The sequence below is a fragment of the Diuraphis noxia genome, unplaced genomic scaffold (assembly GCF_037042655.1).
Source record: "Diuraphis noxia isolate RWA-SAM2 unplaced genomic scaffold, SU_Dnox_SAM2 contig0001, whole genome shotgun sequence".
In the NCBI taxonomy this organism is placed as follows: domain Eukaryota; kingdom Metazoa; phylum Arthropoda; class Insecta; order Hemiptera; family Aphididae; genus Diuraphis; species Diuraphis noxia.
The window spans coordinates 18,568,907-18,713,085 of NW_028301711.1; the positions used below are offsets into that span (position 1 = coordinate 18,568,907).

Here is a 144,179-nt window from a genome sequence, read left to right on the forward strand (position 1 = left end):
TTTCTTAAAAATTTGTTGAGAATGTATGTTTTGTTGATGTCTGAAGGTGTATGAGTTGTTTTTTTCCACAGTGTTGTTGGTAACTGAAACAGAAGACAAAAAACAATTATATAAATTATTTGAATTTGTGAACTATAAAAAGTTTTTCTTACATTATGCTGCATGGCAGTTGTTAAATACTCGTCCTTGGTAATGTTAATAATTCTATGGATGGTGGGGTCATAATGTTTCGAAAATAGTGATTTAATGTTGGGAAGATTTTCAAAATGGTATGTGGTTGTGTTATGGATTTGATGGCTGATGATATATTTCTTATTTATTAAACTATTGAGGGTGAATTTTAAATTTTTCTTAGTGGTGAAGGGATGATTGCAGACGGTCATGACAATTTTTAAATGGTTGAAAAGTGTATTAAGCTGAAAAAAATAGTTAGATATGTGAATAATGTAATTAAATGTGTAAATTAAAAAAAAAAAATGTTTCAATAGGAATATAAATACTTACAGTGTGATCGGAAGGGCTTTTAGAATGTGAGAAGTATAAGTAGGTGCACGCTAATGTCAATGTTTCATTATAATTATCGACAGGAGGTAGGCGAAACATAGCCATAGACTCCTTGTCGATAATTATAATGTGTGCAGAATGATTTTCGACTGGACATCTATAATGTTAAAAGTATACGAGGTGTAACCACTAAATGATGATGATGACAATGAAACAACTCATAAAGGTATAACATTTATAATATAATTTAATATAATGAGTAAATTTCTAAATGCCATGTTTTTTATTATAAAATGTCTTATATTTCATCAGAATATTGTTCTCAACACTTACCCCATATGCAATTTCAGATCATCCAAAGTATGGTAACATTTCCACCAGTTATCAAGCCCAGAAATAAAACATTGAAAATCGAAGTCCAACATGCTCAACATATGGTGGTGAATGGTCTCCATCGCATTCACCACCATACGTGACCCTTTTACAATACCATCAATTGAGGACTGAAATCCGGCGACGTACCTCGCCACCAGTTCAGTCTTCACTAGCCAGATCTTCTGTTCAAGAAGCGAACAAATTACATCACTGAAAAATAAAAAAATAAATGAATAAAAATTTTGTAAATTACCTATGAACCATTACACTCACTTTTTCGGATTTACATTCAAATTGTACATTAAATGTTCGTTTAGGGTGTGGTTTAATGCGACAACCGTACTCATATCTAACTTCGATGAGTGATTACATAGGGGAGGAGGAAGAGGTTGAAAAAAGTTTTTAAAAAATGGGTCTAAATATGAGGTTTCCGGATTAATTGTTAACGATTTTTGTAAGTAAATAAATTTTGAGTGACATTGTACCGAACCATTTTGGAATAATTTAATTGTAGATTTAATTTGATTTGAAATAAATTTTTTCCCCAATTTTTTGCTGAAAGTTTTATTGACGAATTTTGAAGCTAAAGATTTTAATTTTATAAATTCCCCCCCTAAAATTGTTTCTTCCTCATTCTCCTCTACTATGTAATCAATAGCCTTTCTTATATGTGTATACCTTGATGGCGCCTGTAAAAAATGTATTATTAATTAATGTATTATTAAAATTATGTATTAATGTAAAATTATATATACAATATAATTTTTTTTTTTAACCATTACATTTTTGTTATATTTTTTAGAGTTGATACCTACTTCAGTGTTAGCGTATACATAGAATTGAATTTCGGCAATGTTGTCCACGATGAATGAATTTAACTTGTAAACACTATCAACCCTACAATCGAAACTTTTCACGAACCACAATAGTGATTCGCTACTCAGTGTTTCTCCGCATTTCGGGATTGCCGCCGCGATCAGCTTAATCATGTTCTATAAGATTTATTTACTGTTAAGATTTACGTCAAAAAAATAACAAAACACCAATGCTGTTAAAAAAATAAAACATTTATACCTCATTTGACAAATGTTTTCTTTTATGTAATAATTTTGTTTGGAAGTGTGTGATGTTCATATGAAATAGTAGTGATGATTCATAAATAAACGCATTTTCACAAAATGGGCAATTTATCTAAATAAATTTGAATTGTTTTTCCGTAGAGGAATAATTCCTTTCTATCGGAGTGTTTTCAAAAACTATAAAAAAAAAATTTAAAAAAATAGTTATTCTTGGTTTAAATATGTAATTTTGTCCAATAAGTATCATATATACATATCTGATAAGTATCATTGTATACGAAAAACGATTCTGAACGGAGATGATTTATCAGTCTAGGATATATACTTATTAATATATATTATATACTTATTATTTTTTTTTATAATTATTCTAAGCTCAACTTATGGACAACATAGTATTAAATTTTAAATTCTTAACTTTTAATAAAAAATTGTTTATACATTTTTAACTACAGAATAATTAGCAAATATTCATGATTTTGACGATTTTTGTCAATATTAGCACTTATAAACGCTTATAAAATAAAAATTGTGGCTATGTATTTTTATAATTTTTGAATGGGAGTTAGAACAACTTATGTAGATCCTTCTATTAAATTTTCAAGTATTTTGTCCCAGCTAAATTTTTTTTATCAACATTTCAAACACTCCTAAAATTTTTTTGTCTTAGTCCGGTAGAGTTTTTTTTTATAGATATCTAAAGAAAAACTTATGGAGAACCTTGTACCAAATTTTGAAAATTTAATTATAAAAAAAAAAATTTTACGATTTTTCAACCACTAAATTACTTGCAAATAAAAAAAAAAACATACACCATTGTAAAACCAATATACTAATAAAATAATAAACTAATTCAATACTTACAGTTATTGAATTGCATGTCGTCCTGACGGTAAGGTCTTGAGAAGCGAAGAAATGAGATGATCGTTGGCTATCGACTGGCTATAACCTAGTATAATAAAAATCTGAAGAACATGTAGTTCTATGGTATGCAGTCTTCCTCAGGAATCGGGGACACTGTTATTACGAGTTTAGAGTTTTCCACGGAAAACTATGATGATTTTTCAAAACCGACATAGCAATATCATAAACATATATGAATAATATATTATATATAAATTATTTATATTATATATAATACATAAATACAACTGTATTCAGGTCTATTTTCATCGTGTATCAACATATGACGATCCAATGTGTCTTCTCTGTTGAATTTCAATTTGCATATATTGCATTGCCATAGAGAACGTGTTTGGCCACATGTCTAATCCTATGTGACCTGTACTTAAATAACATAGGGCACAACTTGCATTTCAACATTTTTTTGATGTGTTTCTTTTTCACTAAAGGCATAAAAAAATAAAAAATAATTTTTCAGGTCCTTACATTTACACACCCACAGAGTATTACTACATTTTAATAAATAGTATATTAAGTAAATCACATAAATAGTGAATGTGTCTTTCTAGTTTCTAATTTCTAAATTATAAATCAATTTGATTTAACTTTTATCGTAATGTACACTGTATACTTTTTTATTATTTTAACTTATTAACTTATTAATTTTTTAAATCAACTGAGAAAAGCTAAGTTATTTCAACTGTAAATTAAACTAGTTAAGTTCATAAGTTAATTAGAAAACAAACTAACTAAAGTTAATGCTTAATGTTAAAACTAATGGTGAATTAATGCCCATAACTTTAATTAAGAAACAAAATGGTGTTAATTATTTAATTATTACGATTTGCACGCATATTACCTTGTAATTTGTTGATGTTTTCTTCAGCCTGGTCCCTTTTTTGTATAGTTACTGGTGGATGCTTAATACCGGACTGCGGATTACTTTGACTTTTAAGAAGCATGTTTTTTTTATCTAAAATGTATTACCACATATTAATTTGGATGTTGTTAAACTTAAAAAAAAAGAAATAAATAAACTCTTGTTTAAAAATTAAAACTTACATTTATTATGTGCAGCAACAATAGGATTATAATCGTCATCAGAAGAATCAACACTGCTGCTCGATGATGAATGGACGCCCAGATCTTAAATTAATAATTTTAATTCAATTTTTATATAGTCTATTTAATATACTATATTAAATAGACTTTTAAGAAGCATCTTTTTTTTTATCTAAAATGTATTACACGTTATCGAGGCACAAGATGTATGATCATGGACCATTTATATATACCATAAATATCATTAATCCCCTGGTTAAGTCGATGATATTCAATTATGAATTAAGGAAAGGTGATTATATAATCAACCAATTGTATACATTAACCAGGGAACAAATTGAAGAATATGCGCATATATATAAAACAAGAAGAATTGCATGACATATAAATTTATTGAACCTACATATTTTATTAACCTATATATTTATACCTTATATTATTTTTTTAATTAATTTTTTTTTAGTTGCTTCAACGTCTAAAGAATCAGCTTTCTATGTATTGATTTTTAATAATTTAACTTTTATATTATTTATATTTAATTTTTATAACATGCTCATTTTAATCTACTTACACTGTATACACTGTATACTTTTTTATTATTTATTAAATTAAACTATTTTTAATTATTTTAACTTATTAACTTATTTATTTTTTAAATCAACTGAGAAAAGCTAAGTTATTTCAACTGTAAATTAAACTAGTTAAGCTCATAAGTTAATTAGAAAACAAACTAACTAAAGTTAATGCCCACCTTTGTTAATTATACTACCAAACTTAGTACTTACGATCTACGACAACTGGTTCAGCTGGGACAACCACCCTACTAGGTCCTGCCACATAAAAATCTTTTTCATCACTATCATCATCATCATCAGCAGCAGCACTCGATGCTAAAGGTAGAGCTTTACGTCTGACCAAAGGTATCAAATCATCTTCATCACTAGATGAACTAATACTCAGCTCTAAAATATAGTAACAAAATAGTATTTATTATTTAGTTATAAAGACTAACACGGATATAGTATATTACCATTTAATTTTTTTGCGTTTTCTTCATCATGATCAGCTGGGAACACCACCCTACTAGTTCCTGCCACATCTTTTTCATCATGACTACTACTATCATCATCATCATCATCCCTATGATGAGCACTATGATCATAAACTAGAAATTTAAAATAAATTAATATCAATTCAAAAGAATTTTTTAGGTGTTAATATTTTCACACTTACAGTGTATTACCACAATTCAATTATTTAGTTAGTAAGATTATTTGAATACAAACCTTTTCCTGGCAATGCGCTTAGGGCATCATCTGCGGCCTGTGTAAGTTCTTCAGTGTCACATGAAACATCATACACTAGAAATAAATAACACTTAATTTGCTTACAAAGACAATTTATGACTATTATAATAAAATTATGAAAATAATTCTCACCAGCACTTTCTATATCATCAAAACAATCAGTTACCACTTTATTGCATACTAAGGATAAACAAACTAAGTAAATAAATCATAATAATATCTATATTAATTACTACTGAACTTACGGTATTCGACCACACTGAAGGCCACAGAGCACAGGTCACACAAGCATTGGTGATTCTCATCACCGAAATACTCTGTGCTATATGACACCGTTATCTCATCTCCTGGAATTATTTTTTTTAATGTAACCAAACATATTCTGCCGCCATCGTTTGGTATAAATTTGCAATTGGGTAGACAACTGTGATTTACAAATGATATTGGTCCTAATAGCTGCATGTCTTTTTTACTCCTCCCTCTATATATGAGAGAGAAGTCGTTTACACCTATAATGAAAAGCAAAAATAGATTTAAATAATTAATTACCGACACTATTAAAAGTTAAGTTACAACAATAAAAATGTTAACTGAATAAGTTAATAAGTTAAAAACAAAAATAATTAACTAGTTAAGGTAAAAAGTTAAAAAAAAATTAACTTTTTAATAGGAACTGTGAATAGGACAATGTAACGTACCTGGTACTATTAGGTCTTGGTCCAATTGAAAATGATGACCACTGACTTCATGAAGCACTGTGTTCTTGTCTATGAAACTTCTGATCATCACCATGACTGAGTCATATTTGTCGTGGTCAGGTAGGTAGTCACAAAGTTTATACTCTATTCTGGACTCTGCAGAAACTGACGTTTTATAAAATTTGCGATGGGTTGCCTCAATAGTCTTGAACACCGGTCTGGTCAGGGGGAACACGTCATCGTCACCGTGAAGACCCATTTTGTGAGTGGTGACACCTAATCGGGGGTCGATGATCTCCGCCGTACATGCATCATCGATGTACGACAAAACTTCGCCTTTACTCAATCTGTTCCTGTAATTTCAATTAATACAAAATTATTACTTTAACCATATAAAATATTAAATAAAATGTAACCGTTATCCGGAGGAAAAAAAAAGAATTATCATTATGTAAATTTTTATAAATGCAAATAATTAAGTGGTGTGTGCGCGCATACAATTTAATAATGTATATTACCTCCGTGATGTGTTCGCCAGTTTCATGTGTAACGTACCTATAAACAAATTGAAAATAGACGTAAATTCTGCATTAAATATGGTTTCGGTAATATAAATAAAAACTAAAACAATATCAAGGGCCTTTACGGTATAAAAAAAATTAAACCCAAAAAATGTGGTTGGTCTAAGCGCTGCGACACACTAGAGCGGTTTTGTCGCGGCCCTTTGGTAAAAAAAACAATTATTTAAATCGCTCTTTTTTAAACGGGAAAAACTTACAGATTTACCACGATATATGCATATTAAGCCGCGGCGCCGTACCCGCGAATAGCGAACGCGGTGTCCGCGTCCGCGAAGGGCTCCGGAAAGGGCAATCCGACCGCGTCGGCGAGCGTACAACCGGCTCCGCCGCCTTCGAAAGATCAAAACGCGAAAAACGCGAAAAAAATCGAACGTCGAAACGCATGTATTTATGCCTGTATATATGCGGTACCTACTCCATACCCACTCGGTACCTACTCGGCTTTAAGCGACGCCGGTCCCCCCCGGGACTCGTTTACGAAAAAGTAGGACTAAAGTAGGACTACAAATTTAGCGGGGAACGCGAATACGTCGTCGACGGGGAGGTCGGACGTCTCCGAAAGTTTTAAAACGTTTCGAAAGACGAAAAAGTCGGAATAACTGTCGAAATCGCGACTACGCCACGCTCTCTCGCATCGACTCGTCTGCCGGGGGACTCGATAACGAAAAAGTAGGGCCACGCGCCGACTGTAAATCTATCGGGGAACGCGAATAAAACGCCAACGGGCCCGCCCGAGGCCCGCGAGGGGGGGTAAAACTCGATTTTTCGAAAAAGACGGCGAAAAACGCGCGCGACGGCGGCGCTCGGTCGGCACGCGAAATCGGATTTTTATAAATGCAAAAGAATTATTAATTAAGTGGTGTGTGCACGCTTTTGGATAAAACCACGAGGTTCAGACTTGAGAGTATGAAATATAGAAAATAGTTGTGAAGTTGCGGTAAAGTTGAGATGTGTACTTGGACGTATGAATAATTTGAAAATATACTTTAAGTTATTATGCTTTTAATATCGTTATATGAATTTAAATTAACACTAAAATATTATAACGGCCCTAAATTATAATAAAATAAAATCCGAAAAACGTGGTCGGTCTCCGGTAGACAAATCAATCATGGAAATTGCGTATTTTTGATCGGGAAAAAAAATTAGAATTTACCATGATATTGCATTACAACCCAGCGGTAAAACGTGTGTGCCAAAGCCGTGTACGATCTTTGTAAATCTTTTATCAAGGTGGTATCGCCTAGAGCCCTAATCCACAGTTCATTGCATTTTATGCTGTAAAATAAAAAATAGAAATTATAATATTTATAAGAGTTCAAATTATCTATGATTTAATGCGATCACTTAAAAAAATAATTGTTCAGCCGAGACAACCACTCTACTAGGTCCTGGCGCATATATTTTCCAAATTGGCAGTGTACAATGATTTTGTTGGTGTTTGATGTTTTAGCTGCTCCCCAGAGTTGGAGTCCATAAGTCCAAATAGGTTTTAAAAGAGATTTATTTTATTTACTATAAAATAAAACCAATGATTTAAATACCTAATTTAATATCCTTACTATAGTTACTCTGCCCATTGACATCCCCCCTACCAGGGGTACTGATGATGATCGGTTGTTGCAGTGGCTGGTCTTGTAAGTCTTTTCAGCACTCTAGTCCGACATACTAATAGGTGTTGCTATAAAATAAAATACAATGATTTAAATAATTTAATTATTACATGTATAAAACATTCATAACTTATTCTGCCCATTAAATTTGTTTTTTTTTTCAATATATAACTATCAAGTAAGGATCAAAAATTTAATTTAATTAAGAAAACAATGTTATATGAAAAACGCTGGCAAAAAATACTTTTATCACAAACATTTATACAATATACATTAACAACCATACTTCTTATCAATATTGTTAACCTGGTATCGATTATTTTCCTTACCGCATTCATATAATATGGTTTACCGTGTTTATCTTATTTTTCATAAGGTGATTTGTGAGTCGCTTCAATATTCTGATAACTAACGGTCGTCATTATTTTATATATCCGTTACTATATCCGTTTTTTTAAGAATTTCCGGCCCTTTTGGGCCACCTTTCCAGTTTTAAATCGTCTTTCGGGTGTTTACAAAGGTTCCTCTCGAACGCACGTGAAATAATATATATCGCGTCGCCGTTAGAAATTCGAATGCCCGTCTTAGTGGTCCTAAGTTTTTTTTTCGAGATTTCCTCAATTTTTTTTTCCTGGTTTTATTCGCATTTTGACCTCCCCTAACAACCGAAAATACTCAGAGTGCAACTCGCTATTTGATTTGTAAATAAAATCAATTGGTTATATTTGGTTAAATGCGCAATGTTTGAGATTACGTAACATTTCCGCCCCCCGCACCGCAGATCACTTCCCCGCCCAAAACCACCTTAAATAATGGTTTGCAATGAGCAGAAAAAATTTCAAAATTATCACAGCATCGAACTCTATACGATGATAAGTTTTAAATGTATGAAATCTTTGGAGAAATTAGGTGCCAAAATAATTGTTTGGCCACCGGTGCCAGAGTAACTCACAGGGAACTATCTCGACAAATACATATTACAGGATACAAATTCATATTCAATATGGTCTACCGATGAAAATGTGAAATATATTTTAAAAGACGTTGTTGACGAAACAATACAATTTTGTATAAATAAAATTAAAGAAGATTTGCCTAGAGATGACTAAAAAGAATTTCTTGAATTAATAATAATATTTTTAGGAGGTATGCCACCACGGCGAATACGTTTTAAAGCTCCAGGTGCTTACCATCTTGCACGATGGATGGCAAAAGCGTTGTATTGTTTAAAAATTTTTTTATTTCGAAAAAAATTCAAAATTATGCAACATATGAAGAAAAGGCACTAAAAAAATTAGAACTGTATAAAATAAATGATAAAGAAGTTGCAGAAAAATCAATAATGAAATTCATAAATCATTTATGGTATTTGAGTGAAGAGTGTTCTGATTTTTCAATATTTGATGAAAGATTAAGTATTGACACACGATTAAAAATGGCTGAAAAAATTTTGCTAGAACAACCTGAAAGATAACCAAAAAAAAAGTACATTGTTAAGTTTGAAGATGAACAACACTTTCTCAATAAAGATTTACCATTGGATTTGTTAGGTCCCAATTCCAAAAATGTATTCAGAAGATTCAATATTCTTGCAGATTTTTTAAAAGTTCAACCAGAAAAGTGGCATGATTTAGAAGAGTACCAGAAAGGAAAAAGCATATTAAATTCAATAAAGACGGACAATGATACGACAGAACGAGGAGTCAAACTTATGCAGGAATATAACGACAAGTGTACCACAAATGAAGATCAAAAACAATTTGTTTTACAGGTACCTAAAAATAAATCGAATATTTCAATATTAATAAAAAAAAATAATATTACGTTGATATTTTTAAGTGGTTCAAGATTACAGAAAACAATATCCTGGATTTACCTCGAGATACTCTTAAGAAACCAAATACTTAACTAGTAATTATAATTATTATTTATTTGAATTAAATAAATTAATAAAATATGTTTGTTACATTTATAATTCATAATATAGCATTTGTATTGAAAGTTAAATTTTAGATTAGTTCAATAAAATACTATTATTCGTATTAATCATTGATCTATAAATATCATAGATACTGGAAATGGTGCACATTATATTTATTATTGATAATATTGTAAATCAATAGATTTAAGCTTATTTTTTATTATAACATTTTTTAAAGGAAATTAGAATATACATAATGAACGTTCTATACATTTTTATTGTAAGTAGAATAGTTTATGAGATGATACGGAAAAACTGAAAAACTACCCTAAGTTGAAATAATCAACCCTCCTGGGGCACGTCTTAGAGTTAACTAATCTTGACCAAATTTTTCACACATTATTTGTACATGCATAAGATCAGATTTTGGTCTCTACTTCAAATTTTGAAACTTAAAAAATAAGGACCACCCTAAATTGGTGTATGCAATATTTTTAATAATACATTTATAAAAAAAATAAACCTAATACAATCATTACCTATATGAAAACAAAAGTATATTTTTTATTTTGAATGATTATAATTGATAACTTAAAACGATAATCACCGATGTTAATGTGTGTTCTATATATTATTATTATAGGTAAAAAAATGAGTTCCTGGTCAGCAGATGTAAATAAAGAAATTTTTCAATGGCACCTACCGCCCAAGAATAACGCTGGTGCCAATCGAACTCTTAACAGGAGGGTCCCCTCTAGCCATGGACCCAGGAGGTCCATAATCATTATTATAGGGATCACACTGCCCCCATAATTAATGATGAAAATAAAAACAAGTAAACATGCAAAAGTAAATTATTTAACTTCAAACTGATTAATTTTTATTTTTATTTTTTAGATGAAAATCAGAGAAAAAAAAATAAAAAACCTAGGTAGTATGTATATTGTATACCTATTGAATATGCTATGTGATTAATTTCACATACCTAATTTATTTATTTATTTTTTAAGAATGTAAAACTTGTAACAAACATCATTATGGCCACTGCCGTTTGCAGACACGTATAACACCCGTGATACAAAAAAATAAAAGTTGGTATATATTGGATATTAAATTTTAATTAATTAACCAAAAATTAACATGTATTTTGTTGTTTAAATCAGAATGTGGTATATGCAACATCGGCCACAGAGGCAGATGCTGGTGGCGAGATGAAAAGCCGGTAATTATTGAATTCAATAAAACAGTTTCCTTACTAGGTGCAATTTGAATATGATTATTTTAATAATTAAATTTTTTAAATTTTAGAAAACTACAACAAAGGACCCGAGGGAGGTCCTCAAAAACAAAAGGAGCAAATTGGTAAGTTTTTTTTTAATACTTAAATATCACTATGCACATATCGAATATTTAAATATAATAACATTTATACTAAGTTCCTGTTAATTATAATCAAACCATGGCTTAACCCTAAACTTAGCAAGAATAAAAAAAACATATGAAAATTCTGTAATATTATCATTTTCACTAATTAAGACCCGTAGATTTCATTTTTGACGTTTTTTTTTTTTCAGTTAACAGTTTTTGAAATATTGTTTGTATCTTTAAGGATACATTACTCCATCAATGCTAATTTGATAATTGTATCTCCAAGGATACAGTACCTAAGTCACCCTAATTTGATATTTGTTTCTTTAAAGATACAGTGCCTCGTTTAACCTAATTTATTATTTGTATCTTTAAAGATACATTATCTCATCGATGCTAATTTGACACTAAATAATTATTGTCAAATCCGTTTTACAAAATCAATATTATTTAAAATGTTATAATTAAAATAATTAAATACAATTAAGTTTACTTTAATATAACATTTATTTATTTTTCAATATTATATTTAATATTATACATAATAATAATACAATAGTCTTTTATTATCTAAACCACTTTAAGTTGAAGTAATAAACTAATACAATTAATAATAAATATAAAATAAAGTTTTTGCTTGTCTTGCACATTTTTAAAAATAAAATACTAATAGCTTATTTAATATAAGAAAAAAACAATATTAACATATATAAATGTTTAGATATAACTTGTAGTACAAAAAAAAGTATATATGTTACCGGCAGTATGGATAATCCGGTGTTTTGTGAAATGCCTAGGCATTATATAAAATCCCACACAGCATAGATATATTTATTCAATGTTAAATAAATATTTAAGAATAAATGTCAATCATTATTAAATATCGAAATTTTATTGACAATAGATTTTTAAATATTTAATTTTGATTAAATAACCATTGGGTGAACCCTTTTGCATTTTCAATTAAATATTGAAAACCAATGTTAAATAAATTTTTTTTATAAATAATTATTTAATAGTATACATCCAAAGTTAAATCAACATTTATAAAAGACATGCAATAAATGTTGGCCTAATTTTTGTATAAAATATTGTAAATCCAATATTTAATTTGTATTGCAAGACACCTAGCTAGTTAATGAATATTTATAAAAAATAAATAAATTACCAACGCATTATGATTATTATATTAATTATATTTATTTATTAATACAAAAAATATTGATGCATTATAAAAATCATTATAATATGTATTTCAAATTATAATCTTTAGTATCCTTTTACATTTTGAAAAATTAATAAAAATTAATAATAAGTATATAGAAAATTATAAAATTTAATAATTAAAAGAATATAGAATCATTTTTTTTTTTCAAGTCTTTTAATATTGAAAGGAGCTTGTGCCAATACATATTTTATAACTTCCTCCATGTCATTTTGAGTAACGTTTTTGAATTTATGATTTTGTTTAACTGCATCTGCAAGTATAAAATGTATTGGAAATCATTATTAATATAATAATAATTAATAGGTATACATCAGTTGGGTCAGTAATTAATCATTACATACTAATTATTTAAATATTAGAATTAAGATAATATTAAGTTATTTAATTCAAAATACTAAAGAAGTTGATTAGATGTAAAAATATTTATTGATTATAAGAGCAATAATAAAAATCTGCATGCATTATTTATATTTTTTTAATGAAATCTAGAATTATTTGGAAAAATTGATTAGGTAGTCACAGTTGTTAGCGATTATGTATTGAAAACAAATTTAAAACTTTAAAAACGGAAAAATTTCTCTGCTGTATAGTAGTTTTCGAGTGCACCTCGCCATTAGGTAGGCCACTCGTAGATGTTTTAAATTTGAATTCAATGATAAATTATTGTATATAATAAAAAGTGATTCTGAAGAGAAATTATGATCTCTATCAGATTAAGAATTAAGATATCAATATTTTAGGATATTAATATTTATTCATCGCTCTATTCAGAATCTAAAATAAATTAATAAAACCAATGTAATTGTGAACTTACCAAATATGACTGAACAAACAGCCAATTGTGAAAACTTAATTTTTCCTTTTTTCCCGCTAAATGAATACAATTTCAACAACTCATCTGTAAACAGCTTACTCATAATCCTTTTAATCATTGACTTACAATGTTTTCCACCGATGTAAGATAATTGATTGGTCTTAAAAAAAACAGAAAATAATTTGACTATAGGTATGGGTTATAAATAATAATGTTAAAATAATTAGGGCTGTGAATCTGATTATTATAATCTGATACATTCAATATTCTTAAAACACCGTACAATTCATTAAAAAATCAAAATTCTAATATAAGAGTCAATAGTCATATAGAAAATAAAAAACCATTTTATGAATAAAAAATTTTAACATTTAAACTATTTCAATAGTTCCTCAATTAAAATAAAAATATTCATCAATGGAAAATTATATTTTGCAATAAGCTTAATAAAAACGCTTATCCAAAAAATTCTCAGCTCTATTCAAAAGTAATTAATGTTTAAAATATGTTGGTTAGTATACCAAATTAATTCTGAATTTGCTATCGCCAGATATTTTATCGTTAAACGTCTCAAGGTCAATTGTATTATCCATAGGTAAAGGACAGTCGATTATATTGTTCAATAATGACTGGTTATCTGGATGACTAGCATGTGAAATGTCTTCAAATTTGGACTCAAATGTTTCAAATCTCTGGCTCAAATCCAATTGATTGTTTACAACTCTTCTTAACTCATACTTTATAAAAGCCAATCTATGCAGGACATCTTTTTGAAAACCATTATCTATATTGCAGGAAATTTTAAAACCATATTTGTATAATTGTTTTTTTTTATTAATGAATATCACACAATGTAACTTACCCACTGATTTATATGAAATTATATTAGTTAATGATTGGTCATCTGGGGAAGCGGATGTATTATTAAAACTGTCATTTATTTTCACAAAATGCTCATAATTTTTTACAATACCTAGTCATGGATTAATGCATATTGTGTAATTATTAGTTTTGATAATTAGAAATAATTAATTTAATTTACCTGGTTGGGATTCAATAGGTTTTGTTATATTTTTATCAACTTGTAAAACATCAGTGGTATTAATGTCATTATTATTTCCAACACTGCAGTCCCCATCATTATCAATTGTATAGTCAAGTTAATGGTTTTTTAGTTATAGTTTCTGTTACTGTAAATTAGATTACAATTTATAAATTATAATAAGATGTTTCTATATTATTTTAATAGTACCTATATTATATTTTTACAATGAAAGAAAATAATTTGCAGATGTAAATGTTTGTAAATGCAAAAAAATAGCTATTTATACTGAGTATTGTAGTAAAATTGTATAAAATGTTCATCTTTTACTCCCAATGCCGTCACTACCAACATTTACGCGTCTTAGGCTGAAAATAATTTATTTAAACCAACATACCTTCATTTGCAATATTATAAGAAAGTTTTCTGGAGATTGATTTGGTTTGTGAATGGTGATCCATTTCTTTGTAATAGCTGCTGTTTACGATTTTAGTATTTGGAGAAATTGGACTTATCAAAACTATATACAAATGGGATGTATTACTTTTATTTATTATTTTATAGTAGGTATTTCAGAAAAGTATAAGTATTTAACTATCACATTTACTTTTTTTCGGTGACGGTGACCATCCACTCATAGGTGTATTCCTAGCTTTAGGTTTGTCAGTACTATTGTCATCATCATTTAACCCACATTTAATTTTTTTCGGTGACGGTGACCATCCACTCTTAGGTGTATTCCTACAGGAAGCTTTACGTTTGTCAGTACTATTGTCATCATCATCATCATCCTCAGATGCTAAATTAAAAAAAAATCTTTGTTTTTTAACAAACATCCAAGTAGTTTGGTATTTTAATATTTAATGTAGATACCTGAGTAAGTTGGGCAGGAGGAACCGGGCTCCATTATATTTTTTAATGTTGTACCCTTACTTTTCCGTTTGGTTCTTACAATATTATCATAGTCCTCGGCAGATGATATATCTGTTCTATTTAAACCTTTTTTTGTCATTTCTCGAGCTCTAAGCAATGAATCTATAATATTGTACATTTTTAAGTATAATGTATAACAACTATGAATATGATAGTATGAGATATATCAACATATTCATTGATGTTCTATACTGATTCTTTATAAATGTATAATATAATAATATGTTACTATTAAGGTTATATTATAGTACTATTATGTTTATGTTATAAGCAGGACTTATTGCTGTCTCGATAGTTAAATAAGTGACATATTATGGAAATTACATTCAAGATATTAACCTTTTATAGCTTATTATTGATGAATTTTGTTTCTTAGTGCACAAACTTACAAGTCATGTTGGTTTATTATAACCATACCTAACTTGGAATGCAAATTAAAAATACATAATGATACCCATAAATAATAAGAAATACCTAACTATAAATATAACAATACCAAATATACACTAAATTAAAAACTATAGTTAAGTTTACTTAAGTTTAAGTAAGTATTTTACCAGTTGTTTTCAATACTTTGGCGTTGAAATAAGTATATTCAATTTCATTAGGGACACTTCTTCGCTCAATTAGTTTTCTAATTGTAGAATGATTTTTGGTTATTGGCCAGGCACACTTATTATTTTTAAACCAGTTTGTAGGAACAGCTTCAATAGAATTATCTTCGGTGAAAACGACCACTGAATAGGTATTCATTTTTATACCTTTATAAAATATAATACATATAGAATACAGTAATAATTTTGTTTATTAAATTAAAATTTCACACATTTAGCAAATACAAATTATATAATAATAACTGATAATTTAAAAATATTTAAAAAGTGACAAAACAATAAAATAAAATTCTTAATACCTATTATAATTAATATTCACACTATTCATAATATGTATGTATAATAGGATATGCAATACTATGGTTGAGACTATAATCATACATAATCATATATTTAGAAAATTCCGTTTCAATATCAATAATTGTAAAATTTTTTGATAGATTACCAACTTTAGCTATACCTAGCTTCAAACTGTTAATGGGTTTATCAAAAAATGGTTCAACCTGAGTAAAACTTTTACTTAAAAATACATTTTTACCTGAACGAGGATCATGACATATGTTTAGAATTTTAAAAATGGATAGTTTGTTTTGTTCTTTGAAACCAATATATACATCAGACCCAGACTTAGTATTAATTTTAAGGTTATTTTTAATAAGAATTTGAAATTGAGGTCCAGTATAATGTTCAGTTAAAGGACCATTAGTATGTTCTTTTTTGAAAGATACATTGCTATTATTATTGACCAATGGTTTGTTGAAAGTTATGAATTCTTGGTAACGATTTATCACCTGTTCCAAAGGTTTTTCATGTTTCCTAACCATTTTTTTTAAGAACTTCATGAAATTCTCAAAAGGGAAACATGAACAATTATCCAGGGCTCCATATTTTCTGTAATCATCAGCAAGGTGTATTAAACCATGTATATTAAGAGAAGAAAACTGTGCCCCATATAATTCTTCAAATGTTTCTACAAAATATACGAGTAACTTTTCAGCAAACTCTACACGATTCATACTACTGTGTGGTGATAACAGAATCCTAAAGGCTACATGTAAACATAGAAAATGAGAATAACATTCATCTGTAATTACACCTTTTAAAACAATTGGTCCAACATATACTAGCATAAATTTAAACTCAGTAGCCTTAAACCTCAAAATTTCATTTAACCCTCTAGTCTTTCGAGGGAAATCACTTGTAATAAATGATTTAATGGATAAAAGATGATTAGATATTTTTGTTACATCACAATTTTGTAATCGAACTGATACAGATGCATTTTTCATCATTCCTAACCAAAGGAGAATTAACTTTTTCATAACACCTAAGCACCCTAAATGCATATAATCTAAACTGAAACATGTAACCATATCAATATATGGTACTTCAGTTAATATAGAAACATCATTAGTGACATGATGATCATCATCAGTACGATTTAAAAAGTCACTATGGGTTCTTTTACAAAAAATTGTTCCCAAAAAGCATGTTGTAAAATTAATCCTTTCACCCACAACAGTGCATCTTGAACAAGAATTGTATCCATTGAAATTCTTAGTGCGAGTAACAAAACTTCGAGCAGGAAGATCACAACTTATTAAATCTAAAACAACAAACTTAGTACCAAATTCCGTAATCATGCCACTATAGGATAAACGTTTAAGTTCATCAACCATATCACTCGGAAACAAATTACTACATTTAGGTTTTTCTTTCCCCCAATAAAGACCTATTATAAATAAATTCGGTTTATATTTAGGATAACGAGCATAACCGAGAATGGGCCAGAATGTACTTGAAGAACTCTTGGTCAGTGGTAAGCCATCAATCCCCACAACTAAATTAATTTTTTCCTCAAAAAGACTCAAATCATAAAGAGATTTTAAACCATTTTCAATACCAAAATGGTAATATAAACCAGGATGAATAGTTTGAATTTCACTAGATTGATTTTTCTTATTTGTTTTTAAAATTGTTCTTGAATCAATAGGAAAATTGTTGAAACAACTATGACCTTTTAATATTTTTAACAAACTAGAAAAAGATTCCGATGTAATTGAATAATTCACAGTCCATTTCGCTAAAGAATTTAATATTGATTGTTTTTCATCAAATATGTCCAGCATATTAATTTCATGACAAATAGATTCATCACTACTAGAATCAGAAGTTATTGAAAAAGAACCATGTACAAAATTATTTTTTTCAGTAGCATCAAGTGGTTGGTTTAAAATGTTTGATTCAGTTATAAGATTATTAGAGCTCTCAGAACTTGACATAAAAGGGATTTCATAAGATGAACAAGATGGTTGAGGACCTAATTCAGGTTGGTCATCGATCAAAAAATTTACTGTTTCAAGTTCTTCTAAAAACCTTCTACGCTTAGTAGATTTACTAATATTATGGTTATACATAACTGAATATTGTTTTTGATTATATAAAAGTAATTATTTAACTTAGTAGGTAATACCTAGGTGTATAAATACAAAAATTACTTACTGGCTATCAAAGCTATTTACTATTAGTCTAAATCTATGGTGATCGTCAGATTAGGCTTGATATATGTGCAACAACTAGCTGAAATAAAAATATTGTATGTAAACATAATTATATTCTTATGTATAAATAAATTATAATTAATATACCAATAAAGTTTGATCATTATAGGTAAAAAGCTGCTATGTCTTAGTGTTTTACTTGTAGGTATATGCTAGGATTTATTAATTGTTGTCAGTAACTTTAATTTTATTTTTGATATTTCACTAAAAATTAAATTTGTACAAATGAAGATTTACAAATCATGATGATAAAAGTTGATGCATAACAGCAAAAACCAAAATTAAATTATTATTATTTCTTTACACAAATTTAGCATAGTCCAGGTAATATGCCTACCTAGTATCTTTAATTTACATTAACTTCAGTTATTGGTAATACCCTTTTTTCTAGCAATTGCATCTCAAAAACCATTGCTCATCCAACAATAATTAAAATAGAACAATATGTCGTATTATTATGCTTGTTATTTTGTTTAATTTGGAACACTCAATAGAGGAAAGTATTTTCTTTTTTTAATAAAAATAAATAGGTTAGGTTAGGATACTATCGGGGCGATAGTCAAAGGCGATGAGTAATATTATTATGATATGCGATTATAACTTATAAGTTAGGTAATTATTATGTGCATATAGGTATAATATATAGTATATACTCATTATTATAATATCTATTATAAAATTAGTACCTACTGGTTACTACCTACCTAGATATATTTCTATTAATTTAACTGCAAGTAGTGCATTTATAACTATATTAAAATTAGAGTCCCTATTCATAGATGTATTTAATATTTATAATAAAATAAACAAAACAGCAATACCTAAACTTCAAAACTATATAGTAGTTTCCAAATTATTTTTTTGCATCATGGTTCTTAACTATTTAAAATAAATAAGTAAAAGAAAATCAAAAAATACAGTAGGTAGTTAAAGTGAAAATTTTCCAAAATTCAATTTTCGATTTTATGGAATATGATTAGAAGATAATAGGTACTTCCTAAATTCTAATAACAGCTATAGTAAAACCTAGCAGCTTTTTACAAAGCGATCGGACAAGAATACGTCTATTATTATTTAGTAATATAAGTAGGTATAGCAACAATAATAATATTGATTAAGTTATATACTTACAACATTTATAACTCCATGTGTGATATGTGTCCATATAGGTATATCGTAGTGAGGTAGTGAGTATATAATAATAGTGTCGCAGTGCCAAATACTTGAACTTTCGATGTCGCACCAAAATAATTGATTATTAGTTATTACCTATAACGCGTTTGAGTTTCTTGTCTACGGGACAGTTTCGAGTTTTCGACGTCTCGGACTTGCTCGTGCGGACAGTGGACATGGAAAAAGATTAAATGCAGAATTGCAGACTGCAGACGCGCAATACGCGCTACGCAGAACAGCGGCTGAAATTCGTAGTTCGTACCGTCGTAGATAATGAGGAGTAGGGTGGGGTCGTAATTATACGCTTCTAGAAAATTCACGGATAATATAAAAATAGCCAATATTTCAAATTTTCCAATAGATTACGGAAAAAACAACTGTTCATTTATCCATGATACGCGATAGCTCTGGCATTATAAAATACTAATACGTTGTGTGCTTGCGTGTATATAATAAATATTACCTATCTTATATTAATATAATTATTATTCAACTATTACAAAAAATCAAAATAAAATAATAATTATAAACATTGAATAAATTATTAGTATTAACAAAAAATAAATATTAATATAGTTTAGTTATTTAATGTTACATCATAAGATACATTTAATTTCCAATTTGCATTGGAAATAAAATATATTTTATTCAACAAATAGAAAATAAATATAAAATATTAATATTAAAGAATGAATAAATAATGAGTTTTAAACCAAAAATAAATTTTTATTTTGTCATGTTAATTAAATGTTAAATTTTAAGATTTATTCAATTTTTAATCATCTTTAAAAATTAAATATTGTTAAACCAATATTTATTTGTAACTATACAATGTTTTGATTAAAAGGTAAAAAATAAAATATGTTATCAATAATTTATTAACTTTTAAATTTAAATATTTGAAACCCAATTCAAATTTAATATTTATACAATTGTTTTGATTGACAAATGCTGTGTGGGATGCCAAAAATCACTCGGAAATATGCACAATACGAGCTTTGCCTAGGTATTATGTATAATGCCAGAAGTGGAATAGGAAATATGATCAAAATAAACAAAATTGGGTATCGCGAAATCTGCGCTTTACCTATTCACCAACGACTTTACTTATCGTTTATTGTAAATGCGTGTGCCGCCGCGTGATGTGCACGATTGCCACGATTTGACACAATAAAGATAAGAATCTTAATCTTTATTGCATCAGATTCATACCCTACTATAAAAATAATAATTCTGACGAACTATATTGAACATATTTTTATTATTTTATCGTCATTTTCGTGTCTCGTCGTGGTGTGAACTAAATTGAACATTCTTACTTTTATTCTTTTATCGTCATTCTCGTGTCTCGTAGCAGTGTGGCATTATTATGGATACGATTAATATGAAGTCAAATTTTTATAACGAACTACATAAAAACCGTAAAAATTTGGCTAATAATACTAGTTTTTTGTCTGATGAAAAATATAATGAATTGATAGAAATTATTGCAGAACTTAAAGCTGGACGTAAGAAAAAAGAACCTAAAGACTTCCGTTTAATCAAAAGGTAAGCAATTCATATTAGAAAAAATACTTAAATTCAGGCCTTAAATTTAAAAAAAAAATATATTGTTTTCTCGTTATTTTAACCGAGGGCTGGGGCTGGGATTTTGATGCAATGTCATCTTTTTTTCTGGTGTTTTGAAATTATTTTTTTATTCGTTAAGTAATTAATTATTTGTTAAAAAATCATTAATTTGTAAATTTTAAATAAATAAAATATTTTCATGATTTTTCTACTGCATATTATATGGCGTATTTCGATACTTTTTAGTGCATAGAAATCCGCACCTTTGAAGCCCTGCTTAAAGTACTTTTATAAAATACAGCCATCTATTTTTTTATTTAGATTTATTTTAATTGATTTATTTCTGTTATCGTAGGTATGATATGCTGGTTGTACAAGGAAAAACGAAACTTATATTCCCTGTAAAAGATGACAATGTTGTTCTGTATTATGTGCCAACCAGTGAGCTATTTGATATATTGCAAGCCACACATGTATCAATAGGACATGGTGGGCGTGATCGAATGATCAAAGAACTTGGTTATAAATATAAAAATATAACACGTAATGATATAGAGACATTTTTGCATTTTTGTGAACCATGTCAACAAAAACAAAAAGGCTCGAAAAAAGGAGTGGTAGTTAAACCAATAATATCTCCAGACTTTAATTCCCGATGCCAAGTTGATTTAATAGACTTCCAGTCTCATCCTGATGGAAAATTTAAATTTATTATGGTGTACCAGGATCACCTCACTAAATTTGTTGTTCTCAAGCCCCTCGAATTTAAACGGGCTGAAGAGGTAGCCTATAATATTATAGATATTTTTACGTTGCTTGGAGCTCCTACTATTTTGCAGTCTGATAATGGACGAGAATTTTCAAACCAAATAGTGTCTAATTTAAGAAACATGTGGCCCGAATTAAAAATAGTACATGGCAAACCGAGGCACAGTCAATCTCAAGGTAGTGTAGAACGTGCAAATCAAGATATTGAAAATATGTTAACAACGTGGATGCAAGATGAAAAAAACCGACACTGGAGCGAAGGACTTCGATTCATCCAGCTTATGAAAAACCGAGCTTATCATTCTGGTATTAAAATGTCTCCATATGAAGCTTTATTTGGCTGCAAAATTAAAATTGGTCTAAACACTTCAAATTTACCACACGATGTAATAAGTACGATAGAAAATGAAGAACAGTTAGCTGAATTAATTACAGAACAGTCACAAAATGTCGAAAATGAAGTATCAGCTGACACAGAACATATCACAGAACAACCACAAAATATTGAAAATGAAGTAACAGAAACAGAAAAAATTACAGAACAACCACAAAACATCGAAAATGAAGCATTAGATACAGAACAACAATTAGCTACCACTATCAAATTAAATAACGAAAACGCCAATGTCATGCGAACTAGAGCCAAGGAAAATCTTGAAAATCAAGCAAAAAAAATGATGGCGTGGTCGGATAAGAAGCTATTACCGGTGGCAATTCATTCAACTGTACGTGTTCCAGTTCCTGGGGTAGATAAAGGACGTTTAGATGCAAGAAGTATACTGGCAATTGTTTTAGAGGTAATAAATAAGTTTAAAATTTATGCATTTAATATTAATAACTATAAGGTATTTTATTTTTTTTAGATGACAAGTGATGGTTTTTATCGATTAGGAACTCGGGATGGAGTTCTGAAGCAGTTATATGCCAGAAGTCAGTTTACAGTATGTCAGAAAAAGCTACTACAAATTGACGAGGTTCCAATAGACACAGAAGTGGCATTACGAACAGTCGCAAAGGAACAGTCCACAGGAACTGGCCAAGGATTTTTAAAATGTATTTGTAAGACCATGTGCCAAAATAAAAAGTGCATTTGCCTTAAAAATAATGTTTTGTGCACCTCAAAATGTCATTTTTCTACAACATGTTGTAATAAGTAGTTATTAGTTTAAGTAAAATGTATAAATAATATTACTTAATAAAATAAAATAATATGTTATGAATATGTTATATTATGAAAAATTGTTTGTTACTTTGCCTAAAAAGAAATTGGCATTTTATATAATGCCTAGGTATTTTATAAAATACCTAGGTTATATGTAAAATAATATTAAAAATTATATGTTCTATTTATATTGCCTAAAATGGGTCAGCAATATGCATAATGCCTAGGTAGTTTCCAAAATACCTGAATTGTCTATATTGCCGGTAACATATATATTTAAATAAAAAAAGTAAGTCTTCAATATTGATGCATTATTCAGCCTTGTGAAATGAATAAAAACAATTTCTTTCTTTTGTTAAGCATAATCTTAATGAACACTTAGAACAACTAAAAACCGTTTGACCTTTAGTACAGTATGTACAACGTCCTTTGGTATTATAAATTGGAAAATGATCTATATCATCCAAACGACTTTCTTTTGGTGGGGCCTCTATTGGCATGGCTTTGCGTTTACGTTTTGATAATATTAGGTTACTTGATGGTCGACCAATACTTGATTGCGCTAGAAGTGATTTTGCGATTTCATATCGGAAATGTTTAAGTTGTAGGGTTCCTTGTTGGTTATTATTCAATTGTGAATAATGTCTTCTATATAAAAGCCATGCGTTATTGACACCAATGTCCAGAAGCTGTGAAAAAATTGCAAGATACCACCTGTGCGATTTAATACCTGTGCGGTACAATGAAACGAACATGTCTGCCAGATCTACACCACCCATATGAGAATTGTATTCCTTGATTACTTTTGGGCATTTCACATTAACTCTTTCCTTTTTATTTTTATCATATCGACTAACAGTTTCTGAAGGTGCTGATGTTGAAATATATGAATTAACTATAGTGACGCATTTGTTATCAGCCCATTTTACTACTGAAATTTTATTTTTATTGTCAGATTTTGTTTCATAGCTTCCTCTTCCTTTTTTTAATAGTGGTTTATCTGCTATAATATTACAACCATGTAAACGGTTTTGTTGAATTGTGCCAAGACTAAGAATGCCAAATGATTTTCTTAAATATGTTACAAGTTCTAAGGAAGTAAACCAGTTATCAAAACATACTACACTAAGTGGTTTACTGGGAATAGATTTGCATAACTCAATAATTACTTTTTGGCCTAAACCAAAATACATATTTTCGTATTCTGTGAATGATGTTCGATGGAATGTATTTTCACTGCCATAAGGTAAAAAATCATACACAAAACCATCTATTCCCGATCGGACAAACATTTTGAATCCCCATTTTTTCGGCTTATTTTTTATATATTGCCTTCTCGTACCCGCTTTAATCCCTTTATAGGGAATCATCATTTCATCTATAGAAAATTGGGACCCTTGATCAATTTCCAAACAATTTTTCCTTACGTGTTCCAAAATTGGCCTAACTTTATAATAACGATCTTCGGTATTTAATAACGAATTGTCTACAAAATGTAAATTTCGGCGTAATAATTGAAATCTTTTCAAGTTCATCACATCAGCAATCTTATTGTATCTAAAATTTATTGACCAATAATCTGTATATGCTGGCATAGAAACAATACCCATGATTAATTGTATTCCAATAAAATGTTTTATTTCATTTACATCGGTGTCGATGGGTATAGATTTTTGACTTACATACAAATTCGTATTTTCTACAATTATATTAAATATTTCTGGCTTAAAAAATAAAGAAAAATATTCAATAGGAGCCAATACATTATCTGGTTTATTTTTAAACACATTAGAAGGTATATCTACAGGATACTTGAAATTATTTGACCACTTAAAAGTCATCTTTTGTATTTTTTTGTTTGAAGAAGTAGAAATAATTTTCGGAGGTTCCACGGATTGTACAAAGGATGATGGAACTGAATCAAACGAATCTACACGTTCAGCTAATCTAACTGACTTTCTAGGTCCAGAAGATGATGCTGTTGAGTTATGGGTCAAATGAGAATTGGGAGATATAATAAATATTGGCGTACATGATAAAATTAAATTATTACTATCTTGATTACACATATTTACTGGTTCAGCAGATGTACATAAATTTTCAGGTATTCAATGTATTTGCAGGGATTCTAAATATGGCTTTGAAACATCCTGTGATAACTACCTCCCAATCGACTTGAAAATGTCAGACCCTTGGAACCTACAACTCATTAATCCATCATCGGAATTGTATAAGCTTATATTAATGGATGAGGTAAATGAGGAGAAGATCCATATCAATAGAATTGTTCAATTTCCGTTTGGTTCTGTGGTTGATGTCAATTTGTAAGCCTTAATGTTTTTCTTCATACAGTACTTTATTTTATAATGTATATTCATATATAAAACCTCATATTTCTGTGTTATTAGGAATGCTGAAACAGGAATAAATTTAATAAAAGATATTATAAATCAGTACAAAATAATTTGCAAATTAAATTTATTGAATAAATTCAACAAAAGATATAACAGAGATTTAAAAAATGCCTTCACGCAACATGGAGAATATGTTTTTGATACAATACAATATGAATTTCAAAAAATGTTGTATAAAATTGACAAACAAATATATAGTTTTGAATACCATGAACTGCAGTGAGCGTTATTATTATAACATGTTTGAATAAAATTATATTACATTTAATAAACTGTTCTTTGTTATACAGATTTGAGACCCAAGATGTTATAATGATTGATGTGGGCGATCATCTCATTAAATATTATATGCACCCGTTAATGTGTGACAAATATTCATATATGGAGACAGTAGTAATCGGTTTGCTACTTAGAAATCAATTCCAAAATGTAAAAATAAAAATATATTATTAATACATATAACAAATATTTGTACATAATATATTATTTTTTCAGACCAAACAACTGTACGCCAATTTATTAAATTTCTCCACATACTACTCTTTAAACTATGATACACAATTAAATTTAAAATCTCTAAAAAATACAATAAAAACATTAAGGAAAAAAAATATAATTAATTCATTAAAAAAACACAATAAATCTGCATTTCATCAGTTAATAGACACATCAAACACAGATATAATTCAATTAAAAAAAACATCTCAAATATTAAATGACATACTATACATGAACGAAACTAAATTACAAAAAATAAAAAATAATATTATAAATAAAATTACCCTTAACTTTGAAAAAATGAAAAAAAAAATAAATTACATAAATTATATTCTTAACCAATTAACTTTACAAAATTATCAAATCCCTGCTTCCGATCTGCAAAATTGTTATAACAATAATATTATCTCTTACAAAAAACAAATAAATACATTAACTAAATATTTAATAAACAGCAGCTTTCCGCAGAACATAAAAATGAAATCAAACCCATTTCTAACACCCCCAACAACACCGGTAAATCAATCGACAAGCCAAACAACTGAAATAAAAGATGCACCAGAGCGTATAAAACAAAACGTGAAAACCTTTTATAAAAGGTACCTATATACTTCAGTTAATGGCAAAGATTTATTTTATTAAGACCTAATTTAATTATTTTTTTTCATTTCAGATCAATAAGAACCGATGTACTGAATAATTTAAAATTTTTTTCCACTTTCACACAATGATAATATTATTATGATTCATATTATGAATATTAATTAAATTATAAGTTGTTATCAAAACTTCCAAAATCAAAACGAAACTCGACATTTTCAGTAAACAAAATTCAAGAATTAATTAAAAATCATCACAATCAAAATTTACAAAATTATATTCAAACATCAACTTCAAAATCTCCTTCATCAACAGTAACATTTTCTGGTTCAACATTACAATTTTATAATGAAATTTCACCTATAAAAAAATACATACAGGAACATTATCCATAAAATACTATTTTTTTTTATTTACCTATCTGTTAGCATAATTCATTCTTCATTTCAGGTCATCATTTTGGATAGCAGACTACCTATATCAGGAGCCTTGTATAATAGGCTTATTTGCAATAAGCTTAGAATATAAATAATTTAATAATTAATCACAAAATTAGGAACTTATGAGGAACTTAAGTGTTAAATAAGATCTAATTATATTATATTAAATTATTAATGTTATAATGTTATAATTATTAATGTTACTTGAAATGAAATTGCATATATTTTTCAAAATGGCAGCCTCCGTACACGTATGAATCATTCTTGCAGATGGATGTGATTGAGTCTTCATATATTGAGTACAACATATAAGTGTAATGTTCCACACTACCCAAGTGGTCTTACACATAAGCGCGTTTTTTTTTATCAAGGTGGTATCGCCTAGAGCCCTAATCCACAGTTAATTGCATTTTATGCTGTAAAATAAAAAATAGAAATTATAATATTTATAAGAGTTCAAATTATCTATGATTTAATGCGATCACTTAAAAAAATAATTGTTCAGCCGAGACAACCACTCTACTAGGTCCTGGCGCATATATTTTCCAAATTGGCAGTGTACAAGTTTTTTGCAATCGTTCCACACCGCCCTGGTGTGGGGCCATTGCACGTGGTGCGTTTTTTTTAAAGTGGTATCGCCAATAGCCCTAATCCACTGACAATTAATGAGATTATACATAAATTATATTTTATATGCATGAAATCTACCAAAATTATTCCAAACCAAGTAGATAACATTGTAAACAATAGAACAGATGTACAATTCAAATGCGCATTTTTTTTATCAAGGTGGTATCGCCAAGAGCCCTAATCCACCGTTTCTGTAAACATTAAACTGGATGCTAAGATACTCTAAAATGTAGAAACAAACCGGTATTAATTATTTAGTTATTAAAATTATAGGAGTAATTAATATAATATAGTATATACCTTCTATAAGTATTATATAAAGTATTATATCATATAAATGTTTATAAAAATCATCTTACCATAATTTATGACCGGTTCAGCTGGGACAACACCTCTACTAGGTCCTGGCACAGATTCTTTTGATGCACAATGATCATAAACTAGAAATTTAAAAAAATTAACATCAATTGAAAATAATTTTTTAGGTGTTAATATTTTCACACCTACAGTGTATTACCACAATTTAATAATTTAGTTAGTAAGATTATTGTTATGAGTATTTTAAAACTGTGAATTTTTTGTGCATCTTAAAATACTCATAACTTCCTTTAAAATTTAAATATATTAAAAAGCATATGAGGTTGACTAGATAACAATCATACCTTTAAATTTTATAAGAGGTCAATTCACTCTAATTCTTAAGCAAACGGAGCTACACGTGTTCTGCTGAACGTAAAATTTACTATATAATGCACTTGTAAGACAGAGACAACACATGCGGGTATCACGTCGTAAGCAAATAGTCTGACGAATGTGTCACGTGTCGTCGAAAATTATTTTTTCGTATTTGTGATTTTGTCATTGATATTTATTTAAAAATGTAATTTGTTAGGTTTAAAAAAACTAAAAAAGATATAAACACCTATAATTTTTAATTTCTAATTTCTATGAAAAAAAAATGAACTGATTTTTAACTTAGTTAAGTTACTTTTATCTTTTAACTAACTTGTAGCTTATTTACAAGTTGAAACAAAATAAAGGTAATTTTAAACTTTAAATTTAATTTAAATGTTTAACCTAACTTATCTAACGAGTTAAAAAATAGCTAACTTGATCAACATTGACGGCATCTATTAAATTTCCTATTGATTTTTAGTAGAAGAAATTATTAAAAAAACACTACAACAATATTTATTTGTAGGAACATACTTTTTAACTTATATTGTAGAAAAAAAATGGATTTATCTACTCTTATTTACTGTGTGCTACGGTACAAATAAATACACTAAGTGTGCAACTGGCCAACTAGGCACTAGTTTGATCGTAGGAACATTTTAAATACCATATAAATATAGGTATATAATTTTTTAAACCGGATGGTTGTAGGATAGGCGTTAAATTGTATAGTTTGCCTCAGATCTGAAAAATGTTCTGTACGCCACTGATCCAGATATCAGAATTAATACATTTTCGTAATCAGTAGGAAAGAAAAAGAAGGTTTGTTAAAAAGAGGTTTTACTGTATATCGATATATAATGAAAATACGACTAATATGTATATATGTATATATATATATATATATATAAATTAATATATGGTAAAGACTGTTATGTGTGCCATGTGCGTTCGAGCGTGTATGGATTCATCTTATCTCTTAATTCTGTCTATCATATATTTATTGACATAGAATTTAAAGTACATTTATATACACATATTAGTTAAAAATAAGCAAATTGAAATTTATAAAAAAACATCCTACATGACGTGTTATCCAGTGCCATAATGTTAGTATTATATATAGTTTTTAAAGAGTATGTAATATAACCTACAGAAAACAACTTTGTCCAAAATTTATCTGAAAAGACATGTACTACAGTAATTCAGAAGAATATTTTTACTGCGAAAAACCACTAATAACCACCCAAATTCTGAAGGGGCTCGAGTTTTATAAAAAAAAATAAGATAAGATTCGTTTTAAAACTTAAAAATGTTATTACAAACTATTAGACAGATTATTTTTGGTATTGTAGGAGACCACTACGTCACAAGCTGTCTTACTATTATTAAATATTAAACAAGTTGTTAAATTAATGGAAATGGATCATTACTTTATATTGTGTAGGTACCTAGAGCCACACGCCATAAACATGCCACTGATCTTTGTTAGAAAATAAATTAAGCTATTTGTTTCTGTCGAAATACATTATTGCTAGGATTGATTACAGCAGGTACACTCGTACAATATTTGCATTTTTATTTTATGTTATTCTTGGAGATTGGCAGATTGCACAAATGCAAATGCGATATTAACTGAGCGTAAACAATAAAGTGTCTAAATTCGCAAACATAAAAAAAATCAAATTTATTGACTAGGTAACATGAAAAATGTTTTAAATATTTAACTCATGAATAGAAATATTATAATTTGATTTTTAACAAATGTATATAAAAATACGAGTATCCAGTTACATAATGCATTATATAGACTATATCTAATCCAATCTCTGATCTCGAGACCGGTAAATAAATTGTTTAGGCACATATTTGAAAATGTTTTGTTGTCATAATAATATATAGACTGACGTGGTCGGGCTGCCTTTTTAATCTGACCACACGTCGTGTAGGTTACCCTTGACGATGATTGTCGTATAACTGTACCAACTCATGTTGCAGTCACACGACCCGACATCCGGAGATGTCGTCAGGCGTCAGTAGACGAATTACATCCGAGTGAGCAAGACGTGCGCGTGATCGTTATCGATAAGTACAGTTTTTTTTTTACCAACGAAAATAAATATGTCGACTTCATCGGAGAACAATCACGTCAAATCGATGGTGGAAATGAAAATCATTAGGAATGTGGCGGTACCAACCAAAACCGAACTGCTGTCTGAGGAAGAGGAGATTAAGCAGCAGCATATTGAGAACGATATAACAGCCAAAACTCATCGCTGGTCAGGCAATGGTCAACATAAGCATTTCCGGTCACTATCGTCGCCGAGTGTACAACCCCGCATGATGAAGTGTGACTTGTGGCCGAATGTTAGCTGTCCCATCGTCGTTGACGCCACCCTAAAGGCCAGTCAATGTCCAGCGGACGAAGTCAAACAGGACGGAGTGGACGCAAAACAGCAGCCTACGGCACCGGACAATCAGGAGCTACAACTAGAGCAGCCGCAGGCCACCGACGTTCCACCTCAGGTTGTGTGGTATTCAGGAGAAGAGGACAACAAAAACGAATCGGAAACTGAAAGCTGTTGTGACGGATGTATTTACGGAATCATTTGGTGCTGTGACTTCCTTTCAATCCTTTGAAGACACCATCCCAAATAACATATAAACATTGAACAAATATTAAATAAATATTCATTTTCCAATGTTCAACATTGAAATGATATTTTATTTTAATCAGATTTTCATTTGCAATCCATTTGTTTTCCATTAAATGAACCAAAAATCAATGTTATCTCTTTGGTAATTTTTAATATTAAATAAAAGTTTAAATTCAAAAAATATTCTCTGAATTTTTATTTAACCTATATCCAATATTTCTGAATGTTACGGCTATATTTAATTTCCATGAAAATAATGTTTTACAAACATTGAAATGTAATATTAATACCCGATTGAATTGTAATTAAATAACAATATTCATATTAATACCAATGGTGCAACAATAATATAGCCTATAGGTGGCAAGGAGGTATAACCAAAATACTTTGGGTAATTTAAGTACCATATAATAAGTTGTATTTTTTAAAGTTGAAAAAAAACTTAGGCGTTATTTACCTGAACATGAAAAAATCAGAGGTAGTTACAAATAAATTAATATTACCATTTATCACTTTTATGGAATATTAAAAATTTTTTTATAAAATGTATTTGGGGATATAATAAAAAAAATTTAGAGCTTCATTATAATTGTGTACTTTAGGGGAAACCACTCATGTATTATTCATTCCCATTATCCTCTCAGAAGAACAAGCCTAGTTGTGAATTTACAACTATGATCAATATACAAGGTGTAACAGAAGGAACTGACTTTTTGAATAACTTTTGTTCTAATTAATATTTTTAACTTTTTTATTTATTTATCATTAAAAGACTCTAGAGCTATATGTAAAATTTATTTATTTTTATGTAAATTTTTTAGTACTGAAAATAAAAATTAGATAAATTCAAAATGGCTAATTTATGAATCTGATTATAAAAGTAATTTTGATGGTAAAAAGATTTATCTAAGTCAAGTAGTTTATTTTTTAGAATTTATTTGAAATATCAGTATTTTTTTGATAAAATTAATTTGGTACCTAAATACTTTTTAAAAAATATGATTTTTGGGAATTTTCTGAAATGAGAATATTTCTTAAATTATTTAATCATTAAATAATATTATAATATATAATATTAACAATTTTTGTCATAGGTTTAATTAGTATATTTTTTATTTTATTTTTAGTCAGTTCTTTCTGTTACACCCTGTATATATATATAACATAATATATAATATTTTTAACTTTTTTTTTATTTATCATTTAAAGACTCTAGAGCTATATGTAAAATTGATTTATTTTTATGTAAATTTTTTAGTACTGAAAATAAAAAATTTTAAATTTGATTTAAATTTTTTTAGATAAATTCAAAATAGCTAATTTATGAATCTGATTATAAAAATAATTTTGATGGTAAAAAGATTTATCTAAGTCAAGTAGTTTATTTTTTAGAATTTATTTGAAATATCAATATTTTTTTGATGAAATTAATTTGGTACCTAAATACTTTTTAAAAAATATCCCTTTCAGTCCCCTTGACCATTGCAATGGACATGTATTTGAACTAATTATCATAAATGCTATGTAATATATAACGCTGTGAAACTTGATCAATATTTCTTAGAATATTCTTAAGTATATATAAAATTACTTTTTATAATGATAACATGTATTAAAATACAATTTTTAAATGATTTATTAAAAAAAATATCCGGGTATACATGTTTATTGATAATACACTGATATAATCAATTTCGGATTTTTTTTTTGATTTATTTGTGAGATCTGGTAACACTGGAAAAAATTTTAAACAATTAATAAGTGTATTGTCAACGATTTAAAATTATTTGATAAGAAGTAATATGCGCGGTAATAAGAAAAAACAGCTGTGTATTCAATGTCCATTGAAATGGACATTATGACCAAAGTGTTGTGTTATTATCACTAACGTACAACGTTCAGGTTTGTTATCGAATTATGTTTACCGGTTATTTTTAGATTTATTTATATTTTTCATAACGCAAGAAAACAGAAATTAAATTCTACACAAGACGTCTTGAATTCTGAATTATAATTTTTTTGGAAAAGATTTAAAATGAGTAAAATACTAAAAGATTATGATATTGTTGAAATGCTAAATGGTTACGATTCAGAATTGGATGCTTTAGATAGTGATGATGAAAATGGAAATGAACTCGATGCTCAAGTTGAAAATGGTAATCTAATTGTAATAAGTGAAAAATTAAAAACTTTTAATAATTAATTTGTACTTTGATATTTTTCCAATTGAAGAACTTGAACATTTAATGGAAGATTTTAATGCTATTGTTATAAAGTATATATATATTTTTTTTAATTTGATAAATTTCAATGTATTATATTATATTTATTAATTTGTTCGTTGTTCAGATATTTATGATTTTAAAAATTTGTTTTTGTTTTTATAAATGCAATATTACAATATGAGAAATAATTATGTTTTAAATATATTTTTTATGTAAAATTGTATTTAGTACTACTTTTTCAATATTATTCAGTTATATTTTATTTTTAAAAAATGTTTTGGTTTTTTTTAAGGGATATTATAAAAAAATTACTTTATTATTAATTTATAAATGCTGTTGTTATGTTTTTTGTTATAATGAAAAATATGTTTCCAATATTTTGTACTTGATGTGTCTATTTGAATTAATCAATTACAATTTATTTCCAAACTTAATAATTTTATTCTCATATAATATTTTTTCACTGAGTCATAATGTCCATTGTAATGGAAAACCCTCCCATTTTGGTCAAAATGGGTAAAAGTGCCCCCAACTTTTTTTATTGGATTTACAATGTCCTACAAATGAGGTTTCTTGATTTGAATATTTTTACATAATATTTTTATATTACAGTAGAGAGTATGGGTGAACAAAATCAAGATACAGAAGATACAGAAGATAGTGATACTGATTTAAGGAGTAGGTATGGATGATTTTTACATAATATTTTTATATTACAGTAGAGAGTAAATACACCTCCCATACTGATACTGATACATTCTATGTTACAGATACACATATTTACAAGTGCACATATCCTGGTTGTAGTAGAAATTTTAAAAGGGAAGTGTGGTGTACTAGACATTTGGATACACATTTCAAAAAATATAATTGTCCTACATGAGATAAGGTGCTATCAAGCAAATCTACATTATCGCGCCACTTAGAAACCCACAAGGAACAAAGAAAGACATATAAATTTCGAAATTGCAACAATAGTTACTTTTATAAATCCGATTTGAAGTACCATTTGAACACGTATCATAATGACGTAACTTCATATAAATGCGAGAGGTGCGATAAATATTATTCAACCAAAAAGCTTTTAAATAACCATCACCAATCTGTACATTTAAATCTAAAGAAATTTCGCTGCCCAGAATGCGGCCTTTTTTTTGGTATGTCGATCACATTGTTTCGGCATAGAAAAAAGGTAATTTATTAACGCTTGAGTAACAAAATATAACATTTAAATAAAATTTTTTTATAATAATTTCTGTTTCAGGATTGTATTAATCAGGTGGAGACGTGATTTTTAAATAATGAGGTCTTGCCCTACACAACAATGATATAGTTTATATTATATGTTTATATTTTTGTTAATTGTTTATACAACATTATTATAATTATACATAATTATACATCTTACTTTGCATTATACGGTGGACTAGGGCTCTCGGCGAAACCACCTTTATAAAAAAAAACGCGCTTATGTGTAAGACCCCTTGGGTAGTGTGGAACATTACACTTATTTGGTGTACTCAATATCTGAAGACTCAATCATCTCCAACTGCAACAATGATTCACACGTGTACGGAGGCAGTGACTGCTGTTCCGTTTGAATTATTATGATGATCCTTGTTTTCTCGGTGTAAGACTCTGCATCACAACTGTTTTCAATAATGTGTCTTGAAGCGATGGACTTTATAAAATAGCAAGTATAATGTGTTAGTAAGTACTTTTCAAATTGCTTGTATAAGCGCGTACATCAACATTCTTTATGGCAGTTGGTGTCTCAATTATACTTGTGTACCTGAAAACAAAAATGTTTTAATATAAATGTGTTTTTTTATATACATGCAATACATTACTTTTCGACGATGTCGGAATAGTGCTATTGACATCCCAAATGATAGATCACACAATGAACATTTATAAGGTTTTAAGTGTGAATGAACATGAATATTGTGTATTTTTAATTGTTTTTCAGTAGCATATGTTTTGGTACAATGAAGACATTTACTTAACTCCTGTTTCATATGCATGGTTTTTTGGTGATAATTGAGATCACTTTTTTGAAGAAAACAATGTTTACATGTCTTGCATTTATACCTCTTCCTGCGTATGTTGTGTATTTGTCTATGTCATTTAACTGATTTTTGTGATGATAGTCTTTTATTGCATATTTCACAACTATTTATCTTATGGGGGGAATGTGTTGTTATATGTTTTTGGAACCAACCTAGTTTTTTGTACTTTTTTTGGCATATACTGCAATGGTAGCGGTCACCATTGATGGAACACTTATCACTGGATGTAGCCTCTGCATCACACCTTTTTACAATGATGGGACTTGTAGCGATGGACTCTACAAAATAGCAAAAAAAAACATTTAGGTATATTTCTTAGTAAGTACATTATTTTTATAATTATTTGTATAGGTGTGTACATCAACATTTTTTGTGACATTGACAAGAGGAAATGGTCCGCGATGATTGCTTGCCAAATGGCACATAAATGTCGATCGGTTATTAAATTTTTTAATGCAAACATTACAATAATTATTATTCATTATAAATTAAAATTTAATATTTAATAAGAACAATAACACTGTTATCATAAAAATATTTTAATATACATTATCAATATACGTCCTATCAGTTGTTACCATGGTATCGTCTGTCTTGTGGCTAGCCAACAACACAATATTCCCTCTCTACGGTCACACTGCAACGAGTGGCCCCGTACTTCTTATTATCAAATATCTTAAGCCGTGTCCAGTATCCACGCGCCACGCCGACGTCAACGTAATGTCTTACTAACTTCATTTATATTATGTTAATTAAATTATATTTTTGATCGTAAATCACATACTTACCTGACAATACTTACTTGATACTTACCATTACTCGTTCGGATTTACTCGTCCATTTTAATGGTGTCATATTATTTTACACATGATTATCCACGCCGACGTCAAAGTAATGTCTTATTAATCTCATTTATGATGATACTTACTTGATACTTATCTGCCTAGAAGCTGTGACTTTATCGGCTTCAAGAGGAGAACCATACTAACGTGAAGTGGTGATAGTACAATTCCAACTCAAATAATCTTACTAAATAAATTATTAAATTGTGGTAATACATTGTAGGTGTGAAAATATTAACACCTAAAAAATTCTTTTCAAATGATATTAATTTTTTTAAATTTCTAGTTTATGATCATTGTGCATCAGAAGAATCAGTACTTGATACTTACCTTTACTCGTTCGGATTCTCAGTACATTTTAATGGTGTGATATATTACAACAAGACAGATGTTTCTGCATAACATTATACATTAGTTTTGTTTGGCCAACTAAGTGTAATATTTCAGTATTATATATTTTATTATAGAGTGGCTAAGGTAAGGGTAGAAAATTATTTTTTTAAGTAATCGTTGTTTTTGTTGTATTTTAAACACTTTATGTGTCCTCCTAACGCGGCGTATATCTAACTAATTGTCAGTGGATTATGACTGTTGGTGATACCACTTTAAAAAAAACGCGCTTATGTGTAAGACCCCTTGGGTAGTGTGGAACATTACACTTATATGTTGTACTCAATATATGTAGACACAATCACATCCATCTGCAAGAATGATTCATACGTGTACGGAGGCTGCCATTTTGGAAAATATATGCGCCAGGACCTGCAACTATACAACAAAGCAAACAGGCTGAAGAAAAGATAAACAAATTAGAAGGTAATATACTATATGCGTGGAAATCGTAATAACTAAATAATTAAAATGTTTAAGGTATATGCTATAATTGGTTAGTTTTATTTTCTTTTAGTAACATCTATAATTTTTTATTTTCAGAAAGCTCCAGCCTTCCCAGCATCCCCATTACATCGCTTCGCATAGACCTGAAAAAAAACAATAAAATTACAGCAACTACGACTTGGGTGTGCCAGATAATTACCTATAGTTCATTACCTTTTATAAAATTTGTGGCATGGTTGGACCAAGCGTTTCGGGGTGTCTTTAATTTGAGTAATGCGTTCTGGAGTTGGTTGAGGTGTCATTAGGTTTATATTTATTTTTTTTTTTTTTATTAAATTGCCAGGGAAAGATTGGTGGGCGTTGTATTCTGTTAGAAGCTTTAAATTATTTTTATATGAATTTAGTTTATTTTTATACAATACCGTGAGATTTGAAGATTGAATATTAAATTTTTGTATAGTTAGTTCGTTTAATATATTTTTTATAAAAAGCATTTTTTTTTTCATTAATTGTAAATTTAAAGTGTTATTATTATTGATGTTTCTACCTATTATTGATTTTTTTACTGTATCCATATTTATTATTCTATTGTATAGCATGCATGTTTTTTTTAAATGTATTATGTCTGTATTATTTAAATTTATTAAATGTTTAAAAGCTTTTTCAGAGGATTGTTGAACTGATTGAATTATGTTTTTATTTTTAAGGTTGTTGATGGTTTTTTTGAAAATTTTATATTGGATATCATCGGTAATAGAGAATGGCATTGTTAAGTATTGAATTGTTGTCTGGTACTCTGTGTATAAATCTTTGGTCTGAAAATTAAATATTTACCTATTAATATTTGTTTCTAATTTATTTGTTCACTTATCAATACAGTCATAAATTGGTGATTAGTGATAATGGCCATCACTATCACCTCCTGATAGTCAAATTTTACAGAGTTTACGATTCCTCCGCGCCCACTAATCTTCCCCGCCCAAAAACTTCCGTGCTCAATCCCACCACCATGTTCAGAACATATGGGTCAAAAATAAATTTTTTATCCGTAAATATCGATTTCTCGACACCCTACCTGAGGATCAAAAATGCTCCCCGGGTCATGTTCTATAGGATTAGTTGATAACAAACGTAAGTCACGGAAGTTAAAATTTCGATGACAACAAGTCCAAATTACGGCCGTTATTTGTACTGTTGTTCTCAAAAACAATAAGAGATGATAGTGGAGGTAACGAGTAATGTACTCATACCCCTTTCATAACTTTAAGTTAAAACCCTGATTTTATATGATTTTTTGAACTGGGACCTAACCGGCCGTTTCCGACTCCCCCGCGCTCGCTATACTTCCCTGCCCAAAAACTTCTGAGATATTCATTTCCGCAAAAATTTGAAAGTGGCAACCTGATCAGTGGTACGTGCACTATAGAATTGATGTGTTAAATTGTTTAATATCGAAGGGAAAATGACCCTCCACTTCCGGGGGTATGTAGAAATAGACTAATAGCATCATACAATATATTATATACACTCTTAGTCTGTTTCCACATACCCCCGGAAGTGGAGGGTCATTTCCCCTTCGAAACTAAACAATATAGGTTAGGTTAGGTTAGGTTAGGTTATAAATATATTTAATATATAATATTAAATAATAATAATAATTATTATTAAATTTATTAATATTATTATTATAATTATTAATATTACATATTATTATATGTAATAACATAGCGGGTGTGAAAATATATAGTTGATGCAAATATTTAATAATTAATACACAATTATTATATTATCACTACGCGATGAGTCACAGAAACTCAGACGGCAGATACCCACCTAATAATATATAGGTCCATTATTACAGATCCTATATAGTCCGCCTCATCCGCCTTTCATATTATAATCAAGTATTATATATTATATATACGATAATCATGATTTGGTAAATAAACCCATGTATTTATAAAATATTATGTTCAACAATAAATTCGACATTATATGTATTGTAAATTACGATATAATTGTCGGGATTTATTTGAAATATTATAAAATTATAAGAATAAATATTATTTTCCTCATCAAAATATAATCTTAGTTAATTATTTAATTTTAATGTTTATTAAGATTAAATTAACTTAATTGAATAATGTTGTATTTTTAATGATTATTAGTTATACATTTTTGATTTTATTTAGAATATTTATTTTTTTAATATTATCTTACAATCATACAATATTTAATTTTTAATAATTAAATTTCAATCAAAAACCAATATTTATTAACCTTATACATTGGCGATTGTTACTTGGGATTGAGTATATTTGAACATTTTGAGCATGGTTCAATGTATTTTATAATTCTTAAAATGTGAGGTATTTACCTATAACTTTTATTTTATAGCATTGATCAATGTGGTTTATCTCCCAAGAGATTTAAAAAAAAATTATCAGAATCTTTTGGTTGGAATTAGTTCCACAAAAATCACTTGGAAGCTATAAACTTCATTCGTTTTAATATTTAATTTTAATTTTTTTTCTTAGTTATTTCTTAAATCTCTCCGAACGACCAATGTTAAATAAACAAATCATAGATTTAATTAAAACAGTTTGTCAGTTTAAATAATACAAAATTTAACATGATTTATTAATAAACAATTAATTTTTTTGTTTTTAATAATGTTTTGGATTTATTGTATTCAAATAATCAAGTAATTATGTTATAGGCACTATATGCCTATATAATATTTATAAAAATAAATGTATTATTTATTATTATTGCATCTGTTTTCTGTTCTTAATTGTATTAATACTAATAATCTAGGTACATATTTTATAAGTTTCGCCATATTATAAGAATCTTTATTACACCAGTGGCATACCCAGGGGTAGAGTTTTAAGGTTTTTGACTACCTCCCTGAAATTGTTTCATCTTCCAAAAAGATCTTATTTACCACCATTTCAGTACATAAAGTTGATAAATTGTTGGTAATTTGTAATAGATATGAATTAAATTAATATTTTATTATTAATAATAATTTGTTATAACTCATTATATAAAAACTGTTAAGCAATTTAATTAAATTATTTAGGTACTTATGTAAAACCCTAACTAAACTAAAATGCTGTGTATGCAACTGTATTACACAATTGATTATATTTCTTGTTAAAGTCTACTGTCTACTTATTTTCTAAGCGTTATAACGATCACTGTCTACTGCTTACAGTGTCTGAGTAACGTACAATTATCATTGTAGTTTGATGAAGTCGCTATTAAAATATTATTGTACATAGTTAAACAATACTTTCATAATAATATACTCTGAATAGCGACCACAATTTATATTCATTAATTTCAATACATTTGCTATAATAATATCATATAGCCATATAGATACATTAAAAATACCATCTAGTAAACATTGTATTGTATACAGCATCGAGGGCAGAAATTTAATACGTCGGGGCTTATCACAATAAGAAACAAAATAGTTAAAAATAAGTGAAAAACTTTTTAATGTCTGTCTTTACATTTGTATACTTTCCGTTTTGCATTAGTTGCGGGCACACAGATTCAAAGTAATTATTAGGATGGGCCATTTTAGATTGTGGGCATAATATAATATTTAAAAAATTCAATAATATTCTATAAGATTATAAATACCTACTCTCAACTAAAAATTAAATAACGAGGTAGATAGATTTAACAGAACACTTTTTATTTAGGTAATAATAATAAGTTGATAAAAACAATTAAAATATATTAAATATTAATTGACCAAAATTATAAAGCAAGATTTAATTGTCTTTTGGTCTTTGTAAACATGTCAATTACTTGAATACAATTTACATCAGTATTACAATGAATATTTAAAATTTCAAGTTCAGTTTATCTGATCTTTTATAGTGTAAAAAATTCCTTGTCAGTGCTTTCATTGATTATCTGAAGTTTTCAACAAAAAAAAATAATATGTTTTTGTTAAATTGTACCTTTTTAATTTTAGTTCTGTCCGCATCAGTAATGTCATAGTAGTGGTATAATATGTGTATTGTTCAGGTAGAAATTAAGAAAAGTCTTATCTAAAAAACTGTGAGTTTCACCCCCGGAACCCCCCACCCCTCCCACCAAGTACTGATTGTGGAGAAACGGGAAATTGTACCACCGGTACCGGGTTCCGTACGTGACCGCGTCCTAAAGTATAATAAAAAAATTGTGCAGCATTCGATACCGCAGCAGTCGAGGCCACCGGCATTACCACCAAGAAACCCGGTACAAGTCACCGTCGCCCGCGTCGCCAACATTCAGCAACTGTCATCATCATCATCACCACCACAGCCACAACTGCGTTCCGGAAATGACTTGCTCACGGCTCTCCATCAGCCAATCCGTAGTTTTAGGCGCATTAAAGACACACATCCCGACTCCAAGGGACCAACAAGACGCTGTGACACCACTTTCCCGCACGGAAAAGTATTCATGCCGCCGCCAGATTTGCATCTTCGAATGAAGGTTCCGGATGCACCGCCGCCGCTGCAGCCATCAGAGCCGTCTGCGGACAAGGATGACGAAAAACGCCTAGACCACCAAAAACATACTGATACCGAGCAGGAACAAGCTGACCGGATCGATGCCGGTGACGACGACGAAGACAACAATCCCGGTTGCTTCACGGGTTGTCTGCTTTTTACCGTTGGTTGCATCGGGTGCATCGTCGGGTGATTTACGGTATTTAGCGCAACTCCTTTGTAAATAATTATTTGCTTGCTTCTTAATTTATTTATATAATAATTACATATCCGCTTAAATTAGCGGAATATCGGAACAAATGCACTTTACCATCCCCCTCAAAATTATGCTGTAGTGGTAGAACTGTATCACTCAGTAATTATTGTATACAATTATTTTATTATGGTATGGCCAAAGTTCTAAATGTTAGTGGTTTGGGAGGCACTTGGCTTTTTATCAAATGAGTTTTATATAAAAAAAAAATTTCAACAAAAATTTTATTTCACAAATTTGTTTAAAGAACATTAAATTTGTTAAATAGAAATTCTACTTTATTTAAATAAAATTATTTATTGTAAATACATATTAATATTAATTGATAGGTTGATAGGTACTATGTATAATTTAAATTTGACTGATTTGGGACTATGTGTGTATTGTGTAGTACGAAAATTTGGATATTTTAGGGACTGGAAGGTAACCAAAATCAATAATTAAAAACCACTCTGTATAGTCAAAAGGTTAGGTTTATACCGATAAGACTATAATTTCACTATAATTTTACTTTAAATTTAATAATAATAAAAAAAAAAAAAACGATTCTTAGGGGCCATAAAATTGTGGCTCTTGGGTTAGAATTTTATAGTAACATCGCTGCGCTGACATCCTCTTAATTCGAAACACGTAACGTACTAACGTGTACCTATACGCAGAATAGTTTCTATGGAAAAATCATTTTTTTTGTGGAAGTCACTGCATATGTAATGTGTGTAGTTTGTCGTTGTAACAGGCCACGTGTTCAGTTCATTTTTCGTTAATTCATAATGATGTGTAATTTTATAAAAATTTTGTAGATCTGTAGATGAAAACGTTTCTGTGATAACCAGTCATTGTGTAGTAAGCGATTTGTTGAAATGCTGTATAGGTTCTTAAATGTTGTAATGCAATCCTACACGTCACAGAAGTAGAATAATTACTGCGAAAATTACGCATTAAAATTTTTTTTTTCCGTTTTAGAATGAAAGTCGTTCAAACTTTTAAATTTTTTGGGAAGGGTGTACAGGTGTACAACGCACCTGTATATTACTCTTCCCAATCTGGCCGCCGCCAAGGTGGAATAAAAAAAAATCATAGTGAGTAGACTCGTACCAAATACAAATTTCAATCGAGTATTCTACAGGGTGCGGCGTAATGGACTCCCATATTTCAAATAATCATTAGCGCGTAATTAAACTGATTAGATTAAAGTGGTTTATTTCGCTAGATTAGATTATTAATAAGGTTTTTAGTCGTCACCATGCCGTGGTCTGGTGAACAACGTGGTTTCGTTATTGAGGCATTTTTCAAAAACGCTGAATGTGTGATTGCGACACAGAGAGCATTTCGCACTCGGTTCAGTTTGAATCCAAACGAAAGTGTCCCTGATCGGAAAACGATTTTGAATTGGGTACAACATTTAAGAGCAACGGGATCTGCAATGCCTAAAAAACCGGTTGGACGTCCCAAGTCCGTTAGAACACCGGAAAACATTGCCGCAGTAAGAACATCGATAGAGCAGTCTCTGTCGCGTTCTGCTTGGAAACATGCCTCTGCTCTCGGGATATCGGATCGAAAGGTAAGGCAAATTTTGCACTGTGATCTTAAATAACACCCATATAAGATTATGGTAACTCAGGAATTAAGTCCAACAGATTGGGGAAAACGAAAAGATTGCTGTAATGCAATCCTTACAGTTGTGCCTCCCAACGGTATTGTGTGGAGTAGCGACGAAGCACATTTCCACATTTCTGGCACAGTGAAACAAACAAAATTTTCGTTATTGGGCTGCTGAAAACCCTCTAAAAATACACCAACGACCTCTTCATAGTCCTAAAGTAACAGTTTGGTGTGCTTTGTCCTCGGTAGGCATCGTGGGCCCTTAATTTTTTGAAGAGGGTGGTGTTAAAGTTACTGTGACTTCCAACCGGTACTGCGAGATGTTGGAGAACTTTTTACGCCCGAAAATCGAAGAGTACGAAAATAATGATGTATTCTGGTTTCAACAGGATGGGGCCACAGCTCATACAGCCCGTTTTTCTCGTGCTGTATTGCAAAAAATGATTCCTGGTCGCTTGATCTCCTTAAGGGAAAACATTACATGGCCTCCTCGCTCCCCTGATTTGAGCCCATGTGATTATTTCTTATGGGGATACCTCAAAGCTGAAGTTTTCAAACATCGACCAAGAACCATTGAAGAACTAAAAGAGGCCATCCGTCAAGAAATCTCCGCGAAGGACACCTGGACTTTCTGGTTTTATTTTAGAATATAGTTAAACAGACTAAAATATATATAGTTAATGCAGGTGTTGAATAAATTCCCACAAGTAACATAGCATATAAGCGGCTACATACCGATACCTTGCTTTTCAGCAGCACATGGACGTCTACCGTGCGCTACACGGTAGTCGGCCGACTTGAAGTCAGCCGCCATATGCCAACAGGGCAATGTTTACAAAATCGCATGGTTGATAAGAATATTTATTAATGATAACAAAATTAATATAAATATTTGTACTATAGTATATTATGCACTTATTACTACATTGTGTAATTAATTATGTATTTGACATTTTGACTATGGAATATGAAAAGAAATTCTTTTTTTCATTATTTGAATAATTATTTATTATCACTTATCAATATAGGTATCTTATCTATTGAGTTATTATGTAAACATTGCCATGTTGCCATGTTGGCATATGGCAGCTCGACTGCAACGTTCTTATGAGAATGTAATTTATAGTCGGCTATCTAGTTGTTTTATATGTCTATGGTGTGTTAACATATATTCTTTTCGTTCTATTATAATGTATGTACATATCAAGTATAGGGGTATCCTATCTATATTATGTATGCTAAACTCCTGGTAAGATCACTTAGAGCCTTATTAATTTTTTGCCAATTATTAAAAAAAATACTTTAAATATGTAACGATCGAAATTATATTTGTCATTTATTAATTATTATGAACCATGATGCGATAATGCTCTCCGTCCCACGGTCCCCTCTTGCCTCCGCTCATAGGTACCCAAGTAACAAAAAAACATTTACTTAATATTAAACAATGATTAATTTTTAAATATATAAAAATTTTAATATTTGTAGAAAATTGGTTATTGATTGAGGATACGTTTTTAAATATTTCCCCAAGATTATATAAACATTGAATGAACCAAATTTATATATTTATTTGACATTATCTAAAAATATTTATTCAATATTGTGCCTCAATCATATGTAATATTAATTATTTAATATTTTCAAATATTTCCCTTGCTACAGTTTTTATGATTTAATCAACATTGGATAATGATATGTATATCTTATACCTAATACTATAATATATTCTATTTAAAGTATATTTATGCAGGTATAATTATGTAAATTGTACATGATTTGAAAATACACAAACACATCATACACATAAGTTTATCATTAGAAAAGGAAAACAATTTATTGTTGTAATATCATATTTAACAAGTAATAAAACTTATATAAATTAATAATTATTTTTTATTTTTATCAGCAAATGGTGCTTGAGCTAAGTAAATTTTGATTGGTTCTTCAATCTCGTGATCACTTATTGTGTTCTTAAATTTCAGTTGTTTCTTAATAGATTCTAAAGCAAAAAGTACATTTACAATTACAATTTTACAAAATATGTTTAATTGCTATTTATCACTTAGTAGTAAATATATTTTTAACTATTATAAAATACAGGCTAACCATAACACTTTTGTCTGACAATTTTTAATAAAATACATTTATTTTATTGTGACTAGTCACTGGTGTATAAAAATTGGAGCATCAATAAGGACATAACAAATTGTTAATCTAAAAATAGCATTTAATATCATTGTATAAAACTAATAGCTCATATCACTTTTGCTAAGAATTTAAAATGTATTGGGTATTAATTAATATTTAGTATACTAACATTAAGTTTATAGAAATAAAAGTTCTGAATTAAAATATGAAAATATTATACTTAATTCCATTATAATATATTATGTTTAGTACTGATTTTTTTCAAAAATTATTATTGTCATCTCTAATTAACATTTAATAAAATTTATAAAATTTATCTAAGCTAAAAATATGAGTAAACATCTGAAATTAAGATGTATTATAATAATACAGTATAAAATAGATATAAGATATTGTGCAATATACAGTACCTACATTAAAAAAAATATCTAATAGCTTAAATCATTTAAATTACTAACTAATATATTATGTACACAAGTAATTATAGCTGTGAACTAACATATAACATAAGCTGGTTATCTTAATAGATTGTTTCAAAAATAAAAACAAAATATTTAATGTACCCAATTATCAATATACATTTCAACACTTACTTAAGATTATGGGAAGAATAAATAAATCACAAAATTTCTTTTTCCCCTTCTTCCCAGAAAATGAATATTGCGAGAGAAAACTGTTGGTAAATAATTTAAACATTATCCTTTTAACAGCGGCTTTTAAATTTTTGCCTCCAACACAGGATAACTCATGTATCTGAAATTATATTGAAAAATTATCATAATATAAAAAATCTAACATTGTAATAACAGTTGATAATAGTAGAGTATGTGTTTGTATTTACCAAATTATTTTTAAACTCCAAATCTCCTAAAGTTTTGTCCTCTATTGTATTCAAGTCTATTTCGCTGTCTATTGGTAAAGGGCAATTATCTGACGAGTAAGTAGTCTCTAAGTTAGTCATATAATTTTTAGATTTTCCTTCTAATAACTTTTCAATTGATAGCAATCTTTCAGAGTTTTCATTTTGATTGGATAGTACATGTTGTAGTTCGACTTTGAAGTACATTATATGGCGCAATATTTGTTTTTTGAATTCACTATCTAAAAGTTTAAAAACAATGTACAATTAATAACATATAATACTAATAATATAATACAATTATCAACATCTTTGAACGGATTAATTCAGTTATTCTTACCAATACATTCATCACCGACTGAACGAGTAGTAGATCTTGATTTTTGACTTGCAGAGTTATCAGAAATGTTGTCCAGAAACAATAGACTGTTTGATTTTGAACTACTTGCATAAGAAAGCTTTCTTTTAAAAGTTAAATTCTCAGCAGCTGTAAAAATATAAATATTTCTTTAAATTATTCACAATAAATTTGAAAAATTATAATTATAATTTACAATCATTGTCAGGAGTACTTTTTTTTGAACTGTTTTGAATAGTTGCTGGCTTCTTTAGTACTAATTGATCTAAAAATTATTAATTATTTATCGTAAAGTATTAAAAAAAAATGTATATACCAGATACAACAAATAAATTATAATACCGGAATTTCTTTTAAAAGGCGAACATTTTTCACTATCTTTTGGAGAAAATTCACATAGCCGTATTTTATTCGGCGAAGGTGACCATCCGGGTTTTTTAAGTTTATCAACCTTGATATCATCTTTATCACGTTTAAGATTTTTAAATTTATGTTCAGATGCTATTTCACTGTCAGACTTAAAATCTGAAACTTTAAATATTAATTATTAGAATTAAACAAATTTGTTAAGTAATAATAAACTGTTTGTATCTAAAAATGTTTGATTTTGCTTAAGATTTTTTTGATAAAGAAATAAAATACTGACAACCATTATCATCATTAATGGGTTTATCAAATTTTCCTGAGTTAAATTTAACAATTTTTGTAATCTTTCTTTTCAATAAACGCTAATATAAAATAATTCACACAAAGATGATACTAACCTTGTTTTTTTTCATATTTTCTTTTATGTACTGGTGTAGCCATAATCTCAATGACATCATCAGAATCTAGAATAAAAAGAAATATTGGATATAGACATTTGAATAATTTTAGAACATTATTTTATTTTATTTATGATTATGAATTAACAATATAATAATAATTCTATATCATAATATAATATACTAACCATATTTTTCTTCATTCTTTCTTTTATGCACTTGTTTAGTCACAATTTCATTGTCATCAGAATCTAGAATAAAAAGAAATATTTGAATATTTTTAAAACTTTATTTTTTTTTATTATTATACTAACCATATTTATTTTTATTTTTTATTTTATGTGCTGGTATAGCCATAATTTCGTAGTTATCATCAGAATCTAGAATAAAAGAAATATTGGATATAATATATAGGCATTTGAATAATTATTTAGAATATATATTTTTTTAGAATAATTAAATAATTATATAGTTATAATATTAAATATTGATCACACAAAATAAAAAAAAAAAACTAGATACTATTAATTCATCAAAAATACCTGAAAATACAGGACATTTGGCAGGCACAGTCAGTTTCTTTTTCTTATTATCATCATCTGATAAGTCGGATGTGAGTTCAGCACGTTTTGCTTTAAACCGTGCTTCTGCTAAAGTTTCTATTAATATATTGAACATTTTTAAATTAATATTTGGTTCTTATAAGGTTGTTTAAGATCCAAAATAAGAACAAATTTACTGTTAATTCATATGTATTTTAAATTTCATTATTTTTCTGAATTAAAACTCACTTATGTTTGAACCTAATACTCTTATTTTATAAAATTTAAATTCTTGGTTATTTGGTTCATATCTTTGTTCAATCATTTTACGGGCATTGTTATGATTAGATGGCCAAGCACATGTCCCATTCTCTTTTACCCAGCTCTTAGGAACACCTTCTACAGTATTATCATCGATGAAGTTAACAATAGAATATGTTGAAGATTCCATGATACAATATACTGTCCAATGTAATAAAATAAACAATAAACAAATATCAGCACAATAAAACATTTATTATTTAATATTGTAATACATAAACTATTATAATATAGAACAAATATATTAAGCTAAACTTATTTATTATGTACATAAAAAACTTAGTTATGAATGTAATATAGGAAAAGCAATTTTAATACTACTAGTTTTATCGTTATTGGAATTAAGTAACATGTATTTTTTTAAACCAACCTTATTTACATCGCATATTAAAAAGTCATTAGATAAATTTGAAACAGAAGCAATACCTAACTTTAAGCTATTAATTGGTGTAACGTAATAGGGTTCTACAGTATTGAATATTTGTACTAAAAATACATTATTATTACTTTCAGTATGGTAACAAATATTTAAAACTTTCATAATATGAACTTTTGTGGTATCATAATAACCAATATAACAATCAGACAATGATTTAATTTTAATAATAAAATTGTTTTTAGAAAAAATGTTATACTGCGGGGATGAACAACCTTTACCTAAAGGACCATCAGAATGAATATTTTTAAAAAATTCAGAATTTTTACTGTCATTAATTGTAAGTCTACCAAACACATTCAGTTCTTCATACCGTTTAACAACCTGCTGCAAAGGTTTTGCATTGCTTCTAACCATTTTTTTTAATAACTGCATAAAATTTTCATATGGAAAACATGAACAGTTGTCTAATGGGCCAAATTGTTTATAATCATCGACAAGATGAAGAAGAGCATGAATGTTGTGTGACATAAATTCTTTCCCATATATTTCACCAAATTTGGTAACATAATAATTCAGAAGTTTATCAATAAAATTTAATAGACGTCCATGGGTATTACTTAAAAGAACTGTCATACAAACATGTAAACAAATAAAATGTTCATAACACTCTTCACCTATTATAGATTGAAGCACAACTGGCCCAGTATACAAAATAAATGTCCTGAACTCTGTGGCCTTCCATCTCAACACTTCATTAAGACCCCTTGGTTTTCTGGCAAAATCACACGTGACACATATTTTGAGATGCAATAGTCTGGTTGAAATTAGTTTAACACTTTTACTGGGTAAACGAATAGACAATGGTGAGTTTTTTATACAACCTAACCATATTAAAATTTTTTTTTTGATTACTCCCAAACAAACCAAATGCATGTAATCAAGTGGGAAACTATGCACCATGTTTATGCCAGGAATTTTTGACAAAATAGAAATAGGATCAGATGTTTGATAATCTTCATCATACCTATTAAGAAATTCCTCATGAGTGCGTTTAACATTTATTATATCTGGGAAACAAACCCTTCTCTCTAAGAAAACTCCAACAATTTTACACCTAGTGCATGAAGAAAACCCTGTGTGTCCTTTAATCTTTAAAATATAACTTTTTGCTGGCGCATCACAGCTAATAGCTTCAACAACAACTTTTTTTTTACCTAATGAAAGATCAATACCATGTGTACATAAATTGATTAATTCTGTAACTAATTCAGATAAATACATATTACTTTCTAGAGGTTTTTCATGGCCTCAATAAAGACCTACTAAAAAGACACATGGATGAATAGAATTAAAATTTCTTATACAACAAAGTATTGGCCAAAACTGGCTATTAGTAGACTTTGTCAAAGGCAAGCCATCGATTCCTATGTGTAACTTAATAGTATCATCAGAAAAATTATTTTTACCAATGCAAGATTTAATACCATTGACTAGTCCAAAATAATAAAAAAATCCAGGATTTATGGTTTGAATATGTAAGGGTTGTTTACTTACATTTGTTTTTAATAATGTTCTAGAATCATTTGGAAAATAATGAAAACAGTTATGGTTTGTTTTTAACACTTTTAATAAATTCGATAACGCTATATGTGAAATTTTGTGTTGAACAACCCAATTTTTAATATTAGTTAAAACATTTTCACTATTTTCATGATCACTAAAATTATCTGAATCTGATGAAAAATTTGGAATCAGGATATTATTATCAAAATTAATATTAACCATTAAATTAGATTCATAATCATTTATAAAATTACTTTCAGTAGTATTAGAATTATTTACATTCTCAACATCATAAATTAATTCATGTTCTAAAGATGTACTAGCTGACTGAAAAATGGTGGAACTACTTTCTATTGCCAAATTTAGCTCTCCTGACCCTTTTAAACATTTTCTACGTTTGGTAGACCTACTTAGTGACATTTTATTTAAAGACACCACTGACGATATATTATATAGGTTAACAAATTAAAAATATTAATGTTTCGGCAATAAAATTATGTAAAAAATAATATTCTCAGGATGTATAATTGATACTTGAGTACTTATGACTAAATAATATGAACAATTTACTATCAACTATCATATATTAAGATTAAACTAACAATTTTCCAATACTTAGTTGTTCATATAAAAATGATTCACCAAGTTGCCAGGATGAAATGAAACTGTATTAATAAAACCAATAGGTACCGACAAATACCTAAACAAGAGTAAATACATTTATTAATTAAAACAGGTACCTAGGTAGGTACCTACATTTAAAATTAAAAACTTCATATAGGTAATATTCACCAAATACCACTCACAAAGTACGAACATATAACATCAAGCTTGAAATTACAATATGAGATAAAATAGTTTTTAAATTTAATAGGTACCTACATCAAAGTACAGAAAATTAGGCTATAATATTACACTACAACAGGCATAAGTCAAATTAAGCCTTGTGTACCCGACCAATAAAATTATATAAGTGGCATACCTAAGTCATCTTACGCAACCAAGCATAGAAATAATATTATTATGTTTAAATTAATCATTAATCTTATATTTATTTCTTCTATAGTATACAAGTAATACTAATTAATGACTTATGCCAATTGGACCAAAAAGTATGAAATTTTATTTAAACTAAACATTTTTTTTTAGAAATTTTAAAAATTATTATTTGAATAAAATGTCTTGTAGAAAGCATTATACACGCTATAATTAATTACTAATTATTAAAGAATAGTAGAATACTTACTTTAACTACAGCTAGTGGCCTAGCGTAACATAAGGTAGATACAAACTGCCAACTGTTGTCAAGTGCCGAACGCCCGAATGTAATGTTGGACGTTGTCACGTTGGTGGTATAATACTATAATAATGAATTTATTAATAATATTGAAAGTCGAAGAATAGAATAAACGACAATAGACAAAGGTCTTACCTATAATGATTAGGATAATAGGATTTCAGACTCTTGCAGTCTCGCACTCTCGTAGTCGTGGGCTATAGCCATAGACAACTGACAAGTATACTGTATACTATAAGTATACAAGTATAGCCAAACAACTCAAACAAGGACGAATAGAATAAAATATAAAAATCGATAAACGATACACGATCATACAAATATACAATGTCGTCGTGTCGATACAGTCGATACACGCCGGTTGAGTAACGACTAACGGCGACGGCGAGTCGGCGACAATAACAGAAATTGACCAATAATTGTCGCGAACGACGCGAACACGATAGCCTGCTGTCTTGGAATAGATGGAATATCGATAACAAATGCAATTATACATATAGCGATTAGCGATTTATCTATGGTTGACGGTTGTTCACTGTTGTTGTCTTTTTTGTCACAGGGAATTCCAAACTCCAAAGGAAGTACGCACTACGCATCTATAATAATAATATAATATGATAGCCCGGCGCGGCGGTAGGTATTATGCTGACGGTATAGGGATTTCAGAATATTTTAACTTCTACAGTATTTATTTATAGTATACAGTGAGTAAAATAATTTTGATTAAATTATCAGAATCAATGCTTCGTAATTCGTAATAAACCATTATAACATAAATAATATTAAGTCCGTATATACTGAAACTGTTAATTCATGGCTAATATTTAATATTATAGCTATTTAGTATTTTCTATTTCAAAAAATATAACATGACGCTTTCGTGATTGGTTTTCGTTCGGCGGAGTGCATACAGTATGCAGCATACTCCACCAAGAAACGACGACGATATACAGCCAGTTCCAATATTAGTACGACTTGAATATAATATGTGTTTACTCTTACACTAATAACCGTTTACGTACAATTTATTTGGAACCAGTGTATACTTATTGCGGGACAGTTTTGATCGGTGACCGTTGTGCACGATCGAGCGCGATAGTCAGGACTCTGAGACTCTGACGTCTGACTACATTTTAACCTAAGGGCTCAGCTGCTATAAGAATTTGAATCCACTGTATGCATATAAAAGTATAAGAACCAGTAACCACTACAGGCTACAGCTGTTGCTTTTTAACATAATTATAATTATTATAAACCTGCAAATACCTATCATCTGCATAACTATAGATAGGAGGGGCTTACAGCAACTATATAATATTATACAGGAGCATATTATAATATAAATTCGGTACACTGCAGTTTCACCAATAATTTATATTTGTCACATTATTATACTGTTTAGGGCTATACTCATAGAAATAACTCTTGCACCCATTATTTGTACAGTAAAACGTATACGCTATACGCAGCATATTATACAATTAATATAATGTTATATTATATAATATAGTATAATTTATATTATATTATACATAAATACATAATACGTAATAATAATGCGCGTACGAACACTTATTTTTTAAATGTTCTATTATATAATATAATTATATTGAAATAAATTCATACATGAATATACCTTTGAATATACATTAATGTAATAATAATATTAATAATTAATTATTTATTTATGTATATGTATTAAATAATTAATTAATGATATATATATATATATTGTATTAAATGTTGATTAAATATATTTTAGTGGTTGGATCTTAATATTTAATCTTCAATGTTAATATAATAAAAATAAATATTACATCTAAAATATTATTTTTTAAATGATAATACATTTTGTATTAACATTAAAAACAAAATAATTATTTTAAAATCTAAACTAAATATTAATCAACGTTTATCATTGGAAATTGTTACTTGGGGTAACACCAAACAACACACACACACTGTCACGTATACCTACCTAGTACCCGTGGTTCGGATGACTGGCCGACACTGTATCGTATTATTAACACCTCATTAACGGCATAGGTAATAATAATGTAAAAATGTAAAGTTCACCGGCCAAACATATTTGATGATTATTACGCAACATTATTATGCAACGCTGTCCGATGAACAACCCGCCCGGTCACGGTCATTTCGCATTAGTATATTTTCTTCGCTTCTACGGACCACAGCATGTCGGAGTAAAGAAGAAGAAAGTCGCCGAGTGCGTCTTCGGGACGACGCTCAACGGCCCTGAACAATGATGGTAGTATAATTTTATTAATGTTGTGAATACAACACACACACACCCACACCTTGGCCGGTGAATTTGTATTAATAAAAATTAAATAGGTGTTGACACCTTTGGTGTTCTTTGAAATTATATATTATAATATTCTGATGATCCGTATACGTATACTATGTTTTATGTGGATATGTTATTATTGATTTATTTATACGCTGGTGACCGATATCCGGAGCCATGCTTGAAATTGACATACAGTCAAATTCCATATTTTATTCTATTATGTATTTATATTTTATATTGATCTATTGTATCTGATCGGTGACCTTCAGTGGCGGCCAAGTTTTTATGCCGTATGGCTTTTCTTGGTCATAAATTAAAATTTTATTCCTAATATACTTTAAATAATCACTCCCCATATCTATGTTTTTTTTTTTTTTTTTTTAACTTTTTCCCCTTTTCCGAGTCACTTATTCATTTTATATGTAAAAAAAAATCCCATATGCTCCGGTTTCCGAATCTCGGCTGTGGGTTGGCGACCTATGCTAGCCTCGTCAATGTGCACTCCACGCCGAATCTGGGTATGGTCCCGTGCGAGATGTTACAGATGGCGACCTTGCCAGGATTATTTCAAGTGTATATACCATGCACTGATGACCTGTCGGTCTAATATAATATCTATTAGATATATAGTATCCCACCATGCATCGTGGTAGTGTAACAATACCGGCCATGGGAGGTGTATAAACGTATATATGCGTATGCCTAAGTGTTGCGTAGAACCAGTACTGTCTGCGTTAATTTCAAAAATGCTCCGGTGATTAAAACAGTGTCGGGCTATCCGGCTCTCCACCATGCTGGGATCGGAGGATGATAGTGTGTGTGTATTCCCGTCGTTCCGGATGTTGCCGACCCAGCTCTCGGAGGTTCCATCGACATCCCATCGACATCGCGAGGAGGTGTTCGTCGTCATTGCAGTGCAGATTTGAGCGGCAGAGCATTAGGGCTTAATTTTAAGTATATTATTTGTACGCGTCTTTGTGTGCACCTGTATATTATATGTCTCATCCTATCTATTTTGGTTCTATTGTGTAACCGCTCGTAATTGCTTCTTATCGGTCTACCGCTGTTGAACGACAGTGTTAATATTTATAATTGGGTGCGTGTCGTTCCAGTACGGCTGTGCGATCGTTCCCCGATATCTATCTTTAATTACTACAACGTTTTGCATAATCATTAATATTATCGTATCTCCTCGTCCTAATTTATGACGTTTTAATAGTTTATTTTATTTGAACATAATATCGTATATATAAAATATATTTATTAATGATTTGGCGTTATCACCGATCAGCGAGTATGTCGACTTTCTCGTTTGATATCGGTATTGTGATAAAGACTTCTCCGTCCGCCGTATTTATTTCCGCGTTTGCGTATTATTTATTTCATAACAATGATAAATCAGTGTCATCGATATTTACATACTATGTATACTGCATAAAAAAAAAAAAAAAAAAAAAAAAAAAAAAAAAAAAAAAACCGTTATATTATATTATCTATGTAACCGTGATAGGTACGGTTTGATCTCTAATCATATTCTCACGGTTGGTAGACCGAACTTTGAATATTTTATCCCCGTTAGGCCCGTGCACACATTGATGTTTAGTTATAAGTTGTCCACAAATTGTATGTCCCGTGGTGACCGGAGAGCACGTATATCGCTCGCGTTATAGGATGTCGCACGCCTGTGCTTTTCGTTGTACGTTTCGTATACGTGTTGTTAGGTCCTCGTTGCATTACGAGTAGTATATAATTTGAAGAAAGAGTACTGATACTTAATGTGGTGAACAATTATCCATATATATATTTCTCTACTTTCTCTCATGAAATTTTCGTCATGATTTTTGTAACATTCGCCACCATTTCTGCGTAGGTGAATTTTGGTAGACATGCTTTCGCATGTATGTTGTCTTGATTTTACTTTTATTCCTTTTTATTTTTATGCGAGATCTCTGATGACAGTGTATATGTTGTCAATTTATTGTGTTTATAGATAGTTTGTTTAAGTGATTTATGAGATTACCCCGGCCAAGGATGATATTTGAATATATTACCAAATTTGTTAGTGTGCTTTGAGTGTCGTCCCGACGTATCGGCGATGACATCCATCCATAATATTTCATTAGTATATTTTGTTATTGAAAGCGAAGTTTTCTATCGTATTATTCTTATTATATATATTATTATAATATCATATATATTATATTCACTACTCTATTATATCATTTGTTTTTTTTCTCTGTCTTGAATTGCGTAATATACGAATCACGTTTGGTTGTGTTCGTGTTGTGTCTAGTCAACAGTAATATATATTTCTTTTTGAAGTAGTCATTTTATTTATCTTGAATTTTGATTCACTCATTACGAATAGACACGTGTTTTCTGTATTGGCTGTGTGATTCTCGTTATTCGTCGTTGATGTACGCGGCTGACAAGCGAGAGACTCGTCCCCCCGATCGTTTGATTGATAGTCTGTTCCCGCAAGAGAGAACCAAGATGCTGCCCGTTACGAATACTACAACATCAACCACACCATCGACTACGTCAATTTTGAGTACCACCACAAATCCTACTATGTCTGTAGTGACAACTTCTGGCCCTCAGGCAAAAGCCGTATCCGAGCAATCGAAAACAGACCAAAGTGTTCAATCGGTACTTCAGCAAATGATGGCTAAAATGAATGCTAATCATTCCCGAACGGAGACACAGTTTGAAACTCTACATCGAAAGACGGAAGAGGGAATTAATCAATGTATTCAGCGATACCAACTAACGGATACTCGTTTGGCCAAATTAGAGGATGAGAGTGTTGTCATAAAAAATCGGGCTATCCAACAAACCACTGACAAACAGGTTACCGATGGTCGTCTTAATACCTTAGAATATGAAATTATTCAAATGAGGAAGGAGGTAACTCGGTTGTCGGATCAGTACCGAGCATCGACGAACCCGGATCTGTCACAAATTCTGAAGCCCACAATCTTGTCATCTACTACTGTCCCTCTCAATTCGTCTGATAGCAATAACGTGTCTTCGATACCCCCGACGATCCCTGAAACCAGCCTCTTGAATACCTTTGATTCACAAAGATCATCTTTTTTGGGATCTCAAGAGCGGTTTCAGGACGCTGTAACTGAATTCTCCGGACAGATCAAAGTCATACATCCACAGAAGTTTATTGGTCAGGTCGATGCCTACTTCGAAAGCGTATTTGTGTCACCGGCCCAACAACTTATTTCTGTACATCGTCGTTTAGTGGGAGATGCACAAATTTGGTATGAGTCATTAATCCCATCACCCCAATCATACGTTGAGTTTCGCCGATTATTCCTCCAGCATTTTTGGTCTTCGGCAACTCAACGCAAAGCCCGAAATGAGGTGTTTCGACCGTACCAATACACTAGATCCGACGGTCTAGCTACGCATGCCATGAAATGGATTGCTGGGGCCAAATACCTCAATCCACTAATCGAGCAATCTGATCTTGTGTCCACCATTATTCAGCACTATCCCACACCGCTTGGAATGGCCATTCGAGGTCGAGGACCACGCGATACCAATGAACTGCTATCAGTTTTGATGGAGTTTGAAGAGTCTGCATCATTTTGTGATCGACGTCGTGAAGACAACCAAGTTCGACCACCATTCCAACATCAAAACAATGGCAATCAACAACCACGCTATAATGCTCCTCGTCGCGACAATTATCGTTTCCAACCACGGATGCAGGCACCGGAGAACGCCGGGCCCCGCCCCGTAGCACAAGTGGATCTGTCGGGAAATGCCGACGAGACTCGTACGTAAGTATGTCACGTCACGAAGTCTCGCATATCCATGAACATACACCGTCCACCCAGATTGTCACAGATGGAGTCTCGCCAAAATATAAACGTCCCGAGTTGTCAATTTCTATTTATAATAAACCATTCAACGCCCTACTTGATTCAGGTGCTTCTATTTCAGCCATATCTGAAGAGATCTTTGCATCTATCAAACGAAGCATCCCGGAGGGACAGCAATTATCGATTTTACCCGTTACGGGAGTGACCATATCCACCGCCGTAAAAGGTCGTAGCCGGAAAGTCACTACCCAAGTTCTTATACCATTCTCTGTTCTCGGTCATACCTCTGATTGTATTTGTCTTGTTGTTCCTCATCTAGCGACCTCTATTATCCTAGGAGATGATTGGTTGACCCAAAACAAAGTGTGTTTAGATTACTCTGAACGGGTTGTATGTCTTCCCCGCTGGTCAATTAATATACCATTTTCACATTCACATGATGAAGCCATTAACCGTTTAGATACTCTATTTACATTATCCATCTCACCACAAGATTATGCGAAATCGATACCTGAGCATTGTATAGCTAGTGTGGAAATGATTTCGCGGCAACTCCAAACGCCCACAAACCACAACGTAATCTGTAGTGTACGGGTAGACGACGATCTAGAACCTTTTGGCAATATAACTGAACACCTTTTATCGGTCCCTAATCTATCGTCTCACCAATTTGATCAAGTTGTTGATCTATTTCGTGATCATCACCACATTTTTCGCACTCGTCCCGGATTAAATTTGTTATACACCTGTCGTTTCAATGTCAGTGAGGATATTCCTTTCAAGATCCGCCCATATCCAGTACCGTTTGCCCGCCGTCCTGCAGTTGAAAAGGAATTGGCTCATATGTTAGAGTGGGGGGTCATCGAAAGATGTTCCTCGCCTTATAGTAACCCAATTATATGTGTTGGTAAAGCAGATGGTTCTGTTCGACTATGTTTAGACGCCAGACGGGTGAATAAGATCATACAACCTATGCGTGATTCATCGCCCCCTCTTGACGAACTACTCGCCCGTTTTGGAGGAAAAGCAATTTTTTCTAGTATCGATTTTACGGCCGGATATTGGCAAGTTGCTCTACACCGTGACGTTAGGAAGTATACCGCATTCGTGTACGACGGCCGAACATACCAATTTTGTGTCGTACCATTTGGTTTGAACATATCCAATACCGCATTCCAACAGGCCCTAGAGTCAGTTCTCTCCAATCCGGTTGAAAACCACAACGAAGAGGGATTGGGAGATCTTCATATTTACGTCGACGATGTATTGGTGTCATCAAAGACATTTGACGAACACATGCGTCGCCTCCGTCTTTTATTTGAGAAAATAGCTGTCTCAGGTATGTCTTTAAAATTTAGCAAGTGCAAATTTCTTCGTGATAAAATTAAATTTCTTGGCCATATTATCACGCCGTCAGGCATGTCAATGGACCCATCAAAACTGTCGGCGATTCATGATTTTCCAGTTCCTCGACACAAAAAAGACCTTCAGTCGTTTATAGGTTTTTGTAACTTTTATAGGAAGTTTACCGACCACCATGCTTCTTTGATCGGTCCATTAATTGCGTTACTCAAGAAGGGAGTTCCGTGGCGATTCAACGAGGTAGATCTGGCGAATTTTAATTCCGTTAAATCTGCATTTACTGAACGTTTCCTTGCCCATCCTGATTTCAAGTCAGAATTCTATTTACAAACCGATGCCAGTCAACTTGGTCTTGGGGTGGAATTATTTCAAGTTGATTCATTAAACGAGCGACAAACGATCGGATTTGCTAGTCGAACCTTAAACGCCGCCGAGAAAAACTATAGTATCACTGAATTGGAACTACTGTTGTGACGTCCAACGCAAACTAACATTATTATAATTCATAATTGTACTAGCAGGTACCGTATGCGCGCGGCATGCGACCGCGAAATAGATAAGGCATACTATCCCGCGCGCCTCAGTCTCCGCCGATCCAATACTTCACCACTTTACCGGCAGTCGCACACACGCTCCCCTCCTAGTACCCACGGCTCAGAGTACCGGCCACTCATGTTAGCAGTAACGTATATGTGACCCCCTCCCTCACCTGTCGTTTTTCCGTGCCACCTAAGATCGCAAAGTACTGACCGACACCAGCAAAAGCCACCACTACCTTTTCTCCCGTCTCAGCTCCCGGTACCATGAGCGAGTAGCACGCGTTTTGCTGGTGCGCCGAAGGGCGGTACAGGACACACACTGGTTACTGGTACGTATTTTGGTACATCTTTTGTTATTATTCTCACCGTGGCCGGTACTGTTAGGTTATTATTATTTATTGCTATGCTATTATATTGTTGTTATTATACTTATGTATTATGATATATTATTGTTGTTCTCCCGCCGGTGAGCCGCTCCGTCGGAGCCGTGTGTTGAGTGGTGTTCATATCTCATTTTTTAAAATGTATTATTAGTTTTATATTTTATTTTGACCGAGTTTTATGCCTTCGGCTTTCTCGGCACCAACTTAAATACTAAATTTGGAAAATATAAATATATATATTTTTCCCCAAATTGAGGTGTTATTATTTCACCGTCGGTCACCTTTCCTATTACTGGTTCAAATGTACCTATTCCCGTTCTTATATATATTAAAAAATAAAATCCACGGCACTCCGGCCCTCGGGTCTCGGTCCGTGGTTGGCGACCGTGAACGTTCTCGAGGCGGCCACATGACTCTCGAAAACATGACAAATATAATCGAGCAGTCACAGATGGCGACCGTGACAGGACCTATTGTAAAAAAAAAAAAAAAAAAAAAAAACAAAAGAAAAAGAAATTGTTCATATTTATATTGGGTACATTGTATACAGTAACGTGACCGGCATTTGATTAATATAGTTTACGGTATTGTGGGTATCCGAATAATTATTTTATTTCGGTATGTTTTTGTTTAATCACGTAAACGGCGATGACCTGTAAAAATGAATGTTACGTAAGGTCGCGATGACGCCGACCGGTCAAAGGCCGAAGGCACGGGCCACTTACGCGCGCTGTGCGACATTGCCGCGACGTCGTTGTGCGATAACGCCGAAACCAGTATCCGTGGAAACAATTACATACAATATGGGTGTTTTAATACAATATAAATTATAATAATCCGTGTGTAAATACAGGGAAAAAATATATGTATAAAGAAAAAAAAAAGTATAAATTGATCCATTTGAGATCGTATAGTGTGTTTGCGAAGGTGATGGCTGAAGCTCGAACCACCAAACGGTTATGCTTGGGTTAGTGTAGGTACCGGCCCGGTGAATCATAGGTGGTAGGTCCCTATACAGAGCAAACTGTTGTCTGCGTATTTTCCAGAAATGCTCCTGTGTAATATTGGTATTGGTGCCATGATGAGTACTGACTGCCGATGCTGGGAACGGAGAGTATTGCGTGTGTGCGTCGCCATCAGGACAGGTTTCGTCATTTTTGGACTACACTGTCACTGAGGCCGCGAAACAGCGATCCAGGTGTTCACCATCGACCGGAGGTGTCCCGTCATCATGATTCATGGTGCAAGTTGATCGGCGGAGATAGGTCGTAATGTTAATTGCTTATCTGTACACGTCGGCGTGTGTGCCTGTATGTATATATATATATATATCTCATCCCATTTTACCTGGTTCATTTACATGACCAGTAGCACTTTATTTTTATCGGTCTACCGCCGCGCCGCTGGCTATCTGTATAATATTAATGTGCTATTTTTGGGTGCGTATCGTTCCACCACAGCTGTGCGATCGTTCCCCATATTATTTTGTTTAGTAAATTCTGATAGTATCAACGTTCTACGTACATTATCATTATTATCGTATTGCATATTTATTTAGTTTATTCCTGATCATGCTCATATAGCCCATCAGTCGAGATTTTGTTTTGTTCGCCTGGTATACTGTCTGACGACGATCTTTCCGTCCACGTATAGATCCACGCGCGTGCAATTTAGTGTTATTAATGTTTTATTTTTGCAACGATGATTTTTTTTTTGTTTTTTGTATTTTATACGTAGTCGAAACTCGGGTGGTAGACTGACCCAAAAAATTAATGATTCATGTTAGGCCCGTACACACACCGACGGTTAGTTATAAGTTTGCCATACGTTGTAGCCCGTGGTGTTTATCGTCACCCACAATGTAGGTTGTCGCACACCGGTGCCGTCGTTTGTACGTCCCGGGCACGTATGGGGGGTCGTCAGGAGTATTTGTGCCTACTTAGTAGGAGCGTAATATGATTACTTGGTGTGGTGCCTAACACTATATCCATTTTATTTCATTAATGGTTACGGAGTTGTTGATTCAGTCTCGACGATTGTCGCGTTTTCGTATGATTCCGTACCAACGATTCTGATTGTTGTTGTTCAAAATGAATAATTATTTTTGTATTCTCCTAGTACTGTATGATTACAATAATTATTTGTTAATCATTATTCGTGTATGATTCGAGTTATTTTCGTACTTTTTATTAATTATTTTTTATTATACTATTCATTTGATTGTGCCCATATATTATAATATATCCCACGCCACGGTGATTTTCAAAATTTTATTACCAAACAAACTAGTGTGTTGTTCATGTGTCGTCCCGGCGTTACCGGTGATCATTTTTATTGATAGATTTATTTAATTCCTCATTTTGCTATCGACATATTTGTCCTAGGATACTCATTCTCGTTTTACATATTGTTTTTTTCTTAATTAATCTTTTGTCGTAAGACAACTAGATACTTATTTATTTATTTTTCTCACTCTTCGGCAGTCGTATTAATATTGTTTTTTTTGTCTTCAATATAATTTGTTGACCGTTTTCTGTTACGTTTCGAACGTCTCGTTGTGGGTTTTCTGTTTTTTTGGAATCTCATCAGTCGTAGCATCTATATCGATTGATCTGTTCGTGGATGGACAGTGCCGGGAAAAGAAACACCAAGCCACCAATCCGGTTAATCGATCAAATTCTCCAACCAGAAATTTTAACCCAACCCGGATCCAACATGCCTCCTGTCGTCACAACGTCTAGTGTCACTGGATCCACTGGGACCGCAACGATGAGCTCTAGTCAGTCCACATCCAATCCGAACACCTCCGATCAAACCATTCAGAATATGTTTAAGCAGTTACTGGCAAGTCAACGGTCAAATGAAGCCGGAATCCAGGCCATGAGGGAGGATATGACTACGCGGTGGGATGAATGTTTGGAGAGGTGGCAGTCAATTGATACACGAACCACAAAATTAGAAGATGACATGGCTCGTTCTAAACATCAAACGGTTAAACTGAACGAAACTATCGGACACAACACCAACCGTATAACCTCGCTGGAGGACGATGTTCGGACAATCCGGAGTGATTTGAACCGTTTTGTCAAACAACCAAATCCAACACCACCCGCCAATGCGACAGCTGGGTTCCCAACTTACACCCCAGCACAGCCAGATATGTCCCAAGGTTTTCAATCATTTAAGGGGAACACCATACCTACATCATCCACAATGAATCCCGTGGGTAATTATACAATGTTGAATACGACAGGTCAGTGTCATTCGTCATTTTTTGGGTCCCAAGAACGCCTCAACGATGCTGTGTCGGAATTCTCAGGACAAACCCGTTCCATCCATCCAGAACGTTTTATCCGCCAGCTAGATGTATATTTTGAGAATGTTCCAATGTCAGCAGACCAACAATTAATTTCTGCACAACGTAGACTTAGTGGAGATGCTCGTCTGTGGTACGATTCACTCATCCCCACCCCTCCGACCTACGATGATTTCCGCATATTATTCCGTCAACGATTTTGGTCCGCTGCGACTCAACGCAAGACTCGTAACGAGGTGTTTCGGCCATTTCAATACACGAGATATGATGGTCTCGCAACGCACGCCATGCAATGGATTGCCGGGGCAAAGTATCTGTCACCACCCATCGACCCAATTGATTTGGTTTCGACAATAATACAACACTATCCGATTCCCCTTAGTATGGCCCTGCGAGGACGTGGACCACGTGATACAAACGAATTGTTAGCTGTTTTGACTGAATTCGAAGAGTCCACATCGTTCTGCGAGCCACGTCAGGATGATCACCGACCACATCACAACAATATTCAACCCAATCAACAAAACGAACGGAGGGCACAGGACAACCGACAAGGATATCGTGGAGGGTACAATCGAGGGCAACCACCGAGGAATCAGCCTGCGGCTACAGCCGCCCCGCCCGTCCACCAATTAAATGTGTCGGGAAACGAGGAAGCTTCTCGCCAGTGATTGCAGCACGTGACGAGAGCCAAAACCCATCTGCCTGCAACCAACCATTTTCGTCTCCCACTGATTTCCCTGAACGCACTGTGAAACGCCCTGAGCTTCAAGTCGACATTTTCGGAATAAGTACGTCCGCACTGTTGGATTCTGGTGCATCCATATCTGCGGTCTCCGAACAATTTTTCGCGACCCTGAAGAGTCAAACTAACACCGCATCGAAACTGTCTACGCTGCCCGTAACGGGGGTCACTATTTCCACCGCCATCCAAGGCCGAAGTAAGAAGATCACCCGGCAAGTGTACGTACCACTAAGTGTGTTCGGACATGAAGCTCCGGGGATTTTTCTGGTTATTCCCCATCTGTCCACTGAAATGATTCTCGGTGATGACTGGCTTACCCAGTACGGTGTCATTTTGAATTATGTAACCCACCAGGTCGAGTTCCCGAAATGGAACATAGTTTCACCATTTCGACCAGAGATCGGAGATATTAACTCTACCCAGATAACCCAGATCATCGTACATCAGGAACTAGATCGACTCATGCCCACGGCAATAGAACACTGCATATCTGACATTTCTTTCGTAAAGCAAGTCTCGACACCTACACCCGTCCCGTCTCACCCACTGGACTGTGTCGATCATACACAACCAGTTACCGATTCACTCACAAAACCATGGTCCGAGTGCATAGTAAATTTCCACGAAGTACCGGATAAGGAACGATCAAAGCTCATAAGTCTACTGGACCAATATCATAGCATTTTTGATGATCGACCTGGGCTAAACAAATTATACAGTTGCTGTTTTGAAGTATCAGAAGATGTACCTTTCAAAGTGAAACCATATCCAATACCATTTTCCCGTAGACCTGCTGTTGAAAAGGAACTCCAACGAATGCTTTCATGGGGGGTTGTCGAACGATGTTCCTCTTCTTACTGCAACCCGATTGTATGTGTAGCGAAAACGGATGGTTCCGTTCGTTTATGTCTCGATGCCCGACGCGTGAATCGGTTAATTTTACCGATGCGCGATACGTCCCCTCCACTTGACGAACTTTTAGCTCGGTTCGGGGGGAAAACAATTTTCTCCAGTCTGGATTTTAGTGCTGGATATTGGCAAGTGCCGTTACATCCAATAGTACGTAAATTCACAGCGTTTGTTTTTGAAGGGCGGACTTATCAGTTCTGCGTCGTACCTTTCGGTTTAAACATTTCGAATACAGCATTCGGCAAAGCATTAGAGGCTGTGCTAAATATTAAAATCAATGGGACAGACAACAACCTAGACGATCTGCACATATATGTCGACGATGTTTTAATCTCATCCACCTCGTTTGACGATCATCTCGTACGCCTCGCCGCTTTGTTTAAGAGAATATCCATGTCAGGAATGACATTGAAATTGTCCAAGTGTGAGTTTCTCCGACAAAAGATCAAGTTCCTCGGACACATTGTGACTCCACTTGGGATGTCTATGGATCCGTCAAAGCTTCAAGCCATTCGTGAGTTTCCCCAGCCTCGGAACAAAAAAGAGCTACAATCATTTATCGGTTTTTGTAATTTCTATCGAAAGTTTTCGTGTCACCATGCCTCAATTATAAGCCCGCTGATTGAACTCATCAAAAAAGATTGTACTTGGCGTTTTGGGTATGAAGAGCTGAAGCTATTTAATGCGGTCCGTGAATCATTCACAGAACAATATCTGTCACATCCACATTTCGACCAGAGGTTTTACCTTCAGACTGATGCGAGTAAAGTTGGACTCGGTGCTGAGCTGTTTCAAATCTCTCCAAGCGGAGACCGGCGTACAATATCGTTTGCTAGCCGCACTTTAAACACCGCTGAGCGCAATTACTCCATAACAGAACTGGAATTGTTATCTATAGTCTTTGCTTGTGAGAAGTTTCGGGTATTCATCCTAGGATACCCAGTCACTGTCCTGACTGATCATCAAGCCTTAACCTTTTTATTCCAATGTCGCCTGCGAAATGCTCGATTAACTCGATGGACGTTACACCTTCAAGAGTTCAATCTACAAGTAAAACACATCCCCGGCTCAGATAATGTTATTGATGCTCTATCCAGAAGTCCTGCCGGACGCGAAGAGGCGGAGAAGGTGATGTCAAGTTTTCCATGTGTTTTAACAATTACGTCAAAAAAGGTTCAAGCCGAGTTTGAGCGTCAGATATCGTCTTTCAAATCAATTTGCTTGTCCCAGAGGGAGGACCCTAACCTCGATAGACTTCAACAGCTGCTGAAAGACCCCCAGAGTCAGCAGACCCCGTATCTCGAACACTATAGCTTAGTAGAGGGGGTACTGTTTTATCGACGACACAAGTCGACTGATCAATGGCTCGTCTACATCCCCATCAACAGGATAGACGAACTGATCACTCAGGTGCACCGTCATTTTGGCCATGTCGGACCAAAGAAGTGCATACTCGCCATACGTGATTTCTGTTTTTTCAAAAGCTTTCAGTCCCGTATCCGAGAAGTAGTCCGAAATTGTGTGTTGTGTCAGAAGACTAAAGCGTCCACGGTCCGTATAGAAGGGGAAATGCGATCTGTTCTCGCCGATGTCCCACTCGGGCGAGTATTAGTCGACCTATATGGTCCTCTCCCTCCGGGTTGGAACCAAGTCCGATATATTTTTGTCGTACTAGATAACTTCTCCCGATTCGTCCGTCTATACCCAGTGAAGAAAGCCACCGCTGTCGCGGTAACCAACCGCATGATTGATGACTATATATCCACATACGGTAAACCCCGATGCATCGTATCCGATCACGGTGTACAATTCCGGAGCAACGTGTGGCAGAATCGGTTATTAGCCCTCGGTGTACCGCCTACAATGACGTCTGTGTATCATCCCCAGTCCAATCCAGCGGAGAGAGTAATGAGAGAACTCGGACGCATGTTCCGGGCGTACTGTCACGAAAACCATACCGAGTGGCCACGGTACGTATCGTACATTGAATGGGTGTTAAACAACACAGTCCATGAGTCGACAGGCCACACCCCACAAGAGCTTTTTCTTTCCGTCGAACAATACAACCCATTCGGAAATGTCGTTTCGTTCCCTCTTCGTCTTCCTCTAGCACAGAGAACTAAACTGACCATGGCCCGAGAGATCCAGCTCACCCACTCCGAAAGAAGAAAACACCGCCATGACAAGCAGGGCGTGCCCGTATCATTTGTCATCGGTACCCGCGTATTGGTGAAAACGCATCGCCTAAGTTCCTCCGTCGACAAATGTATACAGAAATTCTTCTTGCTATACGAAGGGCCCTACGTGATCACCAGCCGTCGTCAAGACAACGCATACACTCTGGCAGATCCAAACACCAATAGAACTATTGGGACTTACAATGTTGTTCACCTCCGTCCGTTCCACGAACCGATCAATTCACCATTGCAACAGGCTGAAGTCATAGGTAGCACTCAGGGATCATAGCAACACATTTCTCGTATGAAATTTCCGTCAATTATTATTAACGATTACCTATTATTTAAGTTTGCGTTCAAACATCGTCATCCATGAAAGCTCTCTCCGATGTAGCGAATTTTCATGGGGGGGTTTCTGTGACGTCCAACGCAAACTAACATTATTATAATTCATAATTGTACTAGCAGGTACCGTATGCGCGCGGCATGCGACCGCGAAATAGATAAGGCATACTATCCCGCGTGCCTCAGTCTCCGCCGATCCAATACTTCACCACTTTACCGGCAGTCGCACACACGCTCCCCTCCTAGTACCCACGGCTCAGAGTACCGGCCACTCATGTTAGCAGTAACGTATATGTGACCCCCTCCCTCACCTGTCGTTTTTCCGTGCCACCTAAGATCGCAAAGTACTGACCGACACCAGCAAAAGCCACCACTACCTTTTCTCCCGTCTCAGCTCCCGGTACCATGAGCGAGTAGCACGCGTTTTGCTGGTGCGCCGAAGGGCGGTACAGGACACACACTGGTTACTGGTACGTAATTTGGTACATCTTTTGTTATTATTCTCACCGTGGCCGGTACTGTTAGGTTATTATTATTTATTGCTATGCTATTATATTGTTGTTATTATACTTATGTATTATGATATATTATTGTTGTTCTCCCGCCGGTGAGCCGCTCCGTCGGAGCCGTGTGTTGAGTGGTGTTCATATCTCATTTTTTAAAATGTATTAAGGTCTATTCACACACAGCGGTGACGTGACAGTGCCGTGACCGTGGCGTATCCGTTCCGTGATTCTACCAGCCGTGATTTGTATTCACAGTAGTCAGTGTTTCATCCGTCATCGTTGAGTAAAGTGCTGTATCGCTGTCATTGACCAAACCTCGTGGCAAAGATGACTATGTTTTCAGAAAATGATCTATTGATGATTGCTTTGATTTTGGATGAAGAAGAGGAAGAAAAAGCAGTGAAAAAACGGATGTGGGTCCATAAGGCATGGAAGAAAAGACCAACTGAAGGAGAATTTTCCACTCTCTATAAGGAGTTGATGGATGATGGAACAAAGTTTTTTGAATATTTTAGGTTATCTGAATATTCGTTCAACTTACTGTTGAGCAAGTTGGAAGTGCATCTGAAAAAGCAAGACACACATTGGAGGAAAGCTATCACACCAAGAGAACGGCTTGCCGTTTGTTTGAGGTAGTTGTATAATCTGATGTAAATATAAGTTAAGACCAGGGACGTAATTTCAGTTTTTTTCCTGGATTACTGTATTTAAAAGTGGACCAATTTTAACATGGCGGTTTTAAAAAAAAATAATATATATATATAGGGTGCATCACGAAAAAAAATGACGCACCTGGTTAAGACATAAAATAAGAATTAGATACAAGTTTTACAATTTATATTAAGTACATCATCTTTATAATAACATATTTAAGTATTTATTTTTTTTTATTATACTTTTAAATCATACAGTTACTAATCATACTTTTGGAATGCACCAAAACTAGAGTCTTGGCTTTGATCACCTGGAGAGTTGGTGAAAGAACTAGTCGCTGAAATAGATGCAAGGTTAGGTGGAGAATAGGCTGCATTGGTAGGTTGTTCATAGTATGCTCGGGTAGAATACGTTGGGTTTGGAGGTGGCTCCGTAGATTGATCTTGCTCCATAATCATTTTGAATTCGTAATTTTGAACCGTAGCAAATATATCAGACTTGGCGTAATGCCAGTAGCGTGGGGGTAAGTTTTTTAAGACTGGAGCTATTCCTGATAGGAAAGCGTCAACTGGATGCTGTGGGGCCAATGGTTGTATATTTTCATTTTTTTTGACGAGATACTCCATGACAGTAGCAGCGGCAGTTTTCGAGGGAGGAGTGTCTGGTACCGACTGTTTTGTTTTCTTTCGTGGTGTAGGCAATGTAAAACACTCAGCTTGTTTTAAATTGGACGAAGTACAACTTTGAGATTCTACAATCTCAGGATTAACCACGTCTTTTGTACAGTCTATGGAGTTTTCTTCATTTTCATATTGACCTGATTCATCAACGACATCATTACCTGCATTCTCTTGAGTTGGTACTTCAAAATCTATGTTAGTCATTGTATCCCTCTCCTCGAAGAACTTTGTTAAAAAGGTTAACTGCTGCGAATATTTATACTGCTTAGTATTTTTCGCTCTTTGACCACTTACAGTTTTATTTTTCTTTAGAGATTTTCTAAAATTGTCTCTAATATTACCCCACCTTGTTTTACAAGAAGGTCCTGTAACACAGACAAAAAACATGTGTTAAATACTTGCAACCACAAAAAAGTAAGTGGGTCTTGCGGTAATTCAAAAATTATTAAAATTATTGATATTATATTAATTTGCTACGTTTTTTTAAATAAAAGTCTCCGATTCTTTCTATTGATTGTCAACCTGACTAATGTCTAATTATTCTTAATTTTTAGGAAATAAATAATATCGCATGAAAAATGTATTAAGTAATACATTTTCCATATTTTAATCAAATAAAAACAATAAATAGAAAAAATTAATAATTTAGTTGTAAACTTTTGTTTTAGATTCTGAGTGAAACTATGAATGTATTGATTTTACAATGATGTGTGTTTTTTTTTTTGTGTCTGTGTACACGATAAGTAGTCGAAATAATTTTCACTGGTTGTTTATATTTGCATTTTCTATACACAATAGAATTTTGAAAATAATTTGACTTTTTTTGAACTGTTTACGGACATTGTCAGTTTTCAATTTTTTTAGTTTTTTTTTCTATAAATATCAATAAAATTTTATTTGTTGGTTAAAAAAGCTTGAAAATTTAATAGAAGGCTCCTAGTATATTGTTTCAAAGGCAGATGAAAAAAATCAAAAATCGTTTGTGACAGTTTTTTTTATAAGCATTTAAAGTTCGAATTTTGACAAAAATTATCAAATTAAAAATTTAATAATTATTTTGTAGTTAAAAATTTATAAAATGTTCAACTTTTATAGCTAAGGATTGAAAATTTAAAACAAGGTTCCACGTAAATAGGTTATAAATCCACGTAAATAAATTACTTTATTCACCTTAATATCATCAAATATACTTTCGCATATAATCCAAAACGTGCTATTGGCTTGTTTTTCGAAATTGAGTATATACATATGAAATCACTTTGTGAAAAATAGCAGTTAGACCAAAACGTACTATTTACAACGAATAAATAAGTTTTATTATTTTAATTTAATTTCTTTCAGGTATTTGGCTACTGGTGATTCGCTTAAGACAATTTCATTTAGTTATCGCATGGGGCATAGTACTGTTTACCAGATCGTACGAGAAACCTGTAAGATAATTTCTGAAAATCTTATGAACGAATTGATGCCTACTCCGACAGAAGAAATGTGGAAGAACATCGCTGATGATTTTTTTCGTATGTGGAATTTTCCCAACTGCATAGGAGCTATGGATGGGAAACATGTTACTATCCAGGCCCCTCCGAATACCGGATCGATGTTCTTTAATTACAAAAAGACGTTCTCTATTGTTTTGTTGGCTCTTGTAGACGCTCACTGTAACTTTATTGCTGTCCATGTAGGAGCATATGGCAAGAATAGTGATGGGGGAGTTTTTGCTAATTCAAGTTTAGGCAAAGCACTTCAACGTGGTTCATTGAATGTTCCAGAAAATTCTACCATACCTAACACAGAGATTCAAGTGCCATATGTTATTGTTGCTGACGAGGCATTTCCTCTGAAGAACTACTTAATGAGACCTTATCCAGGAGATAATTTGGATGATCGAAAACGTAACTTCAATTACCGTTTGAGCCGTGCCAGGAGGACATCAGAAAACACATTCGGTATTTTGACACAAAAGTTTAGACTTTACAATAGGCGGATTCAGGCGTGTCCAAAAAACGTAGATTACATAATTTTGGCTTCTTGCTTACTACATAATTTTATAAAAAAATATGATTCGTGTACGTATAACTACGTAAATCAGCAAGTGGATTTCACAAGTAAGGGACATACACTACAAAATTTACATTTGCAAGGAGGAAACGCAACTACAGATGCATTTCGTACAAGGGAAATATTCACTGAATACTTTAATTCCGAAGCTGGTTCTCTTCCTTGGATATGAAATACTTATAATATATTATATAAGATAATGTTAGTATGAAAAAATATGTAAAAAGGTACTACTGGGATTATTCAAATTAATAATAAAATAATAAAATAATTAGAAATAATTTATTGTATTAATTTTTTTTAATTATTGTATTTCTTACCAGTTGTTTCCATTTCCTCTGCTATTTTAGCCCATATGATATTTTTGAAGTCCGTGTTCATATACTTGGGATGTGATAAATCGTATAATACGGAATATCTTCGCACTAACTCTATCAGTTTTTCGTCATTCATTTTTGTACTGCGATGAAAATGATGACCGTGAAATATGAAAAATATCGGACGTAAGTAATCGGACGCGCACGGTGCGATGACGGCGACAACACTGTTTGCGTCGGTACGGTCACGCGCCGGACGTGTGAGAACGTCATGCTTATCTTTCCTTTAAGAATATTATTAACCTCGCCGGGGGAATCCCGGAACGGTCACGGCACTGTCACGTCACCGCTGTGTGTGAATAGACCTTTATTAGTTTTATATTTTATTTTGACCGAGTTTTATGCCTTCGGCTTTCTCGGCACCAACTTAAATACTAAATTTGGAAAATATAAATATATATATTTTTCCCCAAATTGAGGTGTTATTATTTCACCGTCGGTCACCTTTCCTATTACTGGTTCAAATGTACCTATTCCCGTTCTTATATATATTAAAAAATAAAATCCACGGCACTCCGGCCCTCGGGTCTCGGTCCGTGGTTGGCGACCGTGAACGTTCTCGAGGCGGCCACATGACTCTCGAAAACATGACAAATATAATCGAGCAGTCACACTGTCCATAGTATTTGCTTGTGAAAAATTCCGGGTGTTCATTCTTGGTTACCCGGTCAACGTACTGACTGACCATAAGGCTCTCACCTTTTTATTTCGTTGTCGACTCCGCAATGCGCGTCTCACCCGTTGGACCCTTGTGCTACAAGAATTCGACCTGAGAATCCAGTATATAACCGGTCCCAGCAACATAACCGATGCGTTGTCTCGAAATCCAGTAAATCGAGATCTAATCCGTAACCAACCCGATTCTCATGATATTTTTGTAGTTACTTCTCGTAAGCTACTTTCTGAATATCAGTCTCGAATCGAATCATTTCGACATATACTATGCGAACAGCGGTTGGATTTAGGGCTTCAGAAGATAATTGACCTCCTGTTAAATCAGTCTACCGTTCTGAGTGCTATTATTGAACGATATTGTATGTATCGAGACATTTTGTTCTATCGTCGACATCCAGATTCTGATCGGTGGCTAGTATGTATACCCCTACATCGGGTTGATGAACTGATTACAAAATTCCACGTACACTTTGGGCACGTCGGTCCGAAAAAATGTATTTTAGCCATCCGGGATGTGTGTTATTTTCGAAATTTAAGTGGAAATGTGCGTAAGGTTGTGAAAAGTTGTGATACGTGTCAACGCGCAAAAGTCAGTACCGTAAGGATAGAAGGTGAAATGCAACATGTACTAGCCAATGCACCCCTCCAGCGAGTCTGTGTTGATTTGTATGGTCCATTGCCATCTGGGTGGAATCACGTAAAGTATGTTTTTGTTGTACTAGACTGCTTTTCTCGATTTGTCCGATTATTTGCGATCAAACGATCTACTGCAGTTATAGTAACAAATCGTATGATCACCGACTATATAGAAGTCCATGGTACTCCTCAAACCGTTGTATCAGACCACGGAGTCCAGTTTGTTAGCCATGTGTGGCAAACCCGTCTTTCTGCCCTTGGTGTATCGGTTACGACTACTAGCGTATATCATCCTCAAAGCAACCCAGCCGAAAGGGTTATGCGCGAGCTAGGTAGATTATTTCGTACGTATTGTCATCAATCCATACTGAGTGGCCTCGATACGTCCGGTATATTGAATGGGTGTTAAACAACACCGCTCACGAGTCGACGGGTTTTACTCCCAGTGAGCTATTTTTAAAGACAGACAGGTACAGTCCCATATACGAAGCTGTTGAATGTCCCCCGAGGCGTAGCGATGACGCTATGGTTAAGCTTACCATGGCTGCCGAAGTTCAACGCACAAGGGCTGAGGAACGCCGGATTCGTCATGACCGCCATGGAAAAGCCGTTAAATTCCTAGTAGGGGAAGAAGTTCTTGTCCGTACACATCGATCCTCTTCCGCCGTTGACCACCAGATAAAGAAATTTTTTATGTTATATGAAGGACCGTATAAAGTCGTTGAAATTAGAAGCTGTAATGCATATGTCGTGGCTGATCCTGTGACGAATGAAATTCGTGGAACTTATAATGTTATTTTCCTTAGGAAGTATATCCATCCTATTACAGTTCAATCAAAACATCGTGATACCGGACTAGGTCCGAATCTGAGTTGATGATCCATGTATATACACAATTTCTCCCTTACTTTCTTTATGTAGAAGCGATCCAGACATGTCCGAAACACTTCTACAGGGGGGTTTCTGTAACGATCGAAATTATATTTGTCATTTATTAATTATTATGAACCATGATGCGATAATGCTCTCCGTCCCACGGTCCCCTCTTGCCTCCGCTCATAGGTAACACCAAACAACACACACACACTGTCACGTATACCTACCTAGTACCCGTGGTTCGGATGACTGGCCGACACTGTATCGTATTATTAACACCTCATTAACGGCATAGGTAATAATAATGTAAAAATGTAAAGTTCACCGGCCAAACATATTTGATGATTATTACGCAACATTATTATGCAACGCTGTCCGATGAACAACCCGCCCGGTCACGGTCATTTCGCATTAGTATATTTTCTTCGCTTCTACGGACCACAGCATGTCGGAGTAAAGAAGAAGAAAGTCGCCGAGTGCGTCTTCGGGACGACGCTCAACGGCCCTGAACAATGATGGTAGTATAATTTTATTAATGTTGTGAATACAACACACACACACCCACACCTTGGCCGGTGAATTTGTATTAATAAAAATTAAATAGGTGTTGACACCTTTGGTGTTCTTTGAAATTATATATTATAATATTCTGATGATCCGTATACGTATACTATGTTTTATGTGGATATGTTATTATTGATTTATTTATACGCTGGTGACCGATATCCGGAGCCATGCTTGAAATTGACATACAGTCAAATTCCATATTTTATTCTATTATGTATTTATATTTTATATTGATCTATTGTATCTGATCGGTGACCTTCAGTGGCGGCCAAGTTTTTATGCCGTATGGCTTTTCTTGGTCATAAATTAAAATTTTATTCCTAATATACTTTAAATAATCACTCCCCATATCTATGTTTTTTTTTTTTTTTTTTAACTTTTTCCCCTTTTCCGAGTCACTTATTCATTTTATATGTAAAAAAAAATCGTTTTTTCATTTGTATAAAAATATAAAATAAACTTTTTTCATAAATACCGAATGTTTCATAATATTTAAATGATTAAATGTATGTAATTATAAAACAGTAAGTCCCATCATAATCACCAGTATGACTGATTTCTGTACACAACTAATGTTTAATAATAATTAGACAATTCCTATGCCTCACTATTCCTAATAATTAATTTTATTCATGTATTCATATAAACTACTAATACTGACTATAAAGTTATGTACTTATGTCTGTTAAAAGTTAAAACATGCAATATACAAAACGACTAACTCTGGCCACTCCCGGATAATAAAGAATTGTTATTGAAGTAAACTTAAAATTACGCTATCATAAGAAATGTACTTGTAATAAAACTCGTTACTCGTTTGATTTAGGTTGAATGAAAAATAATTTTTATACATTCTAATATTTTATTTACCTACTAGCTGCTTGTGTAACTCGATTCCGGGCATTGTGGAAACCGCCTCCGGGGCCTTCGTGGTGGTCAAGCGAAAATCGTTTCACCGGAAATTTGAAAAGAAATTAAGCCAAACCGAAAACTGTGACTTTGAGTGTCTAGCGGTCTTTCCTCTTCTGGTGTAATACACTAATACCGTGTACTACTCCTACCGCATGCCCAGTTCTGTTTAGACTGTATGTATAAGCAATTAGGAAATGCGAATAATTGTAATCGAATGTCTAGCTATCAATCATCACTGTATGAAAATCTTTGCGGGATATGGCATCCACGTATGGTGGATTGCATGCATGTCCCGTCGTATGCAAGATGTAAGTGAAAATCGGGGTCTGTGGGCTGTGGATTTGAGTGGGTACCGATTTCGGTGCAAGTTTTTTGTGATAACGATTATAGATAAAGCTTGGCGGGAATGTTTAAAATTTGAGAGTCTAGCAATCCGTCATTAACGTTCTAAATGGATAGACTGAAAATTTGTTACGTTTGTATGCTGCTTTTGGTTGTTAAAAAGTGTATTTACCTTTGACCTTAGCGTTGTATTATATAAGATGGTGATTATGACGTAATAAAAATTGTATAAGGTATAATTTTCTTGTACATTGTACAATGTTTTGTACACTAATTTCATGCTATAGACTTCCATAGTCATACTTTCCATTTAAATAATTTTAATAACTATATTAACTGATATATAGCTCACCGAGTAATCATAATTTAATGTAATTCAAAAAAAAAAAATTAAAAATATATATATCCTTATTCTTATATCATATAATACATAATATACATAATAATATATTATATAAAAGAACATACCTTTCTATAATTCTATGTACAAAGTTTCTAATGACACTATTTTACATTTTAAGGATTTTTTTTCACAGGCCTGCTCTAATTATCTTCTCAAGCGTCCTCGCGTTCAATAACACTAATCCCTGGAGGCAGAAGGACACTGGCCTTTTAAATAATTTGGTGTAGGATGGTTTATGTATATATGGTGAATCCTAGTATTTTATGTCCCTATATCTTTTTTTTTTAATCTAAGATTAAAAAATTCAACACTAAGTTTTCCAAAAGTTTTTCTTCAAATTACAATAAACAAAAATCGAAGCCTCATTATAGGAAAAATGTTATGAGTGTTTGAATTTTATATTTGTAAATCGTATACGAAAAACGATTCTGAGCGAAGACGGTTTATCTGTCTAGGATATATTATAGATTATTAAAAATTTTCAAATCTTAGATTTAAAAAGAAAAATTTTTATGAATTTATAGTTTATAATAATTTGCGAATTTTCGTGATTTTTACATAATATGTTGTCGAAATTCAAACTTTGAATGCTTGTAAAAAAAAATTAAGACAACGCATTTCTTTTATTTTTCAATTGCTATTTTAAAAATATGATAGGAGCCATGTATTAAATTTTCAAATCTTAGATTTAAAAATTAAATTTCTTTTATGAATTTCTAGCTTAAAATAATTTGTGAATTTTCGTGATTTTAAGTATTTTGTCAAAATTCAAACTATGAATGCTTATAAAAAAAAATTGTGACTATGAATTTATTTTATTTTTCAACTGCTATTGTAACAATATGTTAAGAGCCTTGTATTAAATTTTCAAGCTTTTCTGTCTAACAAATAAATTTTTATCGATATTAATTTTAAAAAAAACTAATAATGATCGAAAATTTCAAATGCCTATGAATAGTTCAACTTAAGTCGAAAATTTTTTTGAAAATTGAATGGTGGATAGAATATACTTATATAAACATTCGGTGAAAATTTCATGTATCTATGGTCATTTGTTTTAAAGTTACATCAAAAACCAAAATCGATTTTGTCGAAAAATGAGTGTGCGTAAATTTCCCGTTTTTCCCTTAATTTTTAGTTTGTTTTTTTTCGATTATTTAGAAAAGTATTAAGAATTTTTCACTTTTGACTCCCCCAAAGTACCAACTAGATTCACTTTATGATCGAACGAGGTACTGAAGTCAAAAGTCGAAGCATTTTTACTGCCCCAAAACGTGATGACAGACACAAAAAAAAAACACATCATGGTAAAATCAAAATATAAATAATAGTATTGCAATAGGTAACCATTAACATGTACTTTCAGTATCTCATACACATATTTATTTTGATTATCTGATCATTATAAATATTATTAGTTATAATTATATTAGTATTCATTCATGAATTAAAGCGATAACTTGGCCAGTCAGTGCATATAATGCAGACCAGTAGTAAAAACTAATATTTATACTATTTACCTAGGAAATTTAATTAATTAATAAGCTGTTTAACAACACTGCGTGGCACGAGTTAATTATATTTTTTATGGAAATAAACCACCCGATATGTCCTGGTCATAGTGGACAATAGACAACGTTTAAAATTCTCTTCCTTACAAAAACGGTATGTACCTACTATCATTGATTACATTATTTATAATCAATGGTACTTACTACATATATATTTTAATAGTGGATATTAAGAGGACGTGATACCCGCATGTGTTGTCTCCGTCTTACAAATGCGTAACATGGTACATTTTTCGCTCAGCAGAACACGTGTACCTCCGTTAACTTAAAAATTAGAGTGAACTGACCTCTTATAAAATTTAAAGGTAAGATTACTATCTAGACAACCTCATATGCTTTTTATTTTATATCAAATTTAAAGCGAGTTATGAGTATTTTAAAACTGTGAATTTTTTGTGCATCTTAAAATACTCATAACTTCCTTTAAAATTTAAATATATTAAAAAGCATATGATGAGGTTGACTAGATAACAATCATACCTTTAAATTTTATAAGAGGTCAATTCACTCTAATTTTTAAGCAAACGGAGCTACACGTGTTCTGCTGAACGTAAAATTTACTATATAATGCACTTGTAAGACAGAGACAACACATGCGGGTATCACGTCGTAAGCAAATAGTCTGACGAATGTGTCACGTGTCGTCGAAAATTATTTTTTCGTATTTGTGATTTTGTCATTGATATTTATTTAAAAATGTAATTTGTTAGGTTTAAAAAAACTAAAAAAGATAGACACCTATAATTTTTAATTTCTAATTTCTATGAAAAAAAAATGAACTGATTTTTAACTTAGTTAAGTTACTTTTATTTTTTAACTAACTTGTAGCTTATTTACAAGTTGAAACAAAATAAAGGTAATTTTAAACTTTAAATTTAATTTAAATGTTTAACCTAACTTATCTAACGAGTTAAAAAATAGTTAACTTGCTCAACATTGACGGCATCTATTAAATTTCCTATTGATTTTTAGTAGAAGAAATTATTAAAAAAACACTACAACAATATTTATTTGTAGGAACATACTTTTTAACTTATATTGTAGAAAAAAAATGGATTTATCTACTCTTATTTACTGTGTGCTACGGTACAAATAAATACACTAAGTGTGCAACTGGCCAACTAGGCACTAGTTTGATCGTAGGAACATTTTAAATACCATATAAATATAGGTATATAATTTTTTAAACCGGATGGTTGTAGGATAGGCGTTAAATTGTATAGTTTGCCTCAGATCTGAAAAATGTTCTGTACGCCACTGATCCAGATATCAGAATTAATACATTTTCGTAATCAGTAGGAAAGAAAAAGAAGGTTTGTTAAAAAGAGGTTTTACTGTATATCGATATATAATGAAAATACGACTAATATGTATATATATGTATATATATATATATATATATATATAAATTAATATATGGTAAAAACTGTTATGTGTGCCGTGTGCGTTCGAGCGTGTATGGATTCATCTTATCTCTCCGGGCTCGACACTCTGACATAGTATGACCCATAAACTCGATAATTTAATACGTATATGATTTAATAATATATTTTTTTAAATAGTTTTGGATTTTTTTAACTTATTTATAATAAACCAAATTCATATTTCATAATTTTGTATTGCATATAAATCATAGCCCTAGTCATAATATCTGTTGGGTTGTAAATTGTTAGAATTCAGAGTTGTGGTCGATAAATATTTGCAATTTTAAATTCTGTCTATCATATATTTATTGACATAATATTATAGTTACTAGAATAATATTTACAACAGTCTATAATCATAATATAAGATTAATGTTCATAACACAATATTATAGCATTATGATATTTATGTTCATCGTTTTAAGATATGGCTATCATATAGGTACATTTATATACACATATTAGTTTTAAAAATAAGCAAATTGAAAAAAAAAAAAAAACATTCTACATGACGTGTTATCCAGTGCCATAATGTTAGTATTATATATATATAATATATATATATATATATTATTGTTATATATAGTTTTTAATGAGTATGTAATAATAACCTACAGAAAATAACTTTGTCCAAAATTTATCTGAAAAGACATGTACTACAGTAATTCAGAAGAATATTTTTACCGCGAAACACCACTAATAACCACCCAAATTCTGAAGGGGCTCGAGTTTTATAAAAAAAATTATGATAAGATTCGTTTTAAAACTTAAAAATGTTATTACAAACTATTAGGCCCGATGCACACGTGCGTTTTTCGCCGCTGCGGTACCGCAGCGACGCCGCAAATACGGCGTAATTAATGTGTGATCAAATCGTGCAGTGCACATGTCTTGCGGCACCGCTGCGTCACCGCTGCGTTTGGTGTCTGCCGCAGATAACAGCGTCGCCGCAACGGCACCGCGCACGCAAATCCGGTTCAGTAGTACATTGTTGTATATCGACTCATGCACACGTCTGATTTTTCCACGCAAGATGTCCGAAATCGACGATGTTGACATTGAGTTGTTGATCGGTGAAGTCAAAAGTCATAAAGAAATTTGGAACATCGCTGATGAAAATTATCACGATAGGACCAAAAAAAGAAGTGCTTGGATAAGCATTTGTCAGAATTTTTTTCCATCGTTTGATGAAAAGGACGACAAAGAAAGAAATGATATATGTAAGTATTCGTAATATCATTAAAATTCGTCAAAATCTCGAAAATGCACAAATTATTTTGTAGTTTCAAATATATTAATTTATTTATTTACAGAGTATTCTAAATACTATGATAATTGATAGCTATTTTATAACTATGAAAAACTGTCGAAATTTTGACGTTTTTAAATATTATTAATAAACATATGGTTATTGACAAATTAAGTAAATCCTTAGGTGAACTATACAATTAGCAACTATTATATTATAATTTATAATTTTTTTGTATTTTTCTCTTACCCATCATATTTTATATTATATTATATTATATTAAAAAAGGTAACAAATATTTTATAAAAACAATTGTACATGTAAATTTAAACTCCCTGAAATATTATGACAGTACCTAAATTTACTGATTCAACCAAATTTAAATATAGTATAAATTATAATGTTATAATTTAAATAACATTAAAAAAAAGTTCTTAAATGTAATTATTTTGCCAATGAACACTGCCAACATCCGACACAAAATAATCAGCCAACTTATTTCTCGTTTGAATATAGTTAGTTGTACTTGTTGTTCCTCCATCTTGTTCTGCATCAACAAATCCTGTAACACTCATGACATCTTGTATGTTGATTCCATCTCTAACTCTAACATAGTTATGAAGTGAACAACATGTTTTTACCACTTGAATGGCTAAATCCAAATTAGCATTTATGGGCTTATGAAATATTTTCCATTTATTTGACATTATACCAAACCCACTTTCAACATACCTCCTAGCTCTGGAAAGTCTGTAATTAAACACCCTTTTCTTATGAGACAATAATTTTCCACTGTAAGGTCTCATGATGTTCGACGAAAGGGAAAAAGCTTCATCACCAATAAATGTGTAAGGCATATTTATATTAGTACCTGGAAGGGGTTGGCTTTTCGGAATGTTCAGTGTATTATTTTCAAGTGCCTTATAAAAATTTGTCTTTTCAAAAATCGTACTATCAGATTCTTTACCGAAGGCGCCAACGTCAATATAAATAAACTTGTAGTTTACATCTACGATGCCGAGCAAAACAATTGAAAAATAATTTTTATAATTATAAAAAAGTGACCCACTCATCTTCGGTTTACGAATTCTAACGTGTTTGCCATCGATTGCCCCTAAGCAATTGGGAAACTGACTGTAGTTTTGAAATCCATCAGCTATATCTCTCCATTGTTCTTCCTTCAGCTCAGGAAATGTTTCAGATCGTAGTACTTCCCATATAACACCACAAACTCTTCTCAAAATTTTTCCAATAGTTGAGTGTCCTATCCTATAAGTTAAATGTAAATCTATCTGATCACATCCACTTCCCAAGTACCTGTAATGAAATTATGACTCATATAATCATACTCATATATCGAAGCATTATTTCGACAAGTTCTCGTGTATACAGACACAAAAAATAAATATATAATTAAAAAACACACAACATACTAAAATCAATACATTCTTCGCTCCGCTCAGAATCTAAAAATATATAACATAAAATATCCATGACCCACTTGTAACATACTATACAGCAGAGCGACATCCACTTACCCACCTTTTTCAAATTGCACTTGTGTACTTCCACGAATTATATAAATTTATTTTTCTTAGGTGAAAAACTTATCAAAAAGTGGAGAAACATAAAAGACAATTACATTAAAAGTAAAAAAAAAAAAAAAACGACGTCAGGACAGGGTTCCAACTTTGGGAGACGTTACATTTATGATCGTCAGCTATCTTTTTTACTAACAGCCGGGGCCACAACCAATACACAGAGTAGTTTTTATGAGAACGACGTACAGGAGGATACAGAATTATTAGCAAACCAATCTAACGAAGAAGCTGAAACACCTCCCTCATACACACAAAGCAGTTCATCAAAAAAACGCAAACACGACTTAGAGTCATCTTTAATAGATTATCTAAACACTCCTATTCCGAGTCAAAGTTTAACAATACCAGCTCCAGAACCAAATCCAGACAGGTCTTTTTTCGACAGCATATTGCCATCCATTGCAAATTTAACAGAAGACCAGAAAATAGAATTCCGCTGTGAGGTACTAAATATTATAAAACGGATGAGGGCTGCAACTTTACCGCCACAAAACTATGGTTATCCACAAATTAATCAGGATTATTTATATGCTAATCAAACATCACAGTTATCAAACTACTCTACTCAAATTCCATCATACCAAAATCAAACTCCCAATTACATGCAACAACGCCCCCCAAGATATACCCGACCTGGCCGATATTCTGCTCCACTTCCTCAATCAAATAACATGCAACAAAGCCCACCAAGATATACTCAACCTGGCACATATTCTGCTCCACTTCCTCAATCAAATAACTATGGGATGGATTCCAATCCTACATCTCCATGTACGAGTATATCAATTGGAATCAATCACAGTGTTAGTGAAGAAGATAGTCTTGACATTAATTAAAAATATTTAACAAAGTAATATTATTTTATTTGGTACATTACTTATACTTCTCCTACGTGTACCTATATTTTGTAATGTTAAACCCCATATATTTAAAAAGTAAATAAATATGTTTTTCACGTTTATACCTTTTATATAGTATATTATACAAATTATGTTATTTTTATTATTTATATTAAAATATTATAATACCTCAAATGTTTTTTTATAAAAAAAGATGATATTATATATACACATTATGTGTTATATTGTATAAGAAAAAACAGAAATTCCCAAAAGTTTTCAAACTTACCGGGAAAAACAAAAAAAAAAAATTAAAAAAACGGGAATTTTTACGCAAAACCAAATTTTGAAAAATTCGATTTTAGATATTGGTGTAACTCTAAAACTAATTAACGTAGAAACATGCAATTTTCACAGAATGTTTATACAAGCATTTTCTATACATGATACAATTTTCAAATCTTTAAGTTTTTAGTTTTTATATTATATTATATACATTTAATACTTACTTACGCAAATAAATAATATCAATAGAATTAACTTACCTCAAAGTTACTGCAATCATTTCTAGTGGTGGTATAGAGAGTCTCATGCACGTGTCTTGAGAGATTAGCTTTGGAGATAATTTTGTTGCTAGTTCGTCAAACGAGCTAACACTCATTCGAAAATAAGTAAAAAACTTTTCTGGATTTTCTCTCATATCACTAAATGAAGTATAAAATTCACCTCTTAATAATCTAGAATCTGTGAATGGGTGCACCCAGTAACGTCTATCATACGTCCGTACATATTTTTTGTGCACCAAGTAAGCTAAAATTGCCTTTTTTTGTAATAAACCTCCATAGTTGGTAACTCAATGGCAACTAAAAACTAACTAAGTGATGTTCCACGCTGAAGGCCGTCTCTGACGACTGGATGACGTGCGGTTACCGCAACAAAAACGCAATGGTGTGTATTCAACAACTGCGGCGCCGCAGCGGTACCGCAGCGGCGAAAAACGCACGTGTGCATCGGGCCTTAGACAGATTATTTTTGGTATTGTAGGAGACCACTACGTCACAAGCAGTGTTACTATTATTAAATATTAAACAAGTTGTTAAATTAATGGAAATGGATCATTACTTCATATTGTGTAGGTACCTAGAGCCACACGCCATAAACATGCCACTGATCTTTGTTAGAAAATAAATTAAGCTATTTGTTTCTGTTGAAATACATTATTGCTAGGATTGATTACAGCAGGTACACTCGTACAATATTTGCTTTTTTATTTTATGTTATTCTTGGAGATTGGCAGATTGCACAAATGCAAATGCGATATTAACTGAGCGTAAACAATAAAGTGTCTAAATTCGCAAACATAAAAAAAATCAAATTTATTGACTAGGTAACATGAAAAATGTTTTAAATATTTAACTCATGAATAGAAATATTATAATTTGATTTTTAACAAATGTATATAAAAATACGAGTATCCAGTTACATAATGCATTATATAGACTATATCTAATCACAGAACAATATAGAAGCGACACTCTGCAATCCCCACCTGCTTGGTGGTCGATCTCTGGTGGTTTAGTGTTGAAGTTGTAAATGATTACCTGGTGGTTTAGAAGTGTTGTTATGAACGATTTTTTTTTTGAGATAAACGGTTTGTTGTTTGTTTACGTTTTTGACTAAACGGCTTACGGGCTACGGCTTTACTACAACATTTAACTTATAATTTTTCGCTAAACACGTTCAGTAATTTTTTTTGTTTTAATTATTGTTAGTAATTATAATTATAAATAATAATTAAAACAATCATGGTTATGACGTGTGCTGCATCGTTTTGTTACAACAAGACTGGACAGGAACAATCCAAGGTTTCGTTTTTCAGGTTTCCGAAGAATGTTGAAGAGTAAGTACAAATATAATTATTAATTTATATTATTCATTATATACCTAATATTATAGAATTGTTGACTTTTAAAGAAAAGTTTGTCTTTATCACTGGGTTATAAATTTGATTATTAGCACAGAACAATGTTATTAGGTATCGTGTTTAGTATTTCCATATTACAGTATTTTTTATAAACATTTAAGTGCATTAAAATTATACAAGTTGTATGGTGTTGTGTATTGTTTTAGGTCTAATCAATGGGCATCATTAATTGGTCGTAATGACTTGGTGAATTGTGATGTCCAGTATCAAAGAGTCTGTTCTGCACATTTTGATGCTACATGCTTTACATCGTCATCAGTGGGGCGACAGAAAGTGCGTCTTATCAGTGGGGCTATGCCCACAAAGAAGAAGGAAGACGATGCAGAGCTTGATACTGTCATTTTCAATGATGAAACCGCAACTTCTGAGGGACAAGTATCTATGTGCACTGTAACAGATGTTTGTGACGAAGAATGTTTTAATAATGTTGAGATTCCAACTGATGTATCACAAATGGTTATTGAAAGTTGTTCAACTCCATTGTCACTTAAGTACCAAAGTAATTTAAGTAGTTCAAATTTGTCTTTAGCATCAACAAGTAGCTCTTATTCAATGACTTCGACACAAACATCTTTACAGTTATCATCAGATACTCCCCGTAAACGTAAACTTAGGAAAAGTATGAAATATAAAGATGATCAATATAAAGACTTACTTAGGCAATTCACTAAATTACAGAAATCTGTAGATAAAGCAAAACATCCCACAATTCAAGATTTCCATGAGTTATGTGATAAATTTTTAAGGCCTGGCATCGCTAAGTTTGTTAAATCACAACCTTCCTTAAATATCAAATCAACGAAAGGTTTCCGATATTCTAATTCAGTGAAACAATTTGCACTTAAAATTCATTTTCTTGGGCCTAAAGTATATCGTTTGATTAAAACATCTTTTAATTTGCCAAGTATAAGAACTTTACAAAGAGTCACTGAACGTTGGGAAATAAATCCTGGTTTTAGTGACTTGGTGTTCAAAGTATTAACTCTAAAAGGTAGTTCCATGTCTGCAAAGAGTAAAGAATGTGTATTATGTGTAGACGAGATGTCTATTAAAGCTTTTCTTTATTATAACACTGTTAAAGATCAAATTATTGGATATCATAACACTGGCTCCATCACAACACATGAGCTAGCTAAATCAGTAATGGTAATTATGATTCGTGGTTTGCATGATACTTGGAAGCAGCCTCTATGTTACTTTTTTGTTGCGTCTAATTGTTCTGGTTATGATTTGCAAAGTATAATTTTTAACTGTATTTCAAAATTATCCAGTATATCTTTTAATGTTAAAGTAATGATTTCTGATTTGGGGTCTAATTTTAAAAAATTTGCTGATCAACAAGGTATTACACCAGAAACCCCTTATTTTAATGTATCTGGAAAAGAAATTGTTTTTATGTTCGATCCTCCTCATTTACTTAAAGCAACAAGGAATAACTTTTTCAACTATAAATTTGAATGTAATAATAAAATTGCTGAAAAAGTTCATTTAGAAAAGTTTTACTCAGCAGATAAGACCCGTAATATTCGTTTAGCACCTAAATTAACTGACATTCATCTTAATCCAAATTCATTTCAAAAAATGAAAGTTAAATTTGCTTCCCAAGTATTTAGCAAAACTGTAGCTGCTGGAATGGAAACTTGTATGTTGACTGGTGACTTAACAGGTGAAGCTATTCATACAATTGATTTTATTAATTCCATGGATAATCTTTTTGATATATTCAATTCTCGACCAATTTCAACTGAAATAAATATTGAAGAGGAACCATCCAATTCCAAATGTTTTTGTCTACCTTTTATTCATTCTGATTTTCAAATACAATTCTTAAAATCAATGTTTAAATATTTTAAGTGTTTAATGATAAAACGTTATAACACAGTTAAAAATGAATGGGTAGTTATTAATAAAAGTTTTAATTTGAAATTCATTAATGGATGGTTAGTGTCAATAGCAGGTTTATTAAGACTTTTTCAAAATGTACAGAAAGAATATCCTACAGAGGATTTAGTACTATATACTTATAGATTAAATCAAGATTCACTCGAAAACTTTTTTGGAACTGTACGTATACAAAATGGAAATTGTATTAATCCAACTCCCATCCAATTCCAACGTACTTTTAAAAAACTTTTTTCTTTAAATTTTTATGAACACTCTGAAGGAGCTAATTGTATAGCTGATTTAGATGAAATTTTAACTACTATAAATGATACACCATCTGTTGATTTAGAAGCACTATTTCCAGAAAAAAATCCAATTGTGTTGAAAGCTTTACCTGTTGAGGGAACAAGTTATAAAATACTCGATCTACCTGAACAAAATGCCTTAGCCTATGTTTGTGGATATTTAATAAGTAAATGTATGGCAGTACATAATTGTGACACTTGTCTCAATTTTGGAAAGGCCACCACAAATTTAACAAGTGAAACGTTTTATTGTTTGTTAAAAAATTATGAACAAGATACTTCTTCAGTGTTTGGTAAATTCATGATGCCTGACTCTAGTTTTTACCAATATGTTTTTACTCTGGAATCAATTTTTAATCAAAATTTTACTTCCTTTGCTGCAAGAGTAAATGTAGGTAAACAACTTCGTTCTCTTATGAACAATGTTTATTTGATTCATCCTTGTGAAAATTTCCCTAGAACATATCTTATTAATTTATACCTCAGATATAAAATTTTCAGTACTCTAAATAGAACAAACAAAAGTATTAAGGCATTAGGTACAGGTAGTCGAAGTAGAAAATTACAAATATTATCCAATCTGTAAATTTTATTAAGGGATTAATACTATTATTTTTTGCCTTTAACTAACACACGTGTGACATAGGGTTTTGGACGTGTGCTTTGTCAAACATTCCAATCGATCTAATGAAGTAATAAGAATTCTAAAATCAGATTTCAAATATGTTAGAAAGTCGATTTCAAGTAGACTTGACGACTAATTAAAATCTGTTTTCATAATTCTTATCGCTTCATTAGATCAATTGGTATGTTTGGCAAAAAACATATACAAAATCCTATTTCATGTGTGTGTTAGACAAAGGCAGAACATTACGGTATTATCGAATCCCCTTAACTAATTATTTGGTGTTATGATGGTGCTACATGTTTTAAAAATTCTAACGTTTAAATATTGATCATTTTTATTATTATCCATGAATGTATAAAATTGCTATTATGTGCTTCATAATAAAAAATACAACCATATACTTACTCATATGAATCTTTTTATTTCACTAACCTTTGTAAATTATGTATATTTATAAGTTAAAGACAAAGTCTCTACAATATAATGGAGGAGTTCGGGATCCCACAAAAATTAGTGACGCTAACAAAAATGTGCATGGAAAATACACAGTATAAAATAAGGGTTGAATCTACGGTGTCAGAAGCCTTTGAAGTAAGAACTGGATTGAAACAGGGAGATTCGTTATCACCTTCCCTATTCAATATAGCTCTAGAAAAAGTTATAAGAGAATTGCAATCAGAAACTGGAGTGGAAGTCGGTCAGCAACACATACAAGTATTGGGATTTGCAGATGATTTAAATATACTAGGAAACTCCCTAGAGGAGACAATAAAAGCAGCCCAAGCCCTTGAACAAGCAGCTAGCAAGATAGGTTTGAAAATCAATGCAGAAAAAACCAAAGTAATGGAGTTGCTAAAAAATGGAGACAACCCTGACACGGGGCCCCTAACCTTCGAAAAAGTAGATGAATTTCGATATTTAGGAGCTATGCTGAGCGCTAAAAATGATTGGTCGAAGGAAATAGGAGTGAGGATCGCCAAGGCGGAAAGAGCGGCATTTGCCTTAAATAAGTTCTTAAAATCAAAATTATTTTCAAAAAAGACGAAAACTAGACTATATACTGCAATAATAAGACCAACGCTCACCTATGGCTGTGAAGCTTGGACTACCACCAGCACAACTGAAAGAAGACTTAGGACCTTTGAAAACAGAATTTGGAGGACAATTTGTGGACCAATTTATGATAGCGTTAATTTAACTTGGAGAAGAAAATACAACAAAGAACTACAAGACGAATTGGGAATTGCATCAGTTATCAGCTTTATAAGAGGGCAAAGGATCCAGTGGTTAGGACACGCGATGCGAAGAAGTGAAGAGGATATAAGTAGAACAATCCTAAACTGGAAACCAATGGGAAAAAGACCGCGAGGAAGACCCAGGAAAAGGTGGTTGGATGTTGTGGAAGAAGACCTTGAAATATTGGGAGTACAAGAGTGGAGGGAAATAGTACAGGACCGTGAAAAATGGAGAGATATTGTGATGGCGGCCAAAACTCTTAGAGAGTACTAAGTGCCAGAGGAAGAAGAAGAAGATAAGTTAAAGACATTACTATGTTGGATCAATTTATTATTTACTCTCTCAAGCCACGTTAACAAGAATGTCTTCTGTCAATTGTTATTTAAACTAATTCTATTAATGTGTGATTATGTAACACCATTACTATAATATTATATTATTATAAAACATTGCACACAGGCACAAAAATGAAAAAAAACATGTTTGACGATATAATATAATTTATTAAAGCATAATAATAAATAATAAATTATGGAATTAATAAAATTTCTGTGTTATCATAATGGTATCAAGTATCAACTATCAATTATTGAAATATCTGATATGAGCCGTCAGCTGATTCTCATAACTAACAAAATGGCAGTGCCCATGAGCTCAAGGCCATTTCCCCACTTTTTCCAATTAACATTGGGATTTGGGAGAGTGTCGTAGGCCTGATCTAATCCAATCTCTGATCTCGAGACCGGTAAATAAATTGTTTGGGCACATATTTGAAAACGTGTTGTTGTCATAATATATAGACTGACGTGGTCGGGCTGCCTTTTTAATCTGACCACACGTCGTGTAGGTTACCCTTGACGATGATTGTCGCATAGCTGTAGTGTCGGCACTGTACCAACTCATGTTGCAGTCACACGACCCGACATCCGGAGATGTCGTCAGGCGTCAGTAGACGAATTACATCCGAGTGAGCAAGACGTGCGCGTGATCGTTATCGATAAGTACAGTTTTTTTTTTTTACCAACGAAAATAAATATGTCGATTTCATCGGAGAACAATCACGTCAAATCGATGGTGGAAATGAAAATCATTAGGAATGTGGCGGTACCAACCAAAACCGAACTGCTGTCTGAGGAAGAGGAGATTAAGCAGCAGCATATTGAGAACGATATAACAGCCAAAACTCATCGCTGGTCAGGCAATGGTCAACATAAGCATTTCCGGTCACTATCGTCGCCGAGTGTACAACCCCGCATGATGAAGTGTGACTTGTGGCCGAATGTTAGCTGTCCCATCGTCGTTGACGCCACCCTAAAGGCCAGTCAATGTCCAGCGGACGAAGTCAAACAGGACGGAGTGGACGCAAAACAGCAGCCTACGGCACCGGACAATCAGGAGCTACAACTAGAGCAGCCGCAGGCCACCGACGTTCCACCTCAGGTTGTGTGGTATTCAGGAGAAGAGGACAACAAAAACGAATCGGAAACTGAAAGCTGTTGTGACGGATGTATTTACGGAATCATTTGGTGCTGTGACTTCCTTTCAATCCTTTGAAGACACCATCCCAAATAACATATAAACATTGAACAAATATTAAATAAATATTCATTTTCCAATGTTCAACATTGAAATGATATTTTATTTTAATCAGATTTTCATTTGCAATCCATTTGTTTTCCATTAAATGAACCAAAAATCAATGTTATCTCTTTGGTAATTTTTAATATTAAATAAAAGTTTAAATTCAAAAAATATTCTCTGAATTTTTATTTAACCTATATCCAATATTTCTGAATGTTACGGCTATATTTAATTTCCATGAAAATAATGTTTTACAAACATTGAAATGTAATATTAATACCCGATTGAATTGTAATTAAATAACAATATTCATATTAATACCAATGGTGCAACAATAATATAGCCTATAGGTGGCAAGGAGGTATAACCAAAATACTTTGGGTAATTTAAGTACCATATAATAAGTTGTATTTTTTAAAGTTGAAAAAAAACTTAGGCGTTATTTACCTGAACATGAAAAAATCAGAGGTAGTTACAAATAAATTAATATTACCATTTATCACTTTTATGGAATATTAAAAATTTTTTTATAAAATGTATTTGGGGATATAATAAAAAAAATTTAGAGCTTCATTATAATTGTGTACTTTAGGGGAAACCACTCATGTATTATTCATTCCCATTATCCTCTCAGAAGAACAAGCCTAGTTGTGAATTTACAACTATGATCAATATACAAGGTGTAACAGAAGGAACTGACTTTTTGAATAACTTTTGTTCTAATTAATATTTTTAACTTTTTTATTTATTTATCATTAAAAGACTCTAGAGCTATATGTAAAATTTATTTATTTTTATGTAAATTTTTTAGTACTGAAAATAAAAATTAGATAAATTCAAAATGGCTAATTTATGAATCTGATTATAAAAGTAATTTTGATGGTAAAAAGATTTATCTAAGTCAAGTAGTTTATTTTTTAGAATTTATTTGAAATATCAGTATTTTTTTGATAAAATTAATTTGGTACCTAAATACTTTTTAAAAAATATGATTTTTGGGAATTTTCTGAAATGAGAATATTTCTTAAATTATTTAATCATTAAATAATATTATAATATATAATATTAACAATTTTTGTCATAGGTTTAATTAGTATATTTTTTATTTTATTTTTAGTCAGTTCTTTCTGTTACACCCTGTATATATATATATATATATATATATATATATATATATATATATATATAAAATTATAGGTAATGCAGAATAAAATCAACTCCTCAGATGAATGTATAACCATATTAATTTTTTATTCAACATATCTTATGCTAATTTAAAGAATTAATAATTGTTAAGTACATATTTTGTTCTTATGTTGATAATATTTTTCTGCAAATGGAGCTTGCGCCAAAATCGTGCGATTAGTTTCTTCTATTTCTTGATTTGTTGTGTTTTTGAATTTTGTTTGTTTCTTAACTGCTTCTAAATAAAATAAGTAGAAACATAAATAATAGTTGTATTTCATATTATATTTATACACATGTTATTTGTTAGATATGTGTATGGTATATTTTACTAAAATTACTAAAACACTACCGATGTGAAAGCCTTTCCCAACGAACCTATTGTCTTTTTTTCTGTGGTTCAATTTATTTTGTATATATTATATATAATATATATGATACCGTAACACATGCATATATAAAATTTTGACAAATTGGAGAATGACATAAATAAGTATTTATACAGTTATATCATTAATTAAAGTATTATCAATATTGCAGTCAATAATAAATTACAATAAAATATTAATATTCATTCTGTTTTGTGTTAGGTATATATAATTTCATAACTAGGGCTGGGATGTTAATGCCCTAAAATATTTCAAAAATCTATTATAATAATGACTTTAAACCTATTTAAAAACATTATATGTATAAAAAAATATATCACAAGTGTATTTTTTATTTATTAGTAAGTAATACATTAAAACAAAAATTAGTACATAAAACCAGTCATTGATGACTTGTTTTACCATTTTGATATTTATTAATATAATTTATATTTCAACTACCGTCCGATAATATAATTTGAATTACTAGTACCAGTACCTACAGATCTGAAAACTTTTTTTTCCCTTTCCGTCCAGAAAATGAATATTCTTTTAAGAAGTTGTTGGTGAAGAGCTTTGCCATTATCCTATTAACTGCAGCTTTAGCATTTTTTCCACCAATACATGAAAGTTCATAAATCTAAATTAAAACACATTATTTTTTTAATTTTGATCACCCATAATAAAATCTAAATAAAATACCAAATTTAATTTGAACATTCTATCTCCCAATGTTTTGTCTTCTAAGATGGTCAAATCTACTTCGCCGTCTATAGGAAGTGGACAGTCTTGCATATCAATAACTTCTGATAAATCACTTTGATTCAACTTGTTAGCCTTTCCTTCAATCTGTTTTTCCAAACAGTCAATTCTTTCTAAGATTTTATGTTGTGTATGATTTGCACTTTTCAGTTCTACTTTAATATAAACCAATAGATTTAAAACACGTTTCTCAAATTCATTCCCTAAAAAAAAATAAAACAATTAAATTGTTGCATCAAATTATTACCAATTGACAAATCATGGCTGGAAGATGCAGAATTACCAATTTCAGTCATGGTCTCAGATGTAGACATCTTGAAAAGCTGTTTTCGTACAGAACTATTTTTTGTAACAACTTACATAAAACCAATATATTAATAATTAATTAATATATATAAATATATACAAATTGCATACTTTTGTCATGACGAGCATTGGGTGTGGATTTTACATCACAAATAATATTGGTTAAATCATTGGATGTAGTGGTTTCCATGAATACTAGAATTATGTGTTAAAATAAATTTTCAAGTTATCATTTATTTATTTAATTAATTATCATATTATAATACTCAAATGGAGTTGGCCTGCAGATCCATGTCCGCGAAATGCTGGGTCAGTCGGATTTCGAGGGCGTCTTTCGCGCCCCCTTCCGGTAGCCCGCGTTGTTTGCATTCATAACGCAGCTCCACTACGGTCAATTCGTTGATATATTTTCCCGACATCTCGTCCGGCTGTGTTTCCGGTGTTGTTGATGGGGAAAATAGTAAACACACTATACAGCGATTGTTGTTGTTGTTGTGCTGTTGACCGCCTATCGGTGCTATTTCCGTACGAATGTAGGTCAGTGGGTCTGTTGTCGTTGTGCGTGCCGGGGTGATTACACTAACCGGTATTCGCAGCGTATGTCGCGGTTGCGCGTGTGTGCGCTGTCCGGTCGACTATCGCGACTACGAATGCGGCGGCCGCATTTGCTCTAAGCGGCGGCGGCGGCGGTTATTCGTATCTCCGTCCCGGGTGCTCGCGGATGACGTTGCGGGTGGTGTTGCTTGGCGGTGGTTATATGACTTTGTCGCGCTCTAGCGTTCCTACCTATCCTACTCCGTGTGTTTGCGGTGTCGCGCGCGCTGAGATCGGTGCGTCCGTAAGTCGTGCGGCGTGGTCGGTCGGTCGTTACGTGCTTTGTGGTTATGTTACGTAACGCCGGGTTTTTTCGTTACCGCCTGCAAACCACGTTTGCGTCGTATGGGATCGGGAATTTTTCCGCGAGTTGCACAACAGGGAAATGTAATGGGGGTAGTATGGGGTAAGTTAAGATTAACAGTGTTTACTTACCGGTGATTCCTGTACGGGGAGCCAATTTTGTGGCGGTCCTGGACGGATCCCACAAAGATAATTATGGTGGTGTGTTAGAAAAAAAGAACACGTTCGTTTTGATTGCAGATGTGCGGTGGTTGTTTTTATTTTAACGACAAAAGAGGCAACAAAAAAAAACAAAAAAAATATGTGTGATGAGGAAGTCAAGTAAAAAAAAAAACAAGAGCACACAATAGAGAGCACGATTGTACGGAGAGGGTATGACACGGGCGAGGACGATCGGTGCGTGGTGTTTGTCACTCAAGCGCGGTCGTAAAACTGCCTTATTACAAGCCGGTTTGCGGTACCGGCGGTCGACATTTCCAGGCGCGCTTATCGCGTGTCGGTGTCGGCCGTCGTCGATTGGCGGTTGACAGAGAGAATAGACGGCGCGGGTTTCCGCGCAAAGGCCGTTTAAATTCAAACGACTATTACGCGGGACCGCATCATACTGTCTACTTATTTTCTAAGCGTTATAACGATCACTGTCTACTGCTTACAGTGTCTGAGTAACGTACAATTATCATTGTAGTTCGATGAAGACGCTATTAAAATATTATTGTACATAGTTAAACAATACTTTCATAATAATATACTCTGAATAGCGACCACAATTTATATTCATTAATTTCAATACATTTGCTATAATAATATCATATAGCCATATAGATACATTAAAAATACCATCTAGTAAACATTGTATTGTATACAGCATCGAGGGCAGAAATTTAATACGTCGGGGCTTATCACAATAAGAAACAAAATAGTTAAAAATAAGTGAAAAACTTTTTAATGTCCGTCTTTACATTTGTATACTTTCCGTTTTGCATTAGTTGCGGGCACACAGATTCAAAGTAATTATTAGGATGGGCCATTTTATATTGTGGGCATAATATAATATTTATAAAATTCAATAATATTCTATAAGATTATAAATACCTACTCTCAACTAAAAATTAAATAACGAGGTAGATAGATTTAACAGAACACTTTTTATTTAGGTAATAATAATAAGTTGATAAAAACAATTAAAATATATTAAATATTAATTGACCAAAATTATAAAGCAAGATTTAATTGTCTTTTGGTCTTTGTAAACATGTCAATTACTTGAATAAAATTTACATCAGTATTACAATGAATATTTAAAATTTCAAGTTCAGTTTATCTGATCTTTTATAGTGTAAAAAATTCCTTGTCAGTGCTTTCATTGATTATCTGAAGTTTTCAACAAAAAAAAATAATATGTTTTTGTTAAGTTGTACCTTTTTAATTTTAGTTCTGTCCTCATCAGTAATGTCATAGTAGTGGTATAATATGTGTATTGTTCAGGTAGAAATTAAGAAAAGTCTTATCTAAAAAACTGTGAGTTTCACCCCCGGAACCCCCCACCCCTCCCACCAAGTACTGATTGTGGAGAAACGGGAAATTGTACCACCGGTACCGGGTTCCGTACGTGACCGCGTCCTAAAGTATAATAAAAAAATTGTGCAGCATTCGATACCGCAGCAGTCGAGGCCACCGGCATTACCACCAAGAAACCCGGTACAAGTCACCGTCGCCCGCGTCGCCAACATTCAGCAACTGTCATCATCATCATCACCACCACAGCCGCAACTGCGTTCCGGAAATGACTTGCTCACGGCTCTCCATCAGCCAATCCGTAGTTTTAGGCGCATTAAAGACACACATCCCGACTCCAAGGGACCAACAAGACGCTGTGACACCACTTTCCCGCCCGGAAAAGTATTCATGCCGCCGCCAGATTTGCATTTTCGAATGAAGGTTCCGGATGCACCGCCGCCGCTGCCGCCATCAGAGCCGTCTGCGGACAAGGATGACGAAAAACGCCTAGACCACCAAAAACATACTGATACCGAGCAGGAACAAGCTGACCGGATCGATGCCGGTGACGACGACGAAGACAACAATCCCGGTTGCTTCACGGGTTGTCTGCTTTTTACCGTTGGTTGCATCGGGTGCATCGTCGGGTGATTTACGGTATTTAGCGCAACTCCTTTGTAAATAATTATTTGCTTGCTTCTTAATTTATTTATATAATAATTACATATCCGCTTAAATTAGCGGAATATCGGAACAAATGCACTTTACCACCCCCCTCAAAATTATGCTGTAGTGGGAGAACTGTATCACTCAGTAATTATTGTATACAATTATTTTATTATGGTATGGCCAAAGTTCTAAATGTTAGTGGTTTGGGAGGCACTTGGCTTTTTATCAAATGCTGTTGGATTATTGCTAATGTAATTATCGTATAAACGGGATAATATTGAAGTCAGCCGCCATATGCCAACAGGGCAATGTTTACAAAATCTTCTTGAACACGGTAGAACTAGACGTTTCTGTTACTTTTGGGTGAACTTAGATTGAGGAGACGCGAATGTGTAGTCTCAATTTTACCATCAACAATGTCTAGCTATCAGTCATCAAATCACTTAGGTAGGCGATCCACTTGCGGACTCCGTTACGTGCGTAGGTATAAGTGAAGGAAGGAAATAAAGTTTGGGAACCAATGCGGTTTAGTAGCCACGTGATTTTTTCGTTTTTTTCCCCCAAAATGTGTGTTTTAAAGCACTGAACACAAAAGTCTGATTGCAAAACTCTCGCAAATCATGATTTTGGAAGTTGTACCAAAAATACTATAAAACATAAATTTTTTCAAAAATACGTGATATCTACGAAAAAAACATCAAAAAACTACTTTTTGATTTTTTTTTTTTTAATTATTAACAGTTAAATAACAAAATTTTCAAGTATAGTGACTCCCTTCGACTGCCGGCTCCGGTCACCAAACTCGAGGTCCTCTGGAACCCAAACCCCCCAGGGTGCATGTAACGTTCGCATTACCAGTTCTGTTGTGCTTGCAAAAAGAATAAACGCATAACGAAAAGTATAATTATTGTGTGTCTAGCTTTCAGTTCTCAACTGGTACGAATTTATACGTGTGCTGGGCATACCTCCTAACTTCGATAGTCTGATGTTGTATTATTGTAGGAGAAATTGTTAATGCCGAATGTGAAGTGAATAAAAAGGATAAGGCAATCAGATATATAGGTGTCTGGTTGCGACACCGTGTGCGTAGTAAGTGAAATTAAAATGTTCAATTAACTTGATAATTAAATGCTATAAATTACTTATATAGACACCTATAGGTGTGATGTACCTATCATAACATTATTATTGTTTGTAAGTACTTAACTACAGTTAAATGCATATATTGTAGGTTATAAAACATCAATTAAATGTATCATATTATATATGTTGTGTGTGTTGTGTACATGCTTGTAGTTTTAGTGTTACTGCTGTCATTCACAATCTTTTCAATTTTAGTTTTATAAGTTATAATATAATAATGATAAATATGAACATTGATTATTTGTTAAGCATTTTGAAAAAACATTAAATTACATAAATTAAACGCTGTACTATTTCTGTAGTCATTAGTTATATTTTTTACATAATAAATAATATACAATCTATTAGGTACTACTAATCGTATTTATGTAATATATTTAAAATGTAAATCATTAGCGGCGGCACAATATTTTAATCATACCTCTTTATGTTTACCTACTAAAGATGTTGCTAAACAATACAAAAACAAACATACATAGAGTAGTGTAATGATATTTAAAAAATTTCATTATGTGGTGCGTTGACTGCACAAAATTCTTAATCAGTTAGAAACACTGGTCATAGTAGGTATGTGCTTTTGAAATCATAATAATTTTTGTATGAAACTAACAATTAATCAGTTTAAATATATGTGTGTGCGACATCAGTTACAAATTTACTATTAATAATAATTGAGTGTAGTAGTTCTTATGATTAACAGAGTATGGTTTAGTTAGAAGTTAGTAATCAGTATTGATACGATGATGATAAAGCATTCTAAATAATTTACCACCTAGTGTGCCAGTTTGAAACGCATGTTTGACATTAGATACAAATGCATTACAAAATCAGCATCCAGATAGAGACCACGTGGAGGTTGTCAAACTGTCTTTGGATTAAAAGTAGACAGTAGAGTACAATGTTTTTTTTTTTTTGTGTGTTTCTGTTACATCTGCATTGATAAAATTATTTCTAGTATTGTTTCTGAAACAATAGAAATATATTTTTTTTTTTTTAAATGCCCTGGGGCTTTATTATTTAAACGACCCAAAGGTCTTTATAAATATGTTTGACAATTACACATATTTTACATACTTGACATAAAATATATATATATATTACACGTTGATGGAGTCACTTCCAATGAACTGTCTCCTGCCTTAATCTAAAATCTTAAACTAAGTCGTATGGTTTCAGACGCTTAAGACGTCGGATATCTTTGGAGTTATCTAATAATTGAATGGCCAATGGATTGACATGGTGATCTAGCCTCGTCTCGTGTTTGCGAGCAAACCTTTGAATTTCGTCTGCTATTGTAGGCAGCATCATATCACGGTGAATTGCATTGTTTCTTTCGAACCGGTAGGCTGCAGTGATGGTCCTAAGTGCAATATTTTGACAGCGTTGTATTACATCGATGTTAGACTTACTGGCACAACCCCACAATTGAATGCCATATATCCAGATCGGTTTTATAATTGCTACATACAGTAGACGTTTGTTTTCTATGGTTAACTCGGAGTGAGGTCCGACTAACCAATAAAGTTTTCGCATTTGTTCTTTAATCTGAATTTTTTTCTGACGGGCGTGGTGTTTCCAGTTTAGATGAGAGTCAAGGTGCATTCCAAGATATTTTGCTGAATTTTTTTGTGGGATTGGTGATTGATTCAATATTATTTGGATGGTTTCGGTTTTGCGTAACGTATAGTTAACGTGCACCGATTTATCGCCATTAATCTTAATTTTCCAACGTCTTTTCCAGGCAAAGATATTGTCGATTGACCTCTGTAAGTTATTGGTTGCAGTAAGCTGACTATTACGTGTTGACAAAATTGCTGTATCATCGGCAAACATAGCTAATGTTGTGTTATCATCGTTTGGTATATCAGTCGTATAGAGTAAATACAAGATAGGTCCTAAAACACTACCTTGCGGTACCCCAGCTGATATATCTTTCCATTCGGTTATCGCTTATTCGTGTATGACTCGAAATTGACGGTCAGTCAAGTATGATTCAAGAAGTGCACACCAGGTATGTGGCAGCTGATCACGCAGTTTGATGAGGAGTCCTTTGTGCCAGAGTTTGTCAAAATCCTGAGCTACGTCAAGGAAACTCCACAGCAGTACTTTTTTTCTTCAAGAGCTTTACTAATCACATTAGTAACTCGATGTACTTGATCGATTGTTGAATGTTTGTTGCGAAATCCAAACTGATGTTCTGGTATAAGATTTTTTTCCTCTATAATCGGTTTTAGGCGTTTGAGCAGAAGTTTCTCTAAAAGTTTAGATAAACTTGGAAGGAGTGATATCGGTCGGTATGATGTGACATTTTCAGGCGGTTTTCCTGGTTTAAGCAACATAATAACTTGTGCCCGTTTCCATTGTTCTGGAATGTATTCCAAGCGCAAAATAGCGTTGTATATGTGTGTAAGATGAATGATAGCCTTCTTTGGAAGTTCTTTCAGTATTTTTGGACTAATTTCATCATAGCCTGGTGATTTTTTTGGGTTAAGTTGTTATCTATTTCTTTTGCAATTTCCAACGGTGAGAAATATTTGATTTTTTCACGTGCTGCATTAAGAGATTGGCATTGCAAGGTGTCAAGCTCAGAGTCAATAGTGTTTGGCATAAATACGTGTTCAAGATGCCGAGCGTATATTTCGGCTTTTTCTTGTTCACTTCGTGCCCAGGTGCCGTCTTCTTTGCGGAGTGGTGGTATCTGAACACGGGGCTTCTTCATGAGTCTTGTGGCATTCCATAATGAATAATCAGTATTATCCGTCGCAGTGAGACCACTTATGTATGATTTGAATGTTTCATTTTTCATTTCTTTGATTTTGTCATGAAGAATTTTGCTTACTCGGTTCCATTCCGTTTTATCCGTTGGGTTCCGTGTACTATGCCATGTTCGTCTCGCTCGACGTTTATGTTGGACTAGTTTTCTTATTTCTAGTGGGTAAGTTAACTGGTGATTACCATTGAATTATTATTATAATTATTATAATTATTATAATTACCGGAGTTGCTATTTCCGCCGCACTAACAATGTCATAGATTATTTTTTTTACGGCAATATTAATACCTATCTGCTATTGTTCTTAATCGAGTTGAAAGTATTATTTATTCATCGAGGGTAATTCTGAATAGGTCCCAATTTGATTTTTTGTTTGTTATAGACATTTTTTTTTGTTTCATTATCACATCAGAGCTTAATGAGAGAAGCACAGGAATGTGATCTGGCGTAAGTTCTAATAGTCCTTCAACTTCCGAATAATTTGATGAAATTCCTTTCATTACGCAAAAGTCAATAAGATCAGGTAATTTATTTGGGTCAGTCGGCCAATATGTTGGTTTTCTAGTTGAAATGAATTGTGCTTTAATTGTATTTGCTGATTTGAAAAATTCCCGCCCTTTGGTGGTAATCAATCTCGATCCCCAAAATGTGTGTTTGGCATTATAATCTCCTCCAGCAATGAATCTGCTACCGAGTATCTGGAAGAATTCAATGAATTTTTTGTCATCTACTTTATGTCTTGGTGGACAATAAATTGCAGAGATAGTTAGATCATTGTTGCCGTCATTGATATGGACACTAGTTGCCTGTAAATATTCTTGAGGATGTTTATCAAGTTCATAATGTTTAATTGTTTCTTTTATTATTGTTCCTCCATGAGCGCAATTGCTCGGATGTTCTGTTGTATATATTCGATAGCCATGTAATTTTAGAGTGGTCCACGTTGTGAAGTGGGTTTCTGAAATTAAAGCTATGTCAGTTTTTTCGTTATTCATAAGATGTTCAAGTTCTTGTTTTCGTTGTACAAGCCCATTAGCGTTCCATGTTATGATTCGAAGCGTTCTACTCATTTCTTTTTCTTTTGCGCTTTGGTTTTCGGCTGGCTATTTTCAAGCCTGTCCAATCACTCATTTAATTTTGTTAATGCTGACATAACGTCAGATAGCGACGGTACATTTTGGTTTTGTTGTGTATGGGTTTGAATCAGTGGACCTTTTTGATTTTTGTTTGAAGAACTAGCCATCTGTGCAAAAGAAACTTCTTGAGTGACTGGTTTCGCAGGTTTCTGTTGTATTCTTTGTACTGCTGTAGTTTTTTTAGGGTGAGCTTTTTCTATTGCATTTTTATAAGTGATGCATCCTTTCCAATTTGCAGTATGTGCTTCACCAAAGTTTGCGCATTTCGCCTTTGATTTCTTAGACTTAGGGCAATTTAGTGAAGTATGTCCTTCACTAAATTTTACACACTTTGGTGTTTTGAAATAGTAGTTTTGAGTGTGACCAAATAGTGTGCAATTTTTGCATTGTGGAACTGTTTTTTTTTTCCTTGGGGGTTCTTCTTTTATTATATGATAACACAAGTTTTTAATATCATAAACATCTTTGTTGTTTGATTGTGGTTCCAAATCCACGAAGAATAATGGAAGTCTTACAATAGTTCGATCACTAAACTTGTTGTTAGGGTCGGCCGACTTTTTTTTTTATTTGAATGTTCGTGACAGTATGTACAAAATGTCCTAGCTCGGATAATTCGTTTTTAATATCACAGAGATCAGTTTCAGGATGTAATCCACGAATTACCACCCGAAACTTTTTTTCAGTTTTAAGTTGGGATCTATGATACTCAACTTTTTGCTCTTCTAATACTTTTATAGTTTGTCGCCTGTTAGTATCTTAATTTCACCATTAGCTAAAGTTTTCATATGTTGCTCGTGTCCTTCAGCTTCTTCGAGTTTTAAATTAATCATTAATTTTTTTAAATCGTTTACACCACATACTGTTATTGGAGGTGGTTAATGGATTTTTACAGAAGTTTCCGCTACTTCTTTCGTCACTTTGATTATTTTTTTTGGTGAACTCAAAATTTCTTTGGAGCTCCCAGCGTTCATTTCAGAAATCTGAAGTTGTAATTTCTCTTTGTTTAATCGCAATTCCGTTACCATTTGTTCAAGGTCGCATTGTCGTTTTGTATTTGTGTCCAAATACTAGCATCAACTGTTATATTATGCGGCAGATTTGAATCGACCTCCATATTTGCATACATTTTGCAATTCGGTCAGTTTTAGTGTGACCCACTTAAAAAAAAATATTTGTTTATAAAAACTTACCATCCGTCCGACAGGCCGTGGTTTGCACTGTAAACATTAACAAAAAAAAATTGTAATAACTTAGTCAGCACTATCTCGCGAACTGCGAAAGCGAAACATACGTGTTGCTTGTTCGGTGTGCAAAACGCAACTATTTTTTTTTAAAGTAAATAAATAATTCTGAATAATTTACCACTCAGTGTGTGAGTTGCAGCCAGTTGAAACGCATGTTTGACATCAGTTACGAATTCATTACGAAATCCGCATCCAGAGAGAACCACGTGGAGGTTGTCGAACTTTCTCTCCTCCGCAAGTTGTACTTATGACTGCTTATAAACCATACGTCACACAGACTTTGATCACACAGATCAGATTTGATGTTCACAAAGTTGTAGTAGACCTCATATACAGTTATATTGCTTGTAGAACTTATCTGTACACAATGTTCCTAATGACGAATCTACCACGATCATCACTGTTCATACCAACTCTGATGGATTGAGAGTCCCTCACACGTGAAAACGCTACATACAGTTGTCCGTGCGTGAAAACTGGTAAAGGCAGGAGTAATCCAACTCTATCAAACGTTTGTCCCTGTGACTTGTTAATAGTCATAGCAAATGACAAACGTACAGGAAATTGCACTCGTCGCATTATAATGGGCAGGTCGTCTTCGCCACTCGACGTGAGTGGTACCGCAGGTATGACTATATCTTCCTGTGCACCACCAGACAACATCCTCGCTTTGAAATTGTATCGTCACAGTTCAGTAACAACCAACCGTGTACCATTGCAAAGATGTCTCTTAGAATCTAGGTTCCTAAGCAACATAACAATTGAACCGACCTTTAGCGTCAAGTTGTACGGTGGCAGTCCGTCTGGTTGCAGAGTGTTAAGAAATTCTGTCGGATAATTAGCCACTTCGTCGGGGTCGTCTACAACCACAGTGTCTATGGCCGTGTAGGTTTGGTGAACTTCATCAATACGTTGTAACACCGTACGATTGACCTGCCTGCATTCGTCGTTCCTGGGACATAAAATTATTTTCCGAGCAAACTCGTTGACATTATTTAACGACATTTGCTGCGGAAAAACAAAATCAATCAAATTCTAATTCTAATTTGTTCTTTTTATATATTTTCAGAATGATTAATAAAGTGTTGTTAAAACAATAATTTATAAGTGTCATTTTTTTTATACATAACCTAACCTAACTTATATCACAACATAACACATGTTATCATAATTAATAAGTATAAGTTTGCAAAACTCTTTTAAAATGGATAGCATAGGTTCGAACAACAGTATTATTGGGAATTGAATAATACTGAAAACACATGTATGTTTTATTGAGTGTGACCAATGGCTTATTTTAGGTTAGGGTAGCCTGAAGGTATAACAATAAAATAAGTAAGAAAAACATGTAATTTGCAAAATGTACTTATTAATTAAACATAGGTATTGTAAAGTAGTAAAATGATACCTTATATATAAATTAACCTTGTATATCATCATTTATAATTTATAATACATTTTTAAATGCCAACAACATAAAAATAATGACAAATAATACAATATTTTAAGCATAGTTAGACCACTTGAGGAATTTAAATTCAATTTATTATAACATATATCACACTATATGCTTTCTTGTTTTGAAAGTTGTTTAAAATATTGCAAAAAATAATATTAATATATGTAAGCCAATGGAAAGGTTAGTAAAGAAAATTTTGTACACTTAAAATGATGAGTTTTATATTAAAAAAAAATGTTTCAACAAAAATTCTACTTTATTTAAATAAAATTGTTTATTGTAAATACATATTAATATTAATTGATAGGTTGATAGGTACTATGTATAATTTAAATTTGACTGATTTGGGACTATGTGTGTATTGTGTAGTACGAAAATTTTGATATTTTAGGGACTGGAAGGTAACCAAAATCAATAATTAAAAACCACTCTGTATAGTCAAAAGGTTAGGTTTATACCGATAAGACTATAATTTCACTATAATTTTACTTTAAATTTAATAATAACAAAAAAAAAAAAAAACGATTCTTAGGGGCCATAAAATTGTGGCTCTTGGGTTAGAATTTTATAGTAACATCGCTGCGCTGACATCCTCTTAATTCGAAACACGTAACGTACTAACGTGTACCTATACGCAGAATAGTTTCTATGGAAAAATCATTTTTTTTGTGGAAGTCACTGCATATGTAATGTGTGTAGTTTGTCGTTGTAACAGGCCACGTGTTCAGTTCATTTTTCGTTAATTCATAATGATGTGTAATTTTATAAAAATTTTGTAGATCTGTAGATGAAAACGTTTCTGTGATAACCAGTCATTGTGTAGTAAGCGATTTGTTGAAATGCTGTATAGGTTCTTAAATGTTGTAATGCAATCCTACACGTCAAAGAAGTAGAATAATTAACTGCGAAAATTATTCATTTAAATTTTTTTTCTGTTTTAGAATGAAAGTCGTTCAAACTTTTAAATTTTTTGGGAAGGGTGTACAGGTGTACAATGCACCTGTATACTCTTCCAACCCTGGCCGCCGCCTGCAAGGAGGAAAAAAAAAACCTCAGTGAGTAGACTCGTACCAAATACAAATTGTTTTGGTGAGTATGTGTGATATTCTACCACGACCTACAGTTGTATTTAATATTAATCATTTTTACAGCACCACCGACTCCTGGACGGCAATCTGTGCCGCCACCTCCCGCACCACCATCAACACCACCACCAGCCACCACAGCCACCAATTGTCACCGAAGACCCCGCCGTGTCTCAAGTGACAGATGGAATAGCGGCGGTGGAGGTGAAGGGTGATGTAAGTATCTAATACTAATTTTAAATAGTTGCTGACGAAAATGCTAATTCAATACATTTTATAAATTTCAGAGCATGGAAACATCCAGTAAGTTTTCAGTTGAACAATATTAGTTAAATACAATGTTTTGTAATATTAAATTAATTTTATTTGTTTTCAGCTCAACAATAAATTTTTTTTTCAAATTATTTGGTTTTTTGTTGTTGTTTTTGTTAGTTTTTACTCTTTGTGAACAGATATATATCCATAAGATAATATCTATAATGTGTGGTGTGTATTAAATCGAAAAGCAATGTAGGTACCTACGCAAATGTATATCGGGGTTTTGATCTTTGTGATCAAGCGTTTGTTCTTAAAAAGTTATGAAGTCACTCAACAGTTGAAAAATGAAGGGTAGAAAACTGTATGTTTACTCTCTTTTTCATTCGGAAAAAAGGTTGTGTACACAGGTGAAAACTGAAAACTATTATAATTAAAGGTTACAAATCATGGCATAGGGTATCACCATTGCATTAAAACAAATATAATCCGATTAATATAATTATTACGTATCTTAGTGTCTTAGTGATCTAATGTAAATAAAGCAACAGGTAATTAGTTTGTACTGGCGGTAGTAATTCATGAAATTTTTTCATATTAAATTGTATTATAAAGTTATTCATTAAAAAATAATGTCGAGTTTATGTTATATGCATGTAACAATAACACAAACATGTTAAATTTGTGGTATATTATATGATATGTAGAAAGTTATGAATACAGTTTAAGTCAAATAATATGTTAAATATTAAATAGTGAGTTATTCATACTAAATTTTAATGTTTAATCAAACATTATGTGTAGTAATCAAATTAATGAATCAACATAAATTCTTTTAATTAAACTATTACATTGAAATGGTAATTTTTCTGTTTTTTTAACAAACATAAAATATGAATTAATAAATTAACAGTAATTCACTGTGAGTGTTTAATACAAATTGGATTTCAAACATCATAGCATAAGGTTACAACGTTATCGATTTATTACAACTTACAAATCTTCTTAATAAATACAATGTTACATGTTCAGTTGTCTTCAAAATGTATCATACAGATAGACATAGACAATATGGCTTGACGTTGCACACGACGGCGTCGTTCCGCAAACCTAAAGTCGCCCTCTCCACCACAACACCATACGATAAATTTATGATAGCGGATAATATATTAGCAGTATACCTATTATCTTCACTATACACAGGATAGTATTATAAATATGATAACAATCGTAAGTAATGGACCGATATTATATAATGTACTATATACTATACAGTACCTATACACACACATAGCTTAATTAAATGGGTTTTCTCCTTGAAAATGGTTTATTATGGAAGACGGATCGTAAATGGTTAGGTAGGTACCCATCAATTATCATTTATCGTCGTTGTGGGATATCCAAATACATTTAGGCATATAGCTCTAATTGGTTTTCAGTGATGGTGGAGCAACCTTCACTAAAAAAAGAACTAAGTAATAATATAACAAGAAATAATAAAATAAAATTCGAAAAAAATGCAAAAGATCTCAGGTGGCTATGTTATTTAAATGAGCCACCGCAATAACTTAGCTAGTCCTACAACTAACAATTTTATTATTATTAATTAATTAATAAATAATATGATGTACGCGTAGATATAAAATGCGAAGTGATATCCAGAGACCACAGTATTTTCAAAAACACATTTATCGATATCAATAAATAGATCACGCGTAGTTATTATTTGTAATAATGAAATATAACAGACTAAAAACACGGACTACCTAGTATTTAAGTATTTATTGTAGCCTGTAGGTATAATATGCAACAGTAATTCGGGTGACAAAATATTATCATTAGAACATTGAAAAATTACGTAAAAAAAAAAAAAACGAAAAAAACTGGACGGTAACCAGGGACACGACAGTGTATAACAATCGGTATATTTATGTATTTATTGTACATTTATACAGCAATAACATAATCATTAGGACATCGGTACATCTTCAAACAAGACAGTTGAGAAATTGGACAAAGTTGTACTCAGCCTGCAAGGTGTCTCGGACGGTATCACGACAGGTCTTCGCCCACATAATATCCCACCGCTGCCACCAAAAAAATGTTATGATTTTACACAACAAAATAAAATAACGTACGCAAAATAATTAAATAAAAATTATATTTTATTATTCACTACGGCTAATAACAATGTATCGGTTCAGACGTAATTATAAGACTGCCTGGCCTCCCGTATAGTGTATTGTGCGACGACGCTCCGTGTCACAATCAAAATCCTGTGTCAGCGGATTCCACGGTCTCGCCGTCGTACAACACACTATTCCTGATGGTCTTAAAAAATATCATGTAGAATAATATTATATTGTAATATTATTCATATTTATAATAATCTGATTCAGGAATTCGTAACACAGTTTTGAATTCTGCATGAAAAAACACGTATTTTGAAGAAAAAAAAGGTGTCCGGTAAAGTAGAATTGTTCCTTTAGTGATTCTGCGAAATGCAGTCATATTATTTTATTAATTTCCCATTGGTTAGGTTAGGTAACTGCCATTTGGCATATTTGTGAGTCGTAACTTTCAATTTCATGAAATAAGTAATTAATTATTAATAATGAACATAATACTATAAATTAATTTGTGATATTATGTGGAAGTGGAACTGCAGACTGCGGTCTGCGGCTCTGCGCTGCGCCCGCCTGCCACCACCGCATGCGTAGAATACTACTAGCGATTACAGCGTTATCCGATCTAACTAACCAAGCGTCCGCAGCGCCTTGTAGCGGCACCGCCGGCACCCGATTATTACACGCCGCCGAAAACACGGCCAGTGAGAAATCTATAGTATTTATATTCAATGGTATTACATAAATAATTTAAAAATGCACCCATTAAAAAATACAATAAGCGTCTTATTAATTACTAAAACATTAATTATAGGTACTTATTGACGTTTATGACATTATTTAATATTATTAGTAATTATTTATAAACATAATATTTGTATTTAATTAGATTTGTTAATATAATTTGGATATAATTATGAATTGTAATGCTGGTCCTATATTGTTCTATACAGGGTGATTTTTTTATCATGAACCACTCATTATTTCAAAAAGTATCAATGTTTTTTAAAATATTTTTTTACAAAGTTTCATATTGTTAAAAAAACAACGTTTTTATGAAAAAAATAAATTTTTTAATATTTTTTATCCTTATAATTTTTTAAGTTTTTTACTTTTTTGAATGGCAACCTAGAGTTTTAATTTCATATTCCAAAGCAGAATATTTTTCTAAGTATTTTGATACGTAAAAATCGAATTTTGGAAGAATAGTTCATGAGTTATAAGTATTTAAAGTTTAGACAAGCGGAGTAGTGGACAAACATTTTGCGGGGTAACCCCGTACCACTCCACTCCGCCAATCTAAACTTTAAATACTTATAACTCATAAACTACTCGTCCAAAATTCGATTTTTACGTATCAAAATACTTAGAAAAATATTCTGCTTTGGAATATGAAATTAAAACTCTAGGTTGCCATTCAAAAAAGTAAAAAACTTCAAAAATTATAAGGATAAAAAATATTAAAAAATATAATTTTTTTATAAAACGTTGTTTTTTTAACAACATGAAACTTTGTAAAAAAATATTTTCAAAAACATTGATACTTTTTGAAATAATGAGTGGTTCATGATAAAAAAATCGCCCTGTATATATATATATATATATATATATATACAATAAAATTGAGAAAATCTGTTGTTGTATTTTACTACGTTAATTTCAAGTATCATTAAAGTACCTATGAAGAATTTAAACCACTGATTTTTGAAATTTAGAAAATATTTAAATCAGCATGTCATAAGTTTGCCAACCCTGGTCTAGACAATATGTTTCAAATAATCATTAAGTATTAAGTAAACTGATTGGTTCTATTCACTTTAAATATAATACAGCCTATAATCCATATCTACCTACCAGCCTACCTATTATTATTTATTGTTTATAAAAAACACAATATATGTATACATATTGATGTTATACATAACAATAACTATATAGTTGAAGGGTGATAATTCAAAACGTGGTATTGCCAAAAATTTAAAAATCGAGATAAACATCGATTTTAATATAAAAAAACTCGAGGAATTCAAATCTGGAAAGTAAGAAAAATCTTATTAATTATAATTAATGGTTCGACTGATAATACAAGATAATAATATTGAATACTAATAGGTATACGTACTCTCTTTCGTATTCAACTTTATCCAAAAAGACAAGATTAGGTGCCAAAAACCATTTTTTTTATTTGATGCTGGTGATCCTGTACCCAGCTTTCATTTGCTTCTTAAATAAGAGTCCCTGATATTCCTCCAGCGTTTTTTAGTATCTTCCACTAAGATTATTAAAATAAATGTATTTTATTTTATTTTGAAAACATAGATAGATAATGGTATTTGTTTATTATTAACTTACAAGATTTCCCAATTTTATTAATTGATATATTTTTCCATATATCATCTTCATCACATTGTTTTTATAATTTGCTTTTGCAATATTGTATAAAACGGGGTTGTTTTGTATTTCCTTTACAAGGACTTCATCTCCTGATGGTAAAAATATTATTTTTGACGTATTGTTGCACTGATGAGTCGCGGCGTACTGCTCTTGGAGCAGTCGTGTACTCGTGTCGTCGTCCGTGACGACATATCGCACGTTGCAAACCAGTCTTTATGATTATCGTACTAGCAGTTATTAACGACATGTCGCGACGACCGGTCGTCGCGACCAATCGTGCCAAAGAAACCGTACCTTTAGTCTAACATTTTATACTAAGTCATATGGCCTTTGGCGTTTGAGACACCTTATGTCTTGTGAGTTGTCAAGTAGTTGAATTGCTGCTGGATTGGTGTGTTGATCTAGCCTCATAGCGTGTTTTCGGGCGATCTTTGTAATTTCGTCCTGGACGGAGGGCATCATCAAATCTCGGTGGATAGTGTCATTTCTGTCGTACCGGCACGCTGCGACAATAGTACGGAGAGCAATGTTTTGACAGCGTTGAATAATCTCATTATTGGACTTACTGCACAACCCCACAGTTGTATTCCATAGGTCCTAGCCTAACCTATTGGTTTAATTATCACTACGTACAAAAGACGTTTGCTTGTAAGGTCTAGTTCAGAGTGTCTTCCGATTAGCCAATAATTATATTATATTAGCTCAATTTATCTTTAATTTGCAACTTTTTCTGTCGAACGTGATGTTTCCAGTTTAATCACGAGTCAATATGCATTCCTAGATATTTTGCAGCATCGTTCTTTGGAATGATCTGTTGATCCAACATTACTGGACAATAAACACTTTTACGCAAAGTTTAATATAAGTGTACCGATTTGTCACTGTTAATTTTGATTTTCAACCACTTAGTACAGTTGGAGACGTTGTTAAGTGTTCGTTGAAGTTGATCAGTCGCAGTCTGCTGATCTTCATCAGTTGCCAATATTGCTGTGTCATCGGCAAACATGGCTGTCATTGAATAGTTGTTTATTGGAATGTCAGCTGTGAAAAGTAAGTACAAAATAGGCCCGAGGACCCTTCCTTGGAGTACTCCAGCTGATATATTTTTCCAGTCAGTTATTGCTTCTTCGTGAATAAGTCTGAACTAACGTTCAGACAGATAGGATTCGATAAGTACGCACCAGGTTTGTGGCAATTGTTCGCGTAGTTTAATAAGTAATCCTTTGTGCCAAACTTTATCGAAAGCTTGCGCAATATCGAGGAATACTCCACAGCAGTATTTTTTTTTTCTTCCATTGCCTTGTTTATTACATTTGTGACACGATGGACCTGTTCAATTGTTGAGTATTCTGACTATAGTTGCTATGTATTGGTTATTGCGTACTAATACCATTAAGTTGTGTGTTTGAATAAATCGCACAATGCACTAAAATAAAAATATATATTTAATGATGATAATTTAGAATTGTCATCATATTTAATTTATCGTTTAATATACACATGGTTTAGAACAAAAACAACTTCTACTAATGTTCAACTCAGTGATTTAGTTAAAATTTGATGATCTTATAAAATAAAAATTAATTTAAACTGCAACAATTCAAAAATAACTGGGTCTATTATTAGGGTTCAAATACCAATCAATTTGCATTTTTACTTTGGAATGTTTGATATAATGCTTTTCCATATACAAATATGCTTTATGTGTTCAGTATAACTAACAGTAACAGTACCTATTCTAACAAACTTGTTTTATTATAGGAATTTATAACAGAATTCATTCTGACCTTACTTTTAAGTATTATCATATTGTAATATTAAAAAACCTATTGTAAGAAAGACAGTCACTGTAGGAATATTTATCAACATAAATATATATGTAAGTTAGCTAACCTGATTAAAATGAAACCAGCACCCTATCAACTGACTATCAGGTAAAACTCTTCTTGCTGCATTTCTAAGAGCTGTCTCGTAGTCTGTTATGATCTGTAGCCCATGCCAATTGAGTATATCAAATGAAAGGTAAACTCTTAGAAATTACCACAACCTTGAGTACACTAGTTCAGTTCTTTGGTTGAGTATCGCATATACTACTAGAATAGATTGTCAAAAAACAATAAATTATTATACCTATACATTTTCTATACTGATTTGTATATTTTGGAAATTATTTTACTTCATTAATATGTTTAGTGATGAAAAGAAAAAATTGTTTTATGTTGAATTTCAACTGATTAATTCAGATCAGCAACTTTTTGTAAGGGTTTAAATGAATATTTACTATGTTATCCAGAAGAACATGAATGGTAACCAATTGTACCATGTCTCCTGGAGTCCTTGGTAGCACAGCAAATGTTCCGTCATTAGCTATGACGTCTCATGTATGGTGAATAATGTCTTAAAAATTCAATGTTGGCAAAAACCAATCCACCAAACACAGTCTCTTCACCAACTAAGTATTCCAGAAAAATGGACTGGTCATGTCATTGAATAGTGAAATTAAACGTCCTCGCCATCTCTGCGATACAATTGTATCGCCCATTGCTGCTAATGAAGCTGGTACTGGTGGGTTATGTCTTTCTCGGATATTCCGCATCATATTTAATGCAGCATCCACAGTAGTTACCATTGCTGCATTTGGGTATCTGCCAATATTATTAAAAAGGTTATTTGTATTAAGTATTTCATTATAAGCAGTACAATGATGTTGGAATTTTCATAATACTTTTGAATGTATCTATTATCTTACCTTCTAGATTCTTCCTCATATATAACCCCGAGAGATGTGCTCTCAGCCGAAACTCTGCGTCTCAGAGCTGCCAAGAATTGCCCAATTTCTACATCATGCCCTGGCCTATGGCTGTGCAAACTATACATATAAATTGGAGCATTTTCTGGCTCCAGGTCCATTGAGGCTGTTGAACGGCAACCCCGTTCGTACCTCGTGCATCTTAGCTGTCTAAAAAATATTAGTTTTACACTAAATTAATTAAGAATAAAACAAAAAACTGACTTTGAATTCAGATAATTTACAAAACTGTATTATTAACCTTCTATTGGTGGAGGTATGGTTTGAACATATGTATAGCCGTTAGCAGCCATATATACTAAATGGCCTCGAATACCTGGCATTCTTCTTGAAGGTCTATTCTCATCGCCTCCCACATCTAAAATATTTCCAACTAATGGAGATCTAGAACGGGATCGCTCACGATGATCATCTAAATGAAGAAAATACATTCTAAGATGCCTTGATGTTGGAAGTTGGTTTTGTCATTTAATAATTTAATTTGTTTTTTATTATAATTATATTATGTTAATAATTTGATTGTCGAGCTGTAATAGTTCTATACCGAAATAACTAATAATAAAAGTAAAAAATAAATTCTAAATTTATAAACAATAATTGATACTTCTTAGTAATAAAATCAATTAACTTTATGAACAATATTTGGTACCTATAATAACTACTCACCTTTAAATTTATATTTTAAATTTTTAAAACCAACCAACATTATACTTCTCTGTATACAACTATATATACTGATGGATTTTAATAAACTACTCAATTGCATGGGAATTTGCAGGAATTGCTCAAGGGGAGACAAAATATTTTCATTTTTAAATGTTTTGTTTCAGTATGTGAATAGTGATAAAGTATTGTTTGTGACAAGTTTTCTTTCATATTGGTAGGGAATTTAAAAATTATTTATAAATTATACGCAAATAGTTCATTAAAACTCACAGCACCTTTTAATTAATTGTTATTTAATTTTAAATTAGCAAATTCTATCTGTAACACTTTTTTACAATTCTTTAAAAGTATAAAATGGATATTATTATTTATACCAAATTAATATTAGAATTTCTTGAGTTTTTTCAGTGAATTAAAATCTCAGCCCTAGCCCCTAATAAGAATTATGATAATTTCTCAGAAATAGCCAAAGGGTATCTACTTGCCCCCTACGGACACCCTTGCTCAGTTGTCTAATAGAATATGCTAATTATTTGTTTGAAAAAAGATTTCGTAGGCACACTCTATACAGTAGTGTTTAGAGATTTTTCGAAAGCGATATATTATGTAGGTACCTAGCTCATTAAAATATTACTCTCTTTGCTGTGTTTTTACCAGGGATGGAAAACGTTTTTAATTTTCGTTTATGTTATGTAAAAAAAAATTGGAAAATTAAAGTCGCGGAAAAATTTTTCCTGCAAAGTATTAAAGTCATTGGCGGCTCGTGTGTATGTGCACAAGTGCACGTGCACTACCTACCCAAACTCAAGAAAAATTGAAAACATACATCATAATAACATAACTATATAAGTACCTGTAATGTAATAAGGATTATTTTCAAAATATAAAAATATAAATTCAGAATATCATGAAAATAATAATATAATAATAATATATTTAATATTTGGATTGGGTAAATTCGACTGCTAAACGGCCCTCCGGCTGTCCACGACGGAAACTACTGTAGGTACACGAGGCAATAGCTTCAAGTCAAGTAAAGTAAGTTACTCTCTCTAATAATTATTAATAAAACATGGTCTTTTTAAGAGTAAAATTTAAATTTAAAAATATTATTCTGATTTGGCATTTTATTAATGAAGAGAATGTCAGCAAGACAGCAAAGTATATTTTGGTATCTCTCTCTGACCCACGCGCGACATAAGTAGCAAAATTTACGTTCACAATAATGATTATAAATTTATAACCATATTAATTTCTCATGTTGTTCGTGGATCAGAGAGAGAAAACAAATAGTTCGCTGACATCTTCCAAGTAAAATAGATTAGATACCATTTTTTTTTTAATGTTCTAGGTGTCTTAACTCAAATTAGTGACTAGATTTGTTGGTAGACAAATTACGTTTTATAAATGATACAACTTGAGACATGCGTTCAACTAGGGACAGGAAAATTTATTTTTGCTTTATTCGCCGTGGCTGCACTGTATTTGAGATATCCTACTTTTTTTTTTTTTTTATAATCATCTACACAAGATTATCTATGAACTCGATGTGATAATACAGCCCAAAACACAAAACATAACGACGGAGAACCGTTACCACGTTTTTCACTATTTGTAAATAGTTAATAGTCCTTACAAACTTTATCGGTAAGTCATTAACTATGCTTTATATCACAAATTTTTATTCTTTATTTTTCATAGAAAATAGATAGATAGTTTTAAGTTAAAAAAACGAAATTCGATTTGATTAAATATTAAGCCTTATAGCTTATGATTTATACATGTTATACAACTTGGGACATGGGTACATATAATTTTTTTTTTTAGAAATGTCAGTGAGAAGAAAGTTGGGTGCTAGGCGATATAAAACATACACAGATGAAAATCTAGAAGCAGCTTTAAGATTGGTTTCTAGTGGTGAAATGAGTCTCAGAGATATTAGTGCTATGTATAACATTTCAAAATCAACTTTAAGCAGGAAACATAATAAGAAAAATATGAAAAACGTCGGCCATCCTTCTGTCTTGACAAAAGTCGACGAAGAAGCTCTAGTTAATGGACTTATAGCAGCAAGTAAGTGGGGCTTTCCTTTGACTGCACTGGACATACGACTGATAGTTAAATCTTTTTTGTACTCTAATAATGGTTTAAGGGTAGAGGTTTTTAAAAACAATTTACCAGGTGTTGTGTGGGCTAGATCTTTTCTAAAGAGACACAGAGATAACCTCACAGTAAGATTAAGTGAAAATATAAAGCGATGTCGTTCTGGTGTTGATAGTGATATAATTATTAATTACTTTGATGAACTGAAGGTCACTTTGAAAGATGTCAAACCGGAGGCAATATTGAATTATGATGAGACAAATTTTACCGACGATCCAGGAAAAGTCAAAGTCATTGTTCGCCGTGGAGCCAAACATGTTGAAAGAATAATCGATGCATTTTGGATGCAGTACATCTTTAATGTTCTCAGGAACAGCTTCATGCATTTTATTACCAATTTATATAGTATATAAAGCCGACCACTTATATGATGCTTGGACTACAAATGCGCCCAAAAGAACTAGGTTTAACAGGTCACACAGTGGATGGTTTGACACAACTATTTTTGAAGATTGGTTTTTTTCTATTTTTCTCCCTTACTTCAAAAAATTAGGTGATCAAAAAAAGGTGATGTAGGTGACAATCTTTCCAGCCATATTTCACAAAAAGTTATACAATGTTGTCAAGATAATAACATAAGTTTTGTCTTGCTACCTCCTAACAGCACACATCTTACCCAACCGTTAGATGTTGCTTACTTCAGACCATTAAAAATTAAATGGCGACAAGTCCTTAATAGTTGAAAAGAAAAAAACAAAGGTAATGTTCCAAAAACTCAATTTCCTCGACTTGTTAGCTTAACTATGAAAGAGCTTGGAAATCAATCATCAAAAAATTTAATAGCTGGTTTTGAATCCTGTGGTATTGTGCATTAAATCCACAAAGAGTGTTAAATCATATACCTAACTCAAATTCGGTATTTTAGATTTGGGTTGGACAATTATTTTTTGACGCACCATTCGGTCGAGTTGTATTTTCCTAACCTAACCTTTTTTTTTTTACATGTTGCATCGGAGACTAAGGGTGGTACCGACGTTAGTCATTTCACCCCTTAGCTTTCATCATTTATTGTGCAAAAACAATCTACATTACAATTTAGGTATACACAATGGCTATGGTACAAAAGCGGGGGCCTCTAACCACCCAGTAGTTGGCCTTCAGCCTACAATAGGTTAAACTTAACTAAATTTCATTAGTTGGCTTGGGCCGCTTGTCTCCGTCTCTCTTCATCCTCCTTCTTCATCAAGACTTCATGGATGACGGCTGTGACTGTGTCCCAGGAGTTCTTGCTTGACAGCATGATTAGGGTGATGTTTTCTGGAGTGACTGTGGTTCCACACATGATGTTGACTCTGGCACTTAACTACGTTGCTAGTTTTCGTACTTATTTTTGGCATCTAGATAAGCCCGACATCTGGAGCTTCCCGGGTAATGTTTAGCCTCGTTTCCTGACTCCTCGCACAGCACACATTTTGGAGGGCTGGAGCAATCCTTCGCCTTGTGGTCCTCTTTTCCGCACGTCATACACAGCCCGGTCCGGTCCAAGCCCTTGCACGTATCTCGGGTGTGGCCGTAGTCGTGGCATCTGTAGCACCTGGTTTTGGCTGCTTTCTGCATGACACGGCACCTCACTAGCCCTATAGTGATGCAGCCAATTTTTGTCAATGCAGAAGCGGCGGGGCTGTTGAGCCTTACCGTTTTGCATCCGTTGTGTGAGAGGGTAGTCCTAAGCACATTAGCAGCAGAGGTGGACCCCGTCGCTTTTGCTACCGCATTTAGGATTTCTTCGTCCGTGGTTTCTGGCTCAAGGTCTCTTATGGTAACCGTTTTAGTCCTTGCGTGGTATCTCACTTCCGCTTCACCCATTATGTCCGAGACCACACCTCTCAGCTTTTCAGCCGCTTGACACTGGCTTGGACCATTTTGGATCTGAAGTACCACGTCCCATAGCCTTGATCTCTTCATGGCCCTGATGGAGATACCTAGGGAGCAACGTCAATACACTCTTTAAGTGTTTTGGCAACGTCCGCGTAAGTTTGCCCCAACGCGGGACGAATAACTACGGTTTCTGGTCTCGTTATTTCCTTCCTGTCTTTTTTCGAGTGTGCCATGAGAGCAGGAGCTTTGGGTGACTTTTTCCGTCTCCTCTTTACCTTTTTCTTCTTGAGCTCGGGACATTTGGCGCTTGTCCCCTGACTTGGGGCTCCAGTTTCTCGGATGCCACTGGTGGATTGGGTGTAGATCTCTGTACCGCTCCTATTCACTGGTAGATTCGCTTCCTTGACAAAAGCCTTCTTTTTGGCTGGAGTACTCGCGGCGTTCAGGAGCAGGCTCGTATCGAGTAGACTGGAGGAAAGATCGACGATCCTGTCACCAGCTTTATCTGCGTATCTTCCCATACAACGCTCGCCTTTAGAGTTACGTCCATCTTCTCTTTCAGCTCCTTGCGCATTTTTTTCATCTCGCAGTGCAAGTTTCTCGTTTTTAGGAAGAAACTTAGCATTTCTTCGCACACCGCAGCTACATCTTCGAGGTAACTGTGACAGCTACTCCACATTTCGTAGTTACTCAGGTCTTCGTTGCTGGTCTTCGTCATCAAGTGTTTGTGGGGTGCTACCACTAGCAGAGGGTTGGTGCGTGCCCCCTTGGGACACGACTGTCTCAGCGCTAGTAGCATTTTGAGTTGCGGGGGCTAGGCTGGCCACCCCCGTACCCACACGGTCGTTTGATAACGACCGTAGTGGGCCCGCTACGTTGGATCAGGATTTTACACCGGATCCACCCACTACTGCCGACTCCTGGGGTTCCGAGGCCCCTGGGGTGGTAACAATATTCCTGTTTGTACCAGTGGCGTAAATTGGGCTAAATTGTTAGAATTGCAATCAGTTCTAGGTTGGACAGGCTTGTGGGGGGCTTTGCCCCCACACCCCCCTAAAATGTTTTGTTTTATTCTAAATTTAACATTACAATCAGTACATAAATTAAACAAAACTATTTTAACACATATTGGATCTATTGGTAATTGGTTTATATTATGTATATACACCTATAAATATTAAATAGGGTTAAATATAATACTTAATACCAATATAATAAATATATATAAAGGGGAATAGGGGAAAAACCGATTAAAAAAATGTATATATAATATATAATTATTAATTCCTATCTATATATTATAGGTACATATTTAAAAAATTAGTTATTATTTTAAATTTACTGCAGTAGTAATCGGCGGCCTCTATATTCTGCAGCAGCACTGAATTTGTCTATTACTTCATATTTATCTATTAAATATGATCTTTCACGTTCAATTTGCTAGATTCCAAGACTGTTTAATCTTGACTGTCCCATTGTGGTTCTTAAATATGTTTTTAACCTACGTAAACATGAGAAACTTCTTTCGCATGATGTTGGTATAGAAATAAATAATTGTATCAAACTTGTTAATGTTGGGAATCCAGCTTTGTTCTGAAGCAATGAAATTGATTTTTGATTGCACATTATTTTGTTTATGTCCAGTTTTATAAATTCTATTTAAAATTGTTGTTTCTGCTTTGAGATTATCCTCATCAAAACCATACATTTTATTTATTTCTTTAAAAGAATTATTATTTGGCATATCATTTAAGAGTATGTCTTGCATACAGTTTAAAACATATAGATTATTATCTTCAAACCTTTCACCCATATCGTTTATAATATTATCCAGTACAGCAAAATAAATATTTATTTTATAATGTTTATTTATGGTAATATTTTCAACCGCCTTCAATCCACCGCCAAGTTTAGCTGGTATTTTTTGTTTTCTGGGAAGTATAGGAGAAGAAACATTATATTGTTTTCTTAAAATGTCTACTTCATTCCAAGTGTCATTAAAACTATCTTCACACCGCATATTGCATAATTCTTGTGTTGTTTCTTTTGCCATTGACTGTACATTACTATAGATTATTGAACTTGATTGTAAATACTTTGATAAAATATTAGTTAACAACATTATTTTTTTAAGAAAGCATATACAAAATAAAAATTCAAAAGTATTTATTGACTTTAGTAATGCATTAGCATCAGATCCATAAACAGCATCATTTTCCGAAATATCTTCTAAAGTACTAACCACAGTTTGAAAATTGAATAAAACCGCCTTGAGGGCATCTAGTCGGCAACTCCACCTAGTATCACTGAGGCTTTTTAAAGTTTTAGGTCCATCACATGTACTTATATTTAGAACTGAATACATTTTTTCAAAAATTGCATGCCTCTTGGATGATGCACCAATAAAATTATGTAATGTATTTAATGTTCCAAATACATTTCTCACATAAGATAATTGTTTAGCCAAATCTATAAGGTATACATTTAAAATATGTGCATTGCAGTTGCTAAATGATTTTCTTCATATTACAAACTTTGTACCGTTCATATTGGGTTTTTAGAGTGATTTCCTTCACTTGCATTTTACCTACTGCCAGGGGATTTGAATTCGGTGTTACCTTCACCTATGTCCGTTTGCAGGTGCTTGCAGGTGGACCAGACCTGCCCGACCACTGAAGGTCAGGCTCTGTGTTTTGGTCTAACTTAGACCGGGATCGCTTTGTAAGACTCAGTTAAGAGCCCTCAAGCCTCCCCGCCACGACAAGGCGGATCCCGTGGGGAAGAACCTAACCTAACCTAACCTAACCTAAAAACTTATTCACAGGATAGCAGACTACCTACCCTTTCCAGGGAAGTATTTTTTATAGCTGTAGGGTGGATGGTTAATTTTTACGAATGATCCGAACTTATGATATATCATACCTTTGCCGCATGATTCCCGATATATGGACCTGCTATAATAAATTAATAAACCATCGTAAATACAAATATGAAAAGTACATCTTTGGAAAGGTTGGGTAGTCTGCTATACTGTGAATGTATGTAGGAGTTTAACAATTGCGATGGTTTATAATATACATATTACCTAAATACAGCCTTATAAAGGGTTAAAATTACCTGTGAATTTCTATAAATATGTACAACAATTTATTCCAAGACTCTAAGATTTATTTAAGATGTTATTATACGAATAATATATTACAGACATAAGAACCAAAACAAGTTAAAGAAATTAATAATTATTTTTAACCATAACATTTTTTTTTTCAAATTTTTCAAACCTTGGTTTGGTACATGCCTTGGAGACATGATCGTTGCTGCATTTAATGCATCTAGGTGGGTTGTTACAGAACCCTTGTGTGTGACCATAACGTTGACACTGTTTGCATTGTGGCGGAAAGCGGGCTTGATTTGGTTTTTCAACCACTATTTTAGAGTTTAAAAGAAAGGATAGTTGGTTAACATTATATATACGAGTATATATATTTTTTTAATTCATTTTTTTATTTTTTAATATTATTCACATTTTTTTTCGATGACGATATAATTGATTTGGTGCACAGAATATGCCTCTTTGCAGATTTTGCACGGAAAGTGCTTTTTCCCCATATGTAGGTTTTCATGATATCTTAGCTGCCTTGGATCTTTGAATTTTTTCTAACATATCTTGCAACTGACATACTATATGTAATGCTGATGTGATATATGCCATTGCAGGTTATGTTTATGTTTAAAAGATGTATTACATATAGGTATCACATATATAGTTTACTTGACCAAAGTGGACTAATAGATGAACCTGAAAAAAAACATGATTAAACCGGTAAATGTTAAAGATAATTAGTCTTTGGTAAAGTAAATATATACCTTTAGATTATCTTTCCTTTTAAAAAACTTTGGGCACACTGGACATTTAATCGATGCTGGATAATGAATTTGCATATGTCTTAAATATATTGATCGGTGTTTAAAGTCTTTCACACATTCTAGACACATGTATTAATTATTCTCTGATTCCTTATTTCTATCTTCTGTAGCTACAGCAAACAAATAATCTAATTATATATATATTCATGTTGTAGGTTTACATTTATATATATACATATATATTATACAAATATACTTTGTTCAACTTCATTTGATTTATTAGAAGACAGGTTTTTAGAATTTGACGCAAGAAAATCATGTTCTTGGGTATGAGACTCATTACTCTCAGATCTCTTTCTGTATCTGTTTCATCTAAGGACACTATAAACAAATTGTTAAATTTACCATACACGTTGTAGGTTCACAAGAAAAAATAATATTAAAAATTACCGTTCATAATTTCAGCAGGTTCAATGGAAGGCTGTTTGCTATCAGTCATATTGATGCAGATGCAGTATCATTAGAACATGCTATAAAAAAATAATCTAATTAAATATATATTCAACATATGCTATGCATGCACTATAAAAAAACCTTATAAAGTTGCTTACGATTTTGTTTGAAAAATCCGAAATGTGTCTTTTCACATGTTCTACATTTGCACTCATCGTTATCGACTCCAAAATAATTTGGTGAATAATACACTGTTATTTCTTCATCTTTGTTAATATCTCTAACAGTTTCTACACAAGTTTCTATTTTGTTTCTTGAGGTCCACACCGTATTTGGTTTACAGTCATGATTGACAAATGAACAGGGTCCAAGAAATATTTATCTTTTTTACTGAGTTGGCTTGTGAGTATGGAGAAATCGTTTACGCCATGTTTTATAAAAAATTTTGATATAAGATAGTGCCTACCAGTTAACCCAGTTAGTTTATACCTTTTGGGGATGAATTTAGTTGCTATCACTTTTGCACCACCTAGTCGGTTGTCTTTAACTATTTCAAAACATGATGTCGGTGATAAAGCGTTTTCATACAATTTTTTTACAGCTTTGTAAATAGATTTTTCACTTTCATACACCAATTCGAATATAAAATAATATAAAAATAAAATAATATAAAATGATAAGATGATTTATTTATACATATTAAATAAAATTAATTCAAAACAATAAAAACATAAATGTGTATCTACTTTTTTAAATTAGGTAGTATAATTAATATTAATAGTATCTTGGGTTTCCAGCCACCTGCAACCTTTTTTTCTATTGTGTGTGTTTTATCGACGGCTACCGGTAGATATATAATAACAACGTAGAGCCGGCGTAGAGCGAGAGGGACAGAAGTATATTATAGAAAGCTGTAAAGAGTAAGAGCAACTAACGCTTTTATTTTCGTTACGAACGGTTTTTCTGGGCTAGGGTCCCTCCGTTCACATTGCGCCGTAAGAAACTAAGTTTCAAAAATTGAAAAATAAAAAAAAACATATATCAAAAAAAAATTGTATTGATTCCCGCTACACCGCGGTCCTTATTTTAGTGCGGGGTGGAGGAATAAAGACCTAGTATAGTGTGATACGAGCGTCTGGAGACAGCACCCTCGGAGCAGTTTCCCTTATCACAATACCATTATCACATAACCAACCAAGATACCGGTTACAATGTTTAATACCATTCCTTTGGTTAATACTTTATCAGTATAATTGATATTAAATTTAAATTATTATTTATTACCATAAGGGCATATTAACGTTTTTAGCGACTTTAACAAAATACCAATACATATTGATATTATACAATTATTTTGTCATTTTGTCATGATTATTAGTTACTACAAATTACAATACTTATTTCAATTTTGTATAATAATTCAACATTGTTTTACTAAACACTAAACTCACATTAATAAATATGGTAAGTCATGAAAAAAATATAAAAAATAATTATTCTTCACTGGTCTAAAATTAAAATTGTTTAAATTATTAATCTTATTTTGTATAAGAGTGGTCAAAATCAGTATGAACGTAGAGGGTTTTGTTTTTTCCTTTAAAATCATCTATAATTTGATTTTTGATTGTTAGTGTAGGTTTATTTAATCTCTGTTCTTCTGGTGCTTTTATCCTTTGTTTTTTGGTTGAATAAAACCGCAACTGTTTTTTTGCGTTTTTATTAACAGGTTCTTGATTTTCTACATTTTTTATTAAATTATTTTCTCCTTCATATAATATACTTAAACCGGTATCAATAGAAGCATTGATTTTTATTAGCTGTTGTGGACTTTATGTGCCTGCTTGTGACACAAACATGTAATAGAATTAAATTAAATTTAATGTGTCCTGTTTTGCCATTGTATTGTAATTTGTAGTAACTAATAATCATGACAAAATAATTATGTATATTTTGTTATAGAAGTTATGCTGTTATGGCAGCGGTTCCCAACCTTTTATAAACGTGCAGTAGCGTGCCCAAGGGGGGGGGGGGGGTGATTAAACGGCTTAGCCCTGATGAACATTCATCGAGACATTAAAATAAATACTGATGAAGTCATTAATGAGATGAGTACAAAATCTAGGCGGTTAAATTGTCGTTTGGAATAATTAAGTTATTTTTAAGAATTATTTTTCTTTTGTATATTAAATATTTTAATAAAGGTTATAAATAATTTTAGTTTAATTTTGTCATTTTATTTAAACTAGTGAATAGTGTGTGGCTATTTAAATTAATTCTAATTGTAGAATGATACTCATTATGCATGAATGAACATATAATGTTTAGCAATTTTTGTATTTGGATAACCATAATTAATTTAAATGTACTTTTACCAAAAAATTTATAAAATATATCCCCCCCCCCCCCCCATTGAAATTTCCTGGGCACGCCACTGTAAACGTGACCCTAATATTTATAATTTAACTTTTGGTGACCCCCCCATAAAAAAAAAATCATAATTTCGCGACCCTCCATAAAAACCTCTGCGACCCTAATTTGGGTCGAGACCCGAGGTTGGGAATCGCTGTGTTATGGTAATAATTTAAATAATTTAATATTTAAATTTAATATCAATTATACTGATAAAGTATTAACCAAAGGAATGGTATTAAACATTGTAACCGGTATCTTGGTTGGTTATGTGATAATGGTATTGTGATAAGGGAAACTGCTCCGAGGGTGCTGTCTCCAGACGCTCGTTAGTGTGATACCGCTGACGGTGAGCGCAGCGCATATATAAGCATAATTAAACTTTTTTTGCCGTAGAACATAATTTTGTACATCCAAGAATACGGGTCATTGACATGACTAAACGGGCGCCTGTGGCCGATGTCAACACATTGTTGACACGCGGTAACCTGTCCGTTATTGTAACTTTGTGAAGCAGGCTAAGCCGTACACATTTGAAATTTTGGTCGGCCATTCAATAGCGTATTGTTTATTACGCGCTTATTTTTATAAATGACTGAAAACGGGCGCCCATGGCCGGTGTCAACGCGATGTTGACGCGCGCAAATTATACCATTTACGAGTATACGCGCGGCTACAGGCAACCACATGTCGATCGACGGCGGTGACGGGCGCGCACACGTCGAATCGAATGTTGGCGTTCAACGAGTTAATTATTTACATAATTAAAAAATAAGCCGTATTATTAGAATTACAAAAACATGTTTTAAAGCATATTTTTCTGGTATTTATTAAATAATATGCTTAATACTCACGTAATCATCCATGTTCATCAGCCAACAACGAAACTGAAAATGAACAATTTTCGCTCGTACATAAAGCGTTTGTCTTATGTTGCCGCATGAAATAACAACAAACCACCGTCCCTACAGCTTTGAAAGATACATGCACAATGAGATACATTTAGTCCGAATTTCCTGCATCATGCGGCAAGTACGAATTAAATTAACCATTTTCTATCATGTTATCATAATATTCTTATGATCATATGCACCCACGGTCTTATGAACAGACCGCGTATGCACCTTATCAAAAACGAGATAAACACAGTAAACCATATTATATGAATGCGGTAAATAAAGTAATTGATATCAGATTAAAAATAGATAAGAGGTATAGCAGACTACCTACACTTTCCAGGGACGTTTTTTTTATAGCCGTAGGAACGCAGGTTATTTTTAAATAATTTTTCAAAGTGGTAGATTAGCATACGGTTGCCGCATGATGCCAGCTATTCGGACTCGCTGTGGTAATCATCTCCTCATCACTAACGAGTTCAAATGATATCCCTATAAACTTATTCACAGGATAGCAGACTACCTACCCTTTCCAGGGATGTATCTTTCATGGCTGTAATGTGGATGGTTAATTTTTACAAATGATTCGAACCTATGATATATCATGCGGCAACGGTATGATATTGAAGGTAACAAGGAATGCACTCATACCGTTTTCATGACTCTAAGTCAAAACCCTGATTTTATACGACTTTTTGAACTGGGGCATATCCGGTTTGCCGCCAGATTGCAATGCATCCTAGCGGTAAATATCAAATTTACCACCCACGTGGCCGTAATTTGGACTTTTGCGGTTCAAAAGCATTATGGGACAATAGTAGAAGTGTATATAGAGATAAAAAATTATAGCATGTTACTTAAATAAAATACAAATAAACAATTATAGCATATTACTTAAATTAATCATTTGTGTTATATTCATGTACTACAGGTACTCTGAAATGCCTCCGTACACGTGTGAATCATTGTTGCAGATGGAAATGATTGAGTCTTCAGATATTGAGTTCAACAAATAAGTGTAATTCTCCACACAACCCCAATAGCCCTAATCCACCGTTTCTGTAAACTTTAAGCTGGATGCTAAAAAATAAAAGAGATATCAGCAAATGACCAACAAGAGAGATGTGTAGTGATCACGTCGCCTACAGGAATCAGTAGTCAAGGATGATGGTTGGAAGGTGACTCTTGAGTTAATTCCACAACGTAGAATTCTTCTTAATTAGATTAATTGTTTATTTATTGTGGTAAAACATATATTTATTTATAACATGAAAGCTGAATGTAAGTTAAGTATTCTGAATGATTAGAATAAATTCGGTTTGACTCGAATATTTTCTAAGTTCAAAATATTGTTTATAAGAAATTTTCTAAGTCCAATGAATTAAATTAAACAACAGACTGGCGTGAAGGTGCTCTGGCTAGTCTGGTCAAGTCGCGTCTGAATACAGGTCGTTTAGGGGTCCCTTATATAGTGCTACCATCTACTCCCCATAGTCTACTTGCTCTTGTCGCTGTTCTCACGGATGTGGTATAATCATCTAAACTGACGGAAATGCCACCCGCCCACATATGAGATCAGTACACATCCCGTGCAGCTGCATGCTTGATAATACTGTATCTATTATTATGACTAGGGACCGGATTTATATGCACAAAAAATCCTCAAAATATGCTTCTAAAAATGCTGTAATATGTTATAAAATATGTATTTATTTCTAAATATGTATTTAAATATGCACTTAAAATTTTGTTTAAAACTATGTAAAAATATGTAAATGTATTATGTAAAATTATGTAACAATATTTATTAATTAATATGGTATTAAAAAAGTATAAAAAAGCTTTTAAAGTATTTTTTCGTCTTCGTCGCCATTCAACATTCTGTATCTTCAATCTATAAAGTATTAGCTCACATTAATAAAAACTGAAACAAAAATTGAATTCATATATTACCTTATTGCATTGGATGATCAGAAGTTCCTTAATGTGTTCAAACGTTAAATTCCTCCGATTATCTGTAAGTACATTTTTATACATTGAAAAACTTCGCTCGACCTCAGCAGTATTTATAGGAGCGTACTTCATACATGCAATATCACTTGCATTTAAATCTTCAGGTAGTTCATAGTTTCCGTCTATTTCTCCTTCCAAAATCTTAGAAATTGTCTTCATTATTTTATATCCAGGGTTTTTTTTAATACAGTTGTAAGTTTGGCATTTATAATACCACCAATTTTGTTTTTTGATAATTTTAATGTGGTTTTTGCATTTTTAATTTTGATCATGGCCTCTGATAACAAGTAATCTTTTGATTCTAACATTTTTATCGTGCTCGGAATTATTTCAAAATTTGATTTAATGTAAATTAAATTAGTTTTCAAATTAGGATCTTTTATCAAATCTTGCGATTTTTTAATTGAAATAGAGTCTTCACTGTTTAATTGAAGAATTATTTCTTTAATAATTTCCAAGTTGTCACAATAATAAAAAGCAGCGTTTAGCCATGTACCCCAACGCGTTAATATAGGTTGTGGTGGAAGTGCGAGATTAGGGGCCATATTTCGGAAAAGTATCGTACGCGATGGAGCTTTTAAAAAAACTTTTTTGACGTTAGAAATAAGTTCATCAATTTGAGGGAATTGATTTCTTATTTCTTCGGCAACCCTGTGTAATCCATGTGCTACACATGTAATATGAACGACTTTTGGATAAAATGATTTAATAGATTTACCTGATTTAATCATATAGGGTGCAGCGTCACTTAAAAATAGCAATACCTTATTGTGCCGAATACCAGTAGGCCATAAAATTGATAGCGCCCGATCGAAAAGTTGAGCAATTGTGCTATGGTTTGTTTTTTCCAAAGCCTCGGAATGAAGTAAAAATGTTTGACTTGGTCGATCTATTTCTAATGTACCGACAATTACATTCGCTACATATCGTCCCTCACAATCGGTAGTTTCGTCGATTGAAATCCAGATATTATGATCCCCAATTGAACTTCTTATGTTGTTTATAGTTTCAGAGTAGCATTTTTTCACATAATTTTTTCGTAAGGTCGACTCATCTGGTATGTGTCGTTTAGTATATTTTTCTAAGAAAGCGCGAAGAGATGGATTTTGTAATTTAAATAAAGGAATATTTGCAGAAATAAAAGCTTGGCAAATATCTTCATTAAAGTTATCCATGTTCATATTAGAAATAAAAGTTTGTTTTTTATTTATTGAATGTGTTTCTTTGAGTTTTAAATTGTTCTTGTGTTTATCACGTGATAAATGTTGGTCTACCAAAAACTTTGTAGTCGCATTAACTGGAATTTCACAAATATTGCAATACAAAATTGAACCATCGGTTTTAAAAATATCTTTATGATCGTTTACGTATGTCTGTAAACGACTCCTAATTGGAGTTTTTACTTTAGGCATTTCAAAGTTCCGAATTAAAATTATATCTAAACTCACTAGACGCACTCGGGCACAATTTTAAACATCAAACGCAAGACACGGACTGACATCGAAAACTGACCGTCTAACACTTAAATTCTATTATATGAGCAACGAATTTATCTATATTTATATATATATATATATATGCTGCATAAGAGTATATGACTATATGAAGTATGTAATCTTATCTTTGGAAATAACGACCGATGTCAATTTTATCGATTTTATGTGTCTGTAAACGTGAAAATACGACGAAAAACGAATATATGTGTTATAAATAATAATATGCACTTTAAAACTACAAATATGCATGCAATATGTATTTAATAGGTAAAAACGTTGAAATATGCAAAATATGCAAAATAAAATTGGTGTTATTTTAATAAGAGTGATCGAAATCGGGGAAAATTTTCATCAAATTTCGAAAAGCTTATTCCAATACATATATGCATTTGCATATAAATCCGGTCCCTAATTATGACAGTATATTCCTAATTTGGGTATCGTTTCTTGGAATTCTTATCCCATAGTCGTGTCTAACGTCCTGAGGACATGGAACGCCTATCTATCTGTTTCCCTAAATGTTCAGTTAATCCCCCATTGTTACATAATGTTATTTGGTGTCCACGCCCAACTTTTACCTTTAGTAGTCTCTTATTATTTTAATAATCCATGGCCACTCCCTTGGAATTGTTACCCTCTCAGGTGGTGTCTACATAATTATTACCTAGTTGACCGTGAACTAAGCAATGCGGGACGCTTGTCCATAGTAGATGTCACGACATGTAAAAAACCATTGTGTGATGGTTTCATTAAATCCATATGTGACATGTGTCACCTGGTTTCTTTAAACTTATTTGTGACAAGCGGTCATCATCCGAAGACAGTGAAAGGGACATGAAAAAACCACTTGTTTACTCACAAGTCGTGATCGTTTAGTCGTAGTTAACATTTTTTTTACATTCACGATGTACAATATTATATGTATACAATGCCTGGCATACGCTCGCGAGAACGGATGTCCGTGGTACGAAAAAACGTGTGAAAACGCTGCGAAGGGAGGGAACTTGGATTTCTTGATATACGCCAAGAACAGCGATTACTTAAAAAAATAATTTTCTATCCTTACCTTAGACACTCTATAATAAAATATATAATACTGAAATATTACACTTAGTTGGCCAAACACTATTGTATAATGTCTACTATGTCTAGTAGAAACACCTATCTTGTTGTAATATTAACACACCATTAAAATGGACAGACAATCCGAACGAGTAAAGGTAAGTATCAAGTAAGTATCATCAGGTAAATATGTGATATACGATCAAAAATTTATTTTATTTAGAATTAATTTATTAAGAAAATATAAATGAGATTAATAAGACATTACTTTGACGTCGGCGTGGATACGGGGCCACTCGTTGCAGTGTGACCGTAGAGAGGGAATATTGTGTTGATGGCTTGCCACAAGACAGATGATACCATGGTAACAATTGATAGGAGGTATATTGATAATCACGGTTAAAGATCACAGACTTTTATATAAACTAGATAAGTAACTCCAGACATTAGTTGAAGCCGGGTTCTGCCATTTTCTTGGTTGGCAAATAGTATGAAATATTATATATGTATTTATGGTAAAAATTAATTAATGTTGTATTGTATTTTATTATTTCTAGACTTGTTGTTTAAAACAAAATTATTTTATATAGGTCATTTTGTCATTTTTGTTATATTTCACCTATAAAAAAATTTATTATTTTATTTTATTTCTTATACATTTTGTGTATGCCAACCAATGTTTTGCCAACCAGCAAGTACGCTTTTGCGTGACTCGGCCATGGACACATACTTATCTTATCGATAGGGGAGGAAACACAGGGAGTAGGACTATCTGGACTATATAGGAGAGCCCCGATTAGACCCAATTCAGACGTGAGCCACCAGAGTCAGAGCAAGCACCTTCACGCCAGACACCATTCCAATTTAATTATTCGGACTTAGGGTGGTGTCACACTACGACGGTTACACCGCACGGCGAGAACCGTACGGCATTACCGTTCACCAAGAATGCATACTTATTAACGTGTAGTGTCACACTTATACGGTTACACCGTCGATAATCGTCCGACGAGCCTGGAAACCGTTGTGAGTCACGGTTTCACGGAGCTACCGCCACGCTGTCGGTAAATGTAAACACATTGTTTCATATCAGGGTTGTCACACTACAACGGCAACGACGTCCGGTAATGGACTTAAACATATTTTATCCATAGACTAGCCCTCCGTGCTAGCTGAGGGAGACCCCCAGACCACCCTGGGTCGGCGAAACGTGGGTACCAAAGGCGGAAACTGAGTCGTTGGAATTATTAAAGTCAAGGCTTTAGGTAAACGAGAGGATCGCGGGAGCAACGTGAGCTCTTTTTTCGGAGCTTGTTATCATGGTTTTCTTATCATCGTAAGATTTTTATCACTAAACATAATATTAACACAGAATAACCAGAAGGCTCACTTAATGAGAACTCGAAAATTAGTGAAAAATGTTTGGGATATCAGTGTAGCCAGGATTCGAAAACAATTGAAAATTCTCTTTTGCTGCTGAAACTGAATCTACACGATTTTGATGTTATCACTATACATAAATCTTACTCTGCAAATGACTCTTCCAATTTTGGTAAGCTATTAATGCCTCATGATGAATTTTATAATTACATAATTAAATTAGAAGATATATTTGTTGAAAATTTTCCTTCTATTGCTACTAACAATAATATTGGGTCCATAATGAAAGATCTACTTTGTAATGTACGTTTTAGTCATCTTTGTGAATTATTTAACAAACAATTTTTAATAGATTTATTTAAACGTTTTAGGATTTTTACTGCAATTAAATTTTTTAATAGGACCATGTTGTCTGAAACAAACAGAAAAAAAAGAAAATTAGCTATTTTAAAACATTTGTAAAAAAAAAGATAATTTTTCTTTAGGATATTGTTGTTTTAGTATTGTGTATTGATGTATTTATAAAAATTTGTAATTAATGTTTCACCATGACAAAATAAATAATATTTATGTGACTATTAATAGTTAAAATGTTTTATTGCTTACTTGGCGATGTTGTGTTCGAACAGTTATAGTTAAACTTTTTTTTTAGTTTAACTTAAAGTTTAAACATTGTTAATTATTATTATACAATAAAATGATGTACAATATTTATTGTACCAATAAGTTGTAATACGGGACCACATAATATTCTGTGGTTGTACAATTGGTTATTATCTACATACAGGCTACACTGATATCCCAACAGGTGTTGCAAATCTATCCCCCATAAGACCCGTGTTATTCTAAAAGAGTGAGCCTTCTGGTTATTCTGTGATATTAATTCACTAAAATGATATTAATTATTTAATTATAATTTATAAACATTAATATTAATAATTATACGTCTCTTTTCTAGTTTTGGAACTTTGGAAGTTGTTTTCTAGTTTTCATTGTGTTTATAGGTACTTATTATAGGTATTTTTAAGTTTTTCTTAAAATAAAAACTATTAAATATGACGGTAGTTTGTTCAATATGCGATAAAATTTTTTCAAAAAATAGTAATTTAGTTCGTCACATAGCTCGTATTCATTCGGAATCTCGTCCATCAAAGCCATCAACAAATCATTCATTTATTTGCGAACATTGCACTCGGACATTTTCCAGAAAACAGAACCTTAAACGACATATTTTAGTGTTTCATGCACCAACCTTTAATAAGCGTTGTAAGATTGAGTGTATGTATTGTATATCTAATGGTATATCTAAAAAGTTCGTCACTCGTAAACTACTGCAGGAACATTGTTTGAAGGTGCATAATTTAGAATTAAAAGAAGAAATCAAGATATTTTCTTCAAAGTCAGGTTGGAAAAATTGATTTTATACTTTTATAATGCAACTTTCAAACTTGTGTAAGATAACTGTGTTTGAAATTTTATAGAATTCAAGCAATGGCAACTGGATGTTCAACGAAGTACCAAGTGTCGATTTGTTTCTACTCGTGGTGTTAATAAGGTTGCAAATGGTGTGAAAAAGTGGTATCTGAATTGTCACCGTGATGGTTATTTTAACAGAAAGTTTAATTCTTTAAGGAAAATGAAAAGCCAGGGTTCCAATAAAATTAATGCAACTTGTACTGCACAAATGGTTGTATCCGAAAACCTTGACGGTTCCTTTATAGTTAATTATACAAGTACCCACTGTGAGCATGGTTGTAACATAGGCCGTCTCACTTTAACTAAGGAAGAACGAGCTTCTATCGCGGTTGAGTGTAGTTAAAGTATCAATATACTCATTGGTGCAACTAGACATTTGAAGTAGGGGGTGCTTAAGCTCCAGGTTTTTTTGTGACTCGATGGGACCCAACTCCACTATTTGCCTATATTAACCACTAAAACAAAACAAAAACCATAGTGTCTACACAGGACAGTACAAATTGTTTTTAAAAACAGAAACAAAAAAAAAGTCATACTTGATGTGGACCCAGAACAAAAAGTCACTTAAAAATTATTTTTTTTGATTTAATTTTTAATTTTTTTATTAATAATAATATATTATATCAATTTATATGTAATTATTTTTCTACATGATATATAATATATTTTATTTACATTTTTTACTATAATATTAAATCTATACGACGGTCTTTCTTTGAGTATTCGTCTAGTATAATATTGAGGTCTAGATTATTAACAATATCTCTCTCGATGTGCAATACAGAAAGATAACCAAAACGATCTTGTGTCATAGATGTTCTAGTCCAGTTTTTGATACGACGCATGGCTGAAAAAGATCGTTCACACGATGCAGAACTGATAGGTAGTATCAGGGCTACTTTAAGTAAGGAATGAATATTAGGATAGACTTCTTTTGAAATAATGGTTTTTAATTCTTCTAAACCAAAATTTGGTTTTAACTGTATGGCACAGTTGTGTGCTACAGTCATTTCAAAACGTAATGCTTCTTTATCAATAGAAAACAATGCCTAATAAAATAAATTAATAATTACTTACAATTTATTATAGAAATACATCTATAATAAATGTAATAATTGTTTAATACAATAATACATCATTGTATTAAACAATTATTACATTCCATTTATATGTATTTATTAATTGACTTACTTGGTAATGATCAATAAACATCATGCTTTTAGTCATATTTAATTTAATGAAATTACCTATTGAATTTCCAAGTTCCAAACTCTCTTTTGCTCAACTCCTTAACTCAAAGTGGCCTATAATTGCATCCAATACAGCATAATATGCATGAGAACACCAATATTGTTTATAGTTTTCTGTTCTATTCATGTCAACACCTTGATTACAGATGTCATTTCCTCCAGCACCAGTCGTAACAGACACATGAAAACTTTTAAGTTTAATAGATTCTTTTCGTTTTCTTTTTGATGACATAATTACACCTAAACAATTTCAAAATAATAATTCAATAAATACCAAGCATATTCCAAAGTATAATTATGTTTAAAACAATATTATTATATTTGATAACTTTTATTACTGACCAGGTCCAGGTGTATTATGTGAATCATCAATATCATGTTTCAATAAAAACTGTATCACATTATTCCATAAGACATCAAATGATTTTTCATTTCTCATATTTTGAATTGTTTTTATCACAGCATTAATTTCAATAACAGCATTTCCAATTGTTCCTTCTTTTTTTTGCAATTTTTTACTCAATATATCTATTATTCCTAAGATTTCTTCAAAAATGAACAAATATAATACGAATGACATTTTTTTTAACATGTGCAGAAGACCTTTGAACAAAATGTCTTATAGTTATATTATACTCAAGTTATTATAGTCTACATAGTATACTTATATTAATATAAAATACAAAGTAATATATTAAATTATTACCAATTGCTTGAGCCACTTCTTTGTTTGTATCTTCATTTATTTCATTTTGTAAAATATTTACTATTACACCAAAACTATTATGTACTGCTTTACAATTTTTAAGACGACACGACCACCGCGTTTCACATAATCTAGAAATCGATAATGATTTTATTTGCATGGATTTCTGTAAATCTTGTAATAGCTTCTCTTTGCCAGGCTGTGAAAAATGCACATAAACTGCTTCTAGAGTATTAAAAAAGGTATTAGATTCCTGTAAAAGATAATGATTAAATTGATTATAAAAAAGAATGGGTACATATATTATAAATTGTAACGTACATAAAAATGTATTAAATATTATTTAAGTATTTATTATTATTTGTTATGCACCTTAATAGTTCTACAAGTATTTGTTACAACCAAATTCAATTTATGGGCCATACAATGAATGAAAATTGCTTCAGGGTGAGAGTCTCTTATTCTAGTTTGAACACCAGATGTGGATCCTGACATAACGTTTGCACCATCGTATGTTTGTGCCACAAGAGGAATATCAGAAATGCCAAATTTTTTTAGAACAGAGAGAATTTCAATAGAAATATGTTCGGATCCTCTCCCATTTGATACATCATAAAATCCAATAAATCGTTCACATACATTATAGCTATTAGGAATAATGTATCTAACACATATTGATAATTGTTCTGTTTTATAAGATCTAATAGAAAAAAAATTATGAAAATAAAATTATATTAAAATATATTACCTACTAACTTATTTCTAAGTAATAGGAAAAAATATAATCTGTGGTAATAGTGTATTACCTTGCTTCATCACACATAATAGAGTACATTCCACAGTATTTTATTTCACTAATGATAGTATTTATTGTCATATTTGAACAAACTTCAAGTATACTATTTTGAATAATCCAACTTGTATAGTTAATTTTTCTGTTAAAAAAGTCTGAAAACTCTTTATCGTTCATTGCAAATAATGTACAAAGCTCTTTAAAATTTCCTGTAGATAAATAATTTATGATTTACAAGCTATTATACTATAAGTGATAGTAGCGGTACTAAAATGAAAACATATCTTCCTACCAGTATTAGAAACTGTTGATGACTTTTCATCATGACCTCTTAGAGCAAGTCCCTGTTTAGCACAAAAGAGGGTTATATTTATAAGAACTTTCATATACTGTCTATTTTTTAAAATTTCATTTTTTTTAGCAGTTGATAATTGAGTAACTATAGTGCCAGTCAATTTTGAGCTTTTATAGCTATTATACTGGACAGTTGATGTTAAATGTTGAACAGTTTTTGAATGTTTTAACAACTTTTCATTCAACTAAAATAATGAATTAAAAATATAAAAGTAAAAAATATATATACATAGTTTTTATTAATCAACTTATTTTACTTCTGTTGAACATGTTATCGTTATGCATATGATCACTAAATAATAATTATTTTTAATTTATAGAAATAAATATCCAAACAAAAAACATACTTTTCTCCAATTGTTGTATCCAGTTGTAATTAAATTGTCAGTTTTTACATTCTTTGCAAAATGAATACAATTAAAACAAAAAACAGCATCACGAGACACACTATATTCTAACCATTCAAATTCATTATAGTGTTTAGCATTAAAACTTCTATTTTGAGGTCCAAATTTTGTTAGTGGAAATATCTAGAAAAAAAAAATGCTTCAACTTTTTTTTTGTAAAATAAAATAATATAAGACACTTGGTATGTCAAAACAATTTAATATGTCAAACGTCAGTATGTATTAATCAAGAATCGTGTGATTTCTTGTTTTATTCTTATTACAGTTAATTATTATTTATTTCATTTTTACTTACTTGAAGTTTAGGTTGCTTTGGGCCCGAATCAATATCACCCAAATAAACAGACTGTATATTCAAATTTAAAACATTATTTTTTAGTTGAATGTTTTCATCATCATCATTATGTCCATCGTTCTGTTCATGGTTACATATTTTCTTTGCTTTTGATTCATCACTATGAGTTTCGACAGTCTCGTCCAAATTTTTTGTTGATGTATTTTGTTTAATTTTGTTTTTAAAATTAAAGATTGAAAACATGATTAAAATCGATTAATTAACACTCGTAAGTCGTAATAAACATACAATTGACGATGCAATATTGATCAATATATAATTTTTAGCAATACTAATATAACTATATAAGAAACGCCTCTAACACACCACATACGTAATACACTAATACGTAAATGTAGTGTTCTGTGTTACACACTGCACTGTAACCTAAGACCATTAAATTTATTATAAATCTTAGTATCCTAGTAGACTGTGTTGTGTTTTTGTTGTGGCGTATCGGCGTATAGCCCGTATGCCAGACGTCATTATGACGAGAATATTTCCGTCCCTCGGGGAATACCAATACCAGATTATATTAGTATGTTAGGTAGGTACTGATAAATATACTATACAGATATATTATATAGCACAGACTATTTAAAATAACTAGGCCGCTTCGGCATCCTTATTTCCACTAAATTAAAATCAACACATCCGATAATTCAACATTATAAATAACAAAATGTTATATTATAAAAATTATTATTGTGTTATAACTTATAATTATTGTAATTCGATAAATTTTTAACTTTTTTTTCAAATTTTTAAACTATTTTTTAGGGGGTGCTAATTTTGAGTTAGGGGGTGCTAAGGACCCAAAGCACCCCCCCTAGTTGCGCCAATGAATATACTGTAGATTTTTTTCTCGTAGTCACTCAATCTAGGACTCTATATTTATTCTAAAAGTGTACACATTGTCTAGAGGCAACCGCTAGATAACTATATATTGTGTTGTGTACATTTCTAGACTACTTAATAGAGATTCCTAGCTAAAGTAACTTGTTGCGTTCCAAGTTGTTAATATATCACTATTTTTTTTATTTACTTTAAACAAATATTGTTATAGTTCACAATATAATATTCAACTATTAATCTTCAATAATACAAATAACAGACATCAAAGGCGTATCTCTACTTCATAGCTTGATTGTTTCTGTGACCCCTCTAAATTCTGATTGCTGTACTCTGTGTCTCCATTCTTATTGTTCTATAATATATTCATAATTCATATGTCTTAATGCTGGATTTCACGACAAACTCTATGAGAAAAAAATCTACAGTGTATTTGGACTTTAGAAAACCTATCAGAAGGAAGAATCATATGTTTTATGACTTATCTTTTTTGAATTCACATTGAAATCCAATTTTATTTCTCGAATCTCACATATGTCATTACTTATTTGTAGGTAGGTAACCAATAACTATTAATTATTTTTAATACAGGGTGATTCTTTTATCAAACAACACTCATTATTTCAAAAACTATTGAATTTTTTCAGCTTTTTTTTAAAAAAAATTTCAGATCCATCTTGTTCTAGAACTATATATTTTTTAAATATTTTCACCCTTATATTTATCAGGTAAATCATTATCAACTTTTGATTTTCAAATGACAACCTATACTTAAAATTTCATAAATTAAAAAAGCTATTTTTTCAATGAATTTTCACGTTTAAATTTTCATTTTTCGTTAATTCGTTTTCAAGATATAGCCTCCCAAATTTGGGTGGTGTTTGTGTGTTATAGGTGTATGTTAGGTGGTATTTACACACAACACTAAGGGAGTGTTGTTTGATAAAATAATCACCCTGTATACTCTAATCAGAACATACAGACTATAATTACCCAACCTCATATTTTTTGCCCTGGTATAGAATTAAATCCGGGCCCCTCTTAAATAACAATATTAATTTTGAAACATTTTTCTAGTATATGTATATTGAAGTAATTATTTGCATCAACACCGGATTTCAGTTCCATGGATCCTTCTAATCCCTCCCTTATAGGGGCCCTGGTTCTAAACAACAATCATTGTCCACAACAAAAATAATTATTATTAATGAGTTATTTTATAAGTTCTATTTGCTGAAAAAAAATGTTATATTCTAAAACTATTGAAATTATTTATTTAACTCTTGCCCATATATGTTCACAACTAAATAACTTAAATAAGTTAGATAAGTCAAATAAATAAATTATTCTTAATAAGCTTGAATTATATTTTTTTAACTTAATCATGAATAGGTAACAGATTTTATTATGTATGTATAAAGTTAATATTTAGTAAATCTCAACTTACACATTATATCAATACAAATATTAAAAATAACTTTGATTTAATTATACCATTAATTAATCACTCTAAATTTGGGGGGCATATTTCAATAATAAAAGGAATTTCTTTACTTTGTAAATATGTAATTAGAGTCACAATGTAATAAACTCTTTTAAGCTTTAAAATATTATACTCTTGATTTTTTTGTTGAGGATATAATATATGCACTATTTTACAACATATTATATTTGAATTTTTGATTCTAAGCCCCAAAGATAATAGTGATAATACTATAATCAAATCATAACAGAACATTTAAAAAACAGTTAAAATAATATATCTGGTATCTGGTATTTCAATCTTTTTTCATATTTCATTAGAAACAAAAATATACTAGGTATATGACAGCAGTTTTATGATCATAATATATAATTTATTTTTAATAAATGAGTGTTAAAGGTTGAATTCTTTTACTTTTAAGCCTTCAGGGTAAAAAAAAATAAACCCTTTTTGAATAAAAAGGATCTGGTAACCCTACCTATACTATAACAGTTATATTGTAAAATGTTTATTGTACATGGTACACTTGTTACTTGAATGGTAAACAAAAGAGTGGAATTTTTTATGTATTGATATTTCAAACAAATTCTACTGTCAGAAAAGTGACTACTTAATTATATTAAAGTGCAATATGTAATTTTATCATTATAGGAAAAGTAAAGGAAGGCGTTCCTTTTGATACGATTCTTGATCAAATTCGAGATTCGATCAATGATTTATATGTAGACAATGCATTGGTATGTTTAGAAAAACGAGACATTTGGAATATACAACGAGATTTCCAGTTACACAAAGGCCGTCAACATTCAAATGATTTCATCAGTGTTAAATTATGGGTTGAAAAAGTTCAATGTTTAAATGAGAAGAACCCTGTTCTTTATTACAAAGAACAAGGCCAAGAAAAAATTGAACATTCAGTAAATAAATTACAAGAAGATAGTAACATTATGTTGGTTATAGCAAATGAATTTCAATTAAGTATGTTGGAAAAGTTTGGTAATGAAATTATATGTATAGATTCAACTCATGGAACAAATATGTATGATTTTCATTTAACTACTCTTCTTGTAGTAGATGAGTTTGGGAATGGAATTCCAACAGCATTTTGTATATCCTGTATATGTGAAAGATACTGCTACTTGGATTACTTTTTTTGAAAAACTACGTGATCGCAGTATTTTCCTCCAGCCAAAAGTTTTTATGTCCGATATTGATGACTCGTTTTATAATGCATGGAAGACTGTCATGAAATCTGCTGAGAAGAGATTGTTGTGTACGTGGCACGTTGATAAAGCTTGGAGAACAAACCTTCAAGAGAAAATTAAAATACAAGAGAAGAGAGCCATGGTTTATAAAGGACTACGAGTCTTATTACAAGCAGGGACGTCATTTCAGGTTTTTTTTCGGGTGTGCGAAGTTTCAAGCAGGCCATTTTGAAATTTCACCAGGCCATATAAAAATAGATATACATACGTATATGTATATTATCATGCATTCAATTATTTCCATACATTATAGACCGGTTATTACAATTTGATTTTAATCATATAAATAATTGTGCATTCGAGGCTGGTGCATTATGTTAGGCTTCAGCAAGGCGCAGGCTAATTGTAACATTCTAAAAGTAAGGGGTGCAACCGCACACCCTGCCACCCCCCAAATGACGCCCCTGATTACAAGAGACAAACGTCTAAAAATTTGTTCAACTTGTGGAAGGTTTTTTAGTAGATACTTATAGTGATGATGATACTAAAGAATTTGCTTCATATTTTGACAACTTCTATGTGAAACGTGTTAGTGAATGGGCTTATTGCTACAGAAAATCTAGCTTTATAAATACAAACATGTATTTAGAAAGCTTTCATAAGGTTTTCAAATATTATTATTTAGAAGGTCGGAAAAATAAACGTCTTGACATGTATTGATTCACTTTTAAAACTAATCCGGGACCAATATTTTAAAAGGGTAAGGAAATTATGCAAAAGTAAGCCTTCTAAAATTCAGGAAGCAATTTTACTAAGTCATCGCAAGGCAATGAATGAAGTAGTGACAAAATTAACTCAAGTATCTGATAGGGTTTGGTTTATCACATCTTTTACTAATGCACACATTAATTATGAAGTGGTAAAAATCATAGATGAGAAGGAAGCCTGCCCTGATAGTGACAATTGTTTCTCTACTTGTATTCCATGTAAGATTTGTATTCATACATATTCATGTGAATGTGTTGACTATATTATTAAAAATAATATTTGTAAACATATACATTTCTGTGTACGAACAAGAATGAAGCCAGATTTTGTTATGCACAATAATTCTGTAGAAGTAAATATAGACAACATTGCCAAGTTAGAGCACTTAATTACACCTGTCAATCATTCACCTTCAAATGATAAACTATCCACAATTAAATTAAAAGTAGAAGCCTTCCTTGGTTACTTATCAAAAGGGACTCTAGTGGATGCAGATTTCACTGATGAAAAGTTACGTCCCTGGTCCAGAAACCATAATAAAATGCTAGAAGATATTGATTCTAAAAAGCAGGGTTTGAAACAAAATATTAGCCTTGAAGCTATCAAGGAACCGGGAAACAAAAAAATTACGAAACAGGTACGATTTTATTCAACAAAGAAAAACCGCCGTCCTGTAACTACATTAAACATGTCTCTTCCTTCATCAAATGAAAAGATTAATATTGTGCAAGGACTCTTGCACGCCAGTGAGAATATAGAGAATATTCATACCAATTTTGACCATAAGTACATATAATTAATGTTTCAAGTACTTTTTATTTGCTTATTTGTTTTATTTTCAAGTAACCTTTATTTTAAACAAGTATAGTTACCTATTTGTTAAGTTTTTCATTTACTAATTCTATGTATTAATAGAACTACCTAGTAGATATTACGTATTTTTTAAGTTTTTGTTTTATTTTCATGTTAAAAATTATATTCAAGTATAAAAGTTATACATTTTCTATTTTGTAATTTTAACAATTTATTATATTTAGCCCACACGTTTGGCTTCAAGAATTATATTTAAAAAAAAAAAAATAATAGCTTATAATAAGTTGATTAAATTTGATCCTAAAGTTTTTCCTAGCTATCAGGTAAATAGTAAATTATTAAATGTTGGTGGTAATGTGGCGATTATTTTCTGACCTCAACAATAAACAAGAAACCTACAAGATCTTACCTACTAACTACCTAACCTAGTTGATGATGCTATTGATATTCTATTAAGATAGAACTAAATAAGTCAATAGATGGAAACAGTGGCGCCCACAGGTAAGAACATTATCTGTGTTTGTACGTTGGTTTTTACGATAATTCAATTTTTAAGTGAGTTATGAGCATTTTTAATGTACTACCATCAAATTTCATAATAGGTCAATTCACTGTAATTTTTGAACTAAAGGAGCTGTTTATAATTAAAAATAATTAATATCATTTTAGTGAAATTAATATTATGTTTAGTGATAAAAATCTTACGATGATAAGAAAACCATGATAACAAGCTCCGAAAAAAGAGCTCACGTTGCTCCCGCGATCCTCTCGTGTAGGGAGGTACTCGTTGGTCTAAACTCAAAAGTCGTGGGAGGTGATAAGGATTTCTGATAAGTCATGCCAGTCATGGAGGTATCGTTTCCAAGACGGCAACGTTCGAAATTCGAGTTTCATGGTCCACAAGATCACAAATCTCTCATGTCCCTAGACAGAATAGCATCGATAATCTATATACGGCCCAGTCTTGTCCTTTTATCAAAGTATAAACGCAAAGCGTAAATATTTTTGAGTGTCTAGCAAGTCAGTCACGTCAAAGTACAAATCGATAAACGTTCCACTTGAATATATTTTTATACCATGAACAAATCGTTTTTTATTTAAAAAAAAAAATGTTTAATTAATAATTATTGTACATATTATACCCTCGGGGCCTCGGCAACATGGGCCATTGGGCTTAAAGTGAAATAATTAATTATAATATATTGAGGTATTGTACATTTATATTTGTCAGTATTATACAAATTTAAAAATTTAAAATAATTCAATGATTCACAATTTAAACAGCAAATAATATTTATTTGATAAAAATTATTAGTATATAGTGATAATGACGTGATGATAAGAAATTGGTACTACTTTAACAATGGTATATCTGCCTTCTGGAGCATAGGTATATTTTCTATAATTATATCTTCTTCAAAATACTGCAGTACTGAGTAGTAATTATTAATTTTAAAAAAATAGGTTAGGTTGGGTCGTTAGGTGCTGTTTATAGTAGCAACTACGTAGCGTAGAGCCGTAGACTCGTAGTAGCTTTCTAGTTTTTTCTAGTTCTTTTATATAACTATTCAAATTTATTTAACCTGTCTGTATCCTAAAATGAGCATGTTTGACACCGAAATGTTCATTAATGAAATTGAAAAACATGAATGCATTTGGAAAACGGATGCTAAAGAGTATTCCAATAGGAATGTTAAGGCTGCAGCGTGGAATGAGATTGGTGAGACCGTGTACGATGACTGGAAGGAGCTCAACTATGATGAACAAAGAATTAAAAGTGAGTCACTCTGTAGATTTTATGCCCACTCTCAGTTTTTCAGTTTTGCTATAGCTAAATTAATACCAATTAACTATTAAGATTTAAGATTGAATAAAAACATATAATATTACATACATTGCTATAATTTAATAATTTATACCTTATGAATTATGATATTATATCTATCATACATTTTTTATTCTGTTTTATTTTGTACTCATTTTAGTAGGTACTTAATATTATTTATTGATTATCAATATTAATGATTAGGTGAAGATTTAAAGAAAAAATGGATTAACATAGAGACAATTGGACGGTTTTCGGGAAAAGGGGCATTAGTCAAAAATAGCTACTTTTCAACGTACATGTCCCCAACCCCACCCATTTTGAATTTTGAAATTTTTTTCAAGTCAACATTTAGCAGTCAATTAGCAAAAATTTGCAAGACTGTTTCCACAATCCATTAACTTAATCATAAAACAAAAAAAACTATGGGTGGGAGATAACTATGGGAGACATATGTCCCCAGCCCCACCCATAGTTTTTTTTTTGTTTTATGATTAAGTTAATGGCTTGCAAATTGTGGAAACAGTCTTGCAAATTTTTGCTTATTGACTGCTAAATGTTGACTTGAAAAAAATTTCAAATTTCAAAATGGGTGGGGTTGGGGACATGTACGTTACTTTTCAGGAGAAGCATAAAACTTAATAAAATCAAATATTCATTATCTTTTTTTATTCTGTTTTCATATTTCTTATTGTTATATTTTTATGGATTTTTTAAAGTATTTGAAAAAATTAAAATAATGTTTTACCTTTTGTTTGATGACTTATGACTATCTGCATGGAAAAATGACTGTAAAATGACTTATGCCCTTTTTCCTATTTTGACTTGTTACCATTTGCTATTTAAAACAACTTCAATTATAACTTATGCTGTTTATCTTGTTTTGACTTGTGACTA

At 32.0% G+C, this 144,179-nt stretch overlaps 11 protein-coding genes and 3 pseudogenes across 13 annotated transcripts; 3 read left to right on the top strand and 11 right to left on the bottom strand.

Moving 5' to 3' along the window:
• Nucleotides 1–12,684: 12,684 nt before the first annotated feature.
• LOC149060143 (uncharacterized) lies at nucleotides 12,685–20,166 on the bottom strand. The gene is made up of 12 exons (XM_089227920.1): nucleotides 19,735–20,166; nucleotides 18,545–18,622; nucleotides 15,986–16,189; nucleotides 15,369–15,530; nucleotides 15,103–15,294; nucleotides 14,893–15,015; nucleotides 14,641–14,643; nucleotides 14,496–14,597; nucleotides 14,316–14,426; nucleotides 13,975–14,237; nucleotides 13,454–13,613; nucleotides 12,685–12,889 (listed from the first exon to the last, which is right to left on the bottom strand). Exons 3-12 carry the CDS (start codon nucleotides 16,179–16,181, stop codon nucleotides 12,771–12,773), a joined length of 1,431 nt encoding a protein of 476 aa, XP_089084046.1. The 5' UTR covers nucleotides 16,182–16,189; nucleotides 18,545–18,622; nucleotides 19,735–20,166; the 3' UTR covers nucleotides 12,685–12,770.
• LOC149060144 (uncharacterized) lies at nucleotides 16,363–18,459 on the bottom strand. Its single transcript, XM_089227924.1, has one exon. It carries the CDS (start codon nucleotides 18,457–18,459, stop codon nucleotides 16,363–16,365), a length of 2,097 nt encoding a protein of 698 aa, XP_089084050.1.
• Nucleotides 20,167–21,081: 915 nt separating the features above from the next.
• On the top strand, nucleotides 21,082–23,270 carry LOC149060145 (KRAB domain-containing protein 2-like). Its single transcript, XM_089216391.1, has 3 exons — nucleotides 21,082–21,324; nucleotides 21,701–22,910; nucleotides 22,977–23,270. Exons 1-3 carry the CDS (start codon nucleotides 21,146–21,148, stop codon nucleotides 23,268–23,270), a joined length of 1,683 nt encoding a protein of 560 aa, XP_089072517.1. The 5' UTR covers nucleotides 21,082–21,145.
• A 22,078-nt stretch (nucleotides 23,271–45,348) lies between these two features.
• Nucleotides 45,349–52,751, bottom strand: LOC149060146 (uncharacterized). Of its 3 annotated transcripts, XM_089216173.1 has the most exons (13): nucleotides 51,907–52,751; nucleotides 51,721–51,834; nucleotides 48,461–48,673; nucleotides 48,212–48,328; nucleotides 47,984–48,049; nucleotides 47,858–47,920; nucleotides 47,670–47,735; nucleotides 47,248–47,436; nucleotides 47,102–47,170; nucleotides 46,888–47,034; nucleotides 46,530–46,789; nucleotides 46,282–46,441; nucleotides 45,349–45,539 (listed from the first exon to the last, which is right to left on the bottom strand). In XM_089216173.1, exons 3-13 carry the CDS (start codon nucleotides 48,660–48,662, stop codon nucleotides 45,427–45,429), a joined length of 1,452 nt encoding a protein of 483 aa, XP_089072299.1. In that variant the 5' UTR covers nucleotides 48,663–48,673; nucleotides 51,721–51,834; nucleotides 51,907–52,751; the 3' UTR covers nucleotides 45,349–45,426. The 3 variants fall into 3 exon arrangements, with proteins under 3 accessions (XP_089072299.1, XP_089072300.1, XP_089072298.1); XM_089216174.1 differs by having other exon boundaries at nucleotides 51,721–52,751; XM_089216172.1 differs by lacking the exons at nucleotides 51,721–51,834; nucleotides 51,907–52,751 and having other exon boundaries at nucleotides 48,461–48,836.
• Nucleotides 52,752–56,497: 3,746 nt separating this feature from the next.
• LOC149060147 (uncharacterized) lies at nucleotides 56,498–57,883 on the top strand. The gene has a single exon (XM_089216175.1). It carries the CDS (start codon nucleotides 56,498–56,500, stop codon nucleotides 57,881–57,883), a length of 1,386 nt encoding a protein of 461 aa, XP_089072301.1.
• An 11,140-nt stretch (nucleotides 57,884–69,023) lies between these two features.
• On the bottom strand, nucleotides 69,024–72,248 carry LOC149060148 (uncharacterized; annotated as a pseudogene).
• An 8,163-nt stretch (nucleotides 72,249–80,411) lies between these two features.
• Nucleotides 80,412–83,064, top strand: LOC149060149 (uncharacterized). The gene is made up of 2 exons (XM_089216178.1): nucleotides 80,412–80,598; nucleotides 82,226–83,064. Exons 1-2 carry the CDS (start codon nucleotides 80,412–80,414, stop codon nucleotides 83,062–83,064), a joined length of 1,026 nt encoding a protein of 341 aa, XP_089072304.1.
• An 8,921-nt stretch (nucleotides 83,065–91,985) lies between these two features.
• LOC149060150 (uncharacterized) lies at nucleotides 91,986–93,702 on the bottom strand. Its single transcript, XM_089216181.1, has 5 exons — nucleotides 93,418–93,702; nucleotides 93,284–93,355; nucleotides 92,941–93,203; nucleotides 92,742–92,878; nucleotides 91,986–92,108 (listed from the first exon to the last, which is right to left on the bottom strand). Exons 1-5 carry the CDS (start codon nucleotides 93,494–93,496, stop codon nucleotides 92,099–92,101), a joined length of 561 nt encoding a protein of 186 aa, XP_089072307.1. The 5' UTR covers nucleotides 93,497–93,702; the 3' UTR covers nucleotides 91,986–92,098.
• Nucleotides 93,703–103,349: 9,647 nt separating this feature from the next.
• LOC149060151 (uncharacterized) lies at nucleotides 103,350–103,670 on the bottom strand. The gene has a single exon (XM_089227955.1). It carries the CDS (start codon nucleotides 103,668–103,670, stop codon nucleotides 103,350–103,352), a length of 321 nt encoding a protein of 106 aa, XP_089084081.1.
• Nucleotides 103,671–111,317: 7,647 nt separating this feature from the next.
• On the bottom strand, nucleotides 111,318–113,224 carry LOC149060152 (uncharacterized; annotated as a pseudogene).
• A 13,531-nt stretch (nucleotides 113,225–126,755) lies between these two features.
• Nucleotides 126,756–128,913, bottom strand: LOC149060153 (uncharacterized). Its single transcript, XM_089216177.1, has 2 exons — nucleotides 127,019–128,913; nucleotides 126,756–126,959 (listed from the first exon to the last, which is right to left on the bottom strand). The coding sequence occupies exon 1, from the start codon at nucleotides 128,488–128,490 to the stop codon at nucleotides 127,237–127,239; it is 1,254 nt and encodes a 417-aa protein (XP_089072303.1). The 5' UTR covers nucleotides 128,491–128,913; the 3' UTR covers nucleotides 126,756–126,959; nucleotides 127,019–127,236.
• A 4,225-nt stretch (nucleotides 128,914–133,138) lies between these two features.
• Nucleotides 133,139–134,181, bottom strand: LOC149060154 (zinc finger MYM-type protein 1-like; annotated as a pseudogene).
• Nucleotides 134,182–134,367: 186 nt separating this feature from the next.
• Nucleotides 134,368–135,627, bottom strand: LOC107170235 (zinc finger MYM-type protein 1-like). The gene is made up of 5 exons (XM_089227967.1): nucleotides 135,534–135,627; nucleotides 135,255–135,450; nucleotides 134,821–135,148; nucleotides 134,449–134,701; nucleotides 134,368–134,393 (listed from the first exon to the last, which is right to left on the bottom strand). Exons 1-5 carry the CDS (start codon nucleotides 135,625–135,627, stop codon nucleotides 134,368–134,370), a joined length of 897 nt encoding a protein of 298 aa, XP_089084093.1.
• Nucleotides 135,628–135,909: 282 nt separating this feature from the next.
• Nucleotides 135,910–136,540, bottom strand: LOC149060155 (uncharacterized). Its single transcript, XM_089216182.1, has 2 exons — nucleotides 136,298–136,540; nucleotides 135,910–136,125 (listed from the first exon to the last, which is right to left on the bottom strand). Exons 1-2 carry the CDS (start codon nucleotides 136,538–136,540, stop codon nucleotides 135,910–135,912), a joined length of 459 nt encoding a protein of 152 aa, XP_089072308.1.
• Between the last annotated feature and the right edge of the window lie 7,639 nt (nucleotides 136,541–144,179).

Bases quoted from the DNA above. Each gene is read 5' to 3' on its own strand.
- LOC149060143 (XM_089227920.1), bottom strand. From the start codon at position 16,181: ATGAATACCTATTCAGTGGTCGTTTTCACCGAAGATAATTCTATTGAA. The intron at 14,238-14,315 runs GTAAGTTACATT...CCTGCAATATAG, and splicing joins AATTTCATATAAATCAGTGG to ATAATGGTTTTCAAAAAGAT. The intron at 12,890-13,453 runs GTAAGTTCACAA...TTATACTTGCAG, and splicing joins TGTTTGTTCAGTCATATTTG to ATGCAGTTAAACAAAATCAT.
- LOC149060144 (XM_089227924.1), bottom strand. From the start codon at position 18,459: ATGTATAACCATAATATTAGTAAATCTACTAAGCGTAGAAGGTTTTTA.
- LOC149060145 (XM_089216391.1), top strand. From the start codon at position 21,146: ATGGATACGATTAATATGAAGTCAAATTTTTATAACGAACTACATAAA. The intron at 21,325-21,700 runs GTAAGCAATTCA...CTGTTATCGTAG, and splicing joins GACTTCCGTTTAATCAAAAG to GTATGATATGCTGGTTGTAC. The intron at 22,911-22,976 runs GTAATAAATAAG...TATTTTTTTTAG, and splicing joins TACTGGCAATTGTTTTAGAG to ATGACAAGTGATGGTTTTTA.
- LOC149060146 (XM_089216172.1), bottom strand. From the start codon at position 48,725: ATGTTTTATTGTGCTGATATTTGTTTATTGTTTATTTTATTACATTGG. The intron at 47,921-47,983 runs GTTAGTATAATA...TTTTTATTCTAG, and splicing joins AAAAAATAAAAATAAATATG to ATTCTGATGACAATGAAATT. The intron at 46,442-46,529 runs GTAAATACAAAC...ATATAATTTCAG, and splicing joins TGGAGTTTAAAAATAATTTG to ATACATGAGTTATCCTGTGT.
- LOC149060147 (XM_089216175.1), top strand. From the start codon at position 56,498: ATGTACGCGGCTGACAAGCGAGAGACTCGTCCCCCCGATCGTTTGATT.
- LOC149060149 (XM_089216178.1), top strand. From the start codon at position 80,412: ATGTCCGAAATCGACGATGTTGACATTGAGTTGTTGATCGGTGAAGTC. The intron at 80,599-82,225 runs GTAAGTATTCGT...TATTTTTCTTAG, and splicing joins CAAAGAAAGAAATGATATAT to GTGAAAAACTTATCAAAAAG.
- LOC149060150 (XM_089216181.1), bottom strand. From the start codon at position 93,496: ATGGAAACCACTACATCCAATGATTTAACCAATATTATTTGTGATGTA. The intron at 93,356-93,417 runs GTATGCAATTTG...GTTTTATGTAAG, and splicing joins CAATGCTCGTCATGACAAAA to TTGTTACAAAAAATAGTTCT. The intron at 93,204-93,283 runs GTAATTCTGCAT...ATTTTTTTTTAG, and splicing joins TGAGACCATGACTGAAATTG to GGAATGAATTTGAGAAACGT.
- LOC149060151 (XM_089227955.1), bottom strand. From the start codon at position 103,670: ATGTCGTTAAATAATGTCAACGAGTTTGCTCGGAAAATAATTTTATGT.
- LOC149060153 (XM_089216177.1), bottom strand. From the start codon at position 128,490: ATGCCTAAAGTAAAAACTCCAATTAGGAGTCGTTTACAGACATACGTA.
- LOC107170235 (XM_089227967.1), bottom strand. From the start codon at position 135,627: ATGAAAGTTCTTATAAATATAACCCTCTTTTGTGCTAAACAGGGACTT. The intron at 135,451-135,533 runs GTAGGAAGATAT...ATTTATCTACAG, and splicing joins ATCAACAGTTTCTAATACTG to GAAATTTTAAAGAGCTTTGT. The intron at 134,702-134,820 runs GTGCATAACAAA...TATCTTTTACAG, and splicing joins ATACTTGTAGAACTATTAAG to GAATCTAATACCTTTTTTAA.
- LOC149060155 (XM_089216182.1), bottom strand. From the start codon at position 136,540: ATGTTTTCAATCTTTAATTTTAAAAACAAAATTAAACAAAATACATCA. The intron at 136,126-136,297 runs GTAAGTAAAAAT...TTTTTTTTCTAG, and splicing joins CAAAGCAACCTAAACTTCAA to ATATTTCCACTAACAAAATT.